This window comes from Chlorocebus sabaeus, chromosome 6, assembly GCF_047675955.1.
Source record: "Chlorocebus sabaeus isolate Y175 chromosome 6, mChlSab1.0.hap1, whole genome shotgun sequence".
In the NCBI taxonomy this organism is placed as follows: Eukaryota; Metazoa; Chordata; class Mammalia; order Primates; family Cercopithecidae; genus Chlorocebus; species Chlorocebus sabaeus.
In genome coordinates this window covers 5628454-5734768 of record NC_132909.1, presented here as the reverse complement: position 1 = coordinate 5734768, position 106315 = coordinate 5628454, and the positions used below count along the sequence as shown (strand labels likewise).

The following is a 106315-nucleotide window of genomic DNA, read 5'->3' as shown; positions in this document are numbered from 1 at the left end:
AAAATCAATACGGCTTCCATTTTAGTCAAGCAAGGATGAGGCTCCCAAGAGGCAAAAAGAGAAAAGGCAAAGATACGCAAGGGCACATCCCCAGCAGGGAAGTTATCCTCACCCAGGGAGACCAGGTTCCTATAATTCTCCAACATCACATCTCTGTATAAAGTCCTCTGAGGAGGGTCCAGGCATTTCCACTCCTCCTGAGAGAATTCTATGGCCACATCCCTGAATGTCAACAGACCCTGAAATGAAAACACATTTTAAGCAAATGGTTATGGGAAGAGTTCTTATCTTTACAGAAAATGAGAAGAAGAGAGAGGGGAAAGCATGGATTTAATTGTAGTGAATGTTCTGACATCCGAGTAAGGGACTTTTTACCACATGATGTCTTCCCAGTTGTGTTTGATTATACTTTATAAGAGGTCATGATACCCTCTCAGTATGAATTTCTTATGTTTGTGGATAATACAATAAAGACACAAACAAAAAATCAATGCAGGGTTCCCGTTATGGAAATGGTAGTGGCCAGTCATGGTGGCTCACACCTGTAATTCTAGCAGTTCGAGACCAAGGCAAGCAGATTGCCTGAGCTCAGGAGTTCAAAACCAGCCTGGACAACATGGTGAAACCCCATCTCTACTAAGATACAAAAAAATTGGCCAGGTGTAACAATGTGAGCCTGTGGTCCCAGCTACTGGGAAGGCTAAGGTAGGAGAACTGCTTGACACCGGGAGGCAAAAGTTGTAGTGGGGTGAGTTCAAGCCACTGCACTCCAACCTGAGCAACAGAGCAAGACTCTGTCTCCAAAAAGAAAACAAAACAAAAAAAGCAATGTTAGAATATTTTATTGACACACCAAGTGACATTCAGTATCCAGATGAGACAGAGCATAAGTGATGTTTTCAGAGATGACAAGGGCCACAGTGAAAGATCAGAAACTAAAATTCAGCTAGGTAAGGGGATACATTGCTCTAATCCCAGCACTTTGAGAGGCCGAGGCAGGTGGATCACATGAGGTCAGGACTTCAAGACCAGCCTGGCCAACATGGTGAAACCCTGCCTCTACTAAAAATGCAAAAAATTAGCCACATGTCCTGGTGGACACCTGTAATCCCAGCTACTCAGAAGGCTGAGACAGAAGAATCATTTGAACCCAGGGGGCGGAGGTTGCACTGAGCAGAGATCATGCCATTATACTCCAGCCTGGGCAAGAAGAGCCAAACTCTGTCTCAAAAAAATAAGTAAATAAAAAATAACTATTGGGTACTGCGTTTAATATCTAAATGATGAAATAATCTGTATAACAAACCGCATTCATTCACAGGTAGCCCCAAACCTAAAGTAAAAAAATAAATATAAAAAAATTTTAATTTACTGCAGAATTTTTCCTGAAGTCTCATAACGATGCAGAAATACATGTGTACAAGGCTTGCTCTGACACCTAACACGGAACTGACGGTAGCGGCTCCCCAGTGAGGTTGGAAGGAGGGTGGAGGACGTGACAGGGAAAGGAAATGCCTTATGGCCAAGGGCCTAAGCTGCAGCTTTGCTTGGAGTGTTACCACAAAACAAATATATATATCATGTGATGTTTAAATATAACAATATATATTTAATAATAATTAGGCTGGGCATGGTAGTGCACGTCTGTAATCCCAGCACTTTGGGAGGCTGAGGCGGGTGGATCACAAGGTCAGGAGTTCAAGACTAGCCAGACCCAGATGGTGAAACCCCATCTCTACTAAAAATACAAAAATTAGTTGGTTGTGGTGTCACATGCCTGTAATTCCAGCTACTCAGGAGGCTGAGGCAGAAGAATTGCTTGAACCCAGGAGGTGGAAGTTTCAAGCGCCGGCCATACCTTCATCTGCATAGGGCACCCAGCTGCTCTGGCCTCGGGCCCATTCACCTCAGCATTTCACTGGCCAAAGGCCAAATCCTCCATCCAGATAAGGAATAGCCCATAGGGACCTCAAAAGAAATACTTTAACCCCGCAAAACTTTGTAAACGGGGCCCTGGAGATGCTCGCTCAGACCCACTCCCCGCTCTGGAGTGCTTTCCTCATGGAATAAGAGGATGGAGAAGAGGGCTGCCTCCAAGAACAGCATGTTTTCCAGGGATTGGAAATGGGGAGAAGCTGGGCCCGGCAGGAGGAGGGAGGTGGGGGGCGACGGCGCCTTCGGTCAGGGGTGGGGTCTGCAAGATCCCAGGATCAGGCAGAGGACTCGGCCTCCAGGGGCCTGGGGCTGCGGCGCTGCGCTCCAGAGGCCGACGTAACAGCGAGGCTAAGAGGCGCCCAGGGCGAGAATCCAGCTCGCGGGTGAGGACTTGAAACAGCGCGAGGTGGGAGGACGGATCGGGAAGTGTTTTGTGAAGGAAAGTTTCGCGACAAGAGGTGGCTGCACAATCCCACTGCAGAAAGACCGGGGACGGGACTGGCGTCAGGCCGACTTTAAACTCAAAAGGAAGCCACTCACGGACTCTCAGCCGGATGTCTCAATTTGCTCTGGGTTGAGAAAGAGGGGCTGAAATTTCCAGGTCTGTGGGGACCCCATGTCCCCGGTACAGCAGCACCAGAGAACTGGGAAGCGCACCTACCGTGGCGCAACCTTCAGTACACGCTATCTGCTTCCGGGTCTGTACCAATCAGAAAAGGACAGAAGCCAGGCCTGGGCGGGACACCCAGGAGGTGGGCGGGGCCTCGGTGAGGCCGGGAACGGACTCGAAGAGGTGGACTCGGCCTGAGCGAGGCCGGGGCGGGGCGCGAGGGACAAGAGTCCTGGACTGTGAGGGGTCTGCGGGGGCGGGAAGGAGGGGGAGCTTCCCTCCCTCTCGCTCTCGGCGCCTCTGTTTTCCGGGTTTTGGAGGCGAAACCCAGCAGTGAGGCTGGAGCAGCTCAGCAGTCAGGGAAATAGTACCTCCCTGAGAAGTCGACGTGGAGCAGTTATTGGACACAGGAAAGTTTCTTGCTAATGAAATTAATTTTAGCAATTTAATTCCAAAGTCTCGAAGCTGTCTAGGGCAGGAGTGCAAAGTAGAATGCGAAATGCAAAGCCCTGCCTGAGCGAAACCTACAACTTCATGTTGATGGTCCACAGGACAGAATAGAAATCCTCTCCCTTTCAATTCTCCATTCACTGGAGTGGGAGAGTCCACCCTGTGCTCAGCTCCTGAGACTTCCCTAGGGCCACCCCCATGGGAGGCAAAGGGGAGGGCTCAGGCCAGGGAGGAGTGAGGTCACCACCTGCTGCTTAAACGCAGCAGGGATACAGGCGCAGCAGGGATACAGGCGGGGTGGCGGGAGTCTGGGGTCCCAGCTTCTCAGGAAGCAGCAGGAGGATCGCAGAGCCCGGAGGTCCAGGCCAACCTGGGTGATAAAGTAAGACCCTCTACCCCAGAGCTCCCTCCTCCATGTCAACAAGAAAAAAAGTAATAAATAAATAAATAAATAAATAAATAAATAAAGCACTGACATTTAAACAGTGCATATAAACTGCCCAGGTGTTCCTTACATTTGTTATTTCATGCTGCACTTAAAATGAGTTATTCTTATCATGGAAAAGAGTCAAACTCTGTAAAATATCTTTAGAGATTTATTCTGAGCTAAATATGAATGACCATGGCCTGTGACACAACCCTCAGGAGGTCCTGAGAACATGTGTCCAAGGTAATGGGGAACAGCTTGTTCTTAGACTCTTTAGGGAGGCATTAGACATCAATCAAATACATTCAAGAAATACACTGATGGCTGGGCGCGGTGGCTCGTGCCTTTAATTCCAGCACTTTAGGAAGCCGAGGCGGGCAGATCACGAGGTCAGAAGATCGAGACCATCCTGGCTAACACGGTGAAACCCTGTCTCTACTAAAAATACAAAAAATTAGCCGGGCGTGGTGGCGGGCCTCATAGTTCCAGCTACCTGGGAGGCTGAGGCTGGAGAATGGCGTGAACCCGGGAGGCGGAGCTTGCAGTGAGCCAAGATCACACCACTGCAATTATCTCAAAAATGAATTTTCTGCTGTTCCGCAAGGAGAGACCTCAGACTAAAGACCTTGCCTCACCTATGACATTTGTAAGATTTCTGTCCAGTATAGATTCTCTGATGTCTAATGTGGTGTGAATGTAAAGACTTTGCCACATTGGGCGCGGTGGCTCATGCCTGTAATCCCAGCACTTTGGGAGGCCAAAGTGGGCAGATCACAAGGTCAAGAGTTGAGAGCAGCCAGGCCAACATGGTGAAACCCTGTCTCCACTAAAAACAAAAATTAGCCAGGCTTAGTGGAGCATGCTTGCAGTCCCAGCTTCTCGGGAGGCTAGGAAGGAGAATCGTATGAACCTGGGAGGCGGAGGTTGCAGTGAACTGAGATTGTGCCACTGCACCCCAGCCTGGGCGAAAGAGTAAGACTTCATCTCAAAAAGAAAAAAAAGAAAAAAAAAAGACTTTGCCACAATTATCACAGTTGTGAGGTTTCTCTCCTGTATGAATTCTCTTGTTTTGCATAAGATGAAGCTTGACTGAACACCTTGCCACAATCATGACATCTGTAAGGTTTCTCTCCAGTATGAGTTCGCCAAGCTATGAACGATGTCTGAAAACTCTGCCACATTTACTACACTTGTAAGATCTCTCTTCATTAAGAATTCTCTAATGATTTGCAAATGATAGTAGCATTACTGAGAACTTTGTGAGAATCATTACATTTGTAAAGTTTGCCTATACTGTGGATTGTTTGATGATGAGTAAGTGATGACTGCCCACTAAAGGCTTTGCCACACTCATTGTACTTATAAGGTTTTTCTCCAGTATGAAGTCTATGATGACATACAAAGGATGACATATGACGGAAGGTCTTGCTGCACTCATTACACTTGTAAGGTTTCTCTCCAGTATGAACTCTCTGATGTTGTGCAAGGTTTGACTGTTGATTAAAAACCTTGCCACATTCATTACACTTGTAAGGTTTCTCTCCAGTATGAATTGCCTTATGAATTACAAGGGATGAATTTCGAGCAAAGGTCTTGCCACACTCATGACAGTTGTAAGGTTTCTCTCCAGTATGGAGTCTACGATGGCCTACAAGGGATGACTTCTGACTGAAGGTCTTGCCACACTCATGACACTTGTAAGGTTTCTCTCCAGTATGAAGTCGATAATGACATGCAAGGTGTGCTTTTTGATTAAAAACCTTACCACATTCATTACATGTGTAAGGTTTCTCTCCAGTATGAACTCTCTGATGTTGTGCAAGGTATGAATCACGCCGGAAAACCTTGCCACATTCATTGCATGTGTAAGGTTTCTCTTCAGTATGAACTCTGTTATGGCGTGAAAGGCATGAATTATGCCTAAAAGCTTTGTCACAAACCTTACATTTGTATGGTTTCTCTCCTGTATGAATTCGCCTATGTGTTTCAAGTTGTGATCTGCAGCTGTAAACTTTGTCACATTCTTCACATTTGTAAGGTTTCTCTCCAGTATGACGTCTACGATGGCCTACAAGGGATGATGTCTGACTGAAGGTCTTACCACACTCGTTACATTTGTAAGGTTTCTCTCCAGTATGAAGTCTATGATGGCGTGTAAGAGATGACTTGTGACCGAAGGTCTTGCAACACTCATTACACTTGTAAGGTTTTTCTCCAGTATGGACTCTATGGTGCCATGCAAGGTATTGCTTTTGATGAAAGACTTTGCCACATACATCACATTTATGTTGTTTCTCTCCTGAATGGGTTATGTGATGTCTCCTTAAATGTGAGCTATAATTAAAGGCTTTGCCACACTCATTACATCGGAAAGGTTTTTCTCTCATGTGTACTTCCTGTATTTGTGTGAATAATGAAGAACGGAGAAAATTCTTCCCATACCTATTAGAAATATGGGTTTTAAGCCTACTGGAAATTCTTTGCGATGTTGAAACCAAGGAAGCATTGTTGACAGACTTCTCTACTTGATTATCAATTTTCCCTACAGTCTGAAATACGTGCAGTTCAGGCAGATGTGAATGAAAGCTTGATCCAAGCTGATCTTTAATAGGCTTGTTTCCAGCATGTCTTTGATTATGTCGGTCTGTACTACCTGTCAACTTTTTGATTTTTGTCATGGGTGCTTCATGGACTTTTCTTTTAATTTCTTGCCACTGTAACTCAAAGCCATGAATATCTTTCTTGATTTCTGGGAAGCAAAAATCTCCAATGTGATGACTTTCATGTCTTTCCAACATCCCAGTGTGTAACACTTCTGTATTGCCTTGCCCTGTTGATGAGTACTCCATCATGGTTTTAAAAGAGCTGTCTAAAAAATATAAAAACCAATAGGTTTCCAATTAAGTACATATGGTAAATAATGGTTAATATTGAAATGTGTTAATATTACACAAAAAGCAATACTTATTTTAAACTTTCCAAATACGATCTTCAAAGTTTAAGAACACCCTCTCTCTACTAAAAATACAAAAATTAGCCAGGTATGGTAGTGGGTGCCTGTAATCCCAGCTACTCAGGAGGCTGAAGCAGGAGAATTTCTTAAACCTGGGAGGCAGAGGTTGTAGTGAGCAGAGATCACATCATTGCACTCCAGCCTGGGCAGCAAGAGCAAAATTCCATGTCAAATAAAAACAGTTCAGTCAAGAGCCTCATATACATGAGACAGTGAGCCTGAATGATGTCCTCCCTAGGAGGAACTTCTACAGCAGCGACTGCTGCTTAGAGAAGATGATCATTAGTTTATGTGATGATCACTGTCACAGTACCAGGGAGAGATGCTTCTGTGATGCTCCTTAAAAACCAGAATGAAAGGCCAAGCATAGTGGCTCAGGTTTGTAATCCCATCACTTGGCTGGAGGCTGAGGTGGGCGGATTGCTTGAGACCAGAAATTTGAGACCAGCCTGGTCAACAAGGTGATACCCCATCTCTAACAAAAATACAAAAATTCGCAAGGTATCGTGGCTTGCATCTGTAATTCCAGTTAGGTTGGGAGGCGGAGGTATGAGAATTGCTTGAATGCAGGAGGTGGAGGTTGTCATGAGCTGAGATCACAACAGTGCACTACAGCCTGAGCAACAGAGGGAGACTCTGTCTCAAAACAAAACAAAACAAAACAGAACCAGAACCACAGCTGGAAACACTTGTCAGTCAGTGTCAGTGTCATGCTTTCTATCTCGTATCCTGGGCCATGCTGACAATTCCGCTCAGGGCTTCCAGGGACATCTCTGCCTAGAGCAGGATGATATTCAATTGTATTAGTCAGAGTGTTAATAAGTGTTCTGTTTTTATGTAAAACTACTCCATAGGAGAGTCTCTAAGAAGCTATCCATGACAGATAGGAGGGTCATCACTGCAGAAAACAATGACATGTACATCAAAAGCACGTATCACAAAATCACAAAAGAGAATACAAAATCAGGGAGAGCCAGGATAGACAAAGACAGATTCCTCACGTGTGGAGACACATTTTCCTCACCCACAGACTCCAGGTTCCTGTAGTTCTCCAACATCACTTCCCTGTATAAAGCCCTCTGCGCAGGGTTCAGGCATTTCCACTCCGCCAATGAGAATTCTATAGCCACATCCCTGAAAGTCACGCGTCCCTAAAATGAAACACACATTTCCACAAAACATTAGGGAGGACAGAGTCGTCATCATCACACAAAATGAGAAAAGAGAAAATAAGCATTGATTTGATCCAAGACTGTGTTCTGACAAATCCACGCTAAGGTATTTTTGAACAGTTTTTTCTGTACAGTTGTGTTTTATTGTACTTTCCCATTATAGATTTTAAAATCTAACTCACTGTGGAAGTCTCAGTTTTATGGAAAATATAAAAAACATATGTCTGGGATCCTGGCTAACTCAGTGAAACCCTGTCTCTACTAAAAATACAAAAAATTAGCCGGGCGTGGTGGCAGGCGCCTGTAGTCTCAGCTACTCGGGAGGCTGAGGCAGGAGAATGGCATGAACCTGGGAGACGGAGCTTGCAGTGAGCCGAGATCACGCCACTGCACTCCAGTCTGGGAGACAGAGCGAGACCCCGTCTCAAAAAAAAAAAAAAAAGAAATATATATATATATGTATGTGTGTGTGTGTGTGTGTGTGTATGTGTGTGTGTGTCTGGGGTGCGGTGGCTCACACCTGAAATTCCAGCGGTTTGGGAGGCTGAGGTGGGTGGATCAACTTGAGCTCAGGAGTTCAAACCACCCAGGGCAACATGGTGAAACCAAGTCTCTACTAAAAATACAAAAAAATTAACTGGGTGTGGTTGTGCACACCTCTAGTCCCAGCTATTTGGGAGGCTGAGGCAGGAGAATCGCTTGAGCTCCAGAGGCAAAGGTTGCAGTGAGCTGAGACTGTGGCACTGCACTTCAGCTTAGACTGCAGAGTGAGACTCCATCTCAAACAAACAAACAAACAAACAAACAAACAAAAAATATATATATATATATGTGGCCAGGCATGGGGACTCACACCTGTAACCCTGTCACTTTGGGATATCAAGGTAGGTGGATCACTTAAGGTCAGGAGTTTGAGACCAACCTGGGCAACATGATGAAACCCTATAGCTACTAAAAATAGAAAAATTAGCTGGGCATGGTGGGGGAAGGCACCTGTAATCCCAGCTATTTGGGAAGCTGGGGCAGGGGGAATTGCTTGAACTCTGGAGGCAGAGGTTACAGTAAGCTGAGATCACAGCACTGCACTGCAGCCAGGGCAACAGAGCGAGTCTTTCTCAAAATAAAAATATATGTGTATATATACTGCAAATAATGTGTTTTCTACAAAAACCATGGGCTTGGCTGGGCATAGTGGTTCACACCTACAATCCCAACACTTCTGGAGGCTGAGGCGTGTGGATCACGAGGTCAAGAGATTAAGACCATCTGAGCCACCATGCTGAAACACCAACTCTATTAAAAATACAAAAATTAGCTTGGTGTGGTGGCATGCACCTGTAATCCCAGCTACTCAGGAGGCTGAGGCAGGAGAATCACTTGAACTCCGGAGGCTGAGGTCGCAGTGAGCTGAGATAGTGCCACTTCACACCAGCCTATTGACAGAGAGAGACTCTGTCTCAAAAAAATCATGGACTTCTCCATTAATGCTCTCCAGGACACATTTAAAATCACATCTACACACACTTAAATTAACTTCAGTCCAGACATTATGAGGAAAAACCTGGAGAGGACACATCCATAGCTACTCACCAGGCTGAGATGGGAGGATTGCTTGAGCCTAGAGAGCAGAGGTTGAAGCGAACCAAGATTGCACCACTGCACTCTGGCCTGGGGGACACAGTCAGACCCTGTCACCCCCACCCCCCAAAAAGTATGAAGCTCACTGAGTTAAGAGACAGCTTCAAGAAATCATGAAAGCAATGCATAAAGAAAATGAGAACATCAACCAACATACAGAAATTATGAAGAACTACACAGAAGCTCTCGGGCTAAAAATATAGTAACTAAACGGAAAAATTCAATACATGGGATCCAAATCAGAATTCATTATGTAAATTAAAAATTAGTGAAGAGGGGATGGGTAAGGTGACTCACACCAGGACTTTGGGAGGCTGAGGTGGGTGGATCACATGAGGTTAGGAGTTCGGAGACCAGCCTGGCCAATATGATAAAACTTTGTCTCTCCTAAAAATACAAAGATTAGCAAGGTGTAGTGGTGGGCTTCCCACTGCACTCCAGCCTGGATGACAGAGTGAGACTGTCTCAAAAGAAAATAATAAAATAATTTTTTAAAAAAGGCCAGGCGTGGGCCAGGTGTGGTGACTCATGCCTGTAATCCTAGCACTTTGGGACACTGAGGCAGGCAGATCACCCAAGGTCAGGAATTCAAGTCCAGCCTGACCAACATGGAGAAACCCCATCTCTACTACAAATACAAAATTAGCTGGGTGTGGTGGTGCTCTCCTGTAATCCCAGTTACTTGGGAGGCTAAGGCAGGAGAATCATTTGAACCAGGGAGGTGGAGTTTGCGGTGAGCCGAGATTGCATCATTGCACTCCAGCCTGGGCAACAAGAGCAAAACTCTGTCTCAAAAAAGAAAAAAAAAAAAAAAGGAAAGGCCAGGCTTGGTGGCTCATGCCTGTAATCCCAGCACTTTGGGAGGCCGAGGCAGACGGATCACCTGAGGTCAGTAGCTCAAGCCTGTCTCTACTAAAAATACAAAATTAGCTGGCCATGGTGGTACATGTCTGTAATCCCAGCTATTTGAAAGGCTAAGGCAGGAGAATTGCTTTAACTGTGAAAGCGGAGGTTGCAATGAGCCGAGTTCGTGCCCTTGCACTCCATCCTCAGCAACCAGAGTGAAACTCCATCTCAAAAAAAAAAAAAAAAAAAAAGTAGTGAATAGGAAAAGAAACAACAACAACAAAGAATAAAGAAAAATGAAGGGAGTCTAAACAGACTAACAGGACACCAGCAAGGACACCATCCTACACATTATGAAAGTCTCAGGCCAGGTTGTGGCTCACACCTGTAATTCCAGCACTTTGGGAGGCCCAGGTGTGGGAATCACCTGAGGTCAGGAGTTCAAGACCGGCCTGGCCAACATGGTGAAATTTCATCTCTACTGAAAATACAACAATCAGCCAGGTGTGGTGGTGCACACCTGTAATCCCAGCTACTCGGGAGGCTGAGGCAGGAGAATTGCGGTGGTAAGACCATGGTGGTAAGAATCATAGTGATAAGACCACAGTAGTAAGCTTTGTTTAATGTGTGGGAAATTTCCCATGTTCTTAGTCAGAGAGGGCACCTCTGCAGCTTGGGGTAGGGATGGAATCTTTCCACATCTAAAAGAGGAAATGACAACTCCAAGAAGAAGCAATCGGCTTTTCTTTTTTTTTTTTTTTTTTGAGACAGAGTCTTGCTCTGTCGCCCAGGCTAAAGTGCGGTGGCGCAATCTTGGCTCACTGCAAGCTCTGGTTCCTGGGTTCACACCATTCTCCTGCCTCAGCCTCCCAAGAAGCTGGGATGACAGGCGCCCACCACCACGCCCGGCTAATTTTTTGTATTTTTAGTAGAGACAGGGTTTCACCGTGTTAGCCAGGGTGGTCTCGATCTCCTGACCTCGTGATCCACCCACCTTAGCCTCCCAAAGCACTGGGATTACAGGCGTGAGCCACCGCGCCCGGCCTGCAATCAGCTTTTCAATACCCCAACTTGTAGGAAACCTCCAGATATCTGCAGTGAAGTCACCATGCCCACAGGCAGCCAGTGTGTTATTCTTGGTAACTGTGAAAAACTGTCAAGGAGATTATGTGAAGTCAGGAGTTTGAGGCCAGCCTGGACAGTATGGTGAAATCCTGTCTCTATTAAAAATACAAAATTAGCCCAACGTGGTGGTGGACACCTATAATCCCAGCTACTTGGGAGGCTGAGGCCTGAGAATCTCTTGAACCTGGGAGGTGGAGTTTACAGTGAGCCCAGAGTGCTCCGGTGAACTCCAGCCTGGGCAACAAAGGGAGACGGAATTTAAGATGAGAGGGACTGAGAAAAGTCTTGGGTGAGTGTGAGTAAACATGTGAGGAGGACGCTTCAGAATCAGAGAAGACTGGCTACTACAATACCTGGCACTTCAGAAAGGAAAGAGACAGCAGAATCCACCGAGGAATATCACTCACCTGAGGAAGAGCCATCCCTGGATCCTTTTTGTTGCTCTTCTTGGTGGCTTCCTCATGTAACTTGAGTCTTTGGAAATTAATCCTGTGTGAGAAAAAAAATATGATATTTAATTTTTTTTTTGAGATGGAGTCCAGCTCTGTCACCATGATGGGGTTCAGTGACATGATCTCATCTCACTGCAATCTCTGCCTCCCCAGTTCAAGGGATTCTCATGCCTCAGTGTCCTGACTAGATGGGATTCCAGCCATGTGCCACCACACACAGCTAATTTTTGTGTTGGCCAGGATAGTCTCAGTCTCCTGACCTCGAGATCCGCCCACCCCGGCCTCCCGAAGAGCTGGGATTACAGGGGTAAAGCACCGCACTCCCCCTCACCTCCCTGTGGATCACAGGCTGATCTCAGCTCTCAACATGGAGGAAAGTGCCCTGACGTTCAATACTAGACACAGATAAGACTTACCAGCGCCATTGTAAGTATTATTGAGGGTGGGTCCCATCCTATGATAATAGCAATCTTTGACAGAACAGCATAAAAGATGTATTTGCAGAATGCCTGAGAACCCCAATGTAAAGTCAGGGTTGAGTTCCACTCAGAGGGCACCAGCCCAGCACAGCCCCACCTTCTGGCTCTGCTCTCCCCTTGGTGACTTGTTCCCACCAGGATCCAGTGAACAGTAAAGGAGCAACAAGAATTACACAGAACAGGCAACATGGACCAGAGGTGGGGGTGAAGGTGGGGCTGCAATGTCAAATGGGGGCTGTGGGACATCACAAAGGTTTCCACAGAGAAAGTGATGTCAGAACAAAGACTTAGGGAAGAAAGGCTGTTTGTCACTTGCAGCTGATGGGACAGAGAGTCCTAGGCAGAGGGACAGCCCAGGTGAAGGCCCTGAGACAGGAGCAACCTCAGCCCCAGAAAAATAAAAGAAACCTGTGTGGCTGGAGCAGAGGGAGCCAGGAGGACACAACAGGAGATGAGGTCAGGGAGGTCCTGGGAGCACAGATCCATAGGGATGAGGTCTTGAAATATTTTTCTCCCACACTTCAAAAGAATTTTGGAAATGATGTATTTTCTCACTCCTTTCATGTATACACACAACTTTCTCTTTACGTTATAAATTACAACATTTACAAATAATGGAATTCATTTCCCATATTTAAAATACATGCTGTCAAGTTTGGCTAAGTCCCTGGAAGTACACAGTCACCCTCATCTGAGACATATAGGACTGCAGGGGAATGTGTTTGGGGGTTTAGGAAATCACCTACGGAAATGTGAATGTGGAGACGCCTGTTTGATGTCCCAGCAGAGAGCTGAGACAACGGGACACAGGATTGTAGAGCTCAGGGGAGAGGCCTGCAGGGGATATGGAGTCGTGTAGGTGGGTTAAAGTTGTGAAATGACATGGTACGGAAGGGCAGTGGGTGTGGACAGAGACAAGGAGAGGTTCAAGATGATTTGAGTCTAATTCCCTGTTTTTTCCATTCTGGTACTTGTGTTTTTTACATTTTTGGAGAACAGTAATTTATTTAAAATTCATATTACACCTGAGCATTACCCTCTCCTATAGAAAAAGCCACAAACTATTTGGTCAATCATTTCAGGGGCCAGTGTCACTCTGACTGAGCTTTTCTGGTCTTATTTGTCACCCATATATTACAGGTGCTGCCACTGAGGTTCAGAGCAGGAGACATTTCACCAAGTTATCCTGAGAAGCTCTGAGTTGAGTGGGAAGGAGGTGTGGCTCATTCCTGTGTGATGGCCTCGAAGGGTCAACAGACTGGCATTGGCTTTTTTCTCTAGGAATTTGCAGGATGGGCTGGGTGTGGTGACTCACCCCTGTAATCCCAGCACTTTGGGAGGTTGACGTGGGTAGATCATATGAGCCCAGGAGTTTGAGACCAACCTGGGCAACACAGTGAAACCCCGTCTCTAAGAAAAGTACAAAAAATAGCCAGGTATGGTGGTGTGCATCTGTGGTCCCAGCTATTTGGGAGGCTGACTGGGGTGAATCTTTGGCCTCCCAAGTAACTGGGATGACAGGGGTGAGCCACCACGCCCAGTCCAACATTTACATTATAGCATCTTGACTTGACCCTCAACTCCTCGGCTGCCTTGGACTGTGTGTGTGTGTGTGTGTGTGTGTGTGTGTGTGTGTGTGAGAGACTGTGTGTGTGTGACACTCTGTGTGTGTGTGTGTGTATGCTGTCCTGGCAGGAGGAGGTGGCCCTCAGGCTGCAGTGCACTGTGCTGTTTGCACTTTGATTCTTGGAAGAATCTTTCCTGAAGCCATGGAACCTCCAGCTCCTCCAGAACAGAACAAGTTGTGTAGAGGTGTGTCCTTCATGCCCTTCAGGACCCTGATCTTCTCCCCACTCTTCCTGAAGGGAACCCAGGACCCTGACTCTAAGCACATCACCTGCTGGTGGCAAAGCCCTTGCCCATGATGGCCAAACTGGGCCCTGGTGATGTGCAGAGCACGGAAGACCCGGGAGCTGGAGTGAGGCAGTGACACAGACGGCAAAAATGGGAATGCCTTGGGACTGGCCGAGGACACAGGGTCTGGTCTGTAGGACTTTTCTGACCTCAGTGAGGCCTTCTCCTCTTATTTTGACTGAAATAAATAGCCACAGGAAGTTCAGATCAATTAGAGTGGAAATTTCCAGACGAAATGTGGGACCATCCCCACACTTGCCCCAGCCCCTCAGTCTTCCCTGAGGACGCCTCAGCATCTAAACCACAACCCTAGAGTAGATGCTGCAGTTGTCCTGTGGCCAAGATGGGAAATGTGTATCCTTCAAGTAAGGGAGACCCAACACACAAAGTAATCCACACAGAAGGCTGTTTCTGGGCGGGCACAGTGACTCCCGTCTGTAATCCCAGCACACTGGGAGACCGAGGCAGGTGGATCACCTGAGGTCAGAGTTTGAGATTATCCAGGCAAATATGGTGAAACCCCATCTCTACTAAAAATACAAAAATTGTGCTGGGTGCGGGGGCTCATGCCTGTAATCCTAGCACTCTGGGAGGCTGAGGCTGGTGGATCACTTGAGGTCAGGAGTTCGAGACCAGCCTGGCCAACATCGTGAAACCACGTCTCTACTAAAAACATAAAAAGTAGCCTGGCTTGGTGGGCATCTGAAATCCTAGCTACTCGGGAGTCTGAGGCAGGAGAATTGCTTGAACTCGGGTGGTGGAGGTTGTAGCGAGCCAAGATCGCACCACTACACTCCAGCCTGGGCGACAGAGTAAGACTCAAAAATAAAATATAGTAAAATACAAATACAAATACAAAAATTAACCGGGTGTGGTGACACACACCTGTAATCCCAGTTACTTGGGAGGCTGAGGTACAAGGATCACTTGAAGCTAGGAGACAGAGGTTGCAGTGAGCCAAGATCACGAGACTGCACTCACAGTTTGGACAATAAAGGGAGAGTCTGTCTTAAAAAAAAAAAAAGCACTTCTGATATGAGTCATGCAGAGATAATAAAACCTGAGTAACGTAATAGAGAATGACAGGCAGAGGGAACTTCAGATGGCGGTGGGAGGGCATGACAGATGGCTCTGAGCCTAGACCTGAAGGAGGAAAAAGGGACAGTGCTGTGATCATTTAGGGACATAGGGTAAGAGCAGGGACAATGACCTGAGATAGAAAAGGTTTTGGTGTTTGAGAAAAAAAACAACAACTGTGACCGGGGCAGAGGGAGTCGGGAGAGGAGGGCAAGCTCCCAGGAGGAGGCTGGACACTGGCAGGGGCCCTGGACACAGGGCTGTGGAGCCACAGTGAGGAGTTGGGCTTTTGTCTTGGGGAACACGGGAAGCCGGTGGAGGGTTCCCTGCCAGGGACTGACACGACCTGCTTTAGATTTCACTGTGATATCCTCATACAGACAAAGGCCCCGAAGATGGTCTCTGTGTCTGAGTCTACACTTCTGTTTCTTACATTCTTCTGCTTTTCTTCATTTTTAGGGTACTGCATCCCATTTAAAATTCTAGTTACAACTGGGAACTCCCCTCTCCCAGATGAAAAGTCACGCCAAGACACGCACTCCATTTTGCCAATCATTTCAGGGGTCAGCGTCGCTCGGGTTGACCTTTTCTGGTCTAGCCCGTCATCTCCAAGCTGCAGGGAGGCTCACTGGGCTCAGAGCAGGGACATATTCACCAAGTTACCCTGAGAAGGTCTGAGATGAGTGAGAAGGTGTGTCTGAATTCTTACATGGGGGCCTGGAAGGGCTAATGGGAGGGTTGGTCTTTATCACCCCTGTCCTTGAAAATTAGAGAAGCATCTTTCACATACCTGGGCCAAAGAAACTTCTTGTGGTTCTGATGCCACTGATTCCCAACATTTAATTCTTCCTTAAAAAAAATCACAGTAACATCCATAAAATGCAGAAGTGTGAACATATAGCTATTGACCTTGAAAACAGTGAAAGAAGGTCCGCTGTAGAACTAAGACATAAGCAAATTGTTTTAATCAAGAATATGTGGGTGATCAGGCACGGTGGCTCACGCCTGTAATCCCAGCACTTTGGGAGGTCGAGGTGGGTGGATCACCTGAGGTCAGGATTTTGACACCAGCCTGGTAAACATGGTGAAACCTCGTTTCTACTAAAAATACAAAAAATGAGCCAGGCATGGTGGCAGGCAATTGTAATCGCAGCTACTCGGGAGGCTGAAGCAGGAGAATCGCTGGAACCCCGGAGGCAAAAGTTGCAGCAAGCTGAGATGGCAGCATTGCACTTCCAGCCTGGGGAACAAGAGTGAAACTGTCAAAAAAAAAAAAAAAATACAGGAGTGCTTCTGGAACAGCATTCCATGCCAGTCTGACCCATCTGTCAACATTTGTCCAAATGCACTAGATGTCCTTGAGGGAAACATGCACTTAATAGCTTACAACTCAAAATTTTAACAATGACATAAGGAAAGAAAACTGAAAAATAGACTAACTGGTTAAACTACATTTTCATGTTAAGGTAAGAGGTCCCCGACGTCTTTACCGGGTACACACTGAAACAATCAAAACTTCTGTATGAGGTACCGAAGGTTTCCAATAAATAATAAAATCTAGAAAGCATGCAGACCTCGATCTGAACCAGATGCAACTAATTTCAAACCGAAACTATTTTTAAATTGTTTTTTATTTTTTATTTTTTATTTTATTTTTTTTTGAGACGGAGTCTCGCTGTGTCGCCCAGGCTGGAGTGCAGTGGCCAGATCTCAGCTCCCTGCAAGCTCCGCCTCCCGGGTTTACGCCATTCTCCTGCCTCAGCCTCCAGAGTAGCTGGGATTACAGGCACCCGCCACCTCGCCCGGCTAGTTTTTTGTATTTTTAGTAGAGACGGGGTTTCACCGTGTTAGCCAGGATGGTCTCGATCTCCTGACCTCGTGATCCGCCCGTCTCGGCCTCCCAAAGTGCTGGGATTACAGGCTTGAGCCACCGCGCCCGGCCGTAAATTGTTTTTTAAAAAAAAGCTAACCAACTCTGAGGTCAATGGGAACATAACTGAAATATACACAGGTACAGAAAGGAATGATGTGAGCTGGTTATAGGATGCCACAAAGACATCTTTCAGAAGTGATTATGTATTAAAAAGATATTCTTAAAACTAAGATTTTTCTCACACTCCAACTGCAAAAATATATATATATCTATACATTTAAACAATGAGGAACTAGAAAGAAAAAAAAAGAAATCTATTACACCATGAGAACAAAAGCACTTTTGATGTCCCTTTTGTTTTTTATTTTATTTTTTTGTCTGCTTTTCTGAGATGGAGACTCACTCTGCCGCCCAGGCTGCAGTGCAGTGGCATGATTTCGGCTCACTACAACCTCTGCCTCCCAGGTTCAAGCGATTCTGTACCTCATCCTCCCGAGCAGCTGGAACGATAGGTGCATGCCACCATGCCCAGCTAAGTTTTGTATTTTTCATAGACACGGGATTTCACCATGTTGGCCAGGCTGCTCTTGAACTCCTGACCTTAGATGATTCCCTCACCTCGGTCTCCCAAAGTGCTGGGATTACAGTCATGAGATGCCACACCCGGCTTTGATGTCCATTTTAGAATGTACTATGGGTTGGGTGCAGTGGCTCACACCTGTAATCCCAGCACTTTGGGAGGCAGAGGTGATCAGATCACCTGAGGTCAGGAGTTTGAGACCAGCCTGTCTAACACAGAGAAACCCTGTCTCTACCAAAAATACAAAATTGGCCCGGGGTGATGGTGCATGCCTGTAATCCCAGCTACTCAGGAGGCTAAGGCAGGAGAATCGCTTGAACCCAGGAAGCAGAGGTTGCAGTAAGCTGAGATTGCAACATTGCCCTCCAGCCTGAGCAACAGGAGTAAAACTCTGTCTCCAAAAAAAAAAAAAAAAAAAAAACTATGTAGGCCAGGCATGGTGCCTCAACCCTGTAATCCCAGTACTTTGGGAGGCCAAAGCAGGAGGATCCTTTGAGCCCAGAATTTTCAGACCAGCCTGAAATTCCGTTTTTGTTTGTTTGTTTCTTTTGTTTTTTAAATACAAAACTAGCCGGACTTGGTGGCTAATGCCTGTGGTCCCAACTACTCAGGAGGCTGAGGTAGGAGGATCGCTTGACCCCAGGAGGCCAAGGCTGCCATTAGAGGAGATCATGCCACTGCACTCCAGCCTGGGTGATAGAGCCAGACCCTGTCTCAAAATATTAATTAATTAAAAGTATTTTGTAATAACAGAAAGTGATTTTTGTCCCACTTCACTGCCCCACGTCCTACGCCACCCTGGGAAAAGGGAAGAGAGTGACTCACAACTCAGTAAGTCACTGCCCTCTGGCTGAATAGGGATTCCAAGTGGAAGCTCACCTCTGATGCCAAGATTTACAGAATGTACATGTCTTACAGATAGAAGTTTTAAAATTCTCAATCTCATTTTAATAATTTAAACAAGTTTTAAGTTATTAGATTATATACACAGAAGTCAACATGTCACAACTAATCATATCCAATAAACTCACGCACTCATCTGATCCCAAAGTCCCCCGCCCCTTCTTTTCTTTTGAGACAGGTCTCACTCTGTTGATCAGGCTGCAGTGCAGCGGCATGATCTTGGCTCACTGCAGCCTGGACCTCCTGAGCTCCTGATTCTCCTCCCTCAGTCTCTAGAGTAGCTGGGATTACAGGTGCGCACCATCATGCCAAATTAAGTTTTTTTTTTTTGGCAGAGATAAGGGTCTCACTATGTTGTCCAGGCTGGTCTAGAACTCCTGGACTCAAGCAATCCCCCTGCCTCAGTCTTCTAAAGTTCTGGGATTACAGGCATGAACCACTGCACCCAGCCTCTCTTTCTTCATTACTTTGCTTCCTTCCCTAATTCTGTACATATCTCTCATTCTCCCCTTCTCTCTCTAGCTCCTGTTTTATTTTTCCCCAGGATTCTGCTCTTCATTTTGTACCCCTCTCCTCTCCTGCTGTTTATCCCCTTCTTCCCTCTATTCCTTCTCTTCCACCTCTTCTGCTCCATCCTCGCAACTTATTTAACATCTTGCTGCTCTTTTCCCCAATCTTTTGATCATCTTGTATCTACATATGAGATAGAAATTTACAAATAATAAGTACTGCATTTATTCACTCCAAGAAAAGTAAAAGCAAAGGCCCATAATATGGCAAGGCAAGGATTAAAAATAAAAAGAAAAGAACGAGTTTTCCTCTGCCTATCAAGCTCAGGTCAAGGATGGTTACAGGATAACACTGTCCGAATAACCAAGTCTAAACGAATGGGCTCCAGACACCCCCACATTCCAGAGCAAGGTTGAAGAAAAAAAAGAGAGTGAAAGATTCTTTTACTGTTACTCTTTTTCCAGGTTTCTTAAGCATTATGATGTTTTACAAATGTATTTAGCCAGTTCGTGTTTTTCTTTTGATGCAGCTACAAGGTCACCGGCTATGCAAGGTCACAAGATATGTTATGCTGTCAATTACATGACCTGTCACTGTATAATTAATTGTTTTGTAAGGCCGCTTGTAAAAACCCCACTCTGTCTTTGTTCAATACTCAGCTTTTTGGATATGAATCCACTGAGCTGGTGTGTACCTAAAATAAACAATTCTGTTTCTCTCATATTGGTCTCTCCATTCTTCACTTTACCGCAACACATATATTTCCACCTCTTCTCCCATCTCTGCGCCTCCTCTGCTCTCCCTGTTACATTCCCTCTTGCCTGTTATACCCTCATCCCCACTCTCTAGAACTCCAGATCCCCAGGTGTCCTCCCTGCTGTGGTTCTCACTCTGTTCTTTTTGCCACCAGCACCACTCTGCTCTGTCTGCCCTGGCTCCAAATGCTTCCTCCTCTCCCTCACTCTGATGAGCCTCCCTCTTTGCTGCCCTTCTCCCTACCTTGCTGTCCTTCCTCTCTCTGTACATCTAGCTTTTCTCTACATTTCTCCAGTTGCTTTTCTCCTCCTGCTTTCTTATCTTTTTTATTTTCACTTTTGCTGTCTCTTCGCAAATCCTTCACCATCCTCTACTTTGCCATCTGTTATGGGTCTTTAACATTCTGCTTTTCTGTCTCAGGTTTTCTACTGCTCTCTCAGTCCCTCTCTCTGTCTCCTGATCCCTTTGGCCCACACAATCGCAGGAGGGTTTGGAGTAAGACACCTGCATCCTGGAGGAGCGCATTTTCCAGGGGCTGGAACTGAGCAGGCAAGAACACCCCGTGTCACAGGACAGGCCCCGGGCAGCTCCCCAACGCGGGTTCAGGAGAAGCGGTGACTGCGGAGGAGAGACCTGGGGAACAGCAGGGCCTGGCACGAGGAGGGAGGTTGCCTGACAAGGGTGGGATCTGCAGGATCCCAGGACAAGACAGAGGACGCAGCCTCCCCGGGACAGGGGCCGCGGCGCTGTGCTTCAGGGACCGACAAGGGCAAGGTTGGGAGGCGTCCAAGGCGGGAATCCACGTCGCGGGTGAGGACTTTAAAAAGCGCGGGGCGGGAGGAGTCTGAAAATGGTTTTGAGCAAAACAAACACACACAAAACAAAACAAAACAAAAAAAACTACCCGATAGAAAATGTATATATTGCCCTACAGCAGAAAGACTGTGGATGGGACCAGCCTCAGGGCGACTTTAGACCCAAAAGGAAGCGACTTCCGGACTCTCACGGGGATGTCTCAATTTGCTCTGGGTGAAGATGGGCGAGAATTTCCAGATCTATGGGGACCCTAGGTCCCAGGGACAGAAGCGCTGAGGACCTGGGAAGCGCAGACTTAATACAAAACAGCGAAACTCACCGCCGCGGTGTGACCGTCACTCCACGCGATCAGCTTCCAGGTTTGCGAGAATCTGCGCGCGCAGGACAGAAACCAGGCCTGGGCGGGACCCGCGAGGTGGTGGGCGGGGCGCGAAGCAGAGAGACTTTGCAGTTTAGAACCTGCAGAGGGCAGAGCCGTGACCGGATCTGTGTGTCTCACATCCTGGCTCCCAGCGCCTCTGTTTTTGGGGTTTTGGAGGCGAGAGCGGCCAGGAAGTCTGAAGCATGATTCAAAAGCCCTGGAATTGTCTGGAACGGGGATGCAAACTAGAATGTGAAATGCAAAGCCCTGCCTGGGCGGAATGCACGATTTCATGCTGATGGCCCACAGAACAGAATAGACATCCTCTTCCTTTCTATTCTCCATTCATACGGTAGGGAGGGTCGGTCCTGTGCTCAGCTTCAGAGTCTTCCCTAGAGCCACCGTTTGGGGTGCGGGACGGAGTGCTCAGGCCAGGGAGGAGTGAGGTCACCACCTGCTGGTTAAACACAGCATGGGTGCGGGCGCGAAGGCAGGAGCCTGAGGTCCCAGCTACTCAGGAAGTAGCGGCAGGAGGATCGCTGAGCTCTGGGGTCCAGGCCAGCCTGGGCGACAAAGTAACACCACCTCCCGCAGGGACCCCTTCCTTGTCTCCCTCTCTCTCCCTGTCCCTCTCTCTTTTTAAACTTTTTTAAATAAAATTTTTGATGGTGTGACATAGGGATCCAACATTATTCTATTCCGTGTGGATATCGTTATTTGTCCCAGCACATTTGTGGAAGAAATCTATTACTTTTCTTTCTCACGTTTTTCCTTTTTCTTTTCTTTTTTTTTTTTTTTTGAGACGGAGTCTCGCTCTGTCGCCCGGGCTGGAGTGCAGTGGCCACATCTCAGCTCACTGCAAGCTCCGCCTCCCGGGTTTATGCCATTCTCCTGCCTCAGCCTCCCGAGTAGCTGGGACTACAGGCGCCCGCCACCTCGCCCGGCTAGTTTTTTGTGTTTTTTAGTAGAGACGGGGTTTCACCGTGTTAGCCAGGATGGTCTCGATCTCCTGACCTCGTGATCCGCCCGTCTCGGCCTCCCAAAGTGCTGGGATTACAGGCTTGAGCCACCGCGCCCAGCCTAACACAAACACTTTAATGTCAATTAAGGCTTGAACTCAATGTTAAGTCAACAGAAACTCGAGTCAATGCTGAATTGACTCTAATGTCAATTAATGCCTGATGGTTTGCTATACTCATTTCATTGGGAACAGTTAGCTCAAAAATGAATTTTCTCATGTTCTGTAAGGAGTGACCTCGGACTAAAGACCTTGCCACACTTATGACGTTTATAAGATTTCTGTCCAGTATGGATTATCTGATGTCTAATGAGGTGTGAACATGAAGTAAAGGCTCTGCCACAATCACCACACTTGTGAGCTTTCTCTCCTGTATGAATTCTCCTATGTTTTGCATAGGATGAAGCTTGACTGAAGACCTTGCCACCGTCATGACCTTTGTAAGGTTTCTCTCCAGTATGAGTTTGCCAATGAACTGCAATGTACAAACGATGTCTGAAAACTTTACCACATTTATTACACTTGTAAGATATCCCTTCATTATAGGTTCTCAAATGATTTGCAATGGTTTTAGCGTTACTGAAGACTGTGAGAATCATTACATTAGTCAAATTTCCCCATACCATGCATGAACTGCCTGATGGGGAATAAATGTTGACTGTCCACTAAAGGCTTGGCCACACTCTTTACACTTGTAAGGTTTCTCTCCGGTGTGAATTTCAGTATGTTGTGCCAGGTGTGAATCACTCCCAAAAGTCTTGTGACAAACCTTACATTTGTATGGCTTCTCTCCAGTATGAATTCTGTCTTTTAAGGTGTGATTTCCAACTGAAAACTTTGTCACATGCTTCACATTTCTAAGGTTTCTTTCCAGTATGAAGTCTATGATGACGTGAAAGGTGTGATTGTTGATTAAAAACCTTCCCACATTCGTTACACTTGTAAGGTTTCTCTGCAGTGTGAATTCTAGTATGTCTTGCCAGGAGTGAATTACGCACAAAAGCCTTGTCACAAACAGTACATTTGTAAGATTTCTCTCCAGTATGAAGTCTACGATGGTATATAAGGGATGGCCAGTGACGGAAGGTATTTCCACACTCATTACACTTGTAAGGTTTCTCACCACTATGAAGTCTACGATGGCAATGAAGGGATGACCTGCGACTGAAGGTCTTGTCACACTCATTACACTTGTAAGGTTTCTCACCACTATGAACTCTACGATGGCATACGAGGTATGACCTGTGACTGAAGGTCTTGCCGCACTCATTACACTTGTAAGGTTTCTCTCCACTATGAATTCTAGTATGTTTTGCCAGATAGGAATGACATGCGAAAGCCTTGTGACAAACCTTACATTTGTATGGTTTCTCTCCAGTATGAATTACCTTATGTGTCTCAAGGCTTGATTGGCGACTGAAAACTTTTTCACATTCTTCACATTTGTAAGGTTGCGCTCCAGTGTGAATTGATTTATGAATTAAAAGATCTGAATTTTGACCAAAGGTCTTGCCACATTCATGACACTTGTAAGGTTTTTCTCCAGGGTGAATTCTAGTATGTCTTGCCAGTTGTGAATTCTGCATGAAAGCCTTGTCACAAACCTCACATTTATAAGATTTCTCTCTGGCATGAAGTCTTCGATGGCATACAAGGGAGGACTTGTGACTGAAAGTCTTGCCACACTCATTACACTTGTAAGTTTTCTCTCCAGTGTGAATTCTGGTATGTCGTGCCAGCTGTGAATGCCATGTGAAAGCTGTGTCACAAACCTTACATTTGTATGGTTTCTCTCCAGTGTGAATTCTCTTATGCGTCTCAAGGGTTGATTTGTGACTGAAAACTTTGTCACATTCTTCACATTTGTAAGGTTTCTCTCCAGTATGAATTCTATGATGACGTGCAAAGTTTGATTGTTGATTAAAAGCCTTGTCACATTCATTACACTTGTAAGGTTTCTCTCCAGTATGAATTGCCTTATGAATTATAAGGGCTGAATTTTGACCAAAGAGCTTGCCACACTCATTACACTTGTAAGGTTTTACTCCAGTATGAAGTCTACGATGGCATGTAAGGGATGACACCTGACTGAAGGACTTGCCACACTCATTACACTTGTAAGGTTTCTCACCTGTGTGGCATCTCTGATGGCATGCAAGGTACTGCTTGTGATTAAAGAGCTTGCCACATACATCACATTTATATGGTTTGTCTCCTAAATGGATTGTCTGGTGTTTCCTTAAGAGTGAGCTACAATTAAAGGCTTTGCCACTCTCATTACATTGGAAAGATGTTTCTGTCATGTGTACTTCCTGTTCTTGTGTGAGTAATGAAGAATTCAAGAAATTATTCCTATAGTTATTAGAAATCTGGGTTTGGGGCCTACAAGAAATTCTTTGGGATGCTGAAACCGAGGGAGCATCACAGGTAGACTTCTCAAGTTGATTAGCAATTTTGCCTCTGATCTGAAATATGTGCAGTTCAGGCAGATGTGAATGAAAGCTTGATCCAAGCTGATCTTTAATAGGCTTGTTTCCAGCATGCCTTTGATCATATTGGTCTGTACTACCAGTCAAGATTTTTATTTTTGTCATGGGTGCTTCATGGCCATTTCTTTCATCTTCTTGACACTGAAACTCAATGTCATGAATTTCTTTTTCAATGTCCTGGAAGCAAAAATCTCCAATGTGATGACTTTCAGGTCTTTGCAATGTCCCTGGGTAGAACACTTCTGTATTGCCTTGCCCTGTTGACAAGACCTCCTTCATCATGCATTTGGAAGAGATATCTACAAAATATAAACACCAACAGGTTTCCAATTAAGTCCAGATGGCAAATCATACTGAAGTATGTAAATATGACACAAAAAACAATACTTATTTTGAACTTCCCAAACATGATCTTCAAAGTATAGGAACACAAAAGGAGTAAGGTTCTTTAATAAATAAAGGGCGATTACATGTCCTTCAAATCAATTCTATGAAAGTCTATTTTCTTTTTTTGTCTTTTTTTTTTCCTTTTTTGTGGAGAACGGGGTCTCGCTATATTACCCAGGCAGGTCTCGAACTCCTGGGCTCAAGCTATCCTCCCGCCTCTGCCTCCCTGAGAGCTGAGATTACAGGCGTGAGCCACCGCGCCCGGCTGAAAGTCTATTTTCTGTATCATGACAAAACACTGACAGGGCACAAACATGTGTAAGCCTAAAGTGAGGAGTATTTTTCCACCCTGACCCTAAAGTGTATCACAATTTGCAAAAAACATATCACTGTCACATCAGTGAAGAGAAAAATACGTATTCTTCACATTTAAAGCATATTCACTGTATACAAATAAATACTAAAAGAAAAAACCCACACAATATACTATATTGGTAAATAATCCACAACACGCTCATGTAAGGATAACCAAAAGCAATGGAAATTCTGTACTGTCAAACAATTATAGCACTGAGAAGATAAGAAAAGATTACAAAAATTAGCCAGGTATGGTGGTCTGCGCCTGCAGTCACAGCTACTTGGGAGGCTGAGGCACAAGAATCACTTGAACAAGGAGGCAGAGGTTGCAGTGAGCCGAGATCACACCACTGCACTCCAGCCTGGGTGACAAAGTGAGACTCCACCTCAAAAAAAAAAAAAAAAAAAAAAGAAAAAAAAGAAAAAAACAGTTAATACAATATTTTTCTGAATAAATGTCATAAAATTATCTATATCCACACAAAACAGGCACTTAGTGACGTTTTTTAAATATTTTGTATTTTTATGTTTTTGAGACAGGGTCTTTCACTCCAGCTTGGAGTGCCATGGTGCGATCTCAGCTCACTGCAACCTCTGCCTCCTGGGTGGAGGTGATTCTCCTGCCTCAGACTCCTGAGTACCTGGAATTACAGGCATGCACCACTATGCCTGGCTAATTTTTGTGTTTTTAATAAAGATGGGGTTTCACCATGTTGGCCACCATGTTGACCAGGCTGGTCTCAAACTCCTGACCTCAAGTAATCCACCCGCCTCGGCTTCCCAAAGTTCTGGGATTACCAGTGTGAGTCACTGCACCCGGTGGCACTTTGTGACTTTAACGAGTGGAGTGTGTCAGTTATATTGCATACCACATACCAAAAAGCCATATATAAAATTATAAAAATTAATTAATAAAATATTGGAACCCATGATAAAACCAGCAAGCAAATGAGTACATTTATACAGGTTGCAGAATTCTAAACAATTCCTCTTAAGGAAAAATCCACAACTTCTACTTAACCACCAGCACACAATATCAGAACTGAAATACATGTTAAGATCACTACCTTCTGATGTATGAAGTCAAGGAAATACACTGCATTTGGCTGGGTGCGGTGGCTCACACCTGTAATCCTGGCACTTTTGGAGGCCGAGGTAGCGAATCACGAGGTCAAGAGATTGAGACCATCCTGGCTAACATGCTGAGACCCCGTCTCTACTGAAAAAATACAAAAAAATTAGCCGGGCGTGGTGGCGGGTGCCTGTAGTCCCAGCAACTCTGAAAGCTGAGGCAGGAGAATGACCTGAACCCAGAAGGCGGAGCTTGCAGTGAGCTGAGATCGTGCCACTGCTCTCCAGCCTGGGCGACAGAGCGAGATTCCGTCTCAAAAAAAAAAAAAAAAAAAAATACACAGCATTTTAAGAATAATTGACTAACGGCGGGCACAGTGGCTCACACTTGTAATCCAAGCACTTTGGGAGGCCAAAGCACGTGGATCACGAGGTCAGGAGTTCGAGAACAGTCTGGCCATCTTGGGGAAACCCCATCTCTACTAAGAATACAAAAAAATCAGCTGGGCATGGTGGCGGACACCTGTAATCTCAGCTACTCTGGAGGCTGAGGCAAAAGAATTGTTTGAACCCAGGAGGCGGAGGTTGCAGTGAGCTGAGATCGTGCCATTGCACTCCAGCCTGGGTGACAGGGCAAGACTCTGTCTCCAAAATAAGTACATAAATAAATAAAGAATTGACTAGTAGCATAGAAAAGCGCAATTATGATGTCTCAACTACACTTTTGTAACAGCCAGGCAATACAGCAATTTTATATATATGCATTCCCCATAGTTACCTAGTTCACTACGCATAAAATATAAAATATACAATGAGTACTGGGAAATTTTATACACTGAGATCAGAGAAAACATTATATAAAACAAATTGCACAATAAAAACAAAACAAATGTGATATATGCTCTCTGGCCCGCATGTTCGTATTGGCTAAAAGCCATTATCAGATTTCTTATTCTCCTATAGGATGTTACTACAGATGGGGCCTTTTAGAGAATTTGGTCACGGGTGTTGACTAATTGTGAATAGGACTAGGGCTTTTAACTGTATTTTTTCTTTCTTCTTTCTTTTCTTTTTTATTTTTTTGAGACGGAGTCTTGCTCGGTCGCCAAGCCTGGAGTTCAGTGGCGCAATCGCGGCACACTGCAATCTTTGCCTCTCGGGTTCAGGCAATTCTCCTGCCTCAGCCTCCTGAGTAGCTGGGACTATAGGCGCCCACGACCACGCCCAGATAATTTTTATATTTTTAGTAGATACGGGGTTTCATCATGTTGGCCCAGATGGTCTCGATCTTTTGACCTCGTGATCCGCCCTCCTCGACCGCCGAAAGTGCTGGGATTACAGGCGTGAGCCACCCCACCCCGCCTCTTTATCTGTTTTCGACACAGAGTTTTGCTCTTGTTGCCCAGGCTGGAGTGCAATAGCGTGATCTAGGATCACCACAACCTCTGCCTCCCAGGTTCCAGCGATTCTCCTGCTTCATCCACCCAAGTAGCTGGGATTATAGGCACCACTTCCGGTAAGTGACACCACTATCGGCTAATTTTGTATTTTTAGTAGAGACGTGGTTTCTCCATGTTGCTCAGGCTGGTCTCAAACTCCTGGTCTCATGTGATTTGGCCGTCTCCGCCTCCCAAAGTGCTGGGATTACAGGCGTAAACCACCACGCCCGGCCAGGACTAGGGCTTTTTTTTTTTTTTTGAGACGGATTCCAGGCTGGAGTTCACTGGTGCAATCTCGGCTCACTGCAAGCTCCGCCTCCTGGGTTCACGCCATTTTCCTGCCTCAGCCTTCTGACTAGCTGGGACTACAGGCATCCGCCACCACGCTCAGCTAATTTTTTTGTATTTTTAGAAGAGACGGGGTTTCACCGTGTTAGCCAGGATGGTGTCCATCTCCTGACCTCGTGATCCACCCGCCCCGGCCTCCAAAGTGCTGGGATTACTGGTGTGAGCCACCGCGCCTGGCCTAGGGCTGTTATAAAATGAGAAAGTAAAGAGCTGATTGCCTGTTCCTCTTTACACCATGTCAGGACACGGTAGGAAGATGGCTGGGCTAAACCACGAAGAAGGCTGTCACCAGGAACCAATCTAGCTGACATCTTGCTCTTAGATTTCCCACTTTCCAGATCCAGGAGAAATAAATTTCTAAGTCTTAAGCTTTCCAGTTTAAGCTATTTCTTCTTCTTCTTTTTTTTTTTTTTTGTCTGTTTTTGAGACCGAGTAATGCTTCATCACCCAGGCTGGAGTGTAGTGGCACGATTCTCCTACCTAAAGAGCTTCTCGCACCTCAGTCTCTTGAGTAGCAGGGACTACAGACACATGCCACCGTGCCTGGCGAATTTTTTTTTGTGGGAGGGAACGGAATCTAATTCTGTCACCCGGGCTGGAGTGCAGTGGCGCAATCATAGATTCACGGTTTCATTATGCTTGCCCGACTGGGCTCAAACTCCTGACCGTGAGCCATCTACCCACCTCAGCGTTTGAAAGTGCTGGAAATAGAGGCGAAAGCCACTGTGGCTGGCCAGTCTAAGCTATTTCTGACAGAACAGTAAAATGAGTGAGACAGGAAAAGGGGCATCACATCATTAAAATCACCGAAGGCTGACAAATCTTATTAAACAAAGGAAATTTAGAGTCTGCACTATAAAAATATATGAAGCCATCTGATAGTATTCACTTGTTTTAAAAAGCAGGTGGATGAAACACCTGAAGTTGGGAGTTCAAGACCAGCCTGACCAATATGGAGAAATCCCGTCTCTACTACAAATACAAAAATTAGCCACGCTTGTGCCAGGCATAATCCCAGCTACTTGGGAACCTGAGACAGGACAATCACTTAAACCCAGGAAGTGGAGGTTGCTGTGAGCTGAGATTGCACCACTATGCTCCAGCCTGGCCAACAAGAGGGAAATTCCACCTGAAAACAACCAAACAAACAAAAAAAAACGCCAGGTACACTGGATCATGCCTGTAATCCCAGCTCTTTGGGAGGCTGAAGAAGGTAGATCACTTGAGGTCAGGAGTTCGAGACCAGCCTGGCCAACATGGTGAAACCTCATCTCTACTAAAAACACAAAATTAGCACGTGGTGTGCATGCCTGTAATCCCAGCTGCTAAGTAGGCTGAGACAGAAGAATTGCCTGAAACTGGGAGGTGGAGGTTATGGTGAACTGAGATAGTGCCATTGTACTTCAGCCTGGGCAACAGGAGCAAATCTCCATTTAAAAACAAAAAACAAAAAACAAAAAACCAACCCTAGAGTTAAATTAACATTATGTCTCAATTAAAGACAGCAGACCGACAGTGTTCATGTACATGACCCCAATTTGCACGTATGGTAAGTGAGGGACAAGACCTGATTCTAGGTCTGAAGGATCCCATGACATGTTCTTAGGTACAATAGTCAGCCCAGGCAGTACAGAAAATGACCAGTCACAGAAAATACAAGGAGAACAGAATGAAATACTACAAGGGCGACACAAGGGCTGAGCTGGGACACAAGGGCTGAGCTGTGCTGCTTACAGTGGTGCCAAGTCATCCCTCATGGACCATGTGCTGAGTCATCATGCCCTGCACACATTGATTCAGGCAGCCTCCTATAATTTTGTCCAGTGGATGAATAAGGTCTTGACTCACTCAGTGAGAGCAGTGTTGGAGGAGAGGGGCTCACGGGGAAATTGGGGTGTTCAGCATTACAAAATCAATAGGGTGGAAAGAAACAGTATTTGCTTCCAGATCAATGTACCATGTGAGACAACGTCAGGAAAGGAAGGGTGGAGGGCAGGAAGTAATGGGCCTGTAGGAGTGAACTTTGTGCATGCACGTCTGTGGGAATATAATTCCACTAGGATAGACCAAATCTTCAGCTTGGAGGAAAGTGGAACTAATTTAGCAAGTGGTAAAATATTGACCCAAGGTTAACTATGCAAATTACAACACGGGCAAGGGACAAGAATGAAAGAGATCCAAGAAAGCAGCAGTATGGTGGCCTGAGGTGAAAGCAGTTTTACATCTCTTAAATTCAATACCTCTGATTTCTAGTTTCAAGCATGTACTCAACAAAATTCTCTGTGTAGATTCCAGAAATGCGTACACACACAAAAAAACAAGTAAACGCTATGAAGAGTACAGTGCAGCAATGTAGGAGACGATGGGGGAGAACAAGGATCCCCTGGCTGAGTGGGTAGAGATGTGCTTGTGAAAACAGAGCCTGGCTGAGTGCACTGGCTCACGTCTGTAATCCCAGCACATTGGGAGGATGGGCGGGTGGATCACAAGGTCAGGAGTTCAAGACCAGCCAGGCCAGCATGGTGAAACACTGTCTCTACTAAAAAAATACAAAACATTAGCCGGGCAAGGTGGTGCACGTCTGTAATCCCAGCTACTGAGAAGGCTGTGGTAGGAGATTGCTTGAACCCGGGAGGCGGAGTTTGCAGTGAGCTGAGATTGCACCACTGCACTCCAGCCTGGGTGACAGAGCAATATTCCATCTTAAAAAAGAAAAAAAAAAGGAAAAGGAACTGTACCTTTAATAGAGATGTGGTTTCACTATGTTGGACAGGCTGGTCTCGAACTTCTGACCTCAGGTGATTCACCCACCTCAGCCTTCCAAAGTGCTGGGATTACAGGTGTGTGCCACCACACCCAGCCTGGCAGTATGATTTATAAGAATAAAGAGAAGAAACCAACCTAGATGTTCACAACAGATAAATATATGAACAAAATGTGGTATACATATACAATGGAATATTATTCAGCCTTAAAAACAAACTCGGATGGGGCCAGGGGCGGTGGCTCATGCCTGTAATCCCAGCACTTTGGGAATCCAAGGCCACTGAATCACGTCAGGCCAGGCTATCAAAACCAGCCTGGCCAACATGGCGAAACCGCCATCTGGACTAGAACTACCAAAAATTAGTCGGGTGTGGTGATACATGCCTGTAATCCCAGCCACTCAAGAGGCTGAGGCAGGAGAATCACTTCAACCCAAAAGGTGGAGGCTGCAGTGAGCCCAGATCATGTCACTGCACTCAAGCCTGGACAGCAGAGTGAGACTGAATCAAAACAAACAAACACACAGACAAAAAACATAGAAACAGATAAGTTGAAAGCCACTGTGTCTTAAGGAAATGACAGTAGAACTAAAATATGTAAACCTCATTCAACCTCACAAGCTCCCTCACTAAGATTGATGAAAACTATATCTGCTACAGGGTTGATCCTACAAGAAACTGAACATAGGTTTTCTTGTTAAAAATCAACAGTGACACATATTGGTGTGAAAAATGTGAAATGAACAAGAGTTCGGTCAAGAGCCTCATACATATGAGGCTGTGAGCCCGAATGACATCCTCGCTGGGAGGAATTTCAACACCACTGACTGCTGCTTAGAGAAGATGATCATTAGTTTACGGCATGAACATTGTCACAGTGCCAGTGAGAGATGCTTCTGTGATGCTCCTCAAAAACCAGAATGAGCTGAGCACAGTGGCTCATGCCTGTAATCCCAGCAGTTTGGGAGGCCAAGGTGGGTGGACCACCTGAGGTCAAGTGTTAGAGACGAGCCTGACCAACACGGAGAAACCCTGTCTCTACTAAAAGTACAAAATTAGCTGGGCATGGTGGTGCATGCCTGTAATTCCAGCTACTCAGGAGGCTGAGGCAGGAGAATCACTTCATCCTGAGAAGCGGAGGTTATGGTGAGCTGAGATCATACCATTGCACTCCAGCCTAGGCAATAAGAGCGAAACTCCATCTAAAAACATACAAAAAAAAAAAAAAAAAAAAAAAATGTATGGGGCAAAATCACAAAAGAGAATACAAAACCAGGAAGAACCAAGACAGACAAGAGCACACTCCTCAGGCCTACAGGGACATTTTCCTCACCCACAGACTCCAGGTTCCTGTAGTTCTCCAACATCACTTCCCTGTATAAAGCCCTCTGCGCAGGGTTCAGGCATTTCCACTCCGCCAATGAGAATTCTATAGCCACATCCCTGAAAGTCACGCGTCCCTAAAATGAAACACACATTTCCACAAAACATTATGGAGGACGGAGTTATCACCTTCACAGGAAATGAGAAAAAGAGAAAAGAAGTATTTATTTGATCAAAGACTGTGCTCTGACAAAACCACGTTAATGTATTTTTGAATATTTTTTCCCTATTGTTGCATTTTATTATACTTTTTCTTGAAAGATTTTAAGATCCCATAAGTCGTTATGGAAGTCTCGATTTTATGGACAAAATAAAAACTATATAAATAAAAAGGAAACACAGAGCCAGGCACGGTGGTTCACGCCTGTAATCCCAACACATCGGGAGGCCAAGGCGGGCAGATTATTTGAGGTCAAGCGTTTGAGACCAGCCTGGCCAACATGGTGAAAACCTGTATCTCCTAAAAACATAAAAATTAGCCAGGCATGGTGGCAGCTACCTGTAATCCCAGCTACAGAGGAGGCTGAGGCAGGAGAATTACTTGAACCCAGGAGACGGAGGCTGCAGTGAGTCCAGATCGCACCACTACACTCCATCCTGGGCAACAGACTGACACTCCATCTCAAAAAACAAAAACAAAACAAAACAAAACAAAAAACACTGCCAGGTGATAGCTGTCACTTGTTATCTCAACACTTTGGGAGACCAAGGCGGGCAGATAATGTGGTCAAGAGATCGAGACCATCCTGGCCAATGTGGCAAAACCACATCTCTACTAAAAATACAAAAACTAGCTGGGTGTCATGGAGCGGGCCAGTACTCCCAGCTACTCAAGAGGCTGAGGCAGGAGGATTGCTTGAATCTGGGAGACGGAGGTTGCAGTGAACCAAGATCACGCCACTGCACTTTAGCCTGGTAACAGAGCAAGACTCCATCTCACAAAAAAAAAAAAAAAAAAAAAGCAAACACAGGGTTTTCTCTAGAGACATGTCAGATATAATGTTCAACATACCAGGTGATATTAAGTTTCTGGATGAGCTAAGATACAAGTGCTGTTTCAGAGAGGACAAAGTCCAATGGCTTTGAAAGAAAAGTCCGAATCTAAAAACTATCATGATTGGTCAGGCACAGTGGCTCATGCCTGTAATCCCAGCACTTTGGGAGGCCGAGGCAGACGGATCATGAGGTCAGGAGTTCGAGACCAGCCTGAGAACATGCTGAAACCCCCTCTCTACTAAAAATACAAAAATCAGCTGGGTGTGGTTGTGGGTGCCTGTAATCCCTGATACTCAGGAAGCTGAGGCCGGAGAAATGCTTGAAACGAGGAGGCGGAGTTTGCAACGAGACGATATCATGCTACTGCACTTCAGCCTGCGTGACAGAGCAATACTCCATCTCCAAAAAACAAAAAAACAAAAAACTGTCATGATCACAGCAATAGTCATGACTAACACTTTTGAATGCTTCCCAAGTGCTATACACTCTTCTAAGTGCTTCCCGTGTCTTAAGCCATAAAATAACATACTATCCCATGAAGAAAGATCTGTACTTGGAGACAGCTGCATCACACACACTCTAGGAAACTTGCCACAAATCAAATAGCTAAAAATATCAACACGAGCACCTGAATCCATATGTCTGGGGTTCACATGTGAACATAAACACCTAAGTAACAGACACAGCTTTAAACTAAACTGACACAGGTTTATCTAGTGGAGAGAATGTGATAAAGGTCAAGGGTGAGAACATGGAGCATCCTACAAGGTCACTGAATGGACACACACAGGCATGCATATAATCCTTCACTTCTTTTTTTTTTTTTTTAAGATAGAGTTTCACTTTATTGCACAGGCTGGAGTGCAGTGGCACAATCTCAGCTCACTGCAACCTGTGCCACCCAGGTTCAAGCCATTCTCTTGCCTCAGCCTCCCTAGTAGCTGGGATTTGAGGCACCTGCCACAGCATCCATCTAATTTTTATATATTTAGTAGAGAAGGGGTTTCACCATCTTAGCCAGGCTGGTCTTGAACTCCTGACGTAGTGATCTACCCGCCTCAGTCTTCCAAAGTGCTGGGATTACAGGCGTGAGCCATGGCTCCCGGCCCCTTCTTACTATTAACTCATTATTGTGATAGTTGACAACAATGAAAAATACTTAAATTCATTACAATTATTATAAAAAATAAAACTTATTGCAAATGTGTTTTCTACATAAACCATGGGCTTATCCATCCATGTATTCATGCACACACATCCCATCATGCCATTACACATGTGGTGGCATGCACCTCTAATTCCAGCTACTCAAGCAGCTGAGGCAACAGAATCACTGTAATCCGGGAGTCAGAGGCTACAGTGAAACAAAATCACACCACTGCACTCCTGCCTGGGCGACACAGTGAGACTCAATTCAAAAAATAAAAATAAAAAATAAAATAAAATCAGTGATATAATAAAGCATCCTGTACCACTGATGCCTATCTCCACTTCCCATTCCACTCTGAGTCATTAAAAGTGCAGTTTGGCCAAGCACGGTGGCTCAGGCCTGTAATCCCAGCACTTTGGGAGGCCGAGCTGGAGGAATCACAAGGTCAGGAGTTCAACCAGCCTGACCAATATGGTAAAACCCCATCTCTACTAAAAATACAAAAAAATTAGCCAGCCATGGCAGTGAATACCTGTAATCCCAGATGCATGGGAGGCTGAGGCAGAAGAATTGCTTGAAGCCGGAAGGCAGAGGTTGCAGTGATCTGAGATCCCACCACTGCAATCCAACCTGGGCAACAGAGCAAGACTCCACCTCAAAAAAGTGCAGAGTCCAGCTGAGCTGGCTGTCTCTCATCTGGAATGCCAGCAATTTGGGAGGCCAAGATGGGAGGAACAGTTGAGGCCAGGATATCAAGGCGATAGTGAGCTATGATTGCACCACTGCACTCCAACCTGGACAATGAAATAAAAATACAATATAAAAAATAAGGCTGGACTCAGTGGCCCACACCTTTAATCCCAGCACTTTATGAGTCCCAGACAGGCAGATCACAAGGTCAGGAGTTCAAGACCACCCTAACCAACATGTTGAAACCCCATCTCAACTAAAAATACAAAAATTAGCTGGCTGTGGAGGTGCATGTCTATAGTCCCAGCAACTTGGGAGGCTGAGGCAGAAGAATTGCCTGAAACTGGGAGGCGGAGGTTGCAGTGAGCTGAGATTGTGCCATTGCATTCCAGCTTTGTTGACTGAGTGACTCCATCTTAAAATAAATAAATACATACATTCATTCATTCATACATGCATACATACATATATATGGTGACCCATGCCTATCCTTCAGGCTCTTCAGGAGGCTAAAGCAGGGATTAGTTGAGCCCAGGAGTTTGAGGCTGCTGTAAACTCTGAATTATTCCACTGTACTCCAGAACTAAGCCACAGAGTGACACCTTCTCTCTCTCTCTCTCTCTTTTTTCTTTTGAGACAGAGTCTCACTCTGTCTCCCAGGCTGGAGTGCAGTGGCACAATTTTGGCATAAGGTAACTTCTGCCTCCAGGGTTCAAGTGATTCTCCTGCCTCAGCCTCCTAAGAAGCCGAGATTACAGGTATGCACCACCACACCCAGCTAATTTTTGTATTTTTAGTAGAGATACAGTTTCACCATATTGGCTAGACTGGTCTTGAACTCCTGACCTCAAGTGATCTACCTGCCTCGGCTTCCCAAAGTGCTGGGATTACAGGTGTGAGCCACCGCACCTGGACCAACATCCTGTCTCTTTAAAAAAAAAAAAAAAAAGTTTGGAGTCAGAGACATCTTGATCTACTCGTGTGGCTTCAAATGCATTACCAAATCAGATACACAATATCTCCCCTTATTCGTCTCCTTGTCCAGAATTTACCAGTTATCTGGGCACATTAATGTATGTATTTCATATGTAGTTTCTCTGATCTGGTCCACAAAGAGCTGACATCCAGATGTGGCCCCTGAACCACCCAGGCTGCCCAGCAGCACTGACATCAATGGGCCCACACCCCATGTTTATCCATGTCTGGGTGTGAGCCCTTCCCAGGACCTTGCCCAGTGGAGCCTCTTCCCAAGTTCTTGTCACTGGGTCACAGGAGATGGAATCTCAGAGCAGGTGGGAGGAACTGAGGGCAGGCATGGGTGAGTGCGAGCGAACGTGTCAGGCAAAATGCTTCAGACTCAGAAAAGACTGGCTACTACAATTCCTGGCATTTCAGAAAGGAAAGAGACAGATTAATCCCCAGAGGGACATCACTTCACCTGAGGAAGAGCCATGCCTGGCTCCTTTCCTTTCCTCTTCTCAGCTGCTTCCTCACATAACATGAGTCTTTAGAAATCAATCCTGTATGTGAAAAAAAAAATGAGACTTCATGTTAGAAATGACTCACTCCCTTCCTGTGACAAAAACACACGAACAGGGGAGACCTCACCCTGTAGAAAGATGGTCCCCCACTGCCCACTGCACCAGAGATCATGCAGAGATAAGAAAACCCCACAGGAAGACCTGTAAGTGTACGTTTGACCCTGGTCTTCAGATCTCACTCCCCTCCTGGAGAAGCCCCCACACCAGGCAGCAGAGGGGAGCTGGGCTAGACTGATCTCCCCTTCAGGATACAGACTCATCCCTCATCAAACCCCATGCAGAGGACAGCCCCTCATCTCTCTGTGGATCACAGGCTGAGCTCAGCCCGCAGAAATGGAGGACACAGAGCTTCGATGCTCAATGCTGCACACAAATGACAAGCACCTGGGCCACTGCAGCTATTACTGACGGTGGGCTCCAGCCTTTCAGAATAAGAACCCCTGCTAAAGCAGCACAAAAGCTCTATTTGCAAAATGCTCTGCAGTCTAATGTGAAGCCAGGGTTGAGTTCCATTCAGAGGGGCGAGCCCAGCACAGCCCCACGTTCTGGCTCTGCTCTCTCTTTGGGGCCTTGTTCTCACCAGGATCCAGACAGTGGATGGTAAGGGCACAAAACTAATCACACAGAACAGTCAATGTGGACCAGAGGTGGGATGAAGGTTCAGCTGTGTGTAAGGAAAATAAATCTTGGGGCCCCAGATCACTAAGCAAAATGGAAAAGTCAAGCTGGGAGCTGCTTAGGGAGCCAGACTCCCCTTCCATTCAAAGTCACCCTTCTACTCCCTGACATAGATGCCTATATGAGTGTCTCCTTTGGAAAGGCTAATCAGAAACTCAAAAGAAAGACCCAGCACAGTGGCTCAGGCCTGTCATACCAGCACTGCGGTAGGCGGAGGCAGGCAGATCACTTGGGGTCAAGAGGTCGACACCAGTCCAGCCAACATGATGAAACCCCATCTCTGGCGGGTGCGGTGACTCAAGCCTGTAATCCCAGCACTTTGGGAGGCCGAGACGGGCGGATCAAAAGGTCAGGAGATCGAGACCATCCTGGCTAACACGGTGAAACCCCATCTCTACTAAAAAAATACAAAAAACTAGCCGGGCGTGGTGTCGGGCGCCTATAGTACCAGCTACTCCGGAGGCTGAGGCAGGAGAATGGCGTGAACCCGGGAGGCGGAGCTTGCAGCGAGCTGAGATCCGGCCACAGCACTCCAGCCTGGGCGACAGAGCGAGACTCCGTCTCAAAAAAAAAAAAAAAAAAAAAAAGAAACCCCATTTTGTTCTCTACTAAGAGAAATTCTTCTGCCTTGAAATGCTGTTAATCTGTAACCCTGTCCCCAACCCTGTGCTTGCAGAAACATGTGCTGTGTTGACAAGGGATAATGGATTTAGGGCTGTGCAGGATGTGCTTTGTTAAAAAGTGTTTGCAGACAGTATGCTTGGTAAAAGTCATCACCATTCTCTAATCTCAAGTACCCAGGGACAGAATGTACTGCTAAAGGCCACAGGGACCTCTGCCCAAGAAAGCCTGGGTATTGTCCAAGGTTTCTCCCTACTGAGACAGCCTGAGATATGGCCTCGTGGGAAGGGAAAGACCTGACCGTCCCCCAGCCCAACACAGTCAAAAACAAGTTTTCAGCAGGAAAACTATGCGATAGGAAGTGTATACATTGCCCTATAGCAGAAAGACCTGGTACGGGACCAGCCTCCTGGCGACTTCAAACCCAAAAAGAAGCAACTTTCAGACTCTTACGGGGACGTCTCAATTTGCTCTGGGTGAAAGAAGACAGGCCAGAATTTCCAGGTCCGTGGGGTCCCCACATCCAAGGGACAGAAGCGCCAGGGACCTGGGAAGGGCAGACTTAATATAAGACAGAGCCAAACTCAGGCGCCGCAGTAGGGCCTTCACGTCACACGATCCGCTTCCGGGTTTGCGCAGGCAGGACAGAAGCCAAGCCCGGACTCCACCGGCGAGCTGGTTAAGGGGGCCTGGGATCGGGGCGGGGAGGGGGGCGGAGAGACCTTGCCCTTTAGAACCGACAGAGGGCGGGGCAGGGGCGGGACCCGTGCGTCTCTCAGCCTCACACCCAGAGCCTCTGGTTTTCGGGGTTTTGGAGGCGAGAGCGGCCAGGAAGGCTGAGGCACGATTCAAAAGCCCTGGAATTGTCTGGAACGGGAATGCCTAGAATATGAAATGCAAAGCCCTGCCTGGAAAGAACATACGATTTCATGCTGACGACCCACAGAAGAGAATAGAAATCCTCTCAATGCCGGACGAGGTGGCTCACACTTGTAATCCCAGCACTTTGGGAGGCAGAGGCGGGCGGATCACGAGGTCAGAAGATCGAGACCATCCTGGCTAACATGGTGAAACCCTGCCTCTACTAAAAATACAAAAAATTAGCCGGGCGTGGTGGTGGACGCCTGTAGCCCCAGCTACTCGGGAGGCTGAGGAAAGAATGGCGTGAACCCGGGAGGCGGAGCTTGCAGTGAACCAAAATCGTGTCACTACACTCCAGCCTGGAGGACAGAGCGAGACTCCGTCTCAAAAAAGAAAAGAAAAGAAAAGAAATCCTCTCCCTTTCTATTCTCCATTTACTCAGGAGAGGGAGTCCACCCTGTGCTCAGCTTCGGAGACTTCCCTAGGGCCTCCGCCTGGGATGCAGGAGGGAGAGCTCAGGTCAAGGAGAAATGAGGTAACCATCTGATGCTTAAACACAGCAGGGATGCGGGCGCGGGGGAGGAAGCCTGAGGTCCCAGCTACTCAGGAAGCAAGGGCGGAGAATCGCTGGACCTGGGGATCCAGGCCAGCCTGGGCGACAAAGTAACATACCCTCCCTCAGGGTTCCCTTCCTCATCTCTCTCTCTCACTCTTTTATTTTTCTTTCTTTTTTTTTCTGTTTTTGAGACTGAGTCTCACTCTGTCACCCAGGCTGGAGTGCAGTGGCGCGATTTTGGTTCACTGCAAGCTCCGCCTCCCGGGTCCACGCCATTCTCCAGTCTCAGCCTTTTGAGTAACTGGGACTACAGGCGCCAGTCACGACTCCTGGCTAAGTTTTTGTATTTTTAGTAGAGACAGGGTTTCACCGTGTTTGCCAGGATGGTCTCGATCTCCTGACCTCGTGATCCGACCGCCTCAGCCTCCCAAAGTGCTGGGATTGCAGGTGTGAGCCACCGTGTCTGGCCATTTTTTTTTTAAACCCTTTTTAAATAAAATTTTTGATGGCGTTACATAGGGATCCAACATTATTCTTTTCCATGTGGATATCGTTAGTTGTCCCAGCACATTTGTGAAAGAAATCTATTACTTTCTCTTGTTTTTACTTTTTTCTTTCCTTTTATTTATGAGACAGAGTATTTCTCTGTGGTCCATGCTGGGGTGCAGTTGCGAGATTGTGGCTCACTGCAGCCTCTGCCTCCTGAGTGGAAGCTATTCTTCTGCCTCAGCCTTTAGAGTAGCTGCTATTACAAGTGCACACGACTATGCCCAGCTAATTTTCATATTTTTGGTAGAGATGGGGTTGCACTATGCTGGCCAGGCTGGTCTGGAACTCCTGACTTCAAGTGATCTGCCTGCCTCGGCCTCCCAAAGTGCTGGTATTACACTAGTGAGTCACTGTGCCTGGCCCAGGAAATATTCTTTACTTTACTTTTTAAATGTGAGGAAATATAATTGAAAAACAAAGAGTATTCGGCCAAATGAGAAATCATCTCCACGACGATAATAGAGAAAGAAATTAAAACTATTTTATTAATAAGCTTTAGATGAGAGTATGATGGGAAATAGAGGCAAATAGCCAAGAGGTTGAAAAGAGAGAAAGACACTTTACTGTTCTATACAACACATTAAGTTCATGTTTTCAAGATAAACACTAATCAGTCCTCAGGGAAGAGGACTTGACAACACCCTTGGTCACACACAGTTCATCCTGGCTCTGCTTGGTAATGGAGGTGACCATCTGTGTCAGCTAAGTAGCTTCATCCTGAGGGAGGGAGAGAAACCCTAACACTAACCCTAACACAATATTAGCAGGGTGTCGTGGCAGATGCCTGTAATGTTTCCGTATTTTTAGTAGTGACAAGGTTTCACCAAGCTGGCCAGGCTGGTTTCGAACTCCTGATCTCAAGTGATCCGCCCACCTCAGCGTCCCAAAGTGTTGGGATTACAGGCTTGAGCCACGATGGTCAGTCAGGAAAACTCTTAGAAGTTGCACCTGGATTTCACTAGACTCAGGTTGTAGGACAACATTCCTCTCAAGGCTCAGAATTATTTAAAGGTCCAAAGCTTTAAATTGGAATCATTTGATGTTTGAATTATTTAATTTCCTTTTTTTTTTTTTTTTTTTGAGATGGAGTCTTGCTTTGTCACCCAGGCTGCAGTGCAGTGGCGCAATCTCAGCTCACTGCAACCTCTGCCTCCCAGGTTCAAGCAATTCTCCTGCCTCAGCCTCCTGAGAAGCTGGGACTACAGGCATGTGTTACCACGCCTGGCTAATTTTTTTGTGTTTTTAGTAGAGACAGGGTTTCACCATGTTGGTCAGGTGATCTCAAACTCCTGACCTCTTTATCAGCCCACCTTGGCCTCCCAAAGTGCTGGGATTACAGGCGTGAGCCACTGTGCCCAGCCGTTGTTTGCCTTTCAAAGCGAGCTCCCAAATTCTTCAGAAATACATCCCTGGGCCGGGAGTGGTGGCTCACACCTGTAATCCCAGTACTTTGGAAGGCCGAGGATGGAGGATCATCTAAAATGAGAAGTTCAAGACCAGCCTGGCCAACATGGTGAAACCCCGTCTCTACAAAACTATAAAAATCAGCCAGGCATTATGGTAGGTGCCTGTAGTCCCAGCTCCTCTGGAGGCTGAGGCAGGAGAATCGCATGTACCGGAGAGATGGAAATTGCGGTGAGCCGAGATCGCGCCATTTTACTATGGCCTTCGGAAGAGCGAAACTTCCGAAGAGGGGAGGGGAGGGGAGGGGAGGGGAGGGGAGGGAACTACCTCAGAAGACAGAAAACGCATTTGCAAATTTTCTAAATAAATGTCCTAAGAAAAGAGATGAAAGGAAAGAAAATCTCCTTCTTTATTTTCAAAGGAGGAATTGTACCTCTCATTTATTTGCTTGCTTGTTTGAGACAGGGTCTAGCTCACTCACCCAGGCTGGAATGTGGTGGCAAACACAGGGCTCACTGCAGACTTCAACGCCCTGGCTCAAGTGATCCTGCCACCTTTTTCACTAAGCATTTGGAAGAGATATCTACAAAATATAAACACCAATACGTTTCCAATTAAGTCCAGATGGTAGATCATACTGAAATGTGTAAATACAACACAAAAAATAGTACTTATCTTAAACTTCCCAAACATGATCTTCAAAGTTTAGGAACACAAAAGGAGTAAGATTCTTTAATAAATAAAGGGCGATTACATGTCCTTCAAATCATTTCTACGGAAGCCTATTTCCAATATCATGACAATACACTGACAGGGCACAAACATGTGTAAGCCTAAAGTCAGAAGTGTTTTTCCACTGTGACCCTAAAGTGCATCACAGTTTACAAAAACCATATCACTGTCACATCAATGAAAAGTATATATTCCTCATATTTACAGAATATCTAGTGTATACAAATAAATGCTAAAGGACCACACAATATACGATATTGGTAAATAATCCACAACAAGCTCATGTCAGGGTAACCAAAATCAATGGAAATTCTGTATTGTCAAATAATCACAGCACAGGGAAGATAAGAAAAGATTGCAACAATTAGCCAGGCCTGGTGGCTTGCACCTGCAGTCCCAGCTACTCGGGAGGCTGAGGCACAAGAATCGCTTGAACCTGGAAGGGAAAGTTTGCAGGGAGCCAAGATTGCACCACCGCACTCCAGCCTGGGTGACAGAGTGAGACTCCATCTCAAAAAAAAAAAAAAGAAAAAAAAAAAAAGAAAAAGAAAAGAAAGAAAGAAAGAAAAAGAAAACAATGTTAATACAACATTTTTCTGAATACCTGTCATAAAATTACCTATATCCACGCAGAACAGGGACTTATTGAAATTAACAAGTGCAGGGTGTCAGTTATATCACATATCATATACCGAAAAGCCATATGTGAAATCTTAAATATTAATCAGTAAGCCATTGTAACCCATGATAAAACCAGCAAGCAAACAATAAGTACATTTATACAGCCTGCAGAATTCTAAACAATTTCCTCTTAAGAAAAAAGCCACAACTTCTACTTCCCACCAGCACACACTATCAGAACTGAAATACATGTTAAGATCACTACCTTCTGATGTATGAGTTCAAGTAAATACACGGCATTATAAGGAATACGAACTTACTAACAGTGTCGGAGGATGCAATTATGATATCACAGGTACAGTTACATAACACCGGACAATACAGCAATTTTATATATATGCATTGCCCATAGTTCTCTAGCTAACTATGCGTAAAATATAAAACATACAATGTGTACTGTGAAAATTTATAAACTGAGATCACAGAAAACATTGTATAAAACAAATTGCACAATAAAAACATAAAAAACAAGATGTAGGCTCCCTGGTCTGAAAGATCATATTGGTCAAAAGCTATGTTCAGAGTTCTTATTGTCTAATAGGATGTTCCTGCAGATGGTGTCTTTGAAATAATTTGGTCATGGGTGTTGACTACACGTAAATAGGACTGGTGCTTTTAGTTTTATTACTAATTAATTAATTAATTTTTTGAGATGGAGTTTCTCTCTTGTTGCCCAGGCTGGCATGCAGTGGTGCAATCTCGGCTCACTGCAACCTCTGCCTCCCGGATTCAAGCAATTCTGCCTCAGCCTTCCGAGCAGTTGAGATTACAGGCATCTGCAACCACACCTGGCTAATTTTTGTATCTGTTAAGTACAGATGGGGTTTCACTGTGTTGGCCAGGCTGGTCTCGAAATCTTGACCTCGTGATCCACGCACCTCGGCCTCCCAAAGTGCTGGGATTACAGGCGTGAGCCACTGTGCCCTGATGTCCATTTTAAAAACTACTATGGGTGTGGGCATGGTGGCTCACGCCTGTAATCCCAGCACTTTGGGAAGCCAAGGCAGGCAGATCACCTGAGGTCGGGAGTTAGAGACCAGCCTGGACCAACATGAAGAAACCCAGTCTCTACTAAAAACACAAAATTACCTGGGCGTGGTGGTGCATGCCTGTAATCCCAGCTACTCACTGTTAGTTAGCTTGTATTCCTAATCATATCCAATAAACTCACTCACTCATCTAAACCCAAGGTCTCTCACCCCTTTTTTTCTTTTGAGACAATGTCTCGCTCTGTTGACCAGGCTGCAGTGTAATACCCTGCCTCTCTGAGGCAGTAGAATCGCTTGAAGCCGAGAAGTGGAGGTTGTGGTGAGCTGAGATCATGCCATCGCACACCAGCTTGGGCAACAAGAGCAAAACTCCCTCAGAAAAAAAGAAAAGAAAAGAAAAGAGAAGGCTATATAGGCCAGACGCAGTGGCTCATCCCTGTAATCCCACCTGTAAACCCAGTAATTTGGGAGGCCAAGGCAGGAGGATCCTTTGGGCCCAGGATTTTGAGACTAGCCTGGGAAACATAGTGAAACCCCATTTCTACAAAAACAATACAAAAATTAGCCAGGCTAGGTGGCTCATGCCTCTGGTCCCAGCTACTCAGAAGGCTGAGGTAGGAGGATCGCTTGAACCCAAGAGGTTGAGGCTGCAGTTAGAGGAGATCACACTACTGCACAACAGCCTGGGTGATACAGCCAGACCCTGTCTCAAAATATGATTTAATTAATTAAATTAAAAAGTATTATGTAATAACAGTGACTTTTTCCCCCCCTTCACTACCCACGTCCTACCCCATCCTAGGAAAAGGGAAGATAGTGATTCACAACTGAATAAGTCACTTCTCTCTGGCTGAATAGGGATTCCAAGTGGAAGATACCTCTCATGCCAAGATTTATAGAATGTACATGTCTTATAGATACGAATTTTAAAATCCTCAATCTCGTCTGTATAATTTAAACAAGTTTTTAGTTATTAGATTTTATATATATGGAAGTCAACTTGTCACAAGTAATCATATCCAATAAACTCACCCACCCATCTAAACCCAAAGTCTCTCACCCCTTTTTTTTCTTTGGAGACAATGTCTCGCTCTGTTGACCAGGCTGCAGTGTAATGACATGATATCAGCTCATCGCAGCTTGGACCTCCTGGGTTCAAGTCATCCTCCCAGTTTGGCCTCCAGAGCAGCTGGGAGTACAGGTGTACCATTAAGCCTATTTACTTATCTTTTTTGGCAGAGATGGGGGGGTCTCACTATGTTGCCCAGGCTGGTCTTGAACTCCTGGATTCAAGCAATCCCCTTGCCTCAGTCTCCTAAAGTGTGGAGATTTCAGGCATGAGCCACTGTCCCAGCCCCTCTATCTTCACTACTGTGCTTCCCTCCCTAATTCTGTACATATCTCTCATTCTCCCCTTCTCTCTCTAGCTCTTGTTTTCTTTTCTTTCTCCCTGGGATTCTGTTCTTCATTTTGTACCCCTCTCCTCTTCTGCTGTTTATCTCCTTCTTCCCTCTATTCCTTCTCTTCCACCTCTTCTGCTCCATCCTCGCAACTTATTTAATCTCTTGTTGCTCCTTCTCCCCAATCTTTCAATCGTCCTCAATTTGTCTCTTCTGTCATCTCTGCGCCTCCTCTGTTCTCCCTGTTAAATTCTCTCTTCCCTGATATACTCCCCTGTCCCCACTCTGTGGCACCCGAGATCCGCGGTTGTCCTCCCTGCTGTGCATCTCCCTCTGTTCTTGACACAAGCACCACTCTGCTTTGTCTGTCCTGGCTCCAAATCCCTCCCTCTCTCCCTCACTCTGATGAGCCTCCCTCTTTGCTTTCACTCCCCCTACCTTGCCGTCCTTCATCTGTCTGTACATCTGGGTTTTCTCTACATTGCTCCAGTTGCTTTTCTCCTCCTGCTTTCCTATGTTGTTTTTCTTTCTGTTTTTCATTTTTGCCATCTCTTGGCATATCCCTCACCAATCGTCTATTTTTCCTGTCTGTTATGGGCCTTTTTTATTCTCTTCTCTGTCTCAGGTTTTCTACTGCTCTTGTCTGTCTCCTGATCCCTTTGGCCCACACAATCGCAGGAGGGTTTGGGGTAAGACGCCTGCATCCTAGAGGAGCGTATTTTCCAGGGACTGGAGCTCGGCAGGCAAGAAAATCCCGTGTCACAGGACAGGCCCCTGGGACCTCCCCAGAGCGGGTTCAATGGAAGCGATGACTGCGGAGGGGAGACCTGGGGAGCAGCAGGCCCTGGCACGAGGACGGAGGTGGGGAGCGCGATGCGCGCCTTAGGACAAGGATGGGGTCTGCAGGATCCCAGGACACGCAGAGGACTCGGCGTCCCCGGGACTGGAGCCGGGGCGCGGCGCTCCAAGGGCCGACTAGGTCGAGGCTGGGAGGAGCGCCCCAGGCAAGAATCCACCTCGCCGGTGAAGACTTTAAATAGCGCGGGGCGGGAGGAGTCAGAACAAGGTTTTGAGCAGGAAAACTACGCAATAGAAAGTGTATACATTGCCCTATAGCAGAAAGACTGGGGACCGGAACAGCCTCAGGGCGACTTTAAACCCAAAAGGAAGCGACCCCCGGGCTCTCACGGGGATGTCTCAATTTGCTCTGGGGAAGGAAGACGGGCGAGAATTTTCAGGTCTGTGGGGACCCCACGTCCCAGGGACAGAAGCGTCGGGGACTTGGGAAGCGCAAACTTAATACAACACAGAGCAAAACTCACCGCGCGACGTGACCTTCACCGCAACCGATCCGCTTCCGAGTTTGCCTTAATCTGCGCGCGCAGAACAGAAGCCAGGCCTGGGCGAGAGGTGGGAGGAGGTGGGCGGGGCCTCAGCGAGATAGGGGAAGGGCGCGAGGCGGAGAGACCCTGCCGTTTAGAACCGGCAGGGGGCGGGGCCGAGGAGGGACCTGCGCGTCTCTCAGTCTCCCTCCCAGCGTCTCTGTTTTCAGGTTTTGGAGACCAGAGTGCCAGAAACTCTGGAATTGTCTGGAACGGGGATGCAAACTAGAATGTGAAATGCAAAGCCCTGCCTGGGCGGCACGTACGATATCACGCTGACGGCCCACAGAACAGAATAGATATCCTCTCCCTTTCTATTGTCCGTTCACTTGAGAGGGAGAGTCCACCCTGTGCTCAGCTTCAAGGACTTCTCTAAAGCCACCGCCTGGGGTGCCGGAGGGAGTGCTCAGGCCGGGGAAGAGTGAGGTCACCACCTGCTGCTTAAACACAGCAGAGGCGTGGGGGCGGGAGCCTGAGGTCCCAGCTACTCAGGAAGCAGCGGCGGGAGAATCGCTGAGCCTGAGGTTCCAACCCAGCCTGGGCGACAAGTGACTCCCACTACCGCAGGTCTACCTTCCTCGTCTCTCTCTCTTTAAAAACACACACACACACACACACACAACTTTTTTAAATAAAATTTTTGATGGTGTGACAAAGGGATCCAACATTATTCTTTTCCATGTGGATAACCACTTAGTTGTCCTGGCACATTTGTCGAAGACATCGATTACTTTCTTTTTTTAATTATTATTTACTTTTTGCTTTTTCTGTTTTTTTGTTTTGTTTGTTTGTTTGTTTTGAGACAGAGTATTTCTCTGTCTCCCAGGCTGGAGTGCCGTGGCGAGATCTCCACTCAATGCAGCCTTTGCCTCCTGGGTTCAAGCGATTCTCCTGCCTCAGCCTCGGGAGCAGCTGGCCTTAAAGGCCCGCGCCACCAAGCCCGGCTAATTTTTGTATTTTTGGTAGAGACGGGGTTTCACCATGTTGACCAGGCCGGTCTCAAACTCCTCACTTCAAGTTATTTACCTGTCTCGGCTTCCCAAAGTGCTGGGATTACAGGCGTGAGCCAACATGCCTGGCCCAAGAAATACGCTTTACTTCGCTTTTTAAATGTTAAAAGTATAATTGAAAACTAAAAACTCTTCTCCCAAATGAGAAATCATCTCCATGACGATAACAGAGAAAGAAATGAAAACCATTTTATTAATAAATAAGCCTTAGACCAGAATGTGATGGGGAAATAGAGGCAAACAGCTAAGAGGTTGAAAAGAGAGAAAGAAACTTCACTGTTCTGTACAACCCATTAAGTACATGTTTTCAAGATAAACACTAATCAGTCCTCAGGGAAGAGGACTTGACAACACGCTTGGTCACACATAGTTCATCCTGGCTCTACTTGGTAATGGAGGTGACCATCTGTGTCAGCTAACTAGCTTCATCTTGAGGGAGGGGGAAAAACCCTAACCCATGTCTTTTAGACAAGTGTGAGTTTTACAACATGGCGACAGGTGCCCTCTCTGGTGAGGCTCCTACAATCCGACAGAAACTGATATCAGCAGTAAATAATAAAATTTAAACTATATGATTAAGTATAGAGTTAATGAACACAACGCTTGAAGAAAGCCACCTGGAATAATCAACTCCAAAGAAATGGGATCAGCGTTCCCAAGTAGAGACGTTAAGGTTTCTACATAGACACAGTAACAGTCTGATCTCTCTTTCTTTTCCCCACATTTCCCCCTTGTCTTTTCGACAAAACCGCCATCGTCATCATGGCCGGTTCTCAGTGGTCGCTGTCTCTTCGGAGCTGCTGGGTACACCTGCAGACAAACAACAGACAGAACAGGCACACAAGGATTAATATGAAATTTACAATAGTAGAACTTCCGATGATCTTAACCCAAGTGACAGGGTTAAAATTTGTGAGGCCATCAGCAACTCCCGCAGTTGCCTCAGTTCCTGCTACCAAATTTAAATGGGTTTTTGATGCTTCAAAAATTTATTCTTTTAATTTGGAAATGTCTAAAGTGAGATTATCTTCTCTTCCTTGTAGATGGCGTCCAATTATGTCCCAGTGATGCTCGGACTCATTATAAACTCGGGGTGTAATGCAAAAATCTGACATATTCCAGTCGCACTGTAACTGGAAAGGACGTTCTAAGCTCATGAGCTTATCTCCCATCCAAATGACAGTTTGTTCAAGATCATTAATTTGATTTGCCAATTTTTGATCAATAACAGATTGTGAATTCCACAATCTCTTAGAATTCTTTTGCCAATCGTTAACAAAGTTTACTGTCTGAACAGAAGAGTGCAATGCAACTCCTGCCACAGCGGCCGTAGCTGTGACTGCAATTAATCCCATAATAATTGCAATTCAAGTAAAAATGAACCTTTGGATCTATTTAAAATGTCTTTTAAATCTTCAGACAAAATATGGATGGATGGCAAGGCCTCTGACGGTGGGTCCCCGTGCCTTCCTGTCGTCTCTCAATCATGTACTGGGGCATGATTGAGTTTGTCCTGTGCAATTGTAGTAGAATTGACCTCGGGGTGCCCAATCTCTAATAGTTCCGAATTCATTGTTTTGTAATATCACCGCACTATCAGCCACACATTCTTCTCCAACTACAACTTTTGTGCCTTTTGATCCTTTGGGAATTTCTTTGTGGCAAGGCTTTCCTTTGGCCTAAATTTTAATGATCTTTGATGAGAAAAGTCCTGTAAATAATTTACCTGTGGCCTGAGTGACATTCCACTTACCGTGTGATAAGTAAATCTACTGGTGGTGCTGACAGTAGGTGCTTCTACCAACCAATTTTGGATTGCAGACTTTAAACATCCTGGTGCTCTCCCTAGGCAAATAGGAGGATACCCAGTGGAAAAATTTATCATCATTCCTTCTTCCTCAGGTTTAGCAGAGCAACAGTCATCTGTGGGGCCAGGTACCCAACACTATTACTGACATATACTTCAATAGGATTATCCATCCATGTGACGGCCCGAATTAAGGGCGGGAAAGGCACATAGGCCTGGTAGGTATAATTAGCTGCAGCTGTTCCTGCAGGCATGGGGAGACTGACCACCGCTGATACAATCATCAAAGCTGCAAGCAGCATATTCTCTGGAGTTTGTGTCACTTTTGTGTTCTCTAGGCTTTTTTTTAGCTAACTGTGTCAGCTTCTTTAATTACACCCAAGTTGGGCTCCACTTTCTTGGTGGATGGCAACTTCATCTGTTCCTCTGACATCACCATTTTGTTCATCTTGTGAGTCAATGGTGCTCGATTGTGGTGTCTCCATCTCCGTGGAGGCGCTTTTCTTTGCATCTCCGATGGGTTCACTGTAGAACTTCAAATTTCCAGTGGGTATCCCAACAGGAAGCTGATTTTCTTCTGGTGAAAAACAAGCAAAACCTCGCTCCGACGTTACCACCTTCCCTACTTCCCATGTCTTATGTTTATTGTCTTTCCACCAGATCAGTTTTCCATCATGTGGGCTGTTCTTTTTACCAGTAAGATGTTGTTCTGCAGAGGTCGTAGTCTGTTGCAGGATCTGGCCAGCAACCTGCAATGCAGCGGGGCTTTTTCTTTGTTCCCAGGTGGATCGGCAGTTTGAGAAATAATGGACACACACAAGATAGTGAAAGCTGGGTCCGGGGGGTCACCGCCTCTAGTCCCACAGTGCCGCCAATGCACTGGATATACCAGCATTTATTATTAAGTTTAGTGAGGTGGGGGTAGGTTAGTGAGGGATTTAGGGTCATTTGATTATGAGGTGAGATGGTCACATGGGGATGAAGTAATTCTTTAACATAACATCTGTATGCAGAAGTACAGTATATAGAGATAAGAATTTACAATATTGTGTGTGTGTGTGCATCAGTAATTTCTAACAGAGCCTTGAAATAGAAACACACTCTTTCCATAACCTATGATTAGCTAGATATTAATCAGCAGTAACACTTGCAGCAAAAGCTGGTTACAAACAATCCATAGAAACAGGACGTGAGTCTAGACAACCGGTTAGACCAGAAATTCTCAGAAGGGAGTATGCCTTAACCCTAAAGAGGCCTAGAAGAGCTGTGGCAAGATGAGGGCGTTTATAGCCCTATCTTATCCATATGGACAGGCGCCCCCATATGTCCATTTATAGGCGCATTCCACAAGGGTCGCATTTCATTCCCAGAGCTATGAACATCTGCTTTTCTGGGATAGGAATCTTGGTGATGTGAAACCTCCCTGACTGCACATCCATTCATAGGCTCTCTGCAGGGGGAAGGACATCAGGCACTGTTGGCTCATTCTGGCAGTCCAACCTGGCATTGTCTGTACACAATCCTGCATGCAATTTTGTATTTACAATAAATCAGAAGCATTTCATCTTTTATTCCATAGCAATAGTTTCAGGGGGTCTCCCTATATCACCCCCTTTTCTCTGATTTAAATGAGCCATAGCTTGGCACTCATTACAATTGGATTGAAGATTTTTTTTTCCAATTTTTTTTTTTTTTTTTTTTTTTTTTTTTTTTTTTTTTTTTTTTTTTGAGACGGAGTCTCGCTCTGTCACCCAGGCTGGAGTGCAGTGGCCAGATCTCAGCTCACTGCAAGCTCCGCCTCCCGGGTTCACGCCATTCTCCTGCCTCAGTCTCCTGAGCAGCTGGGACTACAGGCGCCCGCCACCTCGCCCAGCTAGTTTTTTTTTGTATTTTTTTGTAGAGACGGGGTTTCACCGGGTTAGCAAGGATGGTTTCGATCTCCTGACCTCGTGATCCGCCCGTCTCGGCCTCCCAAAGTGCTGGGATTACAGGCTTGAGCCACCGCACTCGGCCTTTTTTTTTCCAATTTTACACATGAACAATAAACCAATGGCACAAATTATGCACAGAACAAAATTAACGATAGTGAATCCTCCCAAAGATTTTACCCATTGAACGGGGTTGAGATTAGATAACCCCTCAGAGATACCGTCTAAAGCTTCAGCACGGGATAAAACAGTTAAGTGTGCTGGAGAGGCCTCAAAAATCTGTTCTTTTAGCCTGCTTATGTCTAAACTTAAATTATCTTCACTTCCTTGTAAATGGCGTTTTACTAATTCCCAATTGTGAACAGACTCATTATATTGGAAGGAGTTATACAAAAATCAGAAGTATTCCAACCACATTGCATTTGTAATGTATGTTCTAAACTCATAATTCTGTATCCCATCCATATAACAGTTTGTCTTAGATCATTAATTTGATTGGCCAATTTTTGATCAATACCTGAGTGAGAATTCCACATCCAAGTAGAATTTTTTGCCATTTATCCACAAAATGAGCAGTTTGAATAGATTGATGTCATGCAACTCCAGCAGAAGCAGCAGTCGCAGTAACAGCAATCAAGCCCATTATTACAGCAATTAATGTAAAAATAAATTGTTTACTCCTTTTAAGAAATTTCTGTAGAATATTAATAATAACATGGATAGAAGGGGAAGATTCTCAAGGCCTATGTAAGACTACAGGGAGCCAAATACCTTCTCTGGCTCCAACTATTAAAATACTATGATATTGATTAAAGGATGAGTCAATACAAGTATACAAGTAACAATTAACACAGGTAATTATGTTGGTTTTTGAACTAATATGCATATTTCCTACTAATAACATATATGATGGTTTAACACAACTTTTCAGTGGTATTTTTTTGTTAGACTCCATATAGATAGTATGTGTATTTTGGGATGGCACTCTTTTTTGTGAATGTGGGTTGGAGGGAATAGGTTTTATGAGAGGTGGTGGGGGGACATTAGCAACAGCGGGGTATAAGTCTTCATAATCTTTACTATCCCATCTTTGAATTGACCTTTTGATGATGGCCATAGTGATATTTTTGGCTGTGTGGAAATAGTAGTGTAAATCAATCTGTTATCTTAGTTTTTGAGGTGACAAGGTGTATTTACTTATAACACTTTCTCCAGCCCAAACTCTCATACCAGTCATAGCTATGGTTAATCTCCATAATTCTGAATGTTGAGGTTCTAAGTGGGGAACAACGAGCCTTGACTTTGGAGGGGCAACCCCTGCCCCTTTTCACTTAAAAGGAAAACAGGAGTTAAATCTATGATATAATAGGGGAGGGTTGTCACTGCTTTTTTGATAGGTAATATCATAGAGAAAATGTTGACAATCTCTGTGACCTTGAGAGCAATCATTAGTCATATGACCTTTAGGAGCCCAATCAACAATGGTGTGGTGAGAAGAATTAAATAACACAGTTTCTTCTGGACTAACACAATCCTTCCATATTACTTTGTCAGCATTTGAAGACAAGTTGAGAGGACACGTAGATCCTAAAGGCTTATATTGGGATGTGTGAATGTAATCAGCAATTCCTGTTTTGATCTGTCTTAGAGGTTTTACTGAGAGCCCTGATACCAAGTGTCCTAAAGGAGGGACAGAGTGACCAGAGAGTAGTGTGACTGTCCAAGTTTGAATATCTAATGAGAGACATCCATTAGGGTCCCAGGCACAAAGGTGGATACCTACAACCTAAAGTGATACTGAAAGGGGTTCCTTCTTCTGAGGGTTGGGCAGGACAATGGTCATCTACAGAACCAGGCATCCAAATACAATCATTAACATAGAACTCCATAGGAGCGTCCATCCATGTCATGGCTCGAATAAGAGGAGGAAAAGGAATATAGGCTCAATATGTATAGTTTTTAACAGTCTGTGGGGTGACAGAGGGTAGAAGGATCAGTATCATCAGGAGGAGGCAGAAGTTGAGCCGGACCTGGATCGCTGGAGACAAGTTGTTCAGGATGGCTGACGGGATTGTCTGTTGTCAAGGAGTTAGCGTGGTCATTTTCTTCTTTTTGACGATGGGATGTGTTAGTTGCTTTCTGCTGTGGCTCTTTTTCAGCAAATTTATCTGTCTCGTTGTTGCATGCATTTTCAGGATGCAATTTCAGGTGTCTAGCAGGAATCCAAGCAGGAGATTGATGTTCACCTGGGGAAACACAAGCATAGCCTCTTCCCCACGTTAAAATAGAATATTTTGATCATATATTAGATTGAACGTCTTTCCACCACACTTCCCTTCCTTGGTTTACCGTGGGACAGTTACCAGAAAAATGTTTTTAGGCAGCAGTAACAGAACCGGATTTAGGAATATTGAAAAAATTTAACGTGAGCAATGCCAAGTTTAGTTGTATGTGAGGCGTAGACAACTCCTTTGGATTGGCTTGTTGAATTTTAGCAGGAGAAATGTGGAGTCCTGCATTGGCAACAGCTAATTTTAAAGAGGTAAAACATTGAATTAATTCATCTTTAGTGGGGGCAGCAATCAGTATATCATCCACATAATGAAGAATGTAATTATTTTTAAAAGTCTGTTGGATAGGTTGTAACACAGTACCAACAAACAACTGACAAATAGTAGGACTGTTAATCATTCCTTGAGGTAAAACTTTCCATCGATATCTAGCTGTGGGAGCTGAATTGCTAATGGAAGGTATAGTGAAAGCAAATTTTCACAGTCTGACTTGTCCAAAGGAATATGAAAACAGCACTCCTTAAGGTCAATGAAAATTAAAGGCCATTCCTTAGGAATCATGGAGGGGGAGGACATACCAGGTTGTAACGCCCCCGTAGGTTTAATAACTGCATTAACAGCTCTTAAGTCTGTTACCATCCTCCATTTTCCTGACTTTTTTTGTACAACAAACACAGGCGAGTTCCATGGAGACAAGGAGGGCTCGATAGTGTTTGCTTGTAGTAAATCATTAACAATTTCAATTAAAGCCTGCAACTTGTGTTTGGAGAGTGGCCACTGCTCTACCCAAACAGGTGACGCACACATCCATTGTAAAGGGATTGGTGGGGAAGGCTCAGCAGTGACTGCACCTAATAAAGGGTATCCAAGTCTTGATTTATTAAGTTTTGGGGAGGGTTCCAAGGGCTCTTTAATTCCCTCTCCATTAACTCCCAATCCTTTTCCAGGAACAAAATTCACTTTATACATTATGTTTTTGCTAGCTTCACTATAATTTGAGAAAGGGATAGATATTTCAGCTCCCCATTGTTGCAGTAAATCATGTCCCTATGAATTCCTGGGAATTGGAGTGATAAAAGGTTGAATAGTGCCAATTGGTATACAGCAGATGACGTTCCAACTCCCACTAAATTAGTTGAAGAGGGCTGTTTTGGCCAAGAGGAAGGCCACTGATTAGCAGCAATTATAGAAACATCAGCCCCAGTGTCGACTAAACCTTCAAACTTTTTTGGGAAATTTTAATAGTACAGGTGGGATGAAGAGAAGAAATAGCATTAACCCAATAAGCAGCTTTGTTTTGTTTAAAGGTATTTCCTATGCTCCTGTGCGAGTAGCAGAGTCTGCAGAGGGGCACAGTGCAGGGACAAGTAGTAGTTGAGCAATGTGTTCTGGTTCAATGAAAATGGGAGATTTGGTAGAAATAACCAAATTTCATCTGTAGTGTTGGCATGGATAACGCCAGTATGATTACACCTTTTAAGGTTAATGAAGCTCTGCCAAGAATTAAGCCAATATGACCTTTAGGTAAAGGCCCTTTAACTCCAGCAGGAGCAAGGACGGGTTGTTCTTCAGGGAGTAAAGACAGAGGGAGAGTACTACATAAGTCTACTGAGCCCCTTCCTGTGGTGGAGGCGGACAGGCATTGTACTGGGACAAGAGGAGGGGGTAATTCGCACTGGGTTGTGGGTATTGAAGTTGAGGTAATGCCTGTGGCACTGTTTGTACTTGAGTCTGCGGCATTGCTGGTGCAGTTATAGAGGTAGCCACAGGGAGGGGGAAACCAGACCCTGAAATCCCAATCGGGGCTCAAGGCTGGCCCCTCCCCCAGTTTCCCTGAAAAGAAATGGGATTAGAAACAGTGTTGGCCACGTTTAAAGGAGGCAACAGATTACCACTAATATCAAATTTAGATCGACAAGAATTCATCCAACGTTTACCTTTTTTACATCATGGGCAAGTAGTAGCAGGTGCTTTCTGTAAATTTGGAGTTAGTGGAGTGGGTTGTTGGGGATTAGCATTAAGTAAAGGACAAGATTTTTTAAAGTGTCCTACTCCCCCACATTTATAGCAAGTACCAGGAAAAGTATTGGGCACACCCGTTGTAGGAACATTAGGAATAACAGCAGCCGCTTTTAAGGACGAAGTCATGGCTTGAGCCACGAGCACAGTTTTATGAGTTTCAGAACCAATACCATCACAGGCTCTAACGTAGGAAGGAATTATACCATCATCAGGTACGTTTTGAGTCTTAGGTCGTATGGCAGCCTGACACTCAGTGTTAGCATTTTCAAACGCTGTAAATTGGATAACCACATCTCTTGCTCTAGTATCAGAAATAGCCTTTTCAGCAGCATCTGTGAGTTGGGTTGCAAAATCAGGATAGGGTTCAGAAGGACCTTGTTTAATAGCACTAAAAGGTAAAGGGGCCTTGCCTGCATCTTGAATACATTCCCATGCTCATAAACACACTTGAGTAACCTGAGTTAAAATACGTTGATCATATTCCAACTGTCGAGCAGGAGTATTCCACAAATCACTAGAACCCATAAGCATATCATAAGACCCTTCAGTACCATTTTCAGAATTTGTAGAAGCTTGAATCATGGCCTCTTCTGACCACCATGTCTTAAATTGTAGGAATTGAGAAGGGGCAAGAGAAGCACGAGCTAGGAAATTCCAATCATAGGAACAAGCTGTTTTTCAGTAGTAAGATAATATAGAACAGTTTTAACATAAGGAGAATTCGGTCCATATTGATCACAAGCAGCTTTAAAATCTTTAAGGAGTTGCAAAGAGAAAGGTTCAAAATGTCGCCGGCCTTTAGCAGTACCTTTGCCCCACCTCCTGCACTCTCAGACTTAGGGGCTACAGCTATGGGGAACTGCCAGGCATGCAAACCACCAGAAGCCCTAGAACTACCCATCACCTCCTGAATAGAAGTGCGGACAGGTCTAGCAGGGGCAGAGGAAAGAAGAGAAGGAGAGCGAGGGCGCCGGGACGTGGATTGGCAGGAAGCAGGATTCCAAGCCTCCGAAAGAAGGGGTCCCGGAGTGTTGAAACAAACAGTAGGCTTAGAAGAGGGGAGAGTCCAAAAGGACAAGAGGAATGAGAAACAGGCCATTCAGATGAATGCCACACGTCCTCCTCTGTCAGAGAGGGCAACGGCTTAGTAGAAGAGTTAACATATACAGGTTCCAAGATAGGAGGTGGAGGGAGGGGATCATCACCACGTTCCTCCCCTTGGGGAGAAAACAAGGAGAGATTGAATTCTTCCTCATCATCAGAAGGAGGATAGTAGGGGGGTCAGCTACCTGAGGTAAAGGGAGTGGTTCACCATCCGCGTTAACTTGCGGCAGTTGAAAAGGATCACCAGACTGAAAAGGAAGTGAAGCAACATGAATAAGAGCCCAGTCAGTCCAAACAGAAATAGGGAGTAAAACAGCATCTCTCATGAGTTGGTGGAGAGTGGGGCCAACTCTATCCCAGTCTAACAGGCCCATAGAACCTTTGCCACGGAACCAAGTACTATGCTTTTCAATAGTCTGAAAAAAGAGAATAAGGTTATTGGAATCAGCCTTGATTCCACCCTGTTGAAGAAGAAGTTTAATAAAAGACAGATACGCCTGGTGTTTAGACTGTGATTGTCCCATAATAACCCTGGAATAATACCAATCGACAAATCTGAAAAGAAGGGAGAGTCGGAAAACGTGTACCCAGAGACCTTACCGTCGAGACTGAAGACTAGTCATCACGAACCCACACTCGGAGTGCACTGAGCCGGGGAACAAAGAAGGCCACGTTGGGCACGAGATACTGCAGGATCTGGCCAGCAGCCCGCAATGGAACGGGGCCAACTCTTTGTTCCCAGGCGGATCGGCAGGTCGAGAAACAACAGACACAAGATAGTGAAAGCTGGGTCCAGGGGCGTCACCGCCTTCTGGTGCCGCGGTGCCAACAGTGCACTGGGTATGCCAGCATTTATTATTAAGTTTAGTGAGGTGGGGGTATGTTAGTGAGGGATTTAGGGTCATTTGATTATGAGGTGAGATGGTCACATGGGGATGAAGTAATTCTTTAACATAACATCTGTATGCAGAAGTACAGTATATAGAATTAAGAATTTACAATATAGTGTGCGTGTACATCAGTAATTTCTAACAGAGCCTTAAAACAGAAACACAGTCTTTCCATAACCTATGATTAGCTAGATATTAATCAGCAGTAACACTTGCAGCAAAAGCTGGTTACAAACAATCCATAGAAACAGGACATGAATCTAGACAACTAGTTAGGCCAGAAATTCTCAGAAGGGAGTATGCCTTAACCCTAAAGAGGCCTAGAAGAGCCGTGGCAAGATGAGGACGTTTATAGCCCTATCTTATCCATATGGACACACAGGCGCCCCTCATGTGTCCATTTATAGGCTCTCCACAAGGGTCGCATTCCATTCCCAGAGCTATGAACATCTGCTTTTCTGGGATAGGAATCTTGGTGATGTGAAACCTCCCTGACCGCAAGTCCATTCACAGGCTCTCTGCAGGGGGAGGCACATCACAAGCCCTTGGCTCATTCTGGAAGTCCAACCTGGCAATGTCTTTACACAATCAGGCATGCAATTTTGTATTTACAACAGCCATAAACATTTCATCTTTTATTCCATAGCAATAGTTTCAGGGGGTCTCCCTACAGTAGTCTGATTTCCATAAATGTTTAAAAAAATTAAAGTATAGAGTGCTAGATTAAGTTTCATCTGAGAAGTGGTACGTCCCTTACTGTCTCCCCCTTCTTTTTGTTGAACTAACTGCATTTTGAACGTTCTATTAGTTCTTTCAACTATGGCCTGTCTTTGGGAATTATAGGGAATTTCTGTTGTATTTGTAATTTTCCACTGATTTAAGTATTTTTGGAAAGCTCTTCTACAGTATCCTGGTTTGTTGTCACTTTTAATTTTATTCTGGAACTCCCATTACAGCAAAACAAGATGATAAATTTTTTTTTTTTTTTTTTTTTTGAGGCGGAGTCTCGCTCCATCGCCCAGGCTGGAGTTCAGTGGCCGGATCTCAGCTCACTGCAAGCTCCGCCTCCCGGGTTCCCGCCATTCTCCTGCCTCAGCCTCCCGAGTAGCTGGGACTACAGGCGCCCGCCACCTCGCCCAGCTAGATTTTTGTATTTTTTAGTAGAGACGGGGTTTCACCGTGTTAGCCAGGATGGTCTTGATCTCCTGACCTCGTGATCCACCCGTCTCGGCCTCCCAAAGTGCTGGGATTACAGGCTTGAGCCACCGCACCCGGCCGATAAATGTTTTTTAACATGGAAAGTGCTTTCTCCTGTCTGGCAGGTTGCCCATATGACATGTGAATAAGTATCAACTGTTACATGGACACATGATAATCTTCCAAATGAAGGTACATGCGTGACATCCATTTGCCATAACACATTAGGACACAGACTTCTGGGATTAACTCCTGCCTTTTGAGTGGACAGGTGTAGTACTTGACACTGGGTTCAATGTTGTACAATATTTTTTGCCTGTTTCCATGTGACATCAAATTGTTTTTAATCCTGCTGTATTTACATGAATCAAAGCATGAAGTTCTTGTGCTTTTATGAATGCAGATGATACCAGTAAGTCAGCTTGTTCATTTGCTTTAGCTAAAGGCCCTGGTAAATTAGTGTGTGCTCCAATATGAGTAATATAAAATGGGAAATTTCCTTTTTTACAGTTGTTGTAATAAATTGAACAGCTGGTTTAACTGATCATCTATGCTATATTTAATTAGAGCTGTCTCAACATCCCTTGTAGCCTGTACTACATATGCAGAATCTGATACAATATTAATAGGTTGATTAAAATCTTGTAACTCTGTAATGACTGTAACCAACTCTGCTCTTTGAGTCCATTGATACTGAGTTTTGATGACTCACTCTTTTGGCCCTGTATAAGCCACTTTTCCATTTCTGAAAACATCAGTAAACAGTCAGAGCATTTTCTAAAGGTTTATGTCTGGTAATTTTAGGTAAAATCCAAGTAGTCAATTTTAAAAACTGGAAGATCTTTGTTTTTGGGTAATTATTATCAATAATTCCCACAAAATCAGCAAGATCAGTCTGCCATGCACCAGAATTGATAAAGGCTTGTCTAACCTGTTCCTTGTTTAAAGGAACAACAATCTTGCCTGGGTCATTTCCACACAATTTTATTATTCGTAATCTTGCCTGACCAATTAATGTAGCTATTTGATCCAAGTACAATGTAAAAGTCTTAATTGTACTGTGAGGAAGGAATGACCACTCCACAAGATCAGTATACTGAACAATGGTGCCTGCCGGAGAATGTGCAGTAGCAAAAATCAAAAGTTAGTGGGGGGCTAAGGGATCCATTCTATTTACTTGTGCTGACTGAATTTTTTCTTCCACTAATTTAATTTCTTTTGCTGCCTCTGGGGTTAATATTCTTTTACTATTTAAGTCTGGGTCTCCTCTTAAGATAGAGAACAAATTCGACCTTGCATAAGTAGGAATGCCTAGAGTAGGCCAAATCCAATTAATATGTCCTAGCAATTTTTGAAAGTCATTTAATGTTTTTAATGTGTCTTTTCTTATTTCTATTTTTTTTGTGTGGCTTAATTTTTCTATTTTCTATCTGCATCCCTAAATAATGAAAAGGAGTAGAGGATTGAGTCTTATCAGATGCTATTGTCAGTCCTGCATTGGCAACCTCTGCTTCCATAAATGTGTAATAGTCAATTAATTTGTCTCTCATTTCTGCAGCACACAAAATATCACCAACATAATGAATGCTATAACAGTCTGAAAACTTGTCTCTAACTGGTTGAAGAGCTCGACCTACGAAAGTCTGACAAATAGTTGGACTATTAAGCATTCCCTGAGGTAACACTTTCCACTGAAACCTGGTGGCTGGTTCTTTATTATTTATGGCTGGTATAATAAAGGCAAATTTTTCAAAATTCTGCTCCGCCAGAGGAATGGTAAAAAAGCAATCTTTCAAATCAGTTATAATTTTGGGATCATGGCCGGAGAGAGCAACCCGTGTTGGAGAGGCCCCCTGGGTTGAATTAAGGCATTTACGTCTCTTAAGTTAGTTAACATACGCCATCTGCCGGATTTTTTCTGAATTACAAACACAGGAGAATTCCAAAGTGAGAATGAAGGCTCAATATGTCCCTTTTCTAATTGTTCCTTTGCTAATAAATGTAAAGCCGCCAGTTTTTGTTTTGATAGAGTCCATTGATTTACCCGTAGTGGTTTTTCTGTTTTCCAAGTTAATGGAATGGGTTTAGGAGACCCTACAGTGGCCGCCCCTAAAAAGGATACCCTATTCCTTTTCTTTCTTGATTTCCCTCAGCCTCAATTGGGACTTTAATGCCATTTTCATTTTTTTCCTAGTCCCTTTCCTGGTACATATCCCATTTTAGTCATGATTTTTTTTTTTTTTTTTTTTTTTTTTTTTTTTTTTTTTGAGACGGAGTCTGGCTCTGTCACCCAGGCTGGAGTGCAGTGGCCGGATCTCAGCTCACTGCAAGCTCTGCCTCCCGGGTTTAAGCCATTCTCCTGCCTCAGCCTCCGGAGTAGCTGGGACTACAGGCGTCCACCACCTCGCCCGGCTAGTTTTTTGTACTTTTTAGTAGAGACAGGGTTTCACCGTGTTAGCCAGGATGGTCTCGATCTCCTGACCTCGTGATCCGCCCGTCTCGGCCTCCCAAAGTGCTGGGATTACAGGCTTGAGCCACCGCGCCTGGCCAGTCATGATTTTTTGACTCATGTCTAAACATCTGTGCCTCACTTCTCTGTGACCTGGGAGCCCCCTCCCTGCTTCAAATCTCCCTGGCTTTGGTTAAAGTGGTCCCAACTTCCCAGACCAAACCAATGGACTTATTACATATATTGATTGATGTCTCATGTCTCCCTAAAATGTGTAAAATTAAGCTCTGCCCCGCCCACCTTGGGCACATGTCGGCAGGGCTTCCTGAGACTGTGCCACGGGTGTGTCCTCAGCCTTGGCAAAGTAAACTTTCTAAATTAACAAAGATCTGTCTGAGAAGTCCTGGGTTCACAGCTGCAATGTCAAATGAGGGGGCTGTGTGAGATCACAAAGGTTTCCACAGAGAAGGTGATTCCAGAACAAACACCTAGGGAGGAAAGGATGCTTATCACTTACAGCTGAGGGAACAGAGAGTCCTAGGCAGAGGGACAGCTCAAGCGAAGGCCCTGAGTCAGGAGCAACCTCAGCCCCAGGAAAAGGAAAGCGGCCCATGTGGGTGAAGCAGTGGAAGAAAGGAGGGCACAGGTAGGCGATGATGTCAGAGAGGTCTTGGGGGCACAGATCCATAGGGAGAAGGTCTTCAAACATTTTTCTCCTACAACCCAAAAGAATATTGAAAGCCAACCCTGATCCCAGCTACTGGAGATACCAAGGCAGGAAAATCGCTTGAACCCAGGAGGGGGATGTTGCAGTGAGCCGAGATCTCACCACTGCACCCCAGCCTGGGAGACAGAGCGAGACTCGGTCTCAAAAACAAACAAACAAAAAACAAACTGAGCTTTACCCTCTGGGGAAGAAAAGCCACACACTGTATTTTGTCAGTCATTTCAGGGGTCAGTGTCACTCTGACTGAGCTTTCCTGGTCTTATTCCTCACCTCTACGTTACAGGTGGGCTCACTGAGGCTCAGGGCGGGAGACATTTCTCCATGTTATCCTGAGAAGCTCCGAGGTGAGGAGGAAGGAGGTGTGGCTGATTCCCACGTGATGGTCTGGAAGGCCCAATAGGCCGCCTTGGTCTTCCTCCTCTAGAAAATTCCAAGAGGAGCCAGGAGTGGGAGCTCAGCCAGGTAATCCCAGTACTTTGGGAAGTTGCGGCAGGCAGGTCATTTGAGCCGAAAAGTTTGAGACCAACATGGGCAACATGGTGAAACCGCATCTCTACCAAAAATACAAAATTGAGCCAGGTGTCATGGTACACCTCTGTGGTCCCAGCTACTTGGGAGGCTGATGCAAGATTACTTGAGCATGGGAGGCAGAGGTTGCAGTGATCCAAGATTGTGCCACTGCATTCCAGCCTGGGTGACAGGGTGACACTCTATCTCACAAAGAAACAAGTAAAAAGCAAAGTTCCTGGACTGTCTTTTATATACCTGAGCAAAAGCAACTTCTTTCACGATCTAAGGTTCTGATAACATCAATGCCAAACATGTAATTACTCACTCCCAGAAAATCACAGAAATACATTCAAAATATACACAAGTGTGAACACATAGCTACAAATGTTTAAAACACTGAAAAAGAGGCAGCTGTAAAAATGAGATTGGAGCAAATGTTTTCTTCATGAACATATGGGCTCTGCTTAACCAAGGTTCCAAGTCAATCCAGCCCATCCTTCCACATCTGCAGAGAATACTATGGACCAGAGGGACTTGACGGGGACATTTACTTAGAAGCTTACAGCTCACCATTTTATCAGATGACATAAGGAAGGAAAATGGAATAGGCTACTTTCACTCGCATCTGTGTGAAGAGACCACCAAACAGGCTTCGTGTGAGCAATAAAGCTTTTTAATCATCTGAGTGCAGGTGGGCTAAGTCCGAAAAGAGAGTCGGCGAAGGAAGATAGGAGTGGGGCCATTTTGTAGGATTTGGGTAGGTAATGGAGAATTGCAGTCAAAGGGGGCAGTTCTCTGGTAGGCAGGAGTGGGGGTCACAAGGTGCTCAGTGGGGGAGGTTTTGAGCCAAGAGAAGGAGTTTCATAAGGTAATGTCATCAGTTAAGACAGGAACAGGCCATTTTCACTTCTTTTGTGATTTTTCAGTTACTTCAGGCCATCTGGATGTACACACACAGGTCACAGGGGATATGATGGCTTAGCTTGGGCTCAGAGGCCTGACAGTTACTTCAACTAAATTTTGTTGTTAGGGTAAAGAAAAAGGTTATAGGTATTTTCATCAAAAGAAGTAAGATTATTTAATAAATAAAGGGTGATTCCATGTACTTCAAGTCATTTCTATGGAAGCTTATTTCTAATATCATCACAAAACACTGACAGGGCACAGACATATATAACCCTGAAGTAAGGAGTATTTTTCCACTGTGACCCTAAATTATATAACAGTTTGCAAAAAACTTACCACTGTCACATCACTGAAGAGAAAAATATATAGTCTTCATATTTACAGCATATTTACTGTAGACAAGTAAATGCTAAAGGACCACACAATATACTATATTAATAAATAATCCACAACAAGCTCATGTCAGGGTAACCAAAATCAATGGAAATTCCATATTGTCAAATAATCATAGCACAGGGAAGATAAGAAAAGATTACAAAAATTAGCTAGGCGTGGTGGCCTGCGCCTGTAGTCCCAGTTACTCAGGAGGATGAGGCACAAAAATCTCTTTAAGCCAAGAGGCAAAGGTTGCAGTGAGCCACTGTTGCACCATTGCACTTCAACCGGGGTGAAAAGAACAAACTCCATGTCATAAATACATAAATAAATTAATTAATTAAAGAAGAGATACAAAAACTGGCATACGTGTACTTTTTCTTCATAACTAAACTTTTAAAATATTATTTAGAATAAAAAGACATGAAAACCACTGTACAGAATGCAACATGCACATAACATACATGTTAACAGAAATGTAACATATACAGAAATAATTCCGACATAAATAACAAAAAGTTCTAGTGGAGAAGGAGTAGTTTTTACGGGTTATAAATTTTTTTTTAACCATGCCCAGCCTGCCATTACGTTTTATGCCTACTTTAGTTCTGGAATCCCCAGTGAGCTATCACAAAGAATGCAGAACATCTAAACAAAGGGGACAGTGAAAGTCCAGGTGCTACATCATGAAGCTTTTCATTTCAAAATCAATATCGCTTCCATTTTAGTCAGAGAACGATGGGGCTCCCAAGAGGCAACAAGAGAAAATGCAAAGACACACAAGGGCACATCCCCAGCAGGGAAGTTATCCTCACCCAGGAAGACCAGGTTCCTGTAATTCTCCACCATCACGTCTCTGTATAAAGTCCTCTGAGCAGAGTCCAGGCATTTCCACTCCTCCTGAGAGATTTCTATGACCACATCCCTGAATGTCAATAGACGCTGAAATGAAAACACATTTATACCAAAAGGTTCTGGGAGGAGTTCTTATGAGAGGGGAAAGCATGGATTTAATTGTAATGAATGTTCTGACAAATCCGAGTAAAGGATTTCTCACCACATGATGTCTTCCTAGTTGTGTTTTATTACACTTTTTGAAGAAGTCATGACACCCTCTCAGTATGAATTTCTTACATTTGTGAAAAAATACAAGCAATACATCAATTAAAAAATCAATGCAGGGTTCCCATTATAGAAATGTTAGGAACTTTCATTGACACACCAAGTGACATTCAGTATCTAGATTTGCCAGAGCATGAGTGAGGTTTTCAAAGATGACAACATCCACAGTGAAAGATCGGCCAGGCACGGTGGCACATGGCTGTAATCCCAACTACGCGGGAGGCTGAGGCAGGAGATTCGCTTGATCACTGGAGGCAGAGGTTGCAGTGATCCGAGATCGCGCCTCTGCACTCCAACCCGGGAAACTGAAATTCCGTCTCAAAAAAAAAAAAAAAAAAAAAAAATTAGCCAGGCATGGTACCAGACACCTGTAGTCCCAGCTATTTGGCAGGCTGGAGGTGGGAGGATAGCTTGATCCTTAGGGTGGAGGTTGCAGTGAGTTACGATCACACCACTGCACACTAGCCTGGGCAACAAAGCAAGACCTCGTCTGAAAATAAAATAAAATACATGAAAACAAAATTACTCAAAGTACAAAAATCCATTTTGTATATATATGTCAACAAAATAATAAAACCTACAGATTCAAAAAAACTAGATGTTAATACAAAGGATTGTCATTTTCCTCAGATTTTCAAAATACAAAAGATTTTCAAAATATATACATATGTGTGTATATATTAATCTGTATGTATATATGTGTGTATATGTGTGGGGATGTGTATATATATATTATATACAATGTATATAGTATATATATGTTTTTAAAAATGTAAGAAGTAGCAAGTTTTGTTTAACTGAAAAGGAATCTCATCTTGGTGGAAAAGAATGGTTTGGCAGGCCGGGCACGGTAGCTCAAACCTGTAATCCCAGCACTTTGGGAGGCCGAGACGGGCGGATCACGAGGTCAGGAGATTGAGACCATCCTGGCTAACATGGTGAAACCCCGTCTCTACTAAAATACAAAAAAAATTAGCCGGGCGAGGTGGCGGGCGCCTGTACTCCCAGCTACTCGGGAGGCTGAGGCAGGAGAATGGCGTGAACTCGGGAGGCGGGGCTTGCAGGGAGCTGAGATCCGGCCACTGCACTCCAGCCTGGGCAACAGAGCCAGACTCCATCTCAAAAAAAAAAAAAAAAAAAAAGAATGGTTTGGCAGTTGGGGGCAGGTGGAAATCTTGTCAGATCTTAGAAAATAGGAAATGCTCCATCCTAGAGGAAGAAATCACTCTCAACTGCCTGACATGGAGGAAGCTTCAGGTATCTGTAGTAAGGCAGGTATGCACAGAGGCAGTCACTACAGGACTCTTTACACAGAGAAAAATCAAAAAGGACCCACACATTGTCATTCAGCCAATTTCCAATGCAGATGTCAAAGAGCAAGCTAGCCACGTTTGCTAACATGATAACATGTAAATTTTTACACCAATAGGATCAAATATCAAAGTAAAATATTTACTGGAATGCAAAGAAGAAAACAACAGATGCTGGGATCTACTTGAGGGTGACGGGTGGGAGGAAGGAGAGGAGCAGAAAAAATAACTACTGGGGGCTGGGCATGGTGGCTCACACCTGTAATCCCAGCACTTCGAGAGATCTAGGGGAGTGGATCACCTGAGATCAGGAGTTCAAGACCAGCCTGGCCAACATAGTGAAACTCTGTCTCTAGTAAAAAACACAAAAATTAGCCAGGCATGGCAGAAGGCACCTGTAATCCCAACTACTCGGGAGGCTAAGGCAGAAGAATTGCTTGAACCTGAGTGGCAGAGGTTAGGGTGAGCTGAGATCATGCCATTATACTCGAGCCTGAGCAACAAGAGCAAAACTCATCTCAAGAAAAAAAAAAAAAAACTATTGGGTACTGGACTTAATACAAGAGTGATGAAATAATCTGTACAACAAACCCCGATGACACAACTTTACCTATGTAACAAAGCTTCACATATGGCCCCAAATCTAAAGTAAAAACATAAATATAAAAAAATTTGGCCAAGCATGGTGGCTCATGCCTGTAATACCATCACTTTGGGAGGTCGAGGTGGGTGAATCATGAGGTCAGAGGTTCAAGACCAGACTGGCCAAGATGGTGAAATCCCATCTCTACTAAAAATACAAAAATTAGCCAGGTGTGGTGGTGGGCTCCTGTAATCTCAGCTACTCAGGAGGTAGAGGCAGGAAAATGCTTGGACCCGGGAGGCAGAGGTTGCAGTGATCATGCCAATGAACTTCAGCCCAGGTGACAGAGTGAGTCTCCATCTCAAAAAAAAAAAGAAAACAAAAAGAAAACAAAAAATTATCTAAAATTTACTGTCAGGCCTCTGAGCCCAAGCTAAGCCATCATATCCCTTGTGACCTGCACGTATACATCCAGATGGCCTAAAGTAACTGAAGAATCAGAAAACGAGTGAAAATGCCCTGTTACTGCCTTAACTGATGACATTACCTTGTGAAATTCCTTCTCCTGGCTCATCCTGGCTCAAAAGCTCCCCCACTGAGCACCTTGTGACCCCCGCCCCTGCCCACCAAAGACCAACCCCCTTTGATTAATTTCCCTTTGCCTACCCAAATCCTATAAAACAGCCCCACTCCCATCTCCCTTCCCTGACTCTTTTCAGACTCAGCCCGTCTGCACACAGGTGAAATAAACAGCCTTGTTGCTCATATAAAGCCTGTTGGGTGGTCTCTTCTCTGGTAGAGAGTGAAATTTGGTGCTGAAACCCGGGGAATTTGGTGCCATGATTCGGATAGGGGGACCTCCCTTGGGAGATCAATCCCCTGTCCTCCTGCTCTTTGCTCCATGAGAAAGATCCACCTACGATCTCTTGTCCTCAGACCAAACAGTTCAAGGAACAGGCATTCTGTTACACGTAGGTCCCACCTAGTCTCTGTTCCCAATGCAACTCATCCCAAATCTTGCTTCTTTCCCTCCCATCTGTACCTTCAGTCCCAACCCCAATCATTGTTGGGTCTTTTCAATCTTCCTTTTCTTTGGACCCATCTGACCTCTCCCCTCCTCCCCAGGCTGCTCCTCACCAGGCCAAGCCAGGTCCCAATTCTTTCTCAGCCTCTGCTCCCCCAACCTATAATCCTTTTATCAACTCCCCTCTTCATACCCAGTCCAGTTAACAGTTTTGTTCTGTGAATAGCCCTCTCCCATAGCCTTCTCCCACGTGCCTGGCAATTTCCTCTTAAAAAGGTGGCTGGAGCTAAAGGCATAGTCAAGGTTAATGCTATTTTTTCTTTTTCTGATTTCTCCCAAATCAGTTAGCATGTAGGCTCTTTTTAATATATAAAAACCCAGCCCAGTCCATGGCCTGTTTGGCAATAGCCCTTAGACGCTTTACTGCCCTAGACCCAAAGGAGCCAGAAGGCCATCTTATTCTCAATATACTTTTTATTACCCAATCCACTCCTGACATTAAAGAAAGCTCCAAAAATTAAATTCTGGTCCTCAAACCCCACCACAGAACTTAACTAACCTCGCCTTCAAGGTGTATAATAATAGAGTAGAAGCAGTCAAGTAGCAACGCATTTCTGAGTTGCAATTCCTTGCCTCCATTGTGAGACAAACCCAAGTCACATCTCCAACACACAAGAACTTCCAAACGCCTGAACCACAGTGGCCAGGCATCCCTCCAGGACTGCCTACCCCATGAGCTTGCTTCAAGTGCTGGAAAACTGACCACTGGGCCAAGGAATGTCCGCAGCCCAGGATTCCTCCTAAGCCGTGTCCCATCTGTGTGGGATCCTACTGGAAATCAGACTGTCCAACCCGGCAGCCACTCCCAGAGCCCCTGGAACTCTGGCCCAAGGCTCTCTGACAGACTCCTTCCCAGATCTTTTCAGCTTAGCGACTGAAGACTGACACTGCCAGATTGCCTCGGACGCCTCCTGGACCATCACAGACTCTTTCGGTAACTCTTACAGTGGAGGGTAAGTCCGACCCCTTCTTAATCAATACGGAGGTTACCCAGTCCACATTACCTTCTTTTCAAGGGCCTGTTTCCCTTGCCTCCATAACTTTTGTAGGTATTGATGACCAGGCTTCTAAACCTCCTAAAACTCCCCAACTCTGGTGCCAACTTGGACAATACTCTTTTAAGCACTCCTTTTTAGTTATCCCCACCTGCCCTGTTCCCTTATTAGGTTGAGGCATTTTAACTAAATTATCTACTTTACTGACAATTCCTAGGTTACAGCTGCACCTCATTGCCACCATTTTCCCCAGTTCAAAGCCTCCTTTGCATCCTGCTCTCATATCCCCCCACCTTAACCCACAAGTATGGGATACCTCTACTCCTTCCTTGGCAATCAATCATGCACCCCTTACCATCTCATTAAAACCTAATCTCCCTTACCCCGCTCAATGCCAATATCCCATTCCACAGCATGCTTTAAAAGGATTAAAGCCTGTTATCACTTACCAGTTACAGCATGGTATTTTAAAGTCTATAAACTCTCTTTACAATTCTCCCATTTTACCTGTCCAAAAACCGTACAAGCCTTACAGGTTAGTTCAGGATCTGCTCCTTATCAACAAAATTGTCTAGCCTATCCTCCCCCATGGCTCAATATCACAAACTTTGCTCAAATCACTCTCTACAATTCTCATAACTTCCAAAATCTATTTTCTTCCTCACGCTTGATGCATATACTTTCTGCTCCCTGGCTCCTTCAGCTATGCTCACTGTTTCTTAGAGTCTCCTACAATTACCATTGTTCCTGGCCTGGACTTCAATTCGGCCTCCCACATTATTCCGGATACCACACCTGACCCCCATGGCTGTATCTCTCTGATCTACCTGACGTTCACTCCATTTCCCCATATTTCCTTCTTTCCTGTTCCTCATCCTAATCACACTTGGTGTATTGATGGCAGTTCCACTAGGCCCAATCGCCAATCACCAGCAAAGGCAGGCTATGCTATAGTATCTGCCATTGAGGCTACTGCTCTGCCCCCCTCCACTACCTCTCAGCAAGCTGAACTCATTGCCTGAACTTGAGCCCTCACTCTTGCAAAAGGAATGTGCATCAATATTTATACTGATTCTAAATATGCCTTCCATATCCTGCACCACCATGCTGTTATATGGGCAGAAAAAAATTTCCTCACCATGCAAGGGTCCTCCATAATTAATGCCTCTTTAATAAAAACTCTTCTCAAAGCCCCTTTACCTACAAAGGAAGCTGGAGCCATTCACGCCAAGGGTCATCAAAAGGCATCAGATCCCATCACTCAGGACAACACTTATGCTGATAAGGTAGCTAAAAAAGCAGCTAGTGTTCCAACTTCTATCTCTTACAGCAGTTTTTCTCCTTCTCATCTGGCCACTCCTCCACTGAAACTTCCACCTATCAATCTCTTCCCACACAAGGCAAATGGTTCTTGAACCAAGGAAATTATCTCCTTCCAGCCTCACAGGCCCATTCTATTCTGTCATCATTTCATAACCTCTTCCATGTAGGTTACAAGCCACTAGACTGCCTCTTAGAACCTCTCATTTCCCTTCCATCATGGAACTCTATCCTCAAGGAAATCACTTCTCAGTGTTCCATCTGCTATTCTACTACTCCTTGGGAATTTCTCAGGTCCCCTCCCTTCCCTACACATCAAGCTTGGGGATTTGCTGTGGCCCAGGACTGGCAAATTGACTTACTCACATGCCTTGAGTCAGGAAACTAAAATACCTCTTGGTCTGGGTAGACATTTTCACTGGCTGGGTAGAGGCGTTTCCCACGGGGTCTGAGAAGGCCACCATGGTTATTTCTTCCCTTCTGTCAGACATAATTCCTCAGTTTGGCCTTCCCACCTCTATACAGTCCAATAACGGACCAGCCTTTATTAGTTAAATCACCCAAGCTCAGGCTCTTGGTATTCAGTGGAACCTTCATACTCCTTACCTTCCTCAGTCTTCAGAAAAGGTAGAATGGACTAATGGTCTTTTCAAAACACACCTCACCAAGCTCGGTCACTAACTTAAAAAGGACTGGACAATACTTTTACCACTTGCCCTTCTCAGAATTAGGTCCCGTCCTTGGAATGCTACAGGGTACAGCCCATTTGAGCTCCTGTATCAACACTCCTTTTTATCAGGTCCCAATCTCATTCCAGACACCAGACCAACTTGGACTGTGTCCCCAAAACTTTGTCATCCCTACTATCTTCTGTATTCACTGATCTCAACTACTCATAAATGCCCTGCTCTCTACACTGCTGGTTTACACTATTTCTCCAAGACATCACAGCTGATATCTCCTGGTGCTATTCCCAAACTGCCACTCTTAACTCTTAAAGTATATAAATAATCTTTGCTGGCAGGGCTATGCTGAACCTCCTTGGGCACTCTCTAATTGGATGTCCTGGGTCCTCCCAATTCTTAGTCCTTTACTACCTGTTTTTCTCCTTCTCTTATTCCATTAGGTTTTCAATCCAAACAAAACTGTATCCAGGCCATCACCAATAATTCTATGTGACAAATATTTCTTCTAACAAGCCCACGATATCACCCATTACCACAAAATCTTCCTTCAGCTTAATCTCTCCCACTCTAGGTTCCCATGCCACCCCTAATCCGCTTGCAGCAGCCCTGAGAAACAGCCCATTATCTCTCCATACCACCCCCAAAAATTTTCGTCGTCCCAACACTTCAACACTATTTTGCTTTATGCAGAAATACACGTGTACGAGACTTGCCCTGACGCCTGACACAGAACTGACAGTATCTGCTGCCCACTGAGTTTGTAAGGAGGGTGGAGGATGTGACAGAGAAAGGAGATGCTTTATGGCAATGGGTCTCTATGGCAGCAGCTTTCCTTGGAGTTTTTCCAGAAAACAAATATGTCCATCATGTGATGTTTAGATACCAAAATATATTAAAAATACAAAAATTAGCTGGGCGTGCTGGTGGATGCCTGTAATTCTAGCTACTCAGGAGACTGAGGCAGGAGAATCCCTTGGTCCTGGGAGGCAGAGGTTTCAGTGACCTGAGATTGCACCACTGCACTCCACCCAAGGCGACAGAGCAAGGCTCCATTTCAAGAAAAAGAAAAGAATACATGGGTTCTTTTGGAGGAGTGTTCTACGCCAATGCAGCCCATGTTTCGACATTTTTACAGAATGGACCAGAGGGCCTTGAGGGAAACACGCAATAAACAGCTCCCAGCTCAAGATTTTAAGAAATGACAAAAAGAAAGAAAACTGAAAAACAGACTAACTGGTTAAACTATATTTTGATGTTTAGTTAAAAGGTCACTGACATCTATATCAAGTATACACTGAAACAATCAAACTTAAGTATTAGGTACCAAGGCTTCCAATAAATAACAAAGACTAGAAAGCATGCAGACCTTGAACTGAACCGGATGCTAATTTCAAACAGCAACTATTTTGAAATTGTTTAAAAAAAAAAAAATTCTAATGAATTCCGGGGTCAACAGAGAATAACCGGAAAATACTCAAGTACAGAAATGAATGATGTGAGCTGATTATAGGATGCTGCAAAGGCATCTTTCAGAAGTCATTATGGATTAAGAAAGAAATAATTTTTTTTTCAATTGTTCAGCTAAAAAAGCAGAAGTGGTGATTTATTATATGGTTGTTACACTCGGCCACAAATAAACACAGAAATAGTCCAGAATGTCACAGGTCCAGGGCAGAGGACCAACATGGGCAGTTTTGTTTATGAGCAAGGTGGGTCTCAGAGGTGATCGGTGATCACAGGGCGATGAAGTTCTAGATCCATTGAGACAAGCTCTAGATAGTAGCATGCAGTCCCACAACTTGTAACAGCATCGCCAGCGTCTGGCACTCCATGTTTCTGTTCCTGTGGCCTCCACGGTGCAACAAGCTAGCAGTTTACTTGGAGCTGTACCTCATCTTTCTTCTTTTGTGCTTCAGGCTGAGCATTCGCTTCATTCTCCACTTGGCTTTCACGGCACAGAGGTTTCCAAGAACGTGGCACTAAGGCCAAGAGCAGAAATAAATTTTTTTTTTTTTTGAGACGGAGTCTCGCCCTGTCGCCCAGGCTGGAGTGCAGTGGCACAACCTCGGCTCACTGCAACCTCTGCCTTCTGGGTTCACGCCATTCTCCTGCCTCAGCCTCCTGAGTAGCTGGGACTACAGGCGCCCGCCACCACGCCTGGCTAATTTTTTGTATTTTTAGTAGAGACAGGGTTTCACCGTGTTAGCCAGGATGGTCTCAATCTCCTGACCTCGTGATCCACCTGCCTTGGCCTCCCAAAGTGCTGGGATTACAGGCGTGAGCCACCACACCCGGCCAGAAATAAAATTTTTAAAACTAAGATTTATCTCAGCCTGGGCGACAGAGCGAGACTCCGTCTCAAAAAAAAAAAAAAAAAAAAAAAAAAAAAAGATTTATCTCAAACTCAAACTGCAAAAAAAAAAATAAAAAATAAAAAATAGAGAAATGAAGAACCGGAAAGAAAAAAAAAAAAAAAGGAAATCTATTATACAATGAGAACAAAAGAATTTGTGATGTCTCTTTTTTTTCTATTTTTTGTTTGTGTGTTTGAGATGGAGACTTACTCTGCCACCCTGGCTGCAGTGCTGTGGGATGATATTGGCTCACTGCAACCTCTGCCTCCCAGGTGTAAGCGATTCTTGTGCCTCAGCTTCCCAAGTAGCTGGAACAAAAGGTGCACACCACCAGCCCTGGCTAACTTTTTTATTTTTAATAGAGATGGGGTTTCACCACGTTAGCCAGGATGCTCTTCAACTTCTGACCTTAGGTGATCCACTCAAGTCAGCCTACCAAAGTACTGTGATTGCAGGGATGAGCCACCTTGTCGGGCTCTCATATCCTGGTTTGTTTTGTTTTGTTTCTGAGACAGACTCTCACTCTGTCGCCCAGGCTGCAGTGCAGTGGTGTGATCTCGGCTCCCTGCAAGCTCCACCTCCTGGGTTTACACCATTCTCCTGCCTCAGCCTCCTGAGTAGCTGGGACTACAGACACCCGCCACCATGCCTGGCTAATTTTTTGTATTTTCAGTAGAGACGCAGTTTCGCCGTATTAGCAAGGCTGGTCTCGACCTCTTCACCTCATGATCCACCTGCCTCAGCCTTCCAAAGTGCTGGGATTACAGGCGTGAGCCTCCGTACCCAGCCTGATATCCCTGTTAAAAAGTACTACAGTATATCCCTTTTCAAAACTACTGTCTCAAAAAAGTACTATCTCTTTAAAAAGCACTATCTCAAAAAAGAAAAATAGAAAATAAGAAACAGAAAATTGGGAAAAGTGGCTCACATCTGTTGGCCATGCTGGTTTCAAACTCCTGACCTCAAGTGACCTACGTGCCTTGGCTTCCCAACGTGCTAGGATTACAGGCATGAACCACCGCACCGGGCTCAATCCTCTTAACATAAACACTTTAATGTCAATTAAGGCTTGAACTGAATGTTAAGTCAATGCAAACTCAAATCAATGCTGATTTGACTCTAATGTCAATTAATGCTTGACGGTTTGCTATACTCATTGCATTGGGAACAGTTATCTCAAAAATGAATTTTCTGATGTTCTGCAAGGAGTGACCTCGGACTGAAGACTTTGCCACACTTATGACATTTGTAAGATTTCTGTCCAGTATGGATTCTCTGATGTCTAATAAGGTGTGAACATGAAGTAAAGGCTTTGCCACAATCAACACACTTGTGAGGTTTCTCTCCTGTATGAATTCTCCTGTTTTTGCATAGGATGAAGCTTGACTGAAGACCTTGCCACCGTCATGACATTTGTAAGGTTTCTCTCCAGTATGAGTTTGCAATGAACTGCAATGTATGAATGATGTCTGAAAATTTTGCCACATTTGTTACACTTCTAAGATCTCTCTTCATTATGGATTCTCCAATGATTTACAATGGTTTTAGCATTACTGAAGACTTTGTGAGAATCATTACATTAGTCCAGTTTCCCTACACCATGAATTGCCTGATGGGGAATAATTGTTGACTTCTCACTAAAGGCTTTGCCACACTCACTACACTTGTAAGGTTTCTCTCCAGTGTGAATTCCAGTATGTTGTGCCAGGTGTGAATCACTCCCAAAAGTCTTGTCACAAACCTTATATTTGTATGGCTTCTCTCCAGTATGAATTATCCTATGTCTTTTAAGGTGTGATTTGCGACTGAAAAGTTTGTCACATGCTTCACATTTGTAAAGTTTCTCTCCAGTATGAATTCTATGATGAAGTGAAAGTTGTGATTGTTGATTAAAAGCCTTCCCACATTTGTTACACTTGTAAGGTTTCTCTGCAGTGTGAATTCTAGTATGTCTTGCTAGGTATGAATTACGCACAAAAGCCTTGTCACAAAGTGTACATTTGTAAGATTTCTCTCCAGTATGAAGTCTACGATGGTATACAAGGGATGGCTTGTGACTGAAGGTCTTTCCACACTCATTACACTTGTAAGGTTTCTCACCACTATGAAGTCTACGATGGCAATGAAGGTATGACCTCTGACTGAAGGTCTTGCTGCACTCATTACACTTGTAAGGCTTTTCACCACTATGAACTCTACGATGGCATACAAGGTATGACTTCAGACGGAAGGTCTTGCCGCACTCATTACACTTGTAAGGCTTCTCTCCACTATGAATTCTAGTATGTTTTGCCAGATAGGAATGAGATGCAAAAGCCTTGTGACAAACCTTACATTTGTATGGTTTCTCTCCAGTATGAATTACCTTATGTGTCTCAAGGGTTGATGCTCCACTGAAAACTTTTTCACATTCTTCATATTTGTAAGGTTGCTCTCCAGTATGAATTGATTTATGAACTAAAAGATCTGAATTTTGACGAAAGGTCTTGCCACATTCACGACACTTGTAAGGTTTTTCTCCACTGTGAATTCTAGTATGTCTTACCAGGTGTGAATTCCATGCGAAAGCCTTGTCACAAACCTCACATTTGTAAGATTTCTCTCCACCATGAAGTCTATGATGGCATACAAGGGAGGACTTGTGACTGAAAGTCTTGCCACACTCATTACACTTGTAAGTTTTCTCTCCAGTGTGAATTCTGGTATGTCGAGCCAGCTGTGAATTCCACGTGAAAGCTGTGTCACAAACCTTACATTTGTATGGTTTCTCTCCAGTGTGAATTCTCCTATGTGTCTCAAGGGTTGATTTGCGATTGAAAACTTTGTCACATTCTTCACATTTGTAAGGTTTCTCTCCAGTATGAATTCTATGATGACGTGCAAAGTTTGATTGTTGATTAAAAGCCTTGTCACATTCATTACACTTGTAAGGTTTCTCTCCAGTATGAATTGCCTTATGAATTACAAGGGCTGAATTTTGACCAAAGAGCTTGCCACACTCATTACACTTGTAAGGTTTTACTCCAGTATGAAGTCTACGATGGCATGTAAGGGATGACACCTGACTGAAGGACTTGCCACACTCATTACACTTGTAAGGTTTCTCACCCGTGTGGCATTTCTGATGGCATGCAAGGTTCTGCTTGTGATTAAACACCTTGCCACATACATCACGTTTATATATTTTGTCTCCTAAATGGATTGTCTGGTGTTTCCTTAAAAGTGAGCTACAATTAAAGGCTTTGCCACTCTCATTACACTGGAAAGATGTTTTTGTCATGTGTACTTCCTGTTCTTCTGTGAGTAATGAAGAATTTGGGGAATTATTCTCACAGTTATTAGAAATACGGATTTGGGGTCTACAAGAAATTCTTTGGGATGTTGAAACTGAGGGAACATCATCGGTAGACTTTTCAAGTTGATTACCCATTTTACCTTTGATCTGAAATATGTGCAGTTCAGGCAGATGTGAATGAAAGCTTGATCCAAGCTGATCTTTAATAGGCTTGTTTCCAGCATGTTTTTGATCATGTCGCTCTGTACTACCAGTGAACATTTTTATTTTTGTCATGGGTCCTTCATGGCCATTTCTTTCATCTTCTTGACACTGAAACTCAATGTCCTGAATTTGTTTCTCAATGTCCTGGAAGCAAAAATCTCTAATGTGATGACTTTCATGTCTTTGCAATGTCCCGGTGTGGAACACTTCTGTATTGCACTGCCCTGTTGATGAGAACTCCTTCATCATGCATTTGGAAGAGATATCTGTAAAATATAAACACCAATAGGTTTCCAATTAAGTCCAGATGGTAAATCATACTGAAGTGTGTAAATATGAGACAAAAAACAATACTTATTTTGAACTTCCCAAACATGATCTTCAAAGTATAGGAACACAAAAGGAGTAAGATTCTTTAATAAACAAAGGGCATTTACATATCCTTGAAATTAATTCCATGAAAACCTATTTCCTATATCATGACAAAACACTGACAGGGCACAAACATGAGTAAGCCGAAAGTAAGGAGTGTTTTTCCACTGTGACCCTAAAGTGTATCACAATTTGCAAAAAACATATCACTGTCACATCAATGAAGAGAAAAATATATATTCTTCATATTTACAGCATATTTACTGTGTACAAATGCTAAAAAACAAAAACCCACACAATATACAATATTGGTAAATAATCCACAACAACCTCATGTAAGGATAACCAAAAGCAACGTAAATTCCGTATTGTCAAACAATTATAGCACAGAGAATATAATAAAAGATTACAAAAATTAGCCAGGTGTGGTGGCCCGTGCCTGTAGTCACAGCTACTCGGGAGGCTGAGGCACAAGAATCTCTTGAACATGAGAAGCAGAGGTTGCAGTGAGCCAAGATCGCACTACTACCCTCCAGCCAGGGAGACAAAGTGAGACTCTGCCTCAAAAATAAAAGAAAAAAAAGAAAAAATTATTACAATGTATTCTGAATAAATGTCATAAAATTACTTATATCCACACAGAACAGGCACTCAGTGACTTTTGAAAATTTTTTTGTAGTTTTATTTTTTTGAGATGGAGTCTTGCACTCCAGCTTGGAGTGCCATGGCATGATCTCAGCTCACTGCAACCTCTGCCACCTGGGTTGAAGTGATTCTCCTGCCTCAGCCTCCTGCGTACCTGGGATTACAGGCACGCACCACTATGCCTGTGTAATTTTTGTTTTTAGTAGAGATGGGGTTTCACCATCTTGGCCAGTCTGGTCTCAAACTTCTGACCTCAAGTAATCCACTCACCCTGGCCTCCCAAAGTTCTGGGATTACAGGTGTGAGCCACTGCACCCGGTGACACTTTGTGACATTAACGAGTGTAGTGTGTCAGTTATATTGTATACCACATACTGTAAAGCCGTATGTAAAATTATAAAAATAAGATGTTGTAACCCATGATAAAACCAGCAAGCAAATGAGTACATTTATATGGCCTGCAGAATTCTAAACAATTCCCTCTTAAGAAAAAAGCCACAATTTCTACTTAAGCATCAGCACACAACATAAGAAAAGAAATACATGATAAGATCACTACCTTCTGAGGTATGAGGTCAAGAAAATACACAGCATTTTAACAAATAAGAATTGACTAATGGCTGAGCACGGTGGCTCACACCTGTAATCCCAGCACTTTGGGTGGCTGAGGCAGGCGGATCACGCGGTCAGGAGATCGAGAACAGTTAGGCCAACATGGGAAAACCCCATCTCTACTAAGAATACAAAAAGAAACAGCTGGGTGTGGTGGTGGGCACCTGTAATCTCAGCTACTCTGGAGGATAAGTCAAAAGAATCATTTGGACTCATGAGGCGGAGGTTGCAGTGAGCTGAGATCTCGCCATTGCATTACAGCCTGGGTGACAGGGCAAGACTCCGTCTCAAACAAACAAACAAACAAATAGATAAATAATTGACTAATAGTGCAGAAAAGTGCAATTATGATGTCACAACTCTAGTTCCATAATAGCCAGGCAACACAGCAATTTTCTATATATGTATTCCCCATGGTTATCTAGTTCACTATGCATAAAATATACAGACTGTGTACCGGGAAAATTTATAAACTGAGATCAGAGAAAACATTGTATAAAACAAATTGCACAATAAAAACAAAAAATATGATGTATGTTCCCTGGCCCGAATGTTCGTCTTAGCTAAAAGCCATTATCAGGTTTCTTATTCTCCAATAGGATGTTCCTGTAGATGGGGCCTTTTAGAGAATTTGGTCATGGATGTTGACTAATTGTGACTAGGACTAGGGCTTTTAATTGTATGTTTTCTTTCATTTATTTTTGAAAAAGAGTTTCGCTCTTATTGCCCAGGCTGCAGTGCAATAGTGTGATCTAGGATCACTGCAACCTCTGCCTCCCAGGTTCAAGCGATTCTCCCACCTCAGCCATCCGAGTAGCTGGGATTAAATGCATGCACCATCGCTCCCGGCTAATTTTGTATTTTTAGTAGAGACGGTGTATCTCTATGTTGGTCAGGCTGGTCTCAAACTCCCGGCCTCATGTGATTTGGCCATCTCAGCCTCCCAAATGCTGGGAATACAGGCGTGAGCCACCACGCCCGGCCAGGACTAATGCTTTTATAAAAAGAGAGTAAAGAGCTGATTGCCTGTTCCTCTTTCCATCATGTCAGGACACAGCAGGAAGATGGCTGGGCTAAACCATGAAGAAGGCTCTCACCAGGAACCAATCTAATGACATCTTGCTCTTGGATTTCCCGCTCTCCAGATTCATGAGAAATACATTTCTATGTCTTAAGATTTCCAGTTTAAGCTATTTCTTTTTTTATCTATTTTTGAGACCGAGTAATGTTTCATCACCCAGGTAGTGGCACGATTCTCCTACCTAAAGAGATACTCATGCCTCAGCCTCTTGAGTAGCAGGGACTACAGACATGTGCCACCATGCCTGGCTAATTTTTTTGGGGGGGTGGGTGGGGAATGGAATCTAACTGTCACCCAAGCTGGAGTGCAGTGGTGCGATCATGGTTCACTGCAACATCCACCTCCCAGGTTCAAGTGATTCTCCTGTCTCAGTCTCACAAGAAGCTGGGATTACAGGTTCATACCAACACGCTCAGCTAATTTTTGTATTTTTACTAGAGACGGAGTTTTACCATGTTGGCCAGGCTGGTCTCGAACTGCGGCTGGCCAGTGTAAGCTATTTTTGACAGAACAGTAAAATGAGTGAGACAGGAAAAGAGGCATCTCATCCTCAACATAACCGAAGACTGACAAATCTTATTAAACAAAGGAAGTTTAGAGTATCTACTATAAAACTTATAATATATGAAGAAGTCTAATAGTATTCACTTGTTTTAAAAAGCAGGTGGATGAATCACCTGAGGTTGGGAGTTGGAAACCAGCCTTACCATTATGGAGAAACCCCATCTCTACTAAAAATACAAAGATTAGCCAGGCTTACACCAGGCATAATCCCAGCTACTTGGGAGCCTGAGGCAGGACAATCACTTGAACCCTGGAAGTGGAGGTTGTGGTGAGCTGAGATTGCACCATTGCACTCCAGCCTCAGCAACAAGAGGGAAACTTGACTTAAAAAGAAAAAAAAAAAGGCCGGGCACTCATGCCTGTAATTCCAGCACTTTGGGAGGCTGAGGAGGGTATATCACTTGAGGTCAGGAGTTCGAGACCAGCCTAGCGAACATGGTGAAACCCCATCCCTACTGAAAATACAAAATTAGCAAGGCATGGTGGAGCATGCCTGTAATCCCAGCTACTCGGGAGACTGAGGCAGACGAATCGCTTGAACACGGGAGGTGGAGGTTGCGGTGAACTGAGATTGTGCTGTTGCACTTCAGCCTGGGAAACAGGAGCAAAATTCCATCTCAAAAAAAAAAAAAAAAACCAACCCTGGAGGCAAATTAACATTATTTCTCAAATAACGACAGTAGGCCCATAATATTCATATACATGACCCCAGTTTGCACATATGGTAAGTGAGGGACAAGACTTGATCCTGGGCCTGAAGCATCTCACCACATGTTCTTAGGCACAATAGTCAGCCCAGGCAGTACAGAAAATGACAAGTCATAGAAAATTCAAGGAGAACAGAAATAAGTACATCAAGCGGGATACAAAGGCTGAGCTGGGACACAAGGGCTGAGCTGTGCTGCTGACAGTGGTGCTAAGTCATCTCTCATGGACCATGTGCTGAGTCATCATGCCCTGCACACATTGATTTAGGCAGCTTTGTACAATTTTGTCCAGTGGATGAATAAGGTCTTGACTTGTTCAGTGAGAGTAGTGTTGGAGAGGAGGGGCTCACGGGGGAAATTGGGGCATCAGGCATTACAAAATCAATAGGGTAGAAAGAAACAGTATTTGCATCCAGATCAATGTATCATGTGAGGCAAGGACACGAAAGAAAGGGTAAGTGTGGAAGGCAGGAAGTAATGGGCATGTAGGAGTGAACTTTGTACACGCACATCTGTGGGAACAGAATTCCACTAAGATAGACCAAATCTTAAGCTTGGAGGAAAGTGGAACTAATTTAGCAAATGGTAAAATATTGACCCAAGGTTAACTATGCCAATTACAATACGGGCAAGGGACAAGAATGAAAGAGATCCAAGAAAGCAGCAGTATGGTGGCCTGAGGTGAAAGCAGTTTTACCTCTCTTAAATTCAATGCCTCTGATTTCTAGTTTCAAGCATGTATTCAACAAAATTCCCTGTGTAGATTCCAGAAATGCGTACACACACAAAAAAACAAGTAAACGCTATGAAGAGTACAGTGCAGCAATGTAGGAGACCATGGGGGAGAACAAGGATCCCCTAGATGAGTAGGTAGTGATGTGCTTGTGAAAACAGAGCCTGGCTGAGTGCAGTGGCTCACTTCTGTAATCCCAGCACACTGGATGGGCGGGTGGATCACAAGGTCAGGAGTTCGAGACCAGCCAGGCCAGCATGGTGAAACACTGTCTCTACTAAAAAAATACAAAACATTAGTCAGGCATGGTGGTGCACATCTGTAATCCCACCTACTCAAAAGGTTGAGGTAGGAGATTGCTTGAACCTGGGAAGCGGAGTTTGCAGTGAGCTGAGGTTGCACCACTGCACTCCAGCTTGGGTGACAGAGCAATACTCAGTCTTAAAAAAAAAAAAAAAAAAAAAAAAAAAGGACTGTACCTTTAATAGAGATGTGGTTTCACCCACATTGGACAGGCTGGTCTCCAACTCCTGACCTCAGGTGATTCACCCACCTCAGCCTTCCAAAGTGCTGGGATTATAGGTGTGTGCCACTGCACCCACCTGGGCAGTATTATTTATGAGAATAAAGACAAGAAACCAACCCAGATGTCCATTGACAGGTAAATATATGAACAAAATGTGGTATACATATAAAATGGAATATTATTCAGCCTTAAAAACAAACTCGGATGGGGCCAGGGGCGGTGGCTCATGCCTGTAATCCCAGCACTTTGGGAATCCAAGGCAACCGAATCACGTCAGACGAGGCTATCAAAACCAGCCTGGCCAACATGGCGAAACCGCCATCTGGACTAGAACTACCAAAAATTAGTCGGGTGTGGTGACACATGCCTGTAATCCCAGCCACTCAAGAGGCTGAGGCAGGAGAATCACTTCAACCCAAAAGGTGGAGGCTGCAGTGAGCCAAGATCATGTCACTGCACTCAAGCCTGGACAACAGAGTGAGACTCCGAATCAAAAAAAATAAAAACAAAACAAAACAAAGCAAAACATAGAAACCAACAAGATGAAAGCCACTGTATCTTAAGGAAATGACAGTAGAAGTAAAACATGGAAACCCCATTCAACTTCACAAGCTCCCTCACTAAGATTAATGAAAACCATATCTGTTACAGGATTGATCCTACAAAAAATGGGAACATAGGTTTTCTTGTTAAAAATGAACAATGGCACATATTGGTGTGAAAATGCGAAATGAACAAGAGTTCAGTCAAAAGCCTCATACATAGGAGGCTGTGAGCCCAAATGACCGCCTCACTAGGAGGAATTTCAACACCACTGACTGCTGCTTAGAGAAGATGATCATTAGTTTACGGGATGAACATTGTCACAGTGCCAGTGAGAGACGCTTCTGTGATGCTCCTCAAAAACCAGAATGGCCGGGCGCGGTGGCTCAAGCCCGTAATCCCAGCACTTTGGGAGGCCGAGACGGGCGGATCACGAGGTCAGGAGATCGAGACCATCCTGGCTAACACAGTGAAACCCCGTCTCTACTAAAAAATACAAAAAACTAGCCGGGCAAGGTGGCGGGCGCCTGTAGTCCCAGCTACTCGGGACGCTGAGGCAGGAGAATGGCGTAAACCCGGGAGGCGGAGTTTGCAGTGAGCTGAGATCCGGCCACTGCACTCCAGCGGGGGCGACAGACCAAGACTCCGTCTCAAAAAAAAAAAAAAAAAAAAAAAACAGAATGAGCTGAGCACGGTGGCTCACACCTGTAATCCCAGCACTTTGGAAGGCCGAGGTGGGTGGATCACCTGAGGTCGGGAGTTAGAGCCGAGCCTGACCAACACGGAGAAACCCCGTTTCTACTAAAAATACAAAATTATCTGCGCGTGGTAGCACATGCCTGTAATCCCAGCTACTTGGGAGGCTGAGGCAGGAGAATCGCTTGAACCTGGAAGGCAGAGGTTATGGTGAGCTGAGATCATACCATTGCACTCCAGTCTGGTCAACAAGAGTGAAACTCCATCTCAAAAAACAAAAACAAAAACAAAACACAAAACAAAACAAAACAAAAAAACCATGTATGGGGCAAAATCACAAAAGAGAATACAAAACTAGGAAGAGCCAAGACAGACAAGAGCAGACTCCTCATGTCTGCAGGGACATTTTCCTCACCGACAGACTCCAGGTTCCTGTAGTTCTCCAACATCACTTCCCTGTATAAAGCCCTCTGCGCAGGGTTCAGGCATTTCCACTCCGCCAATGAGAATTCTATAGCCACATCCCTGAAAGTCACGCGTCCCTAAAATGAAACACACATTTCCACAAAACATTATGGAGGACGGAGTTATCACCTTCACAGAAAATGAGAAAAGAGAAAATAAGTATGTATTTGATCAAAGGCTGTTCTGGCAAAACCACGTTAAGGTGTTTTTGAATATTTTTTCCTCATAGTTGCATTTTATTATACTTTTCCTTCAAAGATTTTAAGATCCCATAAGTCACTATGGAAGTCTCGATCTTACGGAAAATATAAAAACTATATAAATAAAAAGGAAGCACAGCGCCAGGCATGGTGGTTCACGCCTGTAATCTCAACACTTCAGGAAGACAAGGTGGGCAGATTATTTCAGGTCAAGAGTTCAAGACCAGCCTGGTCAACATGGTGAAAACCTGTCTCTACTAAAAATATAAAAATTAGCCAGGCTTGGTGGCAGGCACCTGTAATTCCAGCTACACAGGAGGCTGAGGCAGGAGAATCACTAGAACCCAGGAGATGGAGGCTGTAGTGAGCCAAGTTGGCATCATTGCACTCCATCCTGGGCAACAGACTGATACTCCATCTCAAAAAAAAAAAAGGGGGGGGGAAAGAAAAGCAAAAATAGGGTTTTCTCTAGAGGTATGTCAGATATAATGTTCAACATACCAGGTGATATTAAGTCTCTAGATGAGCTAAGATACAAGTGCTGTTTCAGAGAGGACAAAGTTCAATGGCTTTGAAAGAAAAGTCCGAATCAAAAAACTATCATGATCGGTCAGGCACAGTGACTCATGCCTATAATTCCAGCACTTTGGGAGGCCAAGGCAGGCAGATCATGAGGTCAGGAGTTCGAGACGAGCCTAGAAACTTGCTGAAACCCCTTCTCTACTAAAAATACAAAACTTAGCTGGGCGTGGTGGGGGGTGCCTATAATCCCCGATACTCAGGAGGCTGTGGCCATAGAATGGCTTGAAACCAAGAGGCAGAGGTTGCAGTGAGCCGATATCATGCTATGCACTTCAGCCTGGGTGACAGAGCAATACTCCATCTCCAAAAAACTCAAAAAACAAAAAACTGTCACGATCACAGCAACAGCCATGACTAACATTTTTGAATGCTTCCCGTGTGCTATACACTCTTCTAAGTGCTTCCCATGTCATAAGCCATAAAATAACATACTATCCCATGAAGAAAGATCTGTACTTGGAGACAGTTACATCACACACACTCTAGGAAACTTGCCACAAATCAAATAGCTAAAAATATCAACACGAGCACCTGAATCCATATGTCTGGGGTTCACATTTGAATATAAACACCTAAGTAACAGACACAGCTTTAAACTAAACTGACACAGGTTTATCTAGTGGAGAGAATGTGATAAAGGTCAAGGGTGAGAACATGGAGCATCCTACAAGGTCACTGAATAGACACATATAGGCGTGCAAATAATCCTCCACAATATTTCTTACTTTTTTTTTTCTTTTTTTTGAGATGGAGCCTCACTATTGCACAGGCTGGAGTGCAGTGGCACAATCTCGGCTCACTGCAACCTGTGCCACCCAGGTTCAAGCAAGTCTCTTGCCTCAGTTTCCCCAGTAGGTGGGATTTGAGGCACCTGCCACCGCATCCATCTAATTTTTGTATATTTAGTAGAGAAGGGGTTTCACCACCTTAGCCAGGCTGATCTTGAACCCCTGATGTTGTGATCTACCTGCCTCAGCCTTCCAAATAAAAAATACTTAAAATCATTACAATTATTATAAAAAATAAAACATATTGCAAATGAAAAATAGTTAAAATCATTACAATTATAAAAAATAAAACTTATTACTAATGTTGTGTTTTCTACATAAACCATGGGCTTATCCATCCATGTATTCACGCACACACATCCCATCATGCCGTTACACAGGTGGTGGCACGCACCTTTAACTCAGCTACTTGAGAGGCTAGGCAACAGAATCACTGTAATCCAGGAGTCAGAGACTAGAGTGAAACAAAATCACATCACTGCACTCCTGCCTGGGCGACAGAGTGAGACACAACTCAAAAAATATTAAAAAATAAAGTTAAATCAATGATGTAATAAAGCCTATCACTGATGCCTATCTCCACTTTCCATTCCATTCCAAGTCATTAAAAGTGCAGAGTTTGGCCAAGCACAGTGGCTCAGGCCTGTAATCCCAGCACTTTGGGAGGCCGAGGTGGATGAATCACAAGGTCAGGAGTTCGACCAGCCTGACCAGTATAGTGAAACCCCATCTCTACTAAAAATACAAAAAAATTAGCCAGGTGTGGCAGCAAATGCCTGTAATCCCAGATCCTTGGGAGGCTGAGGCAAAAGAATTGCTTAAAGCCAGAAGGCAGGGGTTGCAGGGAGCTGAGATCCCGCCACTGCAATCCAACCTGGGTAACAGAGTGAGACTCCACCTCAAAAAAGTGCAGAGTCCAGCCGGGCTGGCTGTCTCCCATCTGGAATGCCAGCAATTTGGGAGGCCAAGATGGGATGATCACTAGAGGCCAGGATATCAAGGCTATAGTGAGCTGTGATTGCACCACTGCACTCCAGCCTGGACAATGAAATAAAAATACAATGTAAAAAATAAGGCTGGACACGGTGGCACACACCTTTAATCCCAGCACTTTGGGAGTCTGAGACAGGCAGATCACGAGGTCAGGAGTTCGAGACCAGCCTAACCAACATGATGAAACCCCGTTTCAACTATAAATACAAAAATTAGCTGGGTGTGGAGGCGCGTGCCTGTAGTCCCAGCAACTTGGGAGGCTGAGGCAGAAGAATTGCTTGAAACTGGGAGGTGGAGGTTGCAGTGAGCTGAGATCATGCAATTGCACTCCAGCTTTAGTGATTGAGCGAGACTTCATCTTAATACAAATAAATAAATACATATATACATTCATTCATACATACATACATAGATATATATAGTGACCCATGCCTATCCTTCAGGCTCTTCAGGAGGCTAAAGCAGGGATTAGTTGAGTCCAGGAGTTTGAGGCTGCTGTAAACTCTGAATTGCGCCATTGTACTCCAGAATTAAGCCACAGAGCAACATCTTCTCTCCTCTCTCTTTTTTCTTTTGAGACAGAGTCTCACTCTGTCTCCAAGGCTGGAGTGCAGGGGCACAATTTCAGCATACAGTAACCTCCACCTCCTGGGTTCAACTGGTTCTCCTGCCTCAGTCTCCTGAGTAGCTGTGATTACAGGCATGCACAACCACACTCAGGTAATTTTTTTCTTTTTTTGAGGCAGAGTCTCGCTCTGTCACCCACACTGGAGTGCAGTGGCACGATCTCGGCTCACTGCAAGCTCCGTCTCCCGAGTTCACGCCATTCTCCCGCCTCAGCCTCCTGAGTAGCTTGGACTACAGGTGCCCACCACCACGCCCGGCTATTTTTTTGTATTTTTAGTAGAGACAGGGTTTCACCGTGTTAGCCAGGATGGTCTCGATCTTCTGACCTCGTGATCCGTCCGCCTTGGCCTCCCAGAGTGCTGGGATTACGGGCGTGAGCCACCGCACCCGGCCTCACCCAGGTAATTTTTGTACTTTTAGTAGAGGTGGGGTTTCACCGTGTTGGCTAGGCTGGTCTCGAACTTCTGACCTCAAGTGATCTACCTGCCTTGGCCTCCCAAAGTGCTGGGATTACAGGTGTGAGCCACCATACCTGGACCAACATCTTGTCTCTTAAAAAAAAAAAAAAATTTGGAGAAAGAGACATGTTGATCTACTCATGTGACTTCAAATGCATTACCAAATCAGATACGAAATATCTCCCCTTATTTGTCTCCTTTTCCAGAATTTACCAGATATCTGTGCACATTAACATATGTATTTCATATGTAGTTTCTCTGATCTGGTCCACAAAGAGCTGACATCCAGATGTGGTCCCTGAACCATCCAGGCTGCCCAGCAGCAGTGACATCAATGGGCCCACACCCCATGTTTATCCATGTCTGGGTGTGAGCCCTTCCCAGGACCGTGCCCAGTGGAGCCTCTTCCCAAGTTCATGTCACTGGGTCACAGGAGATGAAATCTCAGTGCAGATGACAGGAACTGAGGGCAGGCATGGGTGAGTGCGAGCAAACCTGTCAGGCAAAATGCTTCAGACTCAGAAAAGACTGGCTACTACAATTCCTGGCATTTCAGAAAGGAAAGAGACAGATTAATCCCCATAGGAACATCACTTCACCTGAGGAAGAGCCATGCCTGGCTCCTTTCCTTTCCTCTTCTCAGCTGCTTGCTCACGTAACCTGAGTCTTTAGAAATCAATCCTGTATGTGAAAAAAAGACTTCATGTTAGAAATGACTCACTCCCTTCCTGTGACAAAAACACATGAACAGGGGAGACCTCACCCTGTAGAAAGATGTTCCCCTCTGCCCACTGCACCAGAGATCATGCAGAGATAAGAAAACTCCACAGGAAGACCTATAAGTGTACATTTGACCCCAGTCTTCAGATCTCACTCCCCTCCTGGAGAAGCCCCCACACACAAGGCAGCAGAGGGGAGCTGGGCTGGACTGATCTCCCCTTCAGGATACACACCCATCCCTGACCAAACCCCATCCAGAGGACAGCCCCTCATCTCTCTGTGGATCACAGGTTGAGCTCAGCCCTCAGAAACGGGGGACACAGAGCTTTGATGCTCAATGCTGCACACAGTTGACAAGCACCTGGGCCACTGCAGCTATTACTGAGGGTGGACTCCAGCCCTTCAGAATAAGAATCCCTGCTAAAGCAACACAAATGCTCTATTTGCAAAATGCTCTGCAGTCTAATGTGAAGCCAGCGTTGAGCTCCACTCAGAGGGGCGAGCCCAGCACAGCCCCACGTTCTGGCTCTGGGTTTATATTATAATTTACAACACTTATAAATAATGTAACTTATTTACCATATTTAAAACACATGCTGTCAAGTTCAGCTAAGTTTCTGGAGGTACACAGTCACTCTCTTCTGAGATGTGCAGACTGTAAGGGAATGTTCGGGGGTTTAGGATATCACTTATGGACACCTGAAGGTGAGGATGCCCGTTTGATGTCCCAGGAGAGAGCTGAGAGACAACTGGACACAGGATTGTAGAGCTCAGTGGCGAGGTCTGCAGGGGACATGGAGTCGTGTAGGTGGGTTAAAGCTCTGAGATGTTAAGGCTCAAGGTGATTTGACTCTAATCCCGTTTTTGCTCATCTTGTGTTTTTTTTTGTTTGTTTGTTTTTTACATTTGGATAACTGGAACCCATTTAAAATTCGAGTTAAAACTGAGCACCCTAATTCTGTACATATCTCTCATTCTCCAATTCTCTCTCGAGTTCTTGTTTTCTTTTTCCCTGGGATTCTGCTCCTCATTTTGTACCCCTCTCCTCTCCTGCTATTTATCCCCTTCTTCCCTCTACTCCTTCTCTTCCACCTTTTCTGCTCCATCCTCACAACTTATTTAACCTGTTTTTTTTTTCTTTTTTTTTTTGAGACCGAGTTTTGCTATTGTTGCCCAGGGTGGAGTGCAATGGCGAGATCTCGGCTCACTGCAACCTCAGCCTCTCAGGTTCAAGCGATTCTCCTGCCTCAGACTCCCTAGTAGCTAGGATTACAGGCATGTGCAACCGCGCCTGGCTAATTTTGTATTTTTAGTACAGACGTGGTTTTTCCATGTTGGTCAGGCTGGTCTCGAACTCTGGACCTCAGGTGATCCGCCCACCTCAGTCTCCCATAGTGCTGAGATTACAGGCATGAGCCACCGCGCCCAGTCCTTATTTAACCTCTTGTTGCTCCTTCTCCCCAATCTTTTGATCGTCCTCAATCTCTATCTATTACCACCTCTTCTCTTATCTCTGCATCTCCTCTGCTTTCCCTGTTAAATTCTCTCTTCCCTGTTACCACCCCCCTGTCCCCACTCTCTAGCACCCCAGATCCCCAGGTGTCCTCCCTGCTGTGATTCTCCCTCTGTTCTCCTTGCCACCAGCACCACTCTGCTCTATCTGCCCTGGCTCCAAATCCCTCCTCCTCTCCCTCACTCTGGTGAGCCTCCCTCTTTGTTGCCCCTCTCCCTATCTTGCTGTCCTTCATCTCTGTACAGCTAGCTTTTCTCTACATTTCTCCAGTTGCTTTTCTCTTCCCGCTATCTTTTTTTTTCTTTCACTTTTGCTGTCTCTTGGCTAATCCCTCACCCATCCTCTACTTTGCCATCTGTTATGGGCCTTTCTCATTCTTCTTTTCTCTGTCTCTGGTTTTCTACTGCTCTCTCAGTCCCTCTCTCTGTCTCCTGATCCCTTTGGCCCACACAATCACAGGAGGGTTTGGAGTAAGACGCCTGCATTCCAGAGAAGCGCATTTTCCAGGGGGTGGAGCTGGGCAGGCAAGAACACCAGGTGTCATAGGACAAGCCCCTGGGACCTCCCCAACGCTGGCTCAGGGGAAGCGGTGACTGCAGAGGAAAGACTTGGCGAGCAGCAGGGTCCAGCATGAGGAAGGACGTGGGGGGCTGAAAGCACCTTAAGACAAGGGTTGGACCTGCAGGATCCCAGGACCAGGCAGAGGACGAAGCACCCCGGGACTGGGGCCGCGGCGCTGTGCTCCAGGGGCCAACTGGGGCGAGGCTGGGCAGCGCACAGGGCGGGAATCCACCTCGCGCCTGAGGACTTCAAAAATCATGGGGCGGGAGGAGTCAGAACAAGGTTTTGAGGCGAAAATTATGGCATAGGAAGTGTATACATTGCCCTATAGCAGAAAGACCGGGACGAGAACAGCCTCCAGGCGACTTCAAACCCAAAAGGAAGCAACTTCCGGACTCTTACGGAGACGTCTCAATTTGTTCTGAGTGAAGGAAGACAGGCGAGAATTTCCAGGTCCGTGGGGACCCACGTCCCAGGGACAGAAAAGCTGGGGACCTGGGAAGCCAGTGAATACAAGACAGAGCGAAACTCACGCTCCGCGGTAGGACCTTCACCTCACGCGATCTGCTTCCGGGTTTGCGCACACAGGACAGAAACCAGGCCTGGGCGGGGCCCGCGAGCAAGTTAACGGAGCCTGGGCGGGGTAGGGGCGGGACCTGTGCGTCTCTCTGCCTGGCACCCAGAGCCTGTTTTTTGGGTTTTTGGAAGCGAGAGCGGCCAGGAAGGTTGAGGCATGATTCAAAAGCCCTGGAATTGTCTGGAACGGGGATGCAAACTAGAATGTGAAATGCAAAGCCCTGTCTGGGAGGAATGTACGATTTCATGCTGACGGCCCACAGAACAGAATAGAAATCCTCTCCCTTTCTATTCTGCATTCACTCAGGAGGGAGGATCCACCCTGTGCTCAGCTTCAGAGACTTCCCTAGGGCCTCCGCCTGGGATGCGGGACGGAGTGCTCAGGCCAGGGAGAAGAGAGGTCACCACCTGCTGCTTAAACACAACAGGGATGCAGGCACCAGACAGAAGCCTGAGGTCTCAGCTACTCAGGAAGCAGCCGCGGGAGAATCCCTGAACCTGGGGGTCCAGGCCAGCCTGGGCGACTAAGTAACACCCCTCCCGCAGGACTGCCTTCTCCGTCTCTCTCTTGCCCTTTTCTTTTCCTTTCCTTTTTTTCTGTTTTGACGGAGTCTCGCTCTGTCGCCCAGGCTGGAGTGCAGTGGCAAGATTTTGGCTCACTGCAAGCTCCGCCTCCCAGGTTCACACCATTCTCCTACCTCAGCCTTTCGAATAACTGGAACTACAGGCGCCAGCCATGAAGCCCAGCTAATTTTTTGTATTTTTAGTAGAGACGGGTTTCACTGTGTTAGCCAGGATGGTCTCGATCTCCTGACCTCGTGATCCGCCCGCCTCAGCTTCCCAAAGTGCTGGGATTACAGGGGTGAGCCACCGCGTCCCGCCTTGATTTTTTTTTTTCTTTTCTAGCCCTTTTTAAATAAAATTTTTGATGGTGTGACATAGGGATCCAACATTACTCTTTTCCATGTGGATATCCAGTTAGTTGTCCCAGCACATTTGTGAAAGAAATCTATTACTTTCTCTTTTTTTACTTTTTTCTTTCCTTTTATTTATGAGACAGAGTATTTCTCTGTGGCCCATGCTGGGGTGCAGTTGCGAGTTCATGACTCACTGCAGCCTCTGCCTCCTGAGTGGAAGCTATTCTGCCTCAGCCTTTGGATAGCTGCTATTACAAGCGCAGACGACCACACCCAATTAATTTTTGTATTTTTGGTAGAGACGGGGTTTCACCATGTTGGCCAGGCTGGTCTGGAACTCCTGACTTCAGTGATCCACCTGCCTGCTGGGATTACACTCGTGAGTCACCATGCCTGGCCCAGGAAATATTCTTTACTTCACTTTTTAAATGTGAGAAAATATAATTGAAAAACCAAGAGAATTCCCCCAAATGAGAAATCATTTCTACGACGATAATAGAGAAAGAAAGAGAAACTATTTTATTAATAAGCTTTAGAGCAGAATGTGGTGGGAAATAGAGGCAAACAGCTAAGAGGTTGAAAAGAGAGAAACTTCAGTATTCTAAACAACCCATTAAGTACACGTTTTAAAGATAAACACTAATCAGTCTTCAGGGAAGAGGACTTGACAAGCCCTTGGTTACACACAGTTCATCCTGGCTGTACTTCATAATGGAGATGAGAATCTCTGTCAGCTAATTAGCTTCATCCCAAGGGAAGGGGAGAAACCCTAACACTAACCCTAATACAAAAATTAGCTAGGCGTGGTGGCAGGCGCCTGTAATTTTTCTGTATATTTAGTAGAGACAAGGTTTTGCCAAGCTGGCCAGGCTGGTTTTGAACTCCTGACCTCAAGTGATCCACCCACCTCGGCCTCCCAAACTGTTGGGATTACAGGCTTGAGTCACCATGGTCAGCCAGGAAAACTCTTAGAAGTTGCGCCTGCATTCCCCTGGACTCAGGTTGCAGGACGACATTCCTCTCAAGGCTCAGAATTATTTAAAGGTCCAAAGCTTTAAATTGGAATCATTTGATGTTTGAATTATTTAATTTCCTACTGAGACACAGGTATTATCTATCTGGTTGTATGCATTTTTTTTTTTTTGAGACGGAGTCTCACTTTGTCACCCAGGCTGCAGTGCAGTGGCGCAATCTCGGCTCACTGCAACCTCTGCCTCCCAGGTTCAAGCAATTCTCCTGCCTCAGCCTCTGGAGTAGCTGGGATTACAGGCGCCCGCCACCATGCCCAGCTAATTTTTGTATTTTTAGTAGAGATTCACCATTTGGTCAGGCTGGTCTCAAACCCCTGACTTCATGATCAGGGGATCACGAGATTGTGCCACTGTACTCCAGCCTGGGCGACAGAGCGAGACTCCGTCTCAAAAAAAAAAAAAAAAAGGAACTGACTTACAGTGTCAGAGGGTGAAATTAATTATGATGTCACAGATACAGTTAGGTAACACCAGGCAATACAGCGATTTTATATATATGCATTGCCCTTAGTTATCTAGTTAACTGTGCATAAAATATAAAATACAGAATGTGTACTGGGAAAATTTATAAACTGAGATCACAGAAAACATTGTATAAAACAAACTGCACAATAAAAACATAAAAAGCAAGATATAGGCTCTCTGGTCTGAATGATCATATTGGCCAACAGTGATGTTCAGAGTTCTTATTGTCCAATAGGATGTTCCTGAAGATGGTGCCTTTGAGAGAATTTGGTCACGGGTGTTGACTACATGTGAATAGGACTAGCGCTTTTATTTTTATTATTTATTTATTTATTTACTTTTTGAGACAGAGTTTCCCTCTTGTTGCCCAGGCTGGAGTGCAGTGGTGCAATCATGGCTCACCACAACCTTTGTCTCCTGGCTTCATGCAATTCTCCTGCCTCAGCCTTCTGAGTAGCTGGGATTACAGGCATGCGCCACCATACCCAGCTAATTTTGTAGTTTTATAGAGACAGGTGTGTCTATTTTGGTCAGGCTGGTCTCGAACCCCCAACCTCAGGTGATTCACCCACATCAGCCTTCCAAAGTGCTGGAATTACAAGTGTGAGCCACTGTGCACAGCCAAGACTACCGCTTTTATAAAGAGAGACATTAAAGAGCTGATTGCTATTTCTTTTTTGTTTTTGTTCTTGAGATCAAGTCTTGCTCTATCACTCAGGCTGGAGTGTAGTGGCATGATTCTCCTGCCTAAAGAGATTCTCCTGCTTCAGCATCCTGAGTAGATGTGACTACAGACGCATGCCACCATCCTTGGCTAATTTTTAAATTTTCTTTTCTTTTTTTTTTTTTTGGCGGGGGGAGACAGAGTCTCACTCTGTCACCCAGGCCAGAGTGCCGTAGTGCGATCGTGGCTCACTGCACCTCGGCTTCCCAACCGGGTCCAAGTAATTCTCCTGCCTCAGCCTCTGGAATAGCTGAAATTAGAAGCATGCGCCATCACGCCCGGTGAATTTCTGTACTTTGGTAGAGACAGGGTTTCACCATGTAGGCCAGGCTGGTCTCGAACTTCTGACCTTAAGTGCTCCCAAAGTGCTGGGATTACAGGCATGAGCCACCATGCTGGGCTTTGATATTCCTTTCTCTCCCCTTTTTTTTTTCAGATGGAGTCTAGCTCTGTTGCCTAAGCTGGCATGCAGTGGCGCAATCTCGGTTCACTGCAACCTCTGCCTCCGGGGTTCAAACAATTGTCCTGCCTCAGCCTCCTGAGTAGGTGGGATTACAGTTATCTGCCATCATGTCCAGCTAATTTTTGTATTTCTTTAGTAGAGATGGGGGTTTCACTGTGTTGGCCAGGCTGGTCTCAAACTCCTGACCTCGTGATCCACGCACCTAGGCCTCCCAAAGTGCTAGGATTACAGGCGTGAGCCACAGCGCCCTGAAGTCCCTTTTAAAAACTACTATGGGCTGCCGGGCGCGGTGGCTCAAGCCTGTAATCCCAGCACTTTGGGAGGCCGAGACGGGCGGATCACGAGGTCAGGAGATCGAGACCATCCTGGCTAACACGGTGAAACCCCGTCTCTACTAAAAAATACAAAAAACTAGCCGGGCGAGGTGGCGGGCGCCTGTAGTCCCAGCTACTCGGAGGCTGAGGCAGGAGAATGGCGTAAACCCGGGCGGCGGAGCTTGTAGTGAGCCGAGATCCGGCCACTGCACTCCAGCCTGGGCGACAGAGCGAGACTCTGTCTCAAAAAAAAAAAAAAAAAAACTACTATGGGCTTGGCATGGTGGCTCATGCCTGTAATCCCAGCACTTTGGGAGGCCAAGGCGGGCGGATCACCTGAGGTCGGGTATTAGAGAGCAACTTGGGCCAATATGAAGAAACTCCATCTCTACTAAAAACACAAAATTAGCCAGGCGTGGTGGTGCACGCCTGTAATCCCAGCTACTCAGGAGGCTGAGGCAGTAGAATCGCTTGAAGCCACTAAGCGGAGGTTGTGGTGAGCTGAGATCATGCCATCGTACTCCAGCCTGGGCAACAAAAGCAAAACTCCCTCTCTTAAAAAAAAAAAAAAAAAAAGAAAAGAAAAGAAAAAAAAAGGGCTATGTAGGCCAGACGCGGTGGCTCATCCCTGTAATCCCACCTGTAATCCCACCTGTAATCCCAGTGATTTGGGAGGCCAAGGCAGGAGGATCCTTTGAGCCCAGGATTTTGAGACCAGCCTGGGAAACATAGTGAAACCCGATTTCTACAAAACAAAACAAAACAAAACAAAACTAGCCGGGCTTGGTGGCTCATGCCTCTGGTCCAAGCTACTCAGAAGACTGAGGTAGGAGGATCACTTGAGCCTAAGAGGTCGAGGCTGCAGTTAGAGGTCAGGCCACTGCATCCAGCCTGGGTGATAGAGCCAGACCCTGTCTCAAAATACTGATTAATTAATTCAATTAAAAGTATTATGTAATAACAGCGACTATTTTCCCACTTCACTGCCCCATGTCTTACCCCATCCTAGGAAAAGGGAAGGCAGTGATTGACAACTGAATTAGTCACTTCAACCTGGCTGAATAGGGATTCCAAGTGGAACATAACCTCTTATGCCAAGATTTATAGAATATACATGTCTTTTTTTTTTTTTTTGAGACAGAGTTTCTCTCTTGTTGCCCAGGCTGGACTGCAATGGCACGATCTCGGCTCACCGCAACCTCCGCCTCCCAGATTCAAGCGACTCTCTTGCCTCAGCCTCCCCAGTAGCTGAGATTACAGGCATGTGCCACCACGCCCGGCTAATTTTGTATTTTTAGTAGAGACGGGGTTTCTCCATGTTGGTTAGGCTGGTTTCAAAGTCCCAACCTTAGGTATCCGTCCACCTCGGCCTCCCAAAGTGCTGGAATCATGGCGGTGTGAGCCACTGAGCCCGGCCCATACACGTCTTACAGATATGAAGTTTAAAATTCTCAATCTTATCTGTATAATTTAAACAAGTTTTTAGTTATTAGATTATATACATAGAAGTCAACATGTCACAACTAATCATATCCAATGAACTCACCCACTCATCTGAGCCCAAAGTCTCTCACCTTTTTTTTTTTATTTTGAGACTGCCGTACAGTTGCATGATCTCAGATCACTGCAGCCTGGACCCCCTGGGCTCAAGTCATCCTCCCAGCTCGGCCTCCAGAGCAGCTGGGAGTACAGGTGCACACCATTAAGCCTGGTTATTTACTTTTTTTTCTTTTGGCAGAGATGGAGGGGTCTCACTATGTTGCCCAGGCTGGTCTTGAACTCCTGGACTCAAGCAATCCCCTTGCCTCAGTCTCCTAAAGTGAGGAGATTACAGGCATGAGCCACTGTGCCCAGCCCCTTTCCTCTTTACTGTGCTTCCCTCCCTAATTCTGTACATATCTCTCATTCTCCCCTTCTCTCTCTAGCTTTCGTTTTCTTTTCTTTCTCCCTGGGATTCTGCTGCTCATTTTGTACCCCTCTCCTCTTCTGCTGTTTATCCCCTTCTTCCCTCTATTCCTTCTCTTCCACCTCTTCTGCTCCATCCTCGCAACTTTTTTAACCTCTTGTTGCTCCTTCTCCCCAATCTTTAGATCGTCCTCAATCTCTATCTATTTCTGCCTCTTCTCCCATCTCTGCGCCTCCTCTGCTCTCCTTGTTAAATTCTCTCTTCCCTGATATACTCCCCTGTCCCCACTCTGTGGCACCTCAGATCCCCAGGTGTCCTCCCTGCCCTGCTTCTCCCTCGGTTCTCCTTGACAAAAGCACCACTATGCTCTGTTGCCTTGGCTCCAAATCCCTCCCTCTCTCCCTCACTCTGATGAGCCTCCCTCTTTGCTGCCGCTCCCCCTACCTTGCCGTCCTTCATCTCTCTGTACATCTAGCTTTTCTCTACATTTCTCCAGTTGCTTTCCTCCTCCTGCTTTCTTACTTTTTTTCTTTTTTTTTCACTTTTGTCATCTCTTGGCATATCCCTCACCAATCCGCTATTTTGCCATCTGTTCTGGGCCTTTCTCATTCTTCTTTTCTCTGTCTCAGGTTTTCTACTGCTCTCTGTCTCCTGATCCCTTTGGCCCACACAATCGCAGGAGGGTTTGAAGTAAGACGCCTGCATCCCGGAGGAGCGCATTTTCCAGGGGCTGGAGCTCGGCAGGCCAGAAGATCCCACGTCACAGAACAGACCCCTGGGACCTCCCCAGTGCGGGTTCAATGAAAGCTGTGACGGCGGAGGGGAGACCTGGGGAGCAGCAGGCCCTGGCAGGAGGAGGGAGGTGGGGAGGGGGTTGTGCACCTTAGGACAAGATTGGGTTCTGCAGGATCCCAGGACCCGGAAGAGGACTGGACCTCCCCGGGACTGGGGCCGCAGCGCGGCGCTCCAGGGGCCAACGAAGAGGAGGCTAAGAGGCGCCCCCTGGGCAAGAATCCACCTCCCGGGTGAGGACTTTAAAAAGCGCGGGGCAGGAGGAGTCAGAACAAGGTTTTGAGCAGGAAAACTACGCAACAGGAAGTGTATACATTGCCCTATAGCAGAAAGAACGGTGACGGGACCAGCCTCAGGGCGACTTTAAACCGCAAAGGAAGCGACCCCGGGGTCTCACGGGGATGTCTCAATTTGCTCTGGGCTAAGGAAGACGGGCGAGAATTTACAGGTCTGGGAGGACCCCACTTCCCAGGGTGGGAAGTGCTGGGGACCTAGGAAGGGGAGACTTAATCACAGAGCAAAACTCACCGCGCGACGTGACCGTCACTCCACCCGATCCGCTTCCGGGTTAGCGTTAATCTGCGCGCGCAGGACAGAAGCCAGGTCTGGGCCGGAGGCCGGAGGAGGTGGGCGGGGCCTGGGCGAGGTAGGCGCAGGGCGCGAGGCGGAGAGACCCTGCCCTTTAGAATCGGCAGAGGGCAGGGCCGGGGCAGGTCCTGCGCATCTCTTAGCCTCGCTCCCAGCGTCTCTGTCTTCAGGTTGTGGAGGCGAGAGGGCCAGAAAGTCTGAGGAATGATTCAAAAGCCCTGGAATTGTCTGGAACCGGGTTGCAAACTAGAATATGAAATGCAAAGCCCTGCCTGGGCGGCACGTACGATGTCATGGTGACGGTCCACAGAACAGAATAGAAATCCTCTCCCTTTCTATTGTCCATCCACTCTGGAGGGAGAGTCTATCCTGTGCTCAGCTTCGGAGACCTCCGTAAAGCCACCGCCTGGGGTGCCGGACAGAGTGCTCAGGCCAGGGAGGAGTGAGGTCACCACCTGCTGCTTAAAGACAGCGGAGGCACGGGGGTGGGAGCCTGAGGTCCCAACTGCTGAGGAAGCAGAGGCAGGAGAATCGCTGAGCCTGGGGTTCCAAGCCAGCCTGGGCGACAAGTAACACCCACTGCCACAGGTCTCCCTTCCTTGTCTCTCTCTTTCTCTTTTTTTAAAAAACTTTTAAAATTTTTTGATGGTGTGACAAAGGGATCCAACATTATTCTTTTCCATGTGAATATCCAGTTGGTTGTCCTGGCACATTTGTAGAAGAGATCAATTACTTTCTTTTTTATTATTATTATTTACTTTTTTCTTTCTCTGTTTTTTCTTTTTCTTTTCCTTTCTTTCTTTTTTCTTTTTTTTTTTTTTTTTTGTGTGTGTGAGACAGAGTATTTCTCTGTCGCCCAGGCTGGAGTCCAGTGGTGAGATCTCGACTCAATGCAGCCTCTGCCTCCTGGGTTCAAGTGATTCTCCTGTCTCAGCCTCGGGAGCAGCTGGCATTACAGGCGCGCGCCACTATGCCCAGCTAATTTTTGTATTTTTCGTAGAGACGGGGTTCACCATGTTGACCAAGCCGGTATCGAACTCCTCACTTCAAGTTATTTGCTTGCCTCAGCCTCCCAAAGTGCTAGGATTACAGGCATGAGCCACCATGCCTGGCCCAAGAAATATTCTTTACTTCGCTTTTTAAATGTTGACAAAATTAATTGAAAACTAAAAACTCTTCTCCCAAATGAGAAATCATCTCCACGACGATAACAGAGAAAGAAATGAAAACAATTTTATTAATAAATAAGCCTTAGACCAGAATGTGATGGGAAATAGAGGCAAACAGCTAAGAGGTTGAAAAGAGAGAAAGAAACTTCACTGTTCTATAAAACCCATTAAGTAGAAGAGGCCTGTTTGCAGGCTCAGTGAGTCGGACTAATGGCATTCTAATTACTCAGGCTCAGCTCACAGGCTCCGATAGTTTCTCTGATACTTAAGCCCAATTAAACTTTGATACTCTTACTACAGAACAAATAACAAAGGTGTGTATGAGAACTGGGATAAATTACGTGCCCCAGGCCAAGCTCCTGTTTCTTTTACCATGGTTAAACAAGGTCACACTGAATCATACCCTGATTTTTCAGCTAAATTACAAGATGCTGTTGAAAAATCTGTCTCTGATGAGCATGCTCAAGGTATTCTCCTTCGTATGTTAGCTTTTGAAAATGCGAACCATTAGTGTAAAATGGCTATGCATTCTGTCCAACGACAAAATTTACCTGATCACGAGGTGTTGCCTGTGTATATTAAAGCTTGTGAAGGCATTGAATCAGACACCTACAAGGCTATTCTGTGGGCACGGGCTATGAAGGACACCAACCAAACTGGTCCCACTAATTCTTTTCTTGGAGCCCAGACGGTCCAGGACCATATATATGCTAATTCTTCCCTCTTCAAACCTCCAGAGTTACCTCATGGCTCTGGGACCAAACTACAATTTACCTATAATTCTTCAGGCCCTCCCCCATCCACTTCAGCCCCTCACCCTCCTGTCATTTTGGTTCCTCACCCGGTCCCTTAGTCATCCACTCAGACTACTTCTCTGTACCTTCTTCACACATTTACACCTGTAATCACCGGTATACTTCTAATTCTTTTCTAATTGCGGTAAACTTGGTCATACTTGAAAAAATTGCACTGTTAAAAACAAAAGCTGCTAAGCCAGCTCAACAAACACAGCCAAATGCTGCTGCTAGTGTTTGCCCATGTCACAAAAGTAAACATTGGGCAAGTAATTGCTGCTCTAAGTATGATATAGATGGAAACCCCCGCCACAACACCAGGGAAATGGGGAGCAGGGCCGGCCGCAGGCCCCAATGTCAAATAGGATGCTTCAGACTCAGACCAAAGTTGCGTTTCTGCTTCAGGCGGTCCCAATGCAACCCCCAGCACAAACAAATTTACCTACAGCCAACCCAAATAGGTCTCAGCCTCTCCTTTTGTCTCAATACAATGCTTGTCCACCTCCACGGTAGGGGGCGGGAAGGTCGATCTCTGTAGTACTATTCCTCTAAATTTACTACGTAACTCTTTGCCTTTAATTGTCTCCATAAGGGTCACTGGCCCTTTACCTCAAGGTTCAGTAGGCCTGGTGTTAGGTAGGGCATCCACCTCTGCTAAAGGAATCACCATTCATACTGGTCTCATTAATTCTGATTCCGTTGATGACATTAAATTAATCGTATCTGCCAAGGCTCCTGTTTCCATTCCGGCCAGCTTTTACTACCTAATATCATTTAAAACAAAGGAAATAAGACACGTGGCCCTAGGATTGGCTCAGGTGGTGAAAAGGCCGCTTATTGGATTAATATAATTTTTAAACAGCAGCCCACCTACCTGCACCATTCACATTCAAGGAAAAAAGTTCGAGGGCCTGGTAGATACTGGGGCTGATGTTTCTGTTATTTCCTCTAGTTTATGGTTTTCCTCCTGGCTTAAACATCCCACCAGCATGGGACTAGTGTGTGTTGGAAAAGCCAAGGAAGTTTATGAGAGCATATTTATCTTGCCTTGCACTGACCCTGGTGGTCAAAAGGGTACAACTCAGCCTTATATCACTCCAGTCCTCATTAATCTTTGGGGTAGAGATTTACTGGCACAATGGGGGGCTGAAATTAATATTCCACATAATTCGTATAGTGCTCCCAGTCAGCATATGATGGAAACCATGAGGTTTGTTCCTGGACTCCGTCTCGATCCAAAACATGAAGGGATTACTAAACCCCTCCCAGTTACTGTAAAATAAAACAGGGTGGGTTTAGGTTATCCTGCTGTCTTGCCTCCTTATCCTATCCCTTTACACTGCAAATCTGACACACCCGTTTGGATTCAGCAGTGGCCGCTCTCTAAAGAAAAACTGGAGGCTTTAACTCGCTTGGTTTCTGAACAATTACAACTTGGAAATGTGGAACCTTCTCTTTCCCCCTGGAATTCCCCTGTTTCTAGTAAAAAAGAAATCAGGCAAGTGGCAGATGGTAACCAATTTAAGGGCCATTAACGCTGTAATTAAACCTATGGGGGCCATCCAACCAGGCAGGCCTGCCCCTGCTTTAATACCTAAAAATTGGCCTCTCATAGTTCTCGATCTTAAAGATTTTTTTCATATTCCTTTACATAAATTGGACTGTGAAAAATTTGCTTTTACTGTACCATCTATCTATCAATAGTCAGGAGGCTGCAGCTCATTATCAATGGAAAGTACTTACTCAGAGAATGCTGAATAGCCCTACAGTCTGCCAGCTTTATGTTGGGCAAGTGCTTTCACCATTTCGAGCCCAATTTCCCCAGGCCTATATTCTTCATTATATTGATGACATTTTAATTGCTGCCCTCACTGATAAAGAAGTAATTGACTGTTATCAAAGTTTGAGCCTCCATGTTACAGAGGCTGATTACACATCGCTCAGGATAAAATTCAACAGACCACTCCTGTTCAATATTTAGGAATGGTGGTCGATAAACAATGTATTCAACCTCAAAAAGTTCAAATTAGGAGAGATTCTTTGAAAACTTTAACGACTTCCAAAAACTTTTGGGTAACATTAATTATTGAAGACCTACTTCAGGTATTCCAACCTATGCGCTGTTTAAATTGTTTTCTATGCTGTGGGGAGATTCCAATCTCTGCAATCCCAGGACTTTGACCCCTGAGGCTTCACTAGAAATGGAATTCATAGAGGAAAGAATCCAGACCACCAAGTTATCTAGAGTACAGCCGTGTCAGCCTTTTCAGCTTCTGGTTTTCACTTCATTACACTCTCCTACTGGACTAATAGTTCAACATAATGATTTAGGGGAGTGGTGTTTTCTTCCTCATTCTGTGTCAAAAACTTTGTCTGTTTATCTAGACCAAATGGCCACTCTAATTGGAGAAGCTCGGTGTAGAATACTTAAAATTTCCAGATTTGATCTGAATTTAACTGTAGTTCCTTTAAATCGGCTCAAAGTTCAAGCTGCCTTTCAACATTCCATACTGTGGCAAATTCACTTGGCTGATTTTATTGGCATTATTGATAATCATTATCCAAAGAACAAATTGTTTGATTTTATAAAAATGATGTCTTAACCAAAGATCAGCCCACTCCTGAGGCCGTTACAGTGTTCATTGACCGTTCCAGTAATGGCAATGCTGGTTATGTGGGTCCTGCAGATAAGCTTATTTCTACCCTTTATACCTTTGCTTAAAAGGCAGAGTTAATTGCTGTCATTATTGCCTTACAGGTTTTCCCTAATCCTTTAAATATTGTCTCTGATTCTGCTTATGTTGTACATACCACTAAAAATATAGCAACTGCTACTATCAAACATATTGATAATTCTGAATTGGCTTCTTTATCTTCAAGGTTGCAACAGGCGGTTCGCCAATGTAGATGCTCTTTCTATACTATGTATATTAGATCTCATACCACTTTACCAGGACCCTTGTCTGCCGGTAACCATAAAGTCGAGTGTTTGGTCTCTTTTGCAACCCAAGAAGCTCAGGAGTTTCATAATCTCACTCATGTCAATGCTGCTGGATTAAAAGATACATTTGCTCTTACCTGGAAACAGGCTAAGCTTATTGTTCACAGCTGTCCTCAGTGCCAAGCTTTTGTGCTTCCAAATCAGGAACCTGGCGTTAATCCCAGAGGCCTAAGTCCTAATGATTTATGGCAAATGGATGTGACCCATATTATCTCCTTTGGCAGACTGTCATATGTGCATGTCTCTGTAGACACCTTCTCAGGTTTTATCTGGGCTACCTGCCAAACAGTGGAAGGCATGGCCCATGTTTAAAAAAATCTGTATTCTTGCTTTGCAATTATGGGGCTTCCATATCAAATAAAGACAGACAAAGCCGCTGGATATGTTAGTAAGGCTTTTGATTTATTTATGTAACAACGGGGAATTTCCCATATTACTGGAGTCCCTTACAGCCCTCAGGGACAGGCTGTGGTGGAACGGGCCAATTGCCCTTTAAAAACCCAATTGTCCAAACAGTCTGAACAACAAAAGCATAATTTAACTACCCCCCATTCCCAAATACATTTGGCATTATTTACTTTAAATTTTTTAAATGTTCCTAAAGATAATAATCTAACTGCAACCGAACACCATTATAAAGGCAAAAAATTCTCCCTACATGAAGGCAAGCAAGTGTTATGGAAAAACTCCCAAACCAATACCTAAGAACCTGGCACAATTATAATGTGGGGGAGAGGATATGCTTGTTTCACCGGGAGATCAACAATCCCCTCTCTGGATACCCACTGGGAGACTCAAGCTTCATGTGAGTACTGACGATGAAAATCACAGGGAAAAGACATTCACATCACAAACTGCCCTCAGACGTGGTGAGATCTGTGCCAACTCCCTAGAAGCTGGCACACCAAATCACAATAGGTCTAATTCAATCCCCCCTAATGGCAATGGAGACCCATGTAACTAATCCCACTTCTGATTAACTTTCTTTTTCTCCTTACAAACCTAAAAATCTCACCATTTCTATTAGCCTGAAAATAACATGCCTCTGTTCTTCTCTTCCTCCTTCAGCACTCAATCTCACCGACAATAGGTTTTATTTAATGATTCTCCTCCTTTTACTTCCTGTCTCACCAGTTTCCTCTCACACCGAATTTCCTGCTGCACAAAATTATTCTTGTTGGGATTATGTGCCTTTTCCTCCACTTATTCGACCTCTCACCTCGACCTGCTGATCTGCCTGGGAAAAAAGAGACAGCCCGCTGCATTGCAGGCTGCTGGCCAGATCCCGCAATACGTAAACACACAAAAAAACAGCTAAGCTAATTAAAAGAGAAACCAGGAAAAAAAAACCCACACACAAAAAAAACAATTATGAAAAGAGAACAAAAGCACTTTTAATATTCCTTTTATCACATTCAATGTAGTAACAGAGACTCAGTCACTTCTTACCCTACTTCATTTCCTCACTCCCCATCCCATCCATGAAAAGGGAAGAGGGTGATCCACAACTAATGAGTTAAGTCACTGTCCTCTGGCTGAAGAGGGATTGCAAAGGGAAGCTCGTCTCTGACACCATAATTATAAAATGCACCACACTTAGACACAGGAGTCTTGTAACCCAGATTCTCATCTGCATAATTTAAACTAATTTTACATTAATTACATTGTAAACAGAGGAAGCAACACATCATCACTTCATCATCACATCCAATCAACTCACCACTCATCTGCACCCAGGGTTCCCCTTCATCTTCATCACTGCTTCCCTCCCTCATTCTGTACATAGCTCTCATTCTCACCTTCTCTGAAACTAGAATAGACTGGCAGGGTGGCACATGCCTGTCATCTGACTCCGTGAGAGGCTAATGTGGGGATCACTTGAGGCCACAAATTCGAGGCTGCTGTAAACTATAATGGTGCCATTGCACTCCAGACTGGGCCCCAGAGTGACACCTGTCTCTTAAAAAAACAGTTTGGAGTCAGAGACATATTGACTTACAAGTGTAACTTCAAATGCATTACAAAATCAGATACAAAATATCTCCTCTAGTTTGTTTCCTTTTCTAGAATTTGCCAGATACCAGGGCACATTAATGAATGACTTTCATATATAGTTTTTCTGATCAGGTTTACAAAGAGCTAAACGTGCATCCAGATGTGGTCTCTGAACAATCCCTGCTGCCCAACATCACTGACAGCACGGGGCCCTCACCTCATCTCCATCCATGTCTGGTGTGAGCCCTTTCCAGGACCATGCCCAGTGGAGCCTCTTCACAAGCTCATGTCACTAGGTTATAGGAGATAGAATTTAACTGAAGATGACAAGGACTGAGAAAAGGCATGGGTGAGCGCCAGCAAACGTGTGAGGCAGGATGCTTCAGACTCACAGAAGACTGGCTACTACAATACCTGGCATTTCAGAAAGGAAAGAGACAGAAGAATCCACCGAGGAATATCACTCACCTGAGGAAGAGCCATCCCTGGATCCTTTTCTTTGCTCTTCTTGGTGTCTTCCTCACACGAGTCTTTGGAAATCAATCCTGTTTGTAAAAAAAATACGAGATTTAAGTTTTAGAAATCACTCAATCCTTTCCTGTGACAAAACACACACACAGGGGAGACCTCACCCGGGAGAAAGATGGTCCTCTGCTGCCCACTGCACCAGAGATTATACAGAGATAAGAAAGTGGCACAGGAGGACACACAAGGGTAATTTTGACCCGTTTTCAGATCTTGCTCCCTCCTCGAAAAGTCCACACACACGCTGAAGCAGGGCACAGATCTTCAGGGCACAGATCTGGCCCTAACCAAACCCCACACAGAGCACAGCGCCCTCACCTCCCTGTGGATCACAGGCTGATCTCAGCTCTCAACATGGAGGAAACTGCCTTGATGGTCAATGCTGGACACAGATGAGAATCACCTGTGTCATTGTAGGTATTGTTGAGGGTGGGTCCCATACTGTGAAAATAACAATCTCTGATAAAACAGCATAAAAGATGTATTTGCAAAACGTCTGAGAACCCTAATGTGAAGCCAAGTTTGAGTTCCACTCAGAGGGCGCCAGCCCAGCACAGCCCCACCTTCTGGCTCTGCTCCCTGTTTAGAGACTTGTTCCCACCAGGATCCAGTGAACAGTAAAGGAGCAAAAAGAATCACACAGAACAGGCAACATGGACCAGAGGTGGGGGTGAAGGTGGAGCTGTCATGACAAATGGGGGGCTGTGGGAGAACATAAAGTTCTCCATAGTAAAAGTGATGTCAGAACAAAGACTTGGGGAAGAAACGCTGCTTGTCACTTACAGCTGAGTGCCCAGAGAGTCCTAGGCAGAGGGACAGCACAGGTGAAGGCTCTGAGATGGGAGAAACCTCAGCCCCAGAAAAAGGAAAGAGGCCTGCAGGGCTGGAGCAGAGAAAGTGAGGAGGACGCAGGCAGGAGATGAGGTCAGAGGGGTCCTGGGAGCACAGATCCGTAGGGATGAGGTCTTGAAACATTTTTCCCCCATACCTCAAAAGAATTTTGGAAATCATGTATTTTCTCACTCCTTTTATGTATACATGCAACTTTCTCTTTACAGTATAAATTACAACACTTA

The 106315-nt window shown here is 45.0% G+C and overlaps 4 protein-coding genes across 4 annotated transcripts; all 4 read right to left on the bottom strand.

Annotated features, from left to right (window-relative positions):
• Nucleotides 1–4535: 4535 nt before the first annotated feature.
• On the bottom strand, nucleotides 4536–21487 carry LOC119618123 (uncharacterized). Its single transcript, XM_073016022.1, has 5 exons — nucleotides 20896–21487; nucleotides 15929–15987; nucleotides 11624–11705; nucleotides 7460–7586; nucleotides 4536–6291 (listed from the first exon to the last, which is right to left on the bottom strand). Exons 1-5 carry the CDS (start codon nucleotides 21280–21282, stop codon nucleotides 4631–4633), a joined length of 2316 nt encoding a protein of 771 aa, XP_072872123.1. The 5' UTR covers nucleotides 21283–21487; the 3' UTR covers nucleotides 4536–4630.
• Nucleotides 21488–22449: 962 nt separating this feature from the next.
• Nucleotides 22450–46467, bottom strand: ZNF611 (zinc finger protein 611). Its single transcript, XM_073016033.1, has 5 exons — nucleotides 46365–46467; nucleotides 41722–41823; nucleotides 36469–36550; nucleotides 32145–32271; nucleotides 22450–24743 (listed from the first exon to the last, which is right to left on the bottom strand). Exons 3-5 carry the CDS (start codon nucleotides 36529–36531, stop codon nucleotides 22813–22815), a joined length of 2121 nt encoding a protein of 706 aa, XP_072872134.1. The 5' UTR covers nucleotides 36532–36550; nucleotides 41722–41823; nucleotides 46365–46467; the 3' UTR covers nucleotides 22450–22812.
• A 1178-nt stretch (nucleotides 46468–47645) lies between these two features.
• On the bottom strand, nucleotides 47646–57209 carry LOC140711957 (endogenous retrovirus group K member 19 Rec protein-like). The gene is made up of 4 exons (XM_073017219.1): nucleotides 57187–57209; nucleotides 56772–56834; nucleotides 49637–49774; nucleotides 47646–48252 (listed from the first exon to the last, which is right to left on the bottom strand). Exons 1-4 carry the CDS (start codon nucleotides 57207–57209, stop codon nucleotides 48195–48197), a joined length of 282 nt encoding a protein of 93 aa, XP_072873320.1. The 3' UTR covers nucleotides 47646–48194.
• Nucleotides 57210–74355: 17146 nt separating this feature from the next.
• Nucleotides 74356–97790, bottom strand: LOC103235200 (uncharacterized). Its single transcript, XM_007997919.3, has 4 exons — nucleotides 97696–97790; nucleotides 87785–87866; nucleotides 83488–83614; nucleotides 74356–76859 (listed from the first exon to the last, which is right to left on the bottom strand). Exons 2-4 carry the CDS (start codon nucleotides 87797–87799, stop codon nucleotides 74674–74676), a joined length of 2328 nt encoding a protein of 775 aa, XP_007996110.3. The 5' UTR covers nucleotides 87800–87866; nucleotides 97696–97790; the 3' UTR covers nucleotides 74356–74673.
• Nucleotides 97791–106315: the final 8525 nt, after the last annotated feature.

Bases quoted from the DNA above. Each gene is read 5' to 3' on its own strand.
- LOC119618123 (XM_073016022.1), bottom strand. From the start codon at position 21,282: ATGGAGAATAGAAAGGAAGAGGATGTCTATTCTGTTCTGTGGGCCATC. The intron at 15,988-20,895 runs GTGAGTTTCGCT...ATTTTTTTTAAG, and splicing joins GTGACGGTCACACCGCGGCG to GAAGAATTAAATGTTGGGAA. The intron at 7,587-11,623 runs GTGAGTGATATT...GTTTCATTTTAG, and splicing joins CAGGGATGGCTCTTCCTCAG to GGACGCGTGACTTTCAGGGA.
- ZNF611 (XM_073016033.1), bottom strand. From the start codon at position 36,531: ATGTTATGTGAGGAAGCAGCTGAGAAGAGGAAAGGAAAGGAGCCAGGC. The intron at 32,272-36,468 runs GTGAAGTGATGT...GTTTCATTTTAG, and splicing joins CAGGCATGGCTCTTCCTCAG to GGACGCGTGACTTTCAGGGA. The intron at 24,744-32,144 runs GTGAGGAAAATG...TATATTTTGTAG, and splicing joins CAGGAACCTGGAGTCTGTGG to ATATCTCTTCCAAATGCATG.
- LOC140711957 (XM_073017219.1), bottom strand. From the start codon at position 57,209: ATGACTAGTCTTCAGTCTCGACG. The intron at 49,775-56,771 runs GTAGCTGACCCC...GGAAATTTGAAG, and splicing joins AACCACTCCCTTTACCTCAG to TTCTACAGTGAACCCATCGG. The intron at 48,253-49,636 runs AGTGGAGCCCAA...TGTCTGTTGTTT, and splicing joins AAGTTGCCATCCACCAAGAA to GTCTGCAGGTGTACCCAGCA.
- LOC103235200 (XM_007997919.3), bottom strand. The intron at 76,860-83,487 runs GTGAGGAAAATG...TATATTTTACAG, and splicing joins CAGGAACCTGGAGTCTGTCG to ATATCTCTTCCAAATGCATG.